The sequence below is a fragment of the Onychomys torridus genome, chromosome 1, assembly GCF_903995425.1.
Source record: "Onychomys torridus chromosome 1, mOncTor1.1, whole genome shotgun sequence".
NCBI classification, from domain to species: domain Eukaryota; kingdom Metazoa; phylum Chordata; class Mammalia; order Rodentia; family Cricetidae; genus Onychomys; species Onychomys torridus.
This window is the reverse complement of record NC_050443.1, coordinates 125,947,212-126,084,627: the sequence shown is the minus strand read 5'-3', so window position 1 is coordinate 126,084,627 and position 137,416 is coordinate 125,947,212. Positions and strand designations below refer to the sequence as shown.

The following is a 137,416-nucleotide window of genomic DNA, read 5'->3' as shown; positions in this document are numbered from 1 at the left end:
GCATAGGAACCAAGAGGAATGTTGGGGGCAGTGACACCTGACCATGTGGCCAAGAAGGCTTTGAAGGTGACAGTGGTGGGCAGCCTGGGCACTGAAGGCAGGAAAAGCCTTAAATGGGCGGGAACAACAGGGGCGAGAATCTGAACGTATGAGGGAAACGGTGGGTTGGGGCCCTGAGTGGCTCTGTTCGGCTGGAGGGTGAGGGCGGGTGGGGCAGTTAAGAGGTGTGGCTGGAGGGTGAGGGCCGGTGGGGCAGTTAAGAGGTGTGGCTGGAGGGTGGTGGGGGCCCTCCCAGGTCCTCTCAGGTCTTTCCCTAACCCCAGACAAAATAGGATGTTCCCACATGACTTCTTCCCCATCTTTAGGCTGCTTCTTTGTTAAGAATGTAGCTCAGGGGCTAGAGAGATGGCTCAGAGGTTAAGAGCACTGGCTGCTCTTCCAGAGGTCCTGAGTTCAATTCCCAGCAACCACATGGTGGCTCATAACCATCTGTAATGAGATCTGGCGCCCTCTTCTGGGTACATAATAAATAAATAAATCTTTTTATTTAAAAAAAAAAAAAAAAAAGGAAAAAAGAATGTAGCTCAGGTTAGGCATGGCAGTGTGTGCCTTTAATTCCAGTAATCAGGGGGCAGAAACAGGAGGGTCTCTTTGAATTCAAGGCCAGCCTGGTCTAATAGCCAGTTCCAGGGCAGCCAGAACTAAACAGAGAGACCCTGTCTCAAACCCTTCCATAAAAACAGTATAGCTCAGTGGCAGAGTGCTTACCTAGCAGCTATGTTTAACCCTATGTTTGACCCCCGCACTGAAATTTTTTTAAATTATATATATATAATTCTAGGGCTTGGGGAATGGCTCAGCAGATAGAAATGATTGCTATGCAACCCTGATGACCTGAGTTTAAGCTCTAGAACCGAGGTAAAAAGCCGGATCGAGGCACACATCCGTAATCCCAGCACGCCTACCGTGAGATGGGAAACAGAGACAGCGGTATCAGCTGGAAACTCGTGTGCCGGCCAGCCTGGAGCACAGAGGGCAGAAACAAGTTGTCCTCTGACCTCCACATGTGTGGTGTGGTATGTCTACACCTGCACTCTTACACATGTTACACACACAATCTCAAGAGCTCCTGTTATGGGGCACTCCTCCCACGCATCTGGCACTGTGCATCATCCCCTCACACAGGTGACACAGTAACATCTTCACTTTGCAGGTAGGACAAGCTCAGGGGGGTTGGGCCTCCCTGATTGGGAGCACACAGCTAGGGATTGGAGAGCCAAGAGCTGCAGATGGGTCTACGTGCCTCCAGGGGCCGAAGTAAGTAACTCTGTAGGCCTTATGTGCTCAGGTGGGCCTCTGGCTTCCTGTCCCAATGCAGAGCTCAGCCAAAAGCTGTCTGAACTTTGGGGGTGTGGGGAGCTCTACCCACTTGCTCACCTGTATCAGGGATGCTGTAGGGCTCAGGGTCCCCTGGGGGCAGGACACTGATTCGCTGGACAGAGATGTCCAAGGTTTCCTCTTCACTGCTGGCAAGGGTAGGGAGACAGAAGGACAAAATGCTTGGTTAGATCTAAGTGCTCGGAAGGAGTGGTAACTCGGAGGAGGCGTGCAAACAGCGGAGGCTGTAGGCTGCCCTTACTGGGGTCTGTCTCTCCAGGAAGGCCATCACTACCCATGGACGCTGGGCGCCGCAATGCCTCTGAGAAGCTGTGAGGCCGCTGCGGCCCGGAGCTGCGGGCACCTCTGCTCTTCTGTTCCTGGAAGAGAACAGTGTCAGCGGACAGTGCAGAAGGGCTGCGGCCAGGAAGCGCAGGTCCACGGGAACTCAGCTACAGGCAGGGATGCACTGAGGGAGGAGTCACCTGCCTCAGTGGCCAAGCAATCAACAGAAGCCTGTGATTGGATCAAACACTACAGGGAGGTTTGTGATTGGCTCTGGGGGACTCACCCTGGCCCCGTCCCTGGCACTAGGCCTCCCGTCCGTAGGGCCTACATGTACCAGGTGGTTGAAGTTGGTGGGTGGCGAGATGAGCTTGGAGCGCACAAAAGGGTCCTTCAGCATCTCCCTGCAGGCGGAGGGAGTGTAAAGAGCAGGCTGCAAACCTCGCCCCGCCCCTAAGAGCAGAAAGCCCCGCCTACCAGCCACAGCCACACTACACGTGCGCACCTGCGCTGCTGCTGCCGCAGCTCAGCAGACACCCGGAAGAAGAAGCGGCGCTTGCTCTTGGTGCGGAACAGCTGGCGCCGGCTGTTGTCAGTGAGGTCGGGAATGTCAAACTCGTCCTTCTCTGTGGAAAACCAGGGAACTGGGGAGGTGCTCACACGTCCCAGCCAGCTGGTGCACGAGCTCACACTTGCGCACAGGTGTAGGCAGGCACACACTCCCTCACCTGCCAATGGGTTCCTGAGGTAGGTCAGGCGGACCTTCTCGGTGCCATAGAGGAACAAGGAGCCCTCTGGATTCAGGGGTCTCACCTGAGGCAAAAAAACACAGAGGTCAGGCCACGTGACCCACCCCATCCCACCTGTGTTTGGGGTAGGTGGACCTTCACCTTCTTGAGTGGCACAGTCTGCACCCATTCTGCTCTCCGTACATCAAACACATCGATGGAGTTTTCACTGAACACTGTTAGGTAGGGCGCCGTGTAACCTGCAGGTGAGAAACAGCCGATATGTACTGTGCAGCCATGGGCAAACCGGGCACCTCTCTGGGCCTGTTTCCTCTGTCTCACAGAGAGGCCGGCCCCACCCAACTCTGTAACAGATGAGATAATAACCATCACTCACTACATGCCCACACAGTTCAAAATACTTGGCATGCTTGTCCTCTCTTAACTCTCCAGCAGCTCCAAGCAGGAGCAGGTACTATAATCACCGGGATCTTGGACATTACAGATGAGGTCATGGAAATCTCAGAGCAAAGAAATGGTCAAGGTCATACAGCTGGTGGGGGAGAGGAGGACAGGCCAACGGCAGTCTGGGGGGCACTTAACCCCAGCCCCCACCACAGAAGAGCCTTTGCTCATAAAGGACAGTCCTCCTTTCTAGCCTCCACCGCATCACATCAGCTGCAAGTGACCACACCAGCCCAGGCCTCTGCTCCGTTTGTTTGTGCGTTCTTCCAAACAAGCACAGCCCCAGGGTGTGCCTGCCCAGGCTGGTGCTGGCTGGAGGAGCCAACCCTAGCCTGTTCTACAGGCCCCCGTGCACAAAGGCAGTCACAAAGGGGATGACAAGGCCCAGGACAGAGGTCTGAACAAAACCAAGAGGTGGCGGCGTGAGAAGAGAAGCAGTCCTGGAGAGGGAGGGATGCCAACGCGGTGCTGGCAACGGCAGCCTCACGATGGCCACTTAGGATGGCGTCACTGCTCCAGGCTCGAGCAGCCATTGAAGCTGGCCAGGTAGAAGATGAAGTCAGGAAGAACAAAGGCAAAGGCTTGGAGAAAGTTCCTAGGCAAGCCACTGGGGACAGTACAGGGTGGCAGGACCGCCAGTGCCTGGCCCCACCCTGCTGGGCCCTCTACCGGCCTTACCCCAGCCAGTGGGTGCCGCTGGCCACAGTAGCTCGTGACTTCGTGACTTGCGGCCAGCGCCATCCACGTAGACACCGGCAGTGGCGAAGAGCAGCAGGAGCTCACTGAGGCTGAGCTCCACAGCACCCAGTGCCTCGCCCAGGCCCCCGCGGGACGCCGGCAGCTCCTCCGGCACCAGGCCAGTCCCCAGCGCTAAGGGTGCAGCCTCATTGAGCAGCGGGTAGAGAGCGAAGGTGCCTGCAGCACCCACACAGAGCCGATCACCCAGCAGCCCCAGACTCTGCACTGGAGCTGGTACTTGGAGCTCTCGGATCCGGCGCTGCCAGGGCCCTGGGCCTGGGCCCAGCTGGTAACAGAGCACTTGGCGTTTGACTGCTACACAGAGCACCGGCGTCCGGGCCTGCAGGATGCGTCCAGCTGCCAGAGCCTGGCAACCTCGGGATTCAGGGATCTTGGCACCTGCCACCTCAGCATTCTCCAGGTCGGCCAGGGCGAAGAGGCGCACACTGGGACCACGGCCACAGAGCACAACCAGCAGGCCGGCAGCAGAGCTCAGAGTCAGCCGCTGCACCCTGCGGCAGTCCCCCACCTGGAAGATGTCTGTGGAGTGGGCAGGAGAGAGGAGCGTGTGGGTGAGAAGCAGCAGGTGCCCATGGCCACAGGGACCCTGGGGCTGGCCCTGCCCGGACCCACACCCACCCTGGTCCAGCCATGTGGTACCATTGCTGTGAAGATGGATCACAAACAGCCCCTCCTCGGTGCCCAGGGCAAGCCGTTCTTGGTCTGAGAGAGGAAGAGAGGTCAGACAGAGGTCAGAGAGCTTGTCCAGTGACACCTTGAGGCAAAAGAGTTGGTGACCCCAACACTGTCCACCCACCCCATCCATGTGTCCTTCTTGCTCACATTTTATACTGGCTGTAATGAGGAAGGGCCTTGGTAACAGGGGTCACGGTGAGGCCCACTACCTTAAGCTGTGGGATCCTGGGTAAACCTCACTCTCTCCTATAAAGTCAGGAGTACCTTCCTTTTTCTTTCTCTCTTTTTTTTTTTTTTTCGAGACAGGGTTTCTCTGTGTAGTTTTGGTGCCTGTCCTGGATTCTCACTCTGTAGACCAGGCTGGCCTTGAACTCACAGAGATCCGCCTGCCTCTGCCTCCCGAGTGCTGGGATTAAAGGCCACCCCCGCCCCACCCCCGGCTGACAGCACCTTTCTTTTCTTTCTTTCTTTCTTTTTTTTGTGGAGCTGAGGACCAAACCCAGGGCCTTGCGCTTGCTAGGCAAGCTCTCTACCACTGAGCTAAATCCCCAACCCTTGACAGCACCCTTCTTACCCCCACCTCTGGTTCCTGACTGACCTGGAGGACCCACAATCTCTGCTATGGCTCCTGACTGGAGTTGAGCTGGCTCAGGGCCTCAGCTGCAGGAGGAAGCCAGGGACCTCTACTTCCTGTCCCTTCCCAACTGTCAGATATGGAGGGAGGATCCTTCCTGAGGCCCAGGCTCCAAACTCAGTGAACCCTACAAGTGCCTACCCCGGCTCACCCCACTGCCAGGAAGAAAGTCAAGACATGGAGCTTCATTCGTGTTTCTGTGGAGACAGTGTCTCATTCCATAACCCAGGCCTGCAACGCACTACATAGCTGGCCCAAGCTGGCATGAATTTGGGGTAATCCTCCTACATGGTTGTTGGTTTTGTTTTATTGAAACAGGACCTTTCAAAGTTCAGGCTGCACTCAACTCACTGTGTAGATGATGCTGGCTTCTCATCCTCCTGGTACTCATTCTCAGTGCTGGATTTTCAGGCGTGTGTAGCACTACTCCCAGGTCTGACTTGGGTTGTTTTATTTCGTGCATGAGTGTGTGTGTACGTACATATATATGTGTGCATGTATGTATGCATATATACAAATACATATAGATAGATTTTTTTTTTTCTGGAGCTGAGGACCAAACCCAGGGCCTTAAGCGCTCTACCACTGAGCTAAATCCCCAACCCAGATTTTTTTTTAAATAATTATTTTATTTTATGTGTATGTATGTATGTATGTGTCTCATGTGTGAGCCTGGTGCCAGTGGAGGACAGAAGGTGGTGTTGGATGCTCTAGAATTGGAGTTATTGATGGTTGTGAACTCCCATGTGGGTGCTGGGAATTGAACCCAGGTCCTGTAGAGGAGCAGCTAGTGCATTTAACACTGGGATAGCTCTCCTACCCAGTTTTTGTTATTTGTTTTGTTTTTTAATCTACTTATTAGCTAAGGATGACTTTGATCTTACACGTGCTGGGATTATACACAGGCACCAAGCCATGCCTGGTGTTTTTGGTTTTTTGAGACAAGGTCTCTATATGTAGCTCAGCTCAGGCTAACTTTAAACTCTGGAGCCTTCTGCCTCAGCCTCCCAGGATACCTGTTTCTCCCTAAAACCTCTGCTCTTTCTACATATTTGAGATTCTCATAGAAAAGGAAGAACTGGCTGGGCGTGGTGGTCCTCACCTTTAATCTTAACCCCAGCACTTGGAGGCAGAGGCAGGCAAATCTCTGTGAGTTGGAAGCCAGCCTGGTCTACAGAGTGAGCTCCAGGACAGGCAGAGCTATGTAGAGACCCTGTCTTGAAAAACAAAACAACAGCAGAAGAGAGAACCTGAACCACAGAAGATGAAGTGGTGAGCAGCCAGGCTGTCTGGCTCAGGACCCACGGCTCATCACACAGCAACAGAGGAGGGCTAAGAGGCCGTGCGTTTGTGACTGGCCTAGGCTGGTGCCTCCCGACTGGTCTGAACTTTCCCCACAGGCCACTCAGAGTGACAGTCCTTCAGTGCAAGACTTACCAATGACAGCAGCGCAGAGAGCATGAGGCAGCAGCGGCAGCCCATTGTCATAGGCCTCCTTGAGGGTGTACACTGGCCGGGGCCTCGGACGTGCGTCCAGTAGCAGCCGCTGCAGCTCACCCAGCACCTGCAGCCAACGCGCCCGCTCCTCCTCATTCTCAGCCAGCAGCAGCACAGTACATGTGGTTGGTGGAACCGTCAGCTGGGAGGCTGTCACCTGCAGACAGGGAAGTCAGCTGGAGGGCTACAACCAAGAGCCAGCCATCTGTCCTTCCTTCCTTCCTTCCCTACTGATGTTTGTTAGCATGCTAGCTGGTTGTAGTACTAGGCAGGGAGTAAGCTGGAGCACCAGACAAGCACACTGGCAATTTCAGAGCCCAGTGATGGACACCACATCGGGAAAGATAAGAACTGTGGGAACACGGATTAGAATCCCTCAAGCTGTCGGGCGGTGGTGGCCCACACCTTTAATCCCAGCACTTGGGAGGCAGAGGCAGGAGGATCTCTGTGAGTTCGAGGCCAGCCTGGTCTACAGAGTGAGTTCCAGGACAGGCTCCAAAGCTACACACAGAAACCCTGTCTGGAAAAACCAAAAAAGAAAAGAAAAAAAAAAAAAAAAATCCCTCAAGCAGGCCAAGAGTTGAAGGATAATTGCCGAGGGACAAGGCCCAATTAACCTGACGTTAATGAACCTGGGTCCAAGGGACTGGGTCTGGAAGGTGCTGGCAATTTTGTGCAAGGGAATGAGACCAAGAAGGAGTTATACATGAATGCAAGGCACTCTGGGAACTGGAAAGAACAAGGTATGGCTAGAGGAGGTAGAGACTCCAGGGTTGAGGGCTGAGAGTCTGCAGGCTCAGATGCTGGGTGGCTCAAAGTACTGCTTGAGAGCCTCCTGAAGGGCTGGGCAGCCATTCAAGGGCCCTCACAAAACAGGACATAGCCAGATTGTTGTGTGGCAAGCTCATGGTGGCCATGGACAAACAACACGTGGAGATGAGGTGGCTGGTAGAGGGACAGCGTGGAGATGCAATAGTGACCAGGACAGGGCCAGCATGGGAAGCCGAGGGAGGTCGGGCCATCCTGCCCTGAGCACTCACCCTAAAGATGCGTGGCAGGTCCTTGGATTGGGCATGGATGACATCTGAGGCCAAGACGGGGGTAGCCGAGAACTGGGGATCCCTGGGAGGAACAAAGGATAAATGAGAGATTGTCCCTGAATGAACCCCTCCCCACCTGTGATTTGTCCAGTGTTACTGCCTGGCACCCACCTCAGGTCCAAGGCCTGCAGGAGGACCCCACTGGCCAGGCTTCCTCGAGGGTCGGGAATGTCGAACAGCAGCAGGCGGGAGTCACTGAGGGCAGCATACACACGCTGCCAGCCCCGCCGGACGCCCGAAGGCCGTGGCACCTAGTGGGGAGATAGGCATGGAGGGCTGCACAGGTCCTTGGCTCCCATGCCCATCCTCCTCAGCCCTCAGTCACAGCTCACCGACAGGAAGCCCTCGTAGGCAGTGCCTGTGCCGGTTTCGGGGTGTACTCCCAGGGCTGTGCAGAGAAGTTCGGGGGGCACGGGGCAGGGTGGGGCCTGTGGGGCGCAGGCTGAGTGACAAAAGTAACCACAGGCTGTGGGGAGATGGAGACTTTTGTCAGGATGAAGAGGGCAGGCGGCCCAGAACAAGGACCTCCTAGTCAGCTCCCTTGGGGCCAGCGACACTGGACTGTCACCCATTGCCATCAGTGGAGGAATAACTGAGTAGGGGAGATCTGAGTCCTGGGTAATGTTGAGGAACAGCCTGCGTGTGTCAGGGTCACACCCTGGGGCTGTGAGGGGAGATCCTGAAGGAGAGTTCTTACTGTCACAGCCGAGACCCTGGCGGCCTAGGCCCAGCATCAGCGACGTACAGCGGAGACACTTGGTAGGGGATGGAAAACTCCGGAGACGCAGTGTGTGTGAGCCGGGCTGTGAAGGGGTACATGCGGTTACCATTCCTGCCAGGGCCTCTCAGGACCTGAGCTCCATCCCAAAGGGTCAGGTGGCCAAGAGGCCATGTCAATTCTGAGTGCCTGTGAGGCCATGCCAAAAAACCAGCACCAGGGCTGGAGAGATGGCTCAGAGGTTAAGAGCACTGGTTGCTCTTCCAGAGGATCTGAGTTCAATTCCCAGCAACCACATGGTGGCTCACAACCATCTGTAATGAGATCTGGTGCCCTCTTCTGGTATACAGGCACACATGCAGGCAGAACACTGTATACATAATAAATAAATCTTTAAAAACAAAACAAACAAACAAAAAAACCATCACCAGCACCCCAAACATGGCCTTCAGGGGTGGGGTAGGGGTGGGGGTGTCCCAGAGGGCCACTGACCTTAGCAGGAGGACCTTCTGCAGGGGTAGTGGTGGCAGCAGACACTCTGGGGAACACAGTCTGCAGAAAGTGAGAGAGTTAGAAGGGAGCAGGCAGAGCCCGGCCTCGCCCGGGGAGCTTCTGCCTGTCCTCACCCCCATGCGCAGACTGCGGCGGCCCTCTGGCCTCAGCTCTGCTTCTGCTCCAGACCTTGGGGCCTCTCCTGGATTGCCAGGGTCCTTGGCAGAATCCTTCTGGGGATGAGTGAGGATCGAAGAAAGTCAGGGCCACCATGTTCTCACCAGGGCTCCTCCCTACCCAGTCCCTCTTCCTGGTTCTTACCTCCGTGTTCCAGAAGGACAGGAGAGGGATGAGGGAGGTGGAGGGCTTGGCATCTGAAGACAAAGCGTACATGTAACTGAGGTTGTTGTCCCTAGGCTAAGGAACCAGGGGTGGGTGTGGGCCTCAGTTTCCATGTCAGTAAGCTGCAGAAATGTCCACAGGTGGGGTTTGGAGGAGTCTGGCACACAACAGTGTTGATTAAGTGCTGAGTGACGGACAGGTGCTGGTGTAAGCAGTGATGTGTGGGAGGAAGGGATTTCTCTCCTATGGGCTCAGCTGTCATGGGAGTTCCCTGGCATCCATGAGACTGGAGTTGGGGACTAGCTCCAGGGTAGGCAGGCAATGGGCACTCACCCCCGTGCCCACGGGTTCGAAGCTCCTCCCGGAGCTCAGCCACCTCTTGCTGCAGGGCCTGGCTTTTCTTCTCAGTCTCCTGCAGGCGGCTGGAGGAAGAGGGTAGTGGCTCACCACAGGCCTCAGCACGGACCCCGCTCCTGTAGTATCTGCCCATGACCTCACCGTTCCGCCTGCAGCTGCGCCTCCTGCACCTGGGTCAGCCGCTCCTGCAGACCCTGCTTGGCCCGGATCTCCGCTTCCAGCGCTGACTGAAGCTCCAGCCGGGCTGAGGCCTCCATCTTCTGCAGCCTCCGTGCCTTCCACTGGTGGTCCTGGGAGCAGCCAAGGGTGTTCTCTTGAAGATGTTCTCCGGGACTGGCGGCCTCAGAGACTCCCTCCCTTCCGCTAGAGCAGACCCAAAGACCCCACTCTTCCCTTGCTCAACCCTCAGCAGAAACCTGGAGTTTGGGGGACAAGACGGCTCAGCAGGCAAAAGTGTGTGTGTGCCGCCGGAGAGAAAGACTTGAGTTCAACCCCTGAGACCCACATGGTAGGAAGAAAGAATCAATTCCCATAAGCTGTCTTCTGACCTTTACACATAGACACACATGCCATGGCTCTTGTGCATGGGGCTCACCAGAGGCCGAGTAGGGAGTGTTTGGGTGCCCACATTTCTCAAGGACTCCAGCTCCTCAGCCATCTTAGTAGCCAAGGCCTGCAGGTAGCCTCTTGAGACCTTCTCGTCATTCACCCTGAATAGGAATGGGCTGTGTGTCACGGCCTGGGTCCTCAGCCATGCCCAGCTCCCACCCAGCCCCACAGCACCCACCAGCTAAGGATGTCAGCAATCTGGGCCTCCCAATTGCTCTCAGTCTCCCGCCGTTCACCCTCCAAACGCTGTCTGTGCTGTAGCTCTTCTGCCAGCTGAGGCCGCAGAGGAAGGTGGGCTCAGTCCCAGGGGCCCTTGCAGTCCTGCTGGACTCCCCACAGACCACCCACCATTCTGGGCCCCATGCCCTTCCATGCTTCCTGTGAGCCGTAGTGTGCCCAGCAGCTGGGACCCTTGGAGCTCTTCCCTGACCTGCTGGCACCCAGCCTGCCCCTTGCCTGTCCACCCTGCTCACCCGCTCCTGCTCCCGGCTCAGCCGCTCGTTTTCCTCCTGCAGTCGGCACAGGGCCTCCTCTTTCCCAACACCAATCCTGGGGAGAAGGCCAAGGAGATGGAGTTGACCCCCAGCCCAGCGCTGCCCTGTCCTCTCTTGGCTACCCCAGTCACGTGCTCACCCTTGGCTGCAGGCATGCTCCAGCTGCTCCCTCAGAGCGGCCACCTCCTTCCTCAGCTGGGCCTCTTGAGACGGACCCTCAGGTGATCCCATGCCATTGGTCTCAGGGGCTGCATGGATGGTCTTGACAGTGTAGAGAGGGGGCAAGGTAGGGATTTAAGACTCCATGGCCCACCCCTGGAACTCTCAAGGGGGGTCAGGTTAAGGGAGAGTGTCTCTTGCCAAGGGGGAGAAACCTCCATACCTTGGCCTGGGAAGAATCCTTCTCACGGCTTTGTTTATATTGTCCCTGGAGCCTTGTCACCTCCTGACTCAGGGCGGCCACCTGGTCTTCCAGCTGTGATGGGTGGGGTACAGGGGCGAGGAAATGCTAACCCTGTCCATCTCACCCCCTTTGTGTTATTTTGACAAAGACTTAGTCTCATCCAGGAGTAGACACAAGTGGCCCCAGACACCCAGCTCCCCACCAGGCCCTGTTGGGCAAACACCAGCCATGCAGGGGTGCACAGGGACATGGGGTTCCCAACATTTTGGACCCAAATCCTTGCCACTCTCCCCTCCTACTATCATTGCTGACCTCTCTCCGGACAAGCCAAGCTTCCTCCAGCTGGGAGCTCAGGGCCTGGATCTGGCTGGCTGTGGCTGCCTCCCTCTCCTGGGCCTCCCACAGCCTCTGGAGGAACTCTTGCTGCCGCTCCTGGGCTTGGCACAGCTCGGCAGCCTGCACCCGCAATGCTGCTTGAGTTTCAGTCAGCTCCTGAGGACCAGGCCAAGAAGGATAAGGCCAGGTCAGGGCACTGCCCTCAGGGACACGCGACTCTAGGTCACTCACCCACCTCACCACTGCTCACCTGCTGGAGACGGTCCTTCTCCTGCTGTAGCTGGATATCTGGGCCTGGGCTCCCGGAAGGGAGGCCATCAGTCTGTGAGAAGGAGGCCTTGCTGTCCCTCAGTGTCTCTGTCAGGAAGTCATTGAGATTTGCACACAGGACCACCCCCACCTCAGACAGGCATTCCATGTGCAGGACCTCACAGAACTTTCTCCACAGCCGGGGTAGGGGTCCACTTCCCTCAATTACACAGCATACACAGAGCAGGAGGCAGGGCTGGGACCCAGAAAGGACCAGGCTGTTATAGGAGCAGGAAAGGGATACCTGCCAGTTTCTCCTGAAGAGTCTGTACCTCCTTCTGCAGCCACACCAGCTCCTGGGGCTGTAAGGTACCATGTAGGGCCTCTGGCAGGAGAAGGGCCTCTGGGTGAGTAGCTGGGCCTGTGGCACTCTACCCCTCACCCTGGCCTGACAGTCTCGGCCTTGCCCAGATGTCCCTGTACCTTGACACTTCTGGCTGAGCTCCACCTTCTCCTGCTCCACATGGTGGAGCTTCTGCTCTGGGGCAGCCACTAGCTCAGTGTGCTTCTGATCACCAGAGCTGAGAAGGCACAAGGGAACATAGTTAGCAGAAAAACATCCTCATGTACCAATCATCTATCCATCCAAGAAATACCCAGGGCACATCACTCTGGACCCAGGCCTGAGCTCTATGCTGGGAGAGAACCAATAGATCACACCTGCCTTTGGGAGACCTGTTCAAGCTGGGTGACCCTGGACAATAACGGACAACATCTGAGACTCAGTTTTCTCACAGGGAAATGAAAAACAATACTGCCTGAGCCAGGCAGTGGTGGTGCCTTTAATTCCAGCACTCGGGAGGCAGAGGCAGGTGGATCTTGGAGTTGAGGCCAGCCTGGTCTACAGAGTGAGTTTCAGGACAGCCAGAACTACACAGAGAAACCCTGTCTTGAAAAAGCAAAGGGCTCTCCAGGGGCCAGTGAGCTGTAACAGCTGGTAAGGGTGGTTGTTGCCAAGCCTGACCACCTGATTCCATCCCTGGGACCCACACGATGGAAGCAGAAAAATGACATCTGGAAGTTGTTCTCTGCCCTCTACAAGTGCATTGTGGCACATCATGTCCACACCCATACACAAATATTAATCAAATAAATAGATAAACGTACAAAAAGCAAGCAACAAAGTTAACAAGAGTTTTCAGAGGCTACTGGTAAGATGAGTCTGCTGGTCCACACCCAGGACCAGTGGCCCTGGCTGGGGTGCTCTACTCGGGGCCTTCCTTACCCCCGTGCCTCTTGTGGGTCTCAGGCCAACCCAAGGTCCTGAGTGGGTAAAGCTCCCATCTATTTTACAGAGGCCAATGAGGCGGGACAGTAGAGGCCCTTCATAGCCTCTGCTATGAATCTAGTACATTTAACAGTCTATCAAACAGGGTAGCCACAGGTCCCAGGGGCATAGCCATGACTTTGATTGACCCTGAGGATAGAGAACTGAGGAGTGCCTGTCACATGCTGAAGCCATTTTGTCCCTTCCCTCAGGGCTCTCTGATAAGCCACCCATGCTCCCAGCTTCCCAGCAGGTGTGATGACCGGACTCACCTGCCTGAGGTATAGGTGAAGCCTACAAATGGCAGGTGGTGGCCCGAGAAGGCCCCATGAGAGGGTGGTGGTAGCGTCTCCTATAGGAGAGGGAAGGAGAGTCAGAGTCACAGACCAAGTGAGAACCAGAAGGGCCCCACGAACTGGGCCCTTACTCAGGTGTGTACCTGGGAAATAACACAGCCTGCCTCTGCCTCCCATCCCACCAACCCCCCAAAAAGGGACCACAACTCCCATGAGCCTTTGTAGTCAAGATCTCCTAGAGGCTGCAAGGAGCTTTCTTCCAAACAGCTAGGGCTAAAGAGCTTTCACTTGGAACAATCCACGGAGCAAATGAGCCAACCAAGGTGAGCCATAGCTCTCATGAGCCCCGGGGGTCCAAAGGCTTCACCCCAGCCCTTCAAATGCCGTAGGGAACATCTGAGGTAGGTTCTCATAGCTCAGAAGGTCAAGCCAAGCCTCTTTCAGAGACATCTGTCACTCACTGGATGGTTGAGGGTATCATCATCCACATCAAAGTTAGAGGTGTCCACAGGTCCACGAAGCTCAGGGATGTAGGGAGCTGTGCCAGTTGCAAGCTTCTCCCAATCCACACCTTCAAAGAAAGGGTGGTTCCGGAAGTCGTCCAGCCCACCACGCCCAAGCCGTTCCTCCTGGTGGCACAGTAGCTGTCGGATGAGGTCCCGGGCACTGGCAGGCACATCAGGCACATCAGAGGGGAACTGGAGGTGGTCCTGTGGGCCACAGGAGGAGGCAGGTCAGGCTGGAAGCCCACCTTGGTCTGAAGTTACCTACAATCATACAATGTGGAGGTCCCAGGGCCAGACAGTCTAACCTCGTGGTTCATGATCTTGCCGTAGGTTTCTACTAGAGATTCCGCATAAAAGGGTGTTTCCCCAAAGAGCAGCTCATAGGCACAGACTCCCAGCGACCACCAGTCACACTGTGGGCCATAGTGACCCTTGCCTTCCTCCATGGCCTGTAGGATCTCAGGAGAGATGTAGTCTGGGGTCCCAACTGCGACTGATGAATCCACCTGCGGCAGGGGTGTCAGTGCCATGAGGCCATGGGACTGGATCAGGCACCCCACTCTCCAGGTACCCTATTGGAACCTAATGCCCCTGCCCTTGGTCTGCTATCCTCAGCTCCAATTCTAGGTGGGCTCCTTACCATACCATTGTTGTTGAGTCGCAGGCAGGAGCCAAAGTCTGCCAAGCGTATGTGGCCATTCATGTCAAGCAGGATGTTGTCAGGCTTGACATCCCTAAAGGAAGGTGGGAGAGAGAATGGCTTAATATGTGTGAATGTGTTTAGACACATGCTCAGGTGCACACCTGCCTGTGTGCATGCTCACACATACTCCTGTCGTCTGTGTGTGCATGTGGGAGTTAGTGAAGGCAAGTGCCGAGGAAGAGAAGGGCAGCCAGACTGGAGGAAAAGGTCCATAGTATTGATTCCAGGGGCTGCAAAGTGCACTGTGAGGATGTTGGACAGATGTCCCTTGAAGGGACAGCATACCACTCCTCTGCCACCATGAACTGGGTGGGTTTGAGCCAGGGGCTCACCTGCGCAAAGCTCTGACTTGCTCACCTGTAAGACAGGCACACTGTCAGGCCCTACTAGACAGCTTTGGGGAGGAAGACTGGGAAGTGAGAGCTTGGGGCCCACCTGTGGACATAGCCCAGCTGGTGCAGGGAGTGGATGGCCAGCACCATCTCAGCCAGATAGAACTGGGCAAGCTCAGGTGGGAGGCGGTCCTCAAAGCGGCTGAGCAGTGTGAGGAGGTCCCCGCCAGCGTAGTAGTCCATCACCAGGTACTGGAGGGCAGAGCCAAGAGTCAGACGCAGAATGGGACACCCACTGACCTCACACTGTCTTGGGGGCTCTGGGAAGACAGGGGTGAGCAGTGTCTCTGGCAACCACCGGGTGGCTAGCTTTTTATTTTTTAAGACAGGGTCTCACTATAAAGCTCTGGTTGTCCTGAAATCCACTCTGTAAACCAGGCTGGCCTTGAACACACAGAGATCAGCCTGTCTCTTCCTCCCAAATGTTGGAACTAAAGTACCCCCACCATGCCTGGTAGGTGACTAGTTCTTTTTTTTTTTTTTCCAGACAGGGTTTCTCTGTGTAGCTTTGCGCCTTTTCTGGATCTCACTCTGTAGACCAGGCTGGCCTTGAACTCACAGAGATCCGCCTGCCTCTGCCTTCCAAGGGCTGGGATAGGTGACTAGATCTTAAACAGTGCTAAGGAAGGAGGCACTAGGCCCAGGAAATGGTGAGAGACAGGCTCTTTCCTCCCAGGCAAGGCTCCTCCACCATCAAAGACCCTCACCAGATATTCTTCATCTTGGAAGGCGTAGTGCAGAGCAGTCACCCAACGGCTGTCTCCCTTCACCAGAACATCTCGCTCCTCCCGGAAACAGGCCGTCTGGAGCAGGTTTGGAAAGCGGGGAGGGGGGTAGAATGGGATCAGCTTCCAGGAACTCCCCCTTCTCTAGCCCAGGATGGACTCCCAAGCCCAGAGGCTCTGATCAAAGGAACAGGCCGGGCTGACTTTGGATGAACCCGAGCCCAGGCTTTCTGGTGGTAAGCCTCAGTGTTTCCATAAGAAGAATGGGAACACAGCCCACTGCATCTTAAGTCAAGTTTACTGTGAGGGGAGGAGACAGATGACTATGGAGAGTGGCATCCTCTGCCCCGCCCCTTCTTCTGGCAGCACACACACCTTCCCCTACCCATCTGCAGGGTGCATCTGACCCCAAGCTGACCTCAGCCCTCTTCAGCATCTCCCACTTATGCAGCATCTTCATGGCAAAAATCTGGCCACTGTCCCTCTGTCTAACCACGGCGACCTGAGGGCACCAAGCACGGACAGTGTTAGAGCAGACCAGGTGCAAGGCCTCTCCTCCCCACCCACCCCAGGCCATTCACTTACCTCCCCAAAGGCCCCTCGGCCAATCACCTTCAAGATCTCAAAGTCCCCTCTCTGCAGACGTAGCTCTTTCACTTTTCTTACCAAGGGGCTGGCTGAGGGGACAGGGGGGGCTCAGCGTTCTCCCTGGGACCTCCCAGGAGACTAGGAATGACTTGCCCAGAGACAACCCAGCCAAGAGGCAAATCAGAGCCAGGGCCCATTTAGTCATGACCAACAAGCATGGTGAGGGTCCTGACTCAGTGGGTCACCTGGCTTCAGAACCTCCCCGGATCCTTGCTCCAGACTCTAGGTAACCTCTACCTGAGGCACAGAGGGACTTTGTGGTCCTCCCCAGCCAGGGTCCTGATCCTGGCTGCCCAGGTCACCCTGAGACAATGAGGGTACCACCCCTACTTCACAGTGTTTGGTCCCTCAAGGCCAGCCCAGGGCCTGCCTATCTGGGAACTGGATAGGTGACATTCCTTGTCCCCAGAAAGGTCTCTCTGCCATTCAGGAGCTGTGGGCCTGGGTCTGGGGACCCTGTATGCACAGAGCAATCTGGTTGGAGGAAAGGCCTGGAGCAGCCCCTGAGGGCAGGGAGGCCAGTCACTGCAGTGCTCTAGAAAGACAGGCTCTGTGCTCGCCAAGTGGGGCCCTTGGGTCAAGAACAGAGGCCAGTCTGCTCAGGTACTCACAAGACTCGAAAATAGGGCCAAAACCTTCACCTGGTGCCCAACGCCAGCACCCGAGGGCGTGAGCACACAGGATTCCTTCCAGGCTTGACAGCCCAACCACTAGGAGCCTCCCTCTGTTTGAGGCTTCTGCACAGCCAGGAACTCCTCCTGCATCACAGACCCACACACACACCTCCACAAGGGCCATGTCCAGACACTCCCAGGCTTTCCCCACAACTGGAGTGGCCTTAGGCCAGAGGGGAGGGCATCGAGTCTTGGGAACTGAGGAAGACAGGAGTGACCAGTGAGGATTGGGGGGGGGGTCATCTATGGTCTGGCGTTTTGCCTCAGTTTCCCCCTGCCAGAAGGTAAACTCCTTGCCAGCTGGGCGGGTCTGTGGGTGAGACAGAGCTGCTCCACAGGTTTATCAGGCAGAACCCCCACAGCGGGGGTGGTTTGGAAACCTCGCTACACAAATTAATTGTCTCTTCCCAGGTTTCTGCACAGAGCTGAAGGAGCAGCTACCAGCCTGAGGCTGTCAGAGATGACCACCAGTCACATAGGCCACACCTGCTGTCCAGAACCAAGATTATCCACCTCTCTGGTCAAGATGCCCAGTACCTTTGTCTTGCCAGAGGGGGTGGGGGCTCTGGGCAGGAGCAGGGACAAGTTGGGGCAGGAGAGGTGTGAGTCACGCCTGGCCTTGGGGTTACCTCGGGAGATGTCAACAGACGTCCCCCTATGTTGGGGTCCCAGGCAGAGGTGCCAGAGGCAGGCAGGGAGAAACACACACACACACACACACACACACACACACACACACACACACACACGGGTATGGATGTCATGGTGGGGTAATGCTAACTCAGATACATGCATAACACACCAGAGTCACAGAGAAACAGGGAGGCAACAGGGGCAGGGCCCTATAACTTCTCTCAGGCAGAAATGGCAAGTCTGGGTGGTAGACCCCTAACCATACCAGGCCCAGCCTTGTACCTGCCCACAGCTCAGGAGCGCCAGGAACGCTGATCACCTACTGGGCAAACACCCCACCCTCCAGGCTCAATTCCTATGCCCTCCCCCTCAAGCCTGGCCAGGTGTGACCAGGGAACCCTTGTGATGGCACCAGTGTCCACACTGGGTTCATGGTCACCCTAGGTCATCCGTTCCCAAGGATGCAGATGAGTCACTTCCAATGAGACCCCAAATACCCCCACTGAGGGCTGAGGTTGGTCCTTAGTCCGAGCTAGGGAATGGGGTGAGGGGTCTCTTCTGCAAGGTGAAGTAGGAGGATTTCTGAGCCAGACAGGTGAGAGGGTCCCAGGGCAAAGTGACAATCTCTTGCAGAACAAAGGGGATTGAGAAAGTCTGTCTATTTATGTGACACAAAACGGGCGTCCACCTGAATGTGTGTTCTGGGTGGGGCATGAAGTGTGACATGTGACGTGTGACCAAGGAATCCTGTAGGTGACCGTTGTGGAGGATGCGTATTGGCAACATGTGTCTGGGGTCTGCAGCCGGGAATGAGCGAGTGTGTGTTGTGTACCTGTCCCTGTGTCTGGGAATTTGAGGTAAGGTGCAGGTGAGTGAGCGTGCTGTGGAGTCCGACGGCAAACGTTAGACAGTGCAAGGAGTTAGCGTGTCTTCAGGAGGAAGTTTCTGGAGTGTGCCATCCCTGGGGAAGGGTCTGGGGAGGTGGAGCTCCGGCCGGTGTGTTCCCTCAACCTCCCTTCCCGGGTGCTGCCCTGGCCACTCACCCCAGCTCAGAAACTGCGCCACATTGCGCTCCCGGCGCAGGGAGGCGCTGCTGAGCTCCTGGTGCAGCCCCAGCAGCAGATCCAGGAGGCCGTCGAGCCCCGGGCTGCCATCGGCCTCGCCCCGTACCAGCTGCTCCAGCGCACGCAGCCGCTGCTCCATAGCTGCGGCCGGAGCCCCGCAACCCGGGCTAGAGCCAGGCCGCCTGCATGCCTCGTCCGTTCCGTCCCTCCGGCGGTCCGTCCGTGGTTCCGCGGCTCGCTCTGCGCGGCTTCCCCCCACCCTCCCGCCCTCCCCGCTGTCACCTTCCTCCGTCGCCACCCGCGCTCCCTCACCTGGCCGCCCGCCCCGCCCTCCAAGCCCGCCCCCGACGGACGGGCAGGTGCGCGCCGGCCAATGGGAGCCACGGCTGAAGGTGAAGGTGGGAAGGCGGAGGCGCTCGGGGGCGGGGCCGACCCTCGGCCAGGAAGTGGGAAGGCGGGCCCCGAAAAGTAACTCCTGGGCGGGGTTGGAGGGGGTCCATTGGGGTCGCAAAAGGCCTATGTGATCCCAGTGCCGCCCCAGTCCTAGCCCCGTCCACACCCTCGTGGGGCCCTAAGCTAGATGGGGCATGCCCAGGGCACCGCACCTTGCCTCGCGCCCCGGCCAGCCGCCAGTCCCTTAGCCAGGCCAGAGGGGCTAGGGACCGCTGCGGCCCTGGAGCCGGATGGGAGTTGTAGTCCGCTCTCGTCCCGGTCTGCAAGACGCGCTAAGGCAACAACACATCCTCCACCACCACCCCACTCCCCCCAAAAAAAGTTTCTGGTCTCCTTTAAATCGCTAAAGCTAACCCAGAGACATGTAGTTGAGGTAGGGATGGGCATACTCATTTAGCAGATGAATACACTGAGGCTTAGAAGAAAGAAGGCTGAGAATGGGGGTCTCTGAAACTAGACCCTCCTGTGGACCTAGGTGGTACCGCTTTTTAAGGCTTTGGCAGGAATAAGGCCAGCGGCCTGACCTGGAATGTGGAGGGCGCCACAAGTCCGAGAAGGGCTGAAGGAGGCAATGAGGGAGGAGGTGCTGGCTCTGTCCAGAGAGGTTTCTGATTTCTGGCCAGCTGTGTCCAGCTGTGCTGGCCTCGCCCCTACAGAGACCGTGGTTCTCTCCAGAACCAAATACCAAACAGAAGGGTGTATGACAGGATCAGGTTCCCAGTGTTGAGGGAGGAGCGCAAACTGAATGGACGCCCACTGCTATCAGCCAGGGGTTCAGAAACACTGCGAGTCTCTCATTGGATCTCTGCGGAGCCCCTTCTCCGTGGAGCCCACAGTCTGAAATGGGGAAAACACGGGCGTACGTTTCTTTCCGAGATCAGTCAGGCTGGGAAGGAGACTCAGGATTCAAATTCAAATCTGGACAGCCTCGGCACTGCTGCCAAGGGAGGGGGAAGGGCAGGTCGGACTTAGGGTTTTCGTTTGTTTGTTTGTGTTTTTGATAGGGTCTCAGATAACCCGGGCTGGTCTGGAACACGCTATGTAGCCAAGAGGTGCTGAGATTGCTAGGTGGCTTGACGGAGCCCTGCTGGGTCTCACTTGAGGGATGAGCCTTTCTCAGAGTGAGGGCAGGGACGGGGCCCACAGAAGGTACGAAGCCACAAGGCGGCGCCAGAGACCAGGGGAGGAGCGGATGTCTGGCGAAAGCACGTTCTCATTGGAGAACCAGGAGGTTGAGGCCAGGTCCTGGGATGCTGATTCTCGATACAGGGGTCAGTCAAGGGCCAGCTGTCCAGGCCTCAGGTCTCGGGGCACTCTGCATCACTACCACAAGGCCCTTCCTCTCTGAAAGCTGAATTCTGAGAAAGACCCATCCCCAAGCAGCCTTCAACTCCAGACCAGAGTGGAGGGGAAACTGAGTTGAAGATTTAGTGCTGCACAGGGGCAGAGTTGGGAGTCATTTGCATCAAATACTCCAAATGGACATGGTAGCTCAGCGCTCCAGAAACAGAGGCAGGCGGATCTCTGAGTTCGAGGCCAGTCTGGTCTACATAGTGAGTTCTAGGATAGCCAGGGCTATATAGAAAGACCAGGTGGTGGTGGCACATGCCTTTAATCCCAGCACTCAGGAGGAAGAGGCAGGTGGATCTCTGTGAGTTCGAGGCCAGCCTGGTCTACAAATTGAGTACCAAGTTCCAGGACAGCCAGCGATGTTACACAGAGAAACCCTGTCTCTTGAAAAACAACAAACAAAACAAAAAATGGAAGACCCTGTCTCAATAAGTAAAGAAAAACTGAGCACTCCAGACCTCTCAGGCACTCCATTCTTTTAGGTTCTACATTTTTTGTTTGGTTGTTTTGAAACTCAGTTTATGTATCCTGGGTTGGACTTCAAATCTCCACACTATTATAGCAAAGGTTGGCTTTGAACTCCTTCTTCTGACGCCACTTCCCCCTGTTTCATGAAGTTTCGGGGAGACAACCCCAGGGCTCTGTTCATGCTGAGGAAGACCTCACCAACTGAGCCGCATCCTCAGCCCCCTGTATTAGTTTTTGTCTCATCGTTGCAAGGCGCTGCTTCCTTGTCTGTGTAAGTGGTCCCTACTGCTCACTTCATCCTAGCTCACTGTCGGAAAGTTCTTAGAGACTCACTCTCTGCTGGACCCTGTTCTGGCTGCCGTAGGCCTAACACTCACAAAAAGCTCCTAGACCTGGCAACCTTTCTCCTACGGGTTCTGCTCTCTGATCTCCAGAGGCCTGGCCTTGCTCACAGCAGCGCACTGAACGTGGCTCATGGTCCAGCCCAGTCGATGGGGAACCTGTCGGCCCCAGAGCCTTAGCCCCGGCCAGTCTGAGCAGTCAGACCAATGTCATTCTGTCTCCTCCCAAGGCTTACTCTGTGGTCATTGCCTCCTGGGGCTCAACCAGGTCTGCAGGAGGGACCTGCTACTCTGCAGCTCTCCCCTGCCTCCCAAGCTTCCTTGGTGTGGAGGTGTTGGCACCAGCTCTCAGGAGAGGCCCTGGCAGTAGATAACACCTTCCTCTCTTAAAGACCTCCTTGGTGTTTCAAAGTGGTCACAGATCTCTTATCTCCATCAGAGACAGGCATATTATTACCCACCCCTTCACAGGGAGGCCAGGAGGCAGTGACCCACAGCTCCAGGTTCTTCTCGTGGGTCCACACCCTGAGTGCCTGGCTTCCCCATTGCCAGCAGCAGAAGGGTACCATGGGCTGTGGCGCATAAAGAACAACGCAAAGTCCTACCTAGATGGGTTTGGTAAACGCTCCTGTAAAGGCCTTGGATGAAGAACAGGGAGTTGTCAACTCAAAGCCCCAGGCCTAGGAGAATAGAGAAACTTCCTAGAGGAGAGAGACCCAGAAGGGGAAGGTTCTTGGAGCAGGAAGCCTAGGTGTCTCTGGAGAGAACTCAGATTCAAGATGGGCTGGGGGAAGGGTGCCTGCAATTTTTGTGGCCCCATTTCAGGCTTCCTGAGCCCAGGCTTGCAGTTCCCCCTTCTAAAATCCAGACTCAGCCCCGTGGGAGTGGCTGAGTCTCCTAACCCTAGTTTCAAAAGTGGCATAAAAGCCCTGGTTCTGCATTCCAAGAATGGCTGCCTGCCCCTCTACCCCAGAGAGCTGGGCACAGGAGCTAGCTGTGGGTGCATGGGTCTGCTTGCTGTGGCCCAGGTATAACACCTTGGGCAAATTTTTACCCTCTCTCTGAACCCACCCCCCCCTCACCCCCCCATCCCACCCCACCCCAGCACCCAAGACAGGGTTTCTCTGTAGTTTTGGTGCCTGTCCTGGATCTTGCTCTGTAGCCCAGGCTGGCCTTGAACTCACAGAGATCCACCTGCCTCTGCCTCCTGAGTGCTGGGATTAAAGGTGTGTGCCGCCACAGCCCAGCTACACTTTTTAATGTATGATGGAAAGAGGCACCTGCTTGGACACAAGGGGAAGTGAGGTGGCATGGGGCTCCTCATGGGGTTCCAGTTGGCCTAACATTGCTGTCTAGGAATAGCTGTGGTGCAGGGACTCTATATCCCTGCCCCTGCTGCTCAGGGCTTGTTTGAAGGTTTCTGTTGGGCCAATGGAGACTCCCTCATATTTTAACCCATGTCAGCCTCCACACCATCTCCCTGCCTGTCACACTACAGGTATTTCCTGTGAAATGTCCAATGTTCCAAATGGGTGGACATATGGTGGTTTCATCATCCTGAATTTTCTTCCCAAATCCTCCCCTGTGCTGCTCCAGCTCACCACAGGGGCTCCCACGCTCTGCTCAGCTGTAGCCCATGTGGTTTTGCAATTATCAGTCTCTGGGTACACAGGAAGCCAGGCCCAAGCCCCCTTACCTTGCACCCCTGCAGCTCATGGGGCACCACCCTGTCTGAGCTGCTTCAGGGAAGGGTGGGTCCCGTTTTATTCTGGGTGTTGGGTGGGGTACCATGCTCTCTATATCCCCCACCCCAAGTAGCCCTACCCAAATTGCTCAGGGGAGGAAGAAAACACAGGTCTCTTTGGAGCCCAAAGAATAGGCTTAGAAGGCAAAGCCAGGCTCAACTCCAGCAAGTAGCAGAGCTGGAATTTAAACATATGGCTGTTTGGTCAAGACTGCAGTTTGAACACTGAGAACTGACGATTAATTTACTGATTTGTAGTGCTGGGGGATTAAACCCAGTATCTCATGAGTGCTATACATACAAGCTTTAAAGTCTGTATATGTGCAGATTATATATATGTATAGGTGCGTGTACATGTACATGCCTGTGTTCTTCCTCAGATATCAATTACCTTATGTTTTTAGACAGGGTCTCTCACAGGCTTGGTCAGCTAGCCAGCACATCCCAGGAGTCTGCCTGTCTCTGCCTCCCCAGTACAAGGGTCCCAAGCATGTACCGCCACACTGGCTTTCATGAGGGTTCTTGGGATTGAACTCAGGTCTTCGGACTTGCCATTCCCAGCCCAAGCTTTGAAGCTTCGATTTTGAAAGCAGAGGACAGGAATGGTGGTTGGTTGTCCTCTATTATTTTAGATGTGTGGGTGTTTTGTCGCATGCCTGACAACCACATTCAAGCAGTGTCCTTGGAAGCCAGAAGCCAGTGTTAGACCCACCAAACTGGAGTTATGGGCAGTTGTGAGCCTCCATATGAGTGTTGGCAATCAGACTCAGAGCCTCTGGAAGAGCAGCCAAGGCTCTAAATTGCTGAACCCTCTCTCCAGCCCCTCCTTCCCTTGCCAGGCCACTGGCCTTGGGCAAGTCCTATGACCAGGTAAGAAAGATCCTGCAAGAAACCTCAGCATACTGAAGAGCTGGTATGTGCAGCAGAGGTGGGCCCTGGGCCTCCTCGGTCTTGGGTTTGTGTGGTGGTGTGGGCTAGGATAGACCGTCCTGAAGGCTCTTATCCTAGGCTTGGGAGAAGGGTGGAGAGAATTTGCTTCCTGATCATGGCTTCTAGGGAACTAGAAAGGAGGCAAGGTGGACATCTCTCCTTCAGACCCCACACAGCCCCAAGGAGTTCACATTATGAAATCCAAACCTGCTACCTGAGTTCAGGGGCGGCAGTCAGGTGATAACCACCCTTGCTTTTCCTCAAACTTCTTGTTCAACGGGCACCATCTGGGTACCCTCCGGGGATCACCTCAGAGGGATGGGGCTGAGTGGACACAATACAAGCCCTTCCGTTGGGGTAAAGGTAGGTCCTCACACATCCCAGGGAGCTCCTTGGGACTGTTTTCTTTGGTGCTGACCAAAGCGCAGGGCACCTCTGCAAGCTGACAAATGGTCCCAAGCGTCTAAAGCCTCAGGTAGAGGTGACAACTTTGAATCTTTTTGAGCCTAAGATGAATGGCACTTGAGGGTGAGGGGCTGGGGAATCCAGAAACTGTCTTTGCTTTCAAAGGTGTTTCCATGGGAGCCTCTTCAAGCACAGGACCAGAGTTGGTAGACTTGAGTCTGAATCCCCCTCGGCCATTACTGCGTGTGTTACCCTGTCCTGAGCCCTTAATTTGTGAAGTAGAACACAGAAGTCAGGCAAGCCTAGCACAAGGTAGGACCACACTGAGTGGCCAGTCTATGGCCTCTGGACTATCAGGCCTGCCTTGGCCACAGCAGGACCCTGGAGGCAGCTCTGGATCAGAGATAAACACCAGTTTGTCTTAACTTCTGTCCCAACCTTGCCTGGAGCAGTCTCTCCCCAACCCTACTTCCCATCTGCATCCTTCCTTCCGGGCATGTCACTCCCAATTTGTCATCCTTTCCTCTTGTCATAAACAGGTCCCCTATCTGGGACATCAGCTGGCTCTAACCAACCCCACCCAGAACTGTGGATTTTGTCTTTGTCTGTCTTCAGAGCTGGCTGCTCTGTCTCCAAACCTGCCTTGGGGCAAGTGAGAAGCCAGGTGGCTCAGGAGCCCTGGAACCTTTGTTTCTAAGATCCTCTCCAAATCCATGCACACTACTGATGGAGCCCATTCACCAGTCTGTGGCTAAGGGACCCAGTGAAGGAGATGGTACAAGCTGTCCCGAGTAATTCTGCTGTCAGTCTCTGATGGTGTTCTAATTTGCTGAGACAGCCCCCATAGAGCCTAAGCTGATCCTGAAAATCCCTAGTGATAGGACTATGGGTGTGCACCGTTAGTTCAGCTTCCCGACAGTCTGGCCAGTTTCAACATTACACAAAAGGTGGTGGTCATGGGGTCCTTGGGGGACCCCTTACAAAGGCTCCAGGGGTGCCACCTTGGCCAGGAAAGGACAACTGAGCACAAGAAGCTTTGGCACAATTAAAACTTCTTTTAATGCAAAGAACAGTCTTCACTCAGCCCCTCTCCCCACAGGCGAGGACGAGCTTGCTGGACTTTAGTGAACCTGTGAGGACATGTCACCTACCCTCAGTCAGGCCCAGGGCTGGAAGGCTAAGGCAGGGAGCTAAAAAGTCAGTGGAGCTCAGCCTCAGCAAGGCCCAGAGCAGTGCTGGGGGATGGCAGGCAGCTCCCTGAAGCCCACCTGCTGTGTTGGATGAACAAGCTGCAGCTGCTCCACCCACCTCAGTATAAAGCCCACCCTGAGAGCCAACCACTGGCCACAGGGTGTGTCCAGGTCCCCGAGGCTGCAATGAGGCAGCTAAAGGGGTCAATTTGCTAGCTCTGGCTTATTACTCAGTCCGGGATCTCAGGCCAGCCAGACCTCCTCGGCTCAGCAGGGGAGGGGAGGAAAGAAATGAGAGGGTGAGGGAAGGGCTTGGGCACTACACCAGGCCAGAACCATGAGCTTCCTCTTACCAGCACCAGACCACCCCAGGTCACAGGGCCCACTGCCTGCCCCAAGGCAGTCAGGGGCTCCAGAAAGCTGCCATGATGGTTGACTTTAAGGGAGTACATTTCAGACCACTCAGAGCAGGAGCTGGGACGACCTCCCCTCAGCCAGAAAGCAAACTCAAGCCCCAGGGGTCTGCTCTATGTTGGCTGTGAGGTGGAACTGATCCAAAGCTGGAATATAGGAAGGGGGGCAAAAATCACAGCTTTGCACATGTTGTGGAAGTCACTGGGAAATGTGGTCAAGTATAAAGTGTCACTTTACAGAACAATACCTAGCTTATGTATTTTCCTGGAAGACATTGTCTCTCACCCCTCCAGTCCCCACAAAGGTTAACAGTGGCTGGGGCTGCTGTGCTGGCTGGGATGTCAGAGACCAGGTGAGGAAGCAAAGGGAGGGTGTGCACCCCAGACTACAGCAGAGGCACAGAGCAGCTCACCCAAGCACTAGTAGGAAGCAGGCCACTGCCCCACGAATAAACCTCAGTTTGATAAACACAGAGGGAGCTGGAGGGCTCCTGACCACACAGCCCTGGGGCAGCTGCCACAGGGGTGTGCCAGGGTGAGTTGTGAGAGGTGGTTCCCCAGTCACTGTTGCTGCCTGGCCAGGGCAGGGCAGAAGGAAAGGCCGGGGCAGAAGGAGAGGCCGGGGCTGTCAGACAGAGGAGGAGGAGGTCAGAAAGAAGGCTGCCTCTAACATTATATATTAAAAATATCCATGGTTCTTGTGCACAAAATCCCACTGTTCACACCCAAGCATCATCACCCGTGCCTCCCCGCTGAACCCTGGACAGCCTTAAAAGAAAGATGGTGGTTTTCCTATTCAAAGCTGAGGAAACACCGCTCAGTCTTTATGGACCTTGAAAATGGTGAGCCTTTCCCCTCCCCCACTCTGCCCCTCCAGGTCCAGGCCCACACGGGCAGGCAAGGAGCTGGCAGGTACGAAGTGCCGACAGTCCTGGGGTCGGGGGAATATGTCAGGCAAGCTGTCACTCATGCCTCCGTTTGGAGGGTGGGATGAGATGCGGAGGAAGGTCAGCGGGTAGCTCGTGGCCCTCTAACTTGACCTTGATAAGATGGTTGGCCAGAGCAAACTCCTCATCATCCAGCAGACCATCCTTGTCCACATCAGCCAGCTTCCAGATCTTCCCCAGCACCGTGTTGGGCAGCTTGGACTTTACCATCTCCTTCTTGGCATTAGCGCCGGTGATCTTGCCATTGACAGGAGACAGTGTATAGAAGATCTCATCATAGGTGGGCTTGTCCTTGCCAACCACCCACTCAACATCATCGATGCCCTCGCCAGCCCCCTCGCCGTAGCCATGCCCAAAGGGCCCATTCATGGTGCCATCAAAAGCACCACCCTTCACAGCCTGTGAGGGCATCAGGGACTCCTCCTGGCGCACCATCACCATCAGCCGGGCTATGTCGTTGGCTAGCATGTCATCCACCGTATCTAGCAGCTTGGGCTTCAAGGCCTGGAACTTGCTGAAGTCCTGGGTCTGCAGGAGTTCCTGTGAGTGGAGGAGGAGAAAGGAAAGCCTGGAAGGGCAGCCTCCCAGACTCCAGGCACAGTGGACTGAGCCAGGCTAGCCAAGCAGGGAGAGCGGGGCCCCCACTTCCCAGCTCAAGCAACAACCAGGCTAGTGCTGCAGTGAAGTCACCCCCCAGATGAGTCAGCACATTCCCTCCTTGGTGTCAGTGTCTCGACCTAGGTCAACTCTGACTCGGGTGGGGAACTGGTGATTAAGCAGCTGCTTCCTTTTGTGGTTCCCTCCAGAACCACTGGCCAGCACCACACAGAGCACTCAGAAAGGTCCAGGATGGCCTGGTGACTGTACCTGCATCTTGCGCAGACTTGGGAAGTCGCCGGGGGAGATCTGGTGCTCCCGCTCGATTTTCTGGTAGATCTCTCCCAGGTTGTTCACCAGCTCTTTCTTCTTGCTCTCTTTCCCAAAGACATTGGGCATCTCCTTCTTGAGGGAGCTGATGATGTAGGCATGGACCTGAAGGGACAGGAAGCAATGGGGCATAAGGGACTTGCCTTGGCACACTGCCCTCAGAATCTTCAAGGCCTCTAGTGCCTAAAGTACACTGCTTGGGTAGAGGGAAGCAGAAAGGTCAAAGTCAAGCTGAAAGTTGAAGCCACCATCACAAGAACCCAAAGGCCTAAGAGAGACACACAATTCTGACATGGCAGCTCACTGCATGGGAATGGAATCGAGGAAAGGGCGCTTCCAACAGACGACAGACGGGTGATATTCTTGTACAGAACTACAATTCAGTTCTGCCTGTTTTTCTGCCTGTGTTCTCCCTGAGCTGCCCTCTCAATAATACAACACACTGAAAGCCACAGAGAGCTGTGTGGGAGTCTCTGCCCGACATGCATCTGTGCAGTGCTCAGGATTCCCAGCTGAATCCCACTTGAGCAATAAGCCCCATGTCACCAGAACAGGTCTAGATAACTCAGGACCAGAAAATTCCATGAAAGCTTTCCTCATCTCCCCCCAGCACACCCACTGCTCCAAATTCCCACCCAAGGGAAAGGGTGGTGGCCTGTGCAGAGAGAGGCCACCAGGGGTCTGGACTGTAGACCCAGCACTGTCTGGGCCACAGATTGGCACCCATCTTTTTTTTTCTAGCTACTTCTTGTCCCAGCTTGTATAGAAGTTCCACGGAGGCTTCCCTGGTCCCACCAGGATGGCTCCCCAGTCCTCCACTCAGGCAGAACCCTGTACCTACCCAGCAACACCAAATAACCAATGCTTCTACTTCATATGTACAGTGTTCTCCCAGGAAGGCTTGAATGGGGGCTGTGTGTGTCGCTGCCTATCCCTGGGAGTCCCCACTGTTCAGTGCCAAGCTGAGCACACTAGCCCAACAAACCCTAGGGGGTTGTTGAAGCCAACCAGGACAGCATATTCCACTTCCCAGTGGCCTCCTTTCTTCTGTAGAAACTTCCTGTTTGACATTGCTAAGGTGAATGCATGGTCTTGCATTTTCTGACCTAGGTGGGTGGGGCGTAAGCCTCAGAGAGAACAGACTTGGACAATGCAGGTTAAAGACCTTTGTCAAGAGCAGGCTGCACAGTGGGTACACACAGAGGCAAAGTGACACAAGTTTGGTAAACTGGGCCCCAAGTGCCAGTCCCAGAGCCCCTATGCCTATCTGGCAGCAGTCAATCCCCTCACCCAACCACAGGGTCTACCTTGGCCAGCCTGGCCCGCTTGATCAGGTCATTGAGCTTCCTAAGGGCAGCATTTCTGGGTAGAGACTGGATGTCTTTGAAGAGGTCCTGCTCCTCTGCCTCGAAGAGCTTCCGGTTGTCAGGGATGAGCAATGGGTGTGACCAGAAGGAGCCAATGTAGACCCGGACTACCTCAGGGGTGTTGATGATCTTCCCCAGCGACCACATGAGAGCTCCATACACTCTCATCAGCTGCTGTGTCTCAATCTGGTCAGCTTTGTTCAGCACCACACGGATCTTGTCCTCGTGATTTTTGAGGGCCTTGATAACTTCTGAGAACTCGTCTGAGATGTCCAGCTTGTGGGCGTCAAAAAGCAGGATGATGCGGTCCACACGCTCAGCGAACCACTCGAGGACAGCGGCAAAGTCATAACCTGAGGGAGGAGAGAACTGAGCATGGCCCCAAGGCTTCCCTAGTGCTTCTGAGCAGAATGTGGCCTGGAATTTCTAGGCCAGGGGTTATTTTGTAAATTCCTAAAATGCTCTGACTGAACAGTACAACAGCCCAAAGGCAGACTCATTGATCTCTCCTGCCTCAAGGGGTATTTTTACCCATATGACATGCACAGATGCTCAGGCAAAGCAAGCCACTAAGCTTATGTGACAGCTCAGCACAGTAACACACACACAGATAGACTTGACAGCTGTGTGCCCTGAACAGCAGTGACAATAAACAGCAGCACTCATACCTGCAGCTGCTATCTATCCAGTGTCTAAACACCAGATCCTTGTGCAAGCCTCTCATTTTTCACAATAGGGGCTGGAAAGCTCAGGGACCAAAACTGGCCCACCACTTGCTTATATAAATAAAGTTTTATCAAAACAAAGGTACTCATCTACATGTCTATGCCAACTTTTGTCTGTAATAGCTGAGTTCAGTCGTTGCAACAGAAATCAAAAGGTCTACATAGCTGACAATACCAACTCCCAACCCTCCCAGAAGGTCTACTGACCTCTGTTTTCCAACAAGCCCTCAAAAGTACCACAGACCACTTCCTTTTTCTGTAGATCTTAAATACGTCTCTAAACTAAGTTGCTGACCCGGGCAGACTCTAGGCCTAAATCTTACTCTATGCTGTTTCCTACCCCAATTAAAGTGACCTGAGGCCTGGCAGTGGTGACACACACCCTTGATGCCCAGCATTCAGGCGGCAGAGGTAGGTAGATCTCTGTGAGTTCAAAACCAGCTTGGTCTACAGGGTGAGTTCCAGGATAGCCAGGGCTACACAAAGAAACTGTCTCGGGAAAAAAAAAAAAAAAGTGACCTGAGTCATCTATGACAAAGATGTAACTGGAATTTCCCCATTAATAACAGTACTATTAGCCAGGCTGGGTGGTTAGTGCATTCGGGCCGTCTTGGAAGGCAGAGGCAGAAAGATCAAGGTCACTACCCTTAGCTACAGAACAAATTTGAGGTCAGCCTAGGAGACATGCCACTGGTTCAATCAAAACAACAACAAAAGTACGATTTAGGGCCAACAAGATGGTTCAGGGGGTAAAAGCACTTGCCATGCATGGCTGCTGACATGATCCCTGGGACCCACAGAGGAAGGAAGAGGGGCAGCTCTGGAAAGCTGTCCTCTTCATCTCCACAACTGCACTGTAGCATGTGTTCATGCACACACAAATAACACTTAGAAAATGGATGAATATGAAAATGTGTATGAGCTTTTTGTGGTTTTCTTTCTGAGGCCTGGGATGCAGATGTAGTGGTTAGGTCCTGGAGTCACAACCTAGGATTCAAAAAGAAAGCTACATGTCTGACATTGCCCCAACCTGTCATTTCTACATAAACTTAGGTCAGTGGCTTCTGGAATCAAACAGCACTTTACCTTTTTCATCCTGTTTGACAATTATGTTTCCTCAAATGTTTTTCCACTACTCACCTTTTAGGAACGTTAAACAGAGCTGGGAAGACTGGAAGCAGGAGCTTCGAGCCTAAGGAACAGCCTGACCTCTCTAGTGGAATCTGGACACTCTCCTTGGCCCTGGGTTCAGTCTCTGTCACTCAGCTAACATGCACAAGTTCCAGGTCACCCCAGATGTAGGCCAGCCCTCTAAGAACCACTAAGTACTTCTCAGAGAGTTGCCAAGACCCTGAAAGGTGAGCTGGAGAAGCCACTCAGACAGATGACAGTCCAGGACACTGCCTGCCAGGTCCAGGCAGGCCCTCGGCCCACAGCCTGCGCCAGCACTCTCTGGGGAAACCCATTCCACCAACCCCGACCTCGGGAGGCCGTCACACATGTTCCAGACGTAGAAGGCAGGAGAGGCAGAGGGGAAGACAGTGTCGAGAACTGCAGATACTGAACACCCCACCATCCTCTTCACCAGGCTGCTGACGCTGCAGTCGGGAGACAGCACAGGCCTGGCTGGCCTGGTCACTGCTCCCAGCCTGTGTGTAAAGCCCCTGCGCTCTGGGGTAACGGTGTTTTGGAGGTACTAGGCTAGACAGACCAAGCAGAAATGAAGCTCTTCAAAGTCAAACCCTCCTGCTACCAGTCTCTTTGGGGCCAATGGCTTTAGGCTGGACAGCAGCCAAGGCCAGAGAAGTGAGTCTCTCCCCCACAATGTGATATCCAAAAGAACACAGGCTATGAAACGTGGCAGCATATTTGCACAGTATGGGGAAGGCTCTGGGTTCAATCCCAGGCAATGCCAGAAAACAACAGAAACTAAGCCAGCCCAATGAGATGGCTCAGCAGACAAAGGGTACTTGCCACAGGAGCCTGGCGGTCTGAGTTTGATCCCTAGGACCCATGTGACAGTGGAGGGAAAGAACCTTCTCTACAAGGTTGTCTTCTGACCTCCACACAGGGATATGGGCAGACTGTTAAGCAGGCTGGGGCTTCCTCCCAGTGGAGGTACACTGAGCAGAGAAGGGCCTCCTCGCCTGTGAGTGGCTACTTTGGTGTCAGAGCTTCAGGTTTCTGTGCGCAGCTCCAGCAAGTGCCAGGTCACTGCATGTCAGCAGTCAGCTACTAGGACAGTCAGTTCCAAAGTACAAGGCCCAGGGCACCCTTGCTCCCTGCAGCAGGCGCTTAGAACAGGGAGGGGACACATAAGGAGTGAACTGTCAGCAGAAAGCCGGAAGGGAAGGTCTAGAGCAGAACAGTGGGGAAGCATAGGCCAGGAGAGGAGTAGCTACTGCCCAGGGCTCTCTGGGCTGTACCCCAGCTGACCCCCCAGGGCCTGCCTGGGGCCCTGAGCCCTCTGTGTGAGTTCTAGGAACACAGCACAGTGCTCAAGAAACGCTGACTCAGGAACTATGGCCCTCCTGGTCAATGAAGTGAGGCCTCCACTCCTTCCCACTCACCCACTTGGCCTCATCTAAAACTGAAGCTAATTCAGACAGCTGGGGCAGCAGCGAGGCCAGACCCCAGTTCCCAGGAACAGGGAACCCTGGGCAGCCAGAGCTACAGCGGGGAAGCTGAGGTCACCTTGCCAAGCCCTACCTACCCAGTAGGCCTCAGCCCCTTTCCCTCTGGGTGGGGAGGGCACACAGGAAGGAGGAAAGGAGAAGGCTCTGGCTGCCCCTCTTCCACAATGCTGGTTCTTGGCCATCACTCCAGTCGGCTGGCTTTTGTTTTTGTTTCTTTCTTCCTTTTCCGGGAGGACAAGGTCTCACTACGTAGCCCTGGCTGGCCTGGAACTCAACATGAGACCAGGCTGGCCTTCAAATTCAGAGATCCACCTGCCTCTGCCTCTCAAGTACAAGAAATTAAATGTCCAGTGCCATTTAAGTCTTTTTCTTTTCTTCCAGGTGAAGGGGATTTTCTATTTTTTAAAATTATTTTTAAAGGGAATTTTCCATTTATTTAATTATTTTTTTGGAGTTTTAAGACAGGCTATTATTCCATAACACAAGCTGGTCTCAAACTGGTGACAATTCTCCTGCCTCAACCTCCCGAGGGGTATGATTTTAGGCAAGAGCTACCATGCTTGATTTCCTGTTTTCTGTGGAAAATACACTTTTTGGTGGAAGGGAGACACTATGGGTGATCAAACACATCCACTGGTTACCTAAAGGAGAGCAGCCATGTGACATGATGTGCATGTGACAATATAACTAACTGCAGGCCACCTGCAGGCCCATCTGGCACTCTTGAACCCAATGTCCCTCACTGCCCTTACAGGTGCCTTATGTCACTTTAGAAAGGAGACCACAGCGTGGTAGCAGTGTGGCACTTTCGAGATCCACACAGTGCCCCAGGCCTCACAGCACACTGCCTGGCATGTGACAAGGGCTAGCAAATCAATGGGCCTCAGACTCCTGACACACTAGGTAGGGTCACATGTTTGTGCCATGCACACAACAGCATGCCCACAGCATAAAGGGAGCCATGCACCCACTAAGAGGAAAAGAAGGGCCTATAGGGGTACACTGCACTGACTGGCTGGACAGAATGGACACCAGTGGACACCAGACACAAAGCATTCAGTCCGAGAGGATGGGCTAGACAGAGAAGCCAACCTGCAGGGGGAGGGACTTCAGTGGAAACCAGAGCCACTTCAGATAAGGGACAAGCAGCCATGTCAATAAATGAAATAACGCAGCCTAAAAGAGCAAACCCCACCAACCATGGACCCACTTATGTGGAAGCCAGGGCAGTCACACTGAGAGAGGATGGCAGAGCCTGTGCTTGGAGGAAAGCAGGCTATCAGTGTTTACTGAGAAGTTTTTGGAAACCGAAGAGTTATAAGGCAGATAGGGTAATGGCCGCACAGCAATGAGAAGGTACCAAACCCCACTCAACTGTACCCTAAGAATGTATAAAACAGCACTTTATATATAGGTATTTACTATATATACTATGTAGTCACTCCAGAACTCACTATGTAGATCAGGCTGGTTTCGAACAGCGATCCTCCTGCTCTGCCTCCTGAGTGCTGGGATTAAAGGGCTGTGACACCACACCTGGCTGATATTCTGTCTTAAAAACAACAAAAACAAAAACAAAGAAAAAACAAGGGCTGGAGAGATGGCTCACAGTTAAGAGCACTGATAGCTCTTCCAGAGGACCTGGGTTCAATTCCCAGCACCCATATGTGCTGTCTGTAACTCCAGTTCCAAAAGATGTGACACCCTCTCACAGACATACGTGCAGGTGCAGGCAAAACACCAGTGTACAGAAAAAGAAATAAACTAATTATAAATAAAATAAAAACAAACACAAACACAAAGTTAAGACATCACACAATCCTAGCACTCAGGAGACTGAGTAGGAACACGGCAAGTTTGATGCCATCTAGGAGTGTCTCAAAAAATTAAAACCGGCCAGGCGGTGGTGGCTCATGCCTTTAATTCCAGCACTCGGGAGGCAGAGGCAGGCAGATCTCTGTGAGTTTGAGGCCAGCCTGGTCTACAGAGTGAGTTCCAGGAAAGGCACAAAGCTACACAGAGAAACCCTGTCTCAAAAAACCAAAAATAAATAAACAAATGAATGAAAAGATAAAAGATTAAAATTAAAAACCAGGGGCTAGGGAAGTAGAAGGAGTAGAGAGGAGGAGGAGGAGAGTTAGGCCTCAAGGGCACATTGAGGCTGTTGAGAGGGTGACAGGAACCGCAGGCCAGCACAAGGGTTGTCCCGGCAAAGCTCCACAGGCCCACTGTGTGCAGGGAGCCAGGTCGCTCCAGGTGCTGCTGGCCATCTACAAGTTAACTGAGCTTCCTGACAAGAGGGGGTCAGAGGTGGGGTCCCAGGTGACAGTGAAGCACCCCACCCTACAGCAGCACTCTTCCAAACACAGGTAGTTCCAGTAGCCAGGGCAAGGTGCTTCACACATTCCAACAATTTCTAGAACATTAAAACAATGGAGTGTTTGTCTCCCATACACTCTCACTTCCTGTCATTCAAACTGCATGGGTCTCATTATTTCTCACCAAGGGAACCCATCACAGTTTCCAACTGCCCTGACCCTGCAGCAGAAGCTGAGAGCTGGGGCACGCGGCACACAGAGGACTCCTCCTTATGCTCAACTTCTTAGGAAGAACCACTCCAAATAGCACAGAGGTTAAGCAAGGGGCCTCCACCCCTAGCCATCTGCCCCAGGGGAACAAAAGCTCAGGTCCACATCAAGTCCTGTACACAGAGGTTTCTGGTAGCTTGATTCAACACTGCCTCAAACCAGAGGCGGCCAGATCCCATTCTAGAGTGAAAGAAACAGCCCAAGGACTGGGATGTGGCCCAGCCAGTACAGAGCGTCTTTGAAGATGTGAGGATCTAGAATCTGATTCCATTTCTAGAGAGACAATAATTTTTTAAAGGCACAAACCCTCGACCTTCTCAAACACATGGATAAATCTCAGAAGTGCCAGACTCCACCAAAGAAAATAAATGCTCTGCCTGATTCCATTTAAGAGACATTTTGGAAAAGGCAAGCTTAAGCTTCAAAGACAAATGTCACTGAACTACCCAATACCCAGGACAGGGAGAAGGGACTGCATGGGAAGTTTCCCAGTTCAGGGGTTCTCTATCCTGGTGGTAGGGGGACATGGCTGTTACAGAAAGGGTTGACCCAACACATGCAAGGTAGCCCTAAAACATCTGACCTGAAAATAAGGTGACAGCACAGGGCTGGGGGAAGGGCGACACACTCTGGTAGGCCACATTTCAACCCTGAACCCCTTAGACTCAGAAGGCAGCTGGGCCACTGGAGTAGGCCACTTGCCCTCTCTGAATCCCCAGTCCCTTCCTTCTCTGTTACATGACAGTCAGTTCCCTCCTCCAAGAGCACTAGAAGGGTTGGGTGCAGTGCATGCCTGGCAGATAACCAGCACTCTGTAAATGTTTGCTCCTTTATTTCAGGCGTTTGCACTGAACCCAAGAAACTCATATCTGATGGATGAGTAGGCAAGGGTAGCTTCTAAGGTGTAAAGAACGCTGGGTACCCCAAATATAAACCCAACATTTGCAGGCACTCAGGCCAGCTGCTCCCTAGCCCGCCGCCGACTGGCAGCCTGGGGAACAGGTGCCAAGGCCAGCACAGCCTGGTACGACGCCTCCACAGGCAGAGCCGGCACACCCACACCAGAAAGCAAGGCCAAAGCAGCATGCTTGCCTAGAGAGGGGGAGACAGGGAGGGACGGGGGTTGAAGGCTTTGGGCCTAGTCAGCCCTCAGGGGGCTGTGGAGTCTGAGGAGAAACCCAGCTGAAGCAGTATTGCCTAAGGTTCCTCTCAGAGACATTACTCAGAAAACAGCAAAAGTCTGGGAAACTCTGGAGTTTTCAGCCCCATTATTAACTGGCTGATATTTGCACACTTAATTGCATGCCAGGCATTAGGTGAGAGCACAGCATACAGAAGTCCCTATCACGGTTACCAACAACCCTAAGAGGGACATGTGTTATGGGCATTTGGCTCCTGCAGTACTAAGCTGGGAGCTAACCCTGTGCCATCTTGTGTGGTAGGCACAGTGAAACCAAGAGGCTACAGCACTGAGCCTGGCTGGCCCCAAGCTTCTGGTAACCCCTGAAAACACTCTCAGGTCTACAAAACATCATCAGAAGGGCTGCAGGGTGTGCATGGCAAGCATCTCAGGAGATGGTCAAAAGGACTACCCATGGCGTAGGCCCACTTCTGGGTCACTGGGCTCTAGGATGCACGGATGGGAGTCTGGGGCAAAGGTCCTATCCAACCTCTAGGAACAGAAGAGCTTAGGTGCAGCCTGAGAACCATGACAGATGTAGGAAGGCAAGTGAGAACCCAAGAGAATAGTCAGCGTGGCCTTGAGCTCTACAAGCCTTCCATGGACAGCATGAGGTGGCTTCTGGCTAGAGGCAGGGCACAGAGGGAAGACAGAAGACAGCATGGCCATCAAAGCCCTAGTGTTTTCTGGACTAGGGTCTGCCATGGTGGCCTATGTTTCCAGGAAGCCTAGCCCAGCACCAGGCTCATCAGGGTCTGACCCCTCAGAGTCCACGTTAGCAGTTTCTCTGGGCTACAACGCAGTATGCACAGAGCCCCTTCCAGGTTTGAGTCTTGTACAGACACTAGCCAGCTGTGTGTCCCCCAGGCTCATCTCTCAGTGTTCCTCAGATGGAGCTCCTCATCAGAAAACAGTGGCTTCCTTCTATACACAACTGCAGAGATAACAGAGGGGCACACAGACAAGCCAACACTAGCAACAGGGCAGGCACTAGGCCAGACAGGATGCCACTAAGCCAAGCCGAAGCCACACTCTCTTTGCAGATCTAACTTTTCTGGGGTCAAGTGAGGCACCAAAGTTACAGCAGAGCCTACAGCCACAACGGTCGGGAAGGCACTGGCATGCTCCCTGGCACTGCCCACAAGGACTGACATGGGAAGACCCAGGCCTAGGCAGTGTGATTACATATAGAATGACCCTGGAAGCCAAGGGCACCAGCCCTACACAGCCCCGGATGCCCTTTGAGTCCTGTTATCAGTCACACGAGTGGCACTCAGGAATAAACGGTGCTCCCAAAGGCCACCTTACCCTGCTGACACAAGAGAATGTTATCTGTCAAGCTGCAGCAGATAAGCAATGTCAGGCAAGGGGAGCCTGAGACCCCAAAGGGACAGTTATCAGGGGTCCCTAACAGAGCCTGAGCAGCTGGACCACTTTGGTCTACACCAGCTCTACTGGTCTTTCTAGACTGAATTTCCTGCACATATGAGGGACCACGAGGGAAAGGGGTTAGCCAACAGCGTGGAACGGACCCGAAGGGAACAGGCAACGCTTTAGTACAAGCGACGCCACAGGGACGCCGTGTTTTCCAAGACTACACCGACTGCACCCAGGCCAGTCACTCACATCACATGCTCCTCAGGACCTAACTTTCTGAGGGAAGACAGCTGCTTTCCATGGGACATACTCCCTAGCTCTGGTCTCCTCCGTGCACAAGGAAGGACTGCTGGGTAGGGTCTGTGAGAGGGCCCCCCATCCATAAGCTTGTGACCATCTTGGAGCCCACACTGAGCACCTGTGGCCATATGACCATTTTACTCATCATCATCAAACACTCACCCCCAATCCTAACTGGGCAACGTTTAAATGGGAATTGCTAGAACTATGGAGGGGAAAAATGGTTTAGAAAAATTGGTTTCATTTTGGTATTTTACTGCAAAACCTTCCTTCAATCAGAGGGAGTCTTCTGGTTGCAGGGACCTATTAGCCACCTGGAGAGACCAGCAAGCCCACAGGACAGGTGTGCCATCACCTCCACAGGCTACTGAGTGTGCCCTGTCTGAGTACTCAGTATCCTCTTTAGCCCCAACCAAAATACTGCTGGGGTGTGGTGTGGCTCAGTGGTAAGAGCACTGGGCTAGCACGCTGGAGGCCCTGTTTCCATCTCCAGCACAGGAAAAAAATAAAAATCACATTCTCAAAGCATCACTTTCGTGGTTTTCCCCAGACACAAGCAAGTTTAGATCCTGCCATGCCTCTGCTAACAGGAAAGCAACAGGAAAGGACATACCCCTGTGGCCCCAGTGGCAGGCTGGGGATCCCAGGGCATAAAGTCCAAGCTGCTCTGCCTAGAAAACACTGAGGACACAGACAGCAGAGGAACACCACCATGCTGAGTACTGGCTGCCTCTGAGCTCCCCTTTTAGAAGCTCACCCAGGCTACCCTTCCTCCGAGCCTGAAGGCCTCACACTGCCTTACCAGAAACAGCATTCTGGCAAGATAAGCCTTTGAGGGTGAGCTATTGTCTCTTATCTGAGCTGTGTTCTCACCGCACAACTAGCCTGCTGGAGTCTGGCTCAGCCAAAAGATAAGTCTGTGGGCCTCAAACAATGGCCAGCAAAGCCCGGCCTAGTGTAGGCTGGAACAGGCTCCTACTGCAGTTCTCTTATTTAAGAGAAGCTAACTTGGAATTCCCAGCTCTACTCTGGCTTTGGTGAAAGAATTACTTCTGTGTTCCCTTTACCAGCCTACAAGGACCACAAGAACCCCAAACCCTGCCCCCACCAACACCCCGAAGGTCCACGAGCAATGGCGTTCGCTCTAGCCAGGAAAGCGCATGCATGCCAGACACGGCAGTGCACTTCTGTAATCCAGCACCGGGAGGCAGAGGCAGGCAGATCTGAGTTCGAGGCCAGCCTGGGCTACAGAGAGAGTTTCAGGACAGCCAGAGCTACATATAGTGAGACGCTGTCCCACCCTCCACCCCGCAAAAAAGAAAGAAAAATGTATTGCTTGTAAAGCCTTTCTTTTCTCTTTAGTGATGAAAACTGAACCTGGGGCCTCACGCATGCAAGGCAAAGGCTCTTCCACTGACTCTATCTCCAGCCTTCCTTCTCCGTGTGTACAGTTAATAATGAGTGTGATCGTGTAGGGGCCAGAGGTCAGTGTCAGCTGTCTTCCTTCCTCTGTCAATTTTCCGTCTTATGTTTTGCAATAGGGTCTCTCCCTGAACCTGGGACTCACTAACTCGAATAGACTAGCGGGTCTCTGTCCTCTAGTACTGGGGTACAGGTGTCTACAACCATAGCCAGCTTTACTGGTACAAACTTGTGTGGCAGGCATTTTACCAACTGAGCCATCTCCCCAATCCCCCTTCTTTTTATTTTGGAACAAGACCTCACTAACTTACCCTGAGCCCACTCTGTAGCCCAGGCAGGCTCTAAGCATGTGATGCTTGGTCCCATCCCCGAGTAGCTGGGGTCACAGGCTTGTGCCATCTGCTCAGTAGGTGTTTTCATAAAACAGACTAAATAGTAATAGCAGTAGAAAGAAGGAATGTGGCCCCTACTTTTTTGCAAAAGGTCTCAAAATCTGTTCCCTTGAATTGCCAAGAGTCACTCTCCGAAGGGTGGGTGAGGCTACAGCTTCACCAGTGTTAGGCCACTTACAATCCGGGCATTTGGGATGATGAGACAAACGCATAAAGAGTTGGAGGCCAGCCTGGGCTACACGATAAGACCCTGTTCTCAAAAACAAAAGCTGAACCGGCCACTTCTACCTGATTAGAGACAGCCAGCTCACTGCACTGGCGTCTGTACACAGCCCCATCCTGCTGGCTGGGGCCCCCTCAACCCTAGAAAAGAGAGACACCACCTAGCACAGCCACAGCAGAGACACATGACTGCTCGCAGGCCGCTAGCTTTAACAGCCCCCACCGCAGGGCCAGGGCCAAAGGAAAGAAGGAGTTCATTAGCGAGAACAAACTGGTGCTTGTAGACAGAGTCTGAGAAGGGACAGAACCCTCCTGCCTCCGTCCCACCAACCTTGGGGGTAGAGTTACTACACCAGGCTCTGGTGTTCCTCCCTTTTCTTTCTTTCAAACTTTTAAATTCCGTGTGTGTGTGTGTGTGTGTGTGTGTGTGTGTGTGTGTGTGTGTGTGGCGTGCGCGCGCCTGCTTCAGCACGCATATATGGGTCAGAGGATAAGTTGTGGGAACTGGTTCATGCTTTCCGTGATGGGTTCCAGGGACCCAACTCAGGTTACCAGGCATGGTGGCCTTTAATTCCAGGCCATTTCACTGTTTCCTCTTTTTTTTTTCCCTTTCTCTCTCTCCAGCACTGCCCCTTGGCTGACTGGCTTGCTTTCCTTCCTTCCTTTCTTTCTTTTGAACCCAGGGCCCTGTGCCTCAGATTCGCTGTGTGACCAAGAATGACCCTTCATCAATTACTGGTCTTCTTGCCTCTCTTCCACCCCAAGTGCTGGAATATAGGCACATGCCCCCAGGTTCTGTACTGGGGACTGAACCCAGGGCTTCTGCATGCTAAGTGGACACTCTACTAATTGAGCCACACCCCCAGTCTCCCAGCCCCTATTTTAACTATGTTGGAAAAGGTGATATCTTTATGTTTATGGAAATAAAGTTCTATTTCATAAAACAAACAAAAAGCCTAAAACATTTGAAAGTGCATGGCAAAAGCTGTCCCCAGGTGACGCAAGTGGACTGGCCGGGGCCCCAGCCAACCGGAACCTAGCAGGAAACCCCCTGCACTAGCAGATGGCCCCTGGGAGGCTGATGATCAGCAAGGGCTATGCAAATGGAAGCAAATTCTCACCACTGCTCAGGCAGGCTGCACACAAGTTTCTCCTTTTGCCTGGCTGACTAGGAACTGACAAGACACCGAGAGGCGCACAGTTCCCATCCTGAAGGGACAAGGAGTCCAGGGGTCAGCCAATGCTGGCCAGGACACTTGGGCACAAGGATCAGGCAATTTCCTGCCCTCTATCTCACAGCCCGAGGCCCAAGCCTCAGTGGGTTCAAAAGCAGCTGGCTATCCAGTGTGGACCAGACTGTGATCTCAGCTGGGCCACTCTGGTCACCTGAGCACAGGGAGGCAGCTGTGGCCCCTCAGGTCACCACTGTGTAGATGAGGTATGAGGTAAGAAGCCTGTCACCTGAACACACTTTTTTTCAGGCCTGGGGCTGGAAGGAACCTGGAGGGTAACAAGGGGCGTGGCTCTCCAGCACAGGCCTGGTTACCTCGACTGATTCGCTGCTTCTCTCCAGACAGGATCCCGGGAGTGTCAATGATGCTGATGCTGTCCAGGACCGGGTTGGGCAGCTGTGCACACATGAACCTGCAGGAGAGCAAAGCCAGGGAGGCATCAGAGTGGGGCTGACACTCGTCCAGGTGTCTCAGCCTCCCTCCCTCTGGACAAACTAACTGGAGCTGCAATCAGAAGGTCCAACTTCAGAACAGCAGTACTTCCCTCCTCGACACTCTCCTCCCCAGGGTTCACGAGCTCAGCTTCCCCTTGCTGACTCATTAGTGAAAGCTGCATGAGCCCAGACAGTTCTGAAGGGAAACAGAAGTGTGGTACTGAGACTTTGCAATTCCATCTTAAAATTTTCCCCCGTGTAGTGTTGCACACCTATAATCCCAGCACTTAGGAAGCAGAGGCAGGAGGATTGATGCTAATTAAATTCTAGGGCAGTATGGTCTACACAGGAAGACCCTGGCTCAGTGGGTAGGAACACTTGCCACCAAGCCTGATAACCTTAGTTCAATCCTCAGAAGCCACACAGCGGAAGGAGAAGGGCAACTCACACTGACCACTGAGCTCCACGGTGCTGTAGCACATAATACTAACACAGGACAAATAAGTGTAAAGAAATAACACAGCTGGGCATGGTGGTGCATACCTTTAATCTGAGCACTCAGGAGGCTGAGGCAGGCAATCTCTGTAAATTCAAGGCCAGCCTGGTCTACAAACTGAGTTCCAAGACAGCCAGGGCTACACAGAGAAATCCTGTCTCAAAAAACCAAACCAAACCAACCAAATAAACAAAAAGCCAAAAGCCCAGAGGTAGTGGTACACACCTTGAATCCCAGCACTCAGGAGGCAGAGGCAAGCAGATTTCTATGAGTCTGAAGCTAGCCTGGTCTACAGGGCAAGTTTCAGGCCAGCCAAGGCTACACAGAGAAACACTGACTCAAAAAAACCAAATCAAAACAAAATAAGAACAAAAAGAAAAACCAACTACTTAGCTGAATTCCCACACACTAAAGAAGAATGGTTTCTTTCTTTCTTCCTCCCTTCCTCTCTCTCTCTCTCTCTCTGTCTCTCTCTCTCTCTCTGTGTGTGTGTGTGTGTGTGTGTGTGTGTGTGTGTATGTGTGTGTGTGTGTGTGTGTGTGTGTGCCTGCGCACATAGAGGCCAGAGACCAACCTCAAGAGTTCCTCTATCACCTTCCCTTACTGAAACAAACTCTCTCACCAAGCCTGTAGCCCACAGATTAAGCTAGGCTGGCTGGCCGGGGGCCCCCAGGATCCACCTTGGTGTCTATCTGTACCCCCACCCCTAACCCCTTGCTGGGATTGCAGGCCAGCAATAAGATCCTGTACCCAGAGTTTACAGGGGTGCTGCAGCTCCGAACTCAGGTCTTCACCTTGCTCACTGAGCCATCCCAGGGGCTGGGGGGATGGCTCAGGCCAGCTGCTTGTGAAGGGACTGCAGTGGGCCACCAGTAGTCAGCAGTGTGGAAGGGGTGCAGACGCACCATTCTCTGAAGGTCAAAACCAACCTCAGAAGAGGAAGCCACAATACAGAGGGGAAGCCTTGATGAGGCTATGCTATGGACCTGTGTGCCATGCTGAACTAAGAGTTATCAGAGCAGCTATCAGCTGTCTCAAGGGTGGGGTTCCTTAGTGGACAGAGAAAAGGCTCCTTTAAAAACCTCTCTATTATGAGCAAAGGTATTGTGAGCAAAGAAAATACAGGCCCATGTGCCAGGCAGTGGTGGCACATGCCTTTAATCCCAGCACTCAAGAGGCAGAAGCAGGAGGATCTCTGTGAGTTTGAGGCCAGCCTGGTCTACAGAGTGAGTTTCAGGACAGGCTCCAAAGGTACACAGAGAAATCTTGTCTCGAAAAACCAAAAAGAAAATACAGATACGTTGTCTGCCAGACACATGGTTCCTAGCTGCCCTTCCAACAGTGGGGCGCACTCAGGTAGATGAAGTGTCTCCTGTGGCCCCACACCCCCAAATGATGATGGTCAGTGTCCTCACAGGCTGGGGGACAAAGTAAAAGGTACTGTCTCCAAGTGCAGCAGATCCTACCGCTGTAAGTCACTGCACGACAGACCTGACTTTCTTCTTGCTTGGGAAGAAACTCCTAGACTCAATGGAGAGTGACAGGAAAAACAAAAGGAACATACACAAAAAGGCCCCAAATGGAGCATCTGCAGGTCCAGGAGAACCTACTACTCGGCAAGACCTAGTAAGTGTACAGCAAGAAAGGCGGGGGCAGTAAAAATGATTCCCTTGGCAACAAGGATGGAGACTTCAGTTCCTGGGACAAGTGGGTGGGTCCAGCTATGCAAAGAGGAGCATTCACAAACCACTCTTGGGGCTCCTTCATGCCTGCCTCCATCTGTTCCTCTCACTACCTCTGAGGAGCACTCGGGAGAAAACGGCTAGCAAGTCAAGGTCACTACTCAATGGGCCCCTTGGGAGTTCCAGGAAAAGCGGTATCAGCCAGAGAAAACCCCCTTTGCTGTGCCCTCCCTGGCCAGAGGCACCGTGGTCTAAACATCCTGACACAGCTCCGGTCTTGGACTACACCAGCATTTTAGAGACCTCTGGAATTGGGGTGTGACAAGGAGGGAATGTAAGTATAGTTCTTGGATCCCCTGGACCCCATGCTATCAAAGTGCCTGTCCTTCGCCAAGGGTTCCTTTTGGGGGGACAGTAGTAGTGAACACACACAGCACAAAGAACAGGTCATCGGCACGGCCTTAACCAGCAGGGCCTGAGTTTCATGAGTGAATGAGCTGGGGTAAATGGTGTGTGAGAGCTTCCAGCTCTTCAGCTCTGCATTTCCAAAGGTGGGAAACTGAACAGGGGCCACGTTCCTTGTTTCCAAAGGTCTGCCCTCACCATGAAGGGAAGACAGGACGGCAATGGTTGGAACAGTGAAGGCTCCTGTCACTCCTGAAGCAGAGACCTAATGCATGAATGCACTCTGGTCCAGTAGCCAAACCTCTCACCAGACCAATGGCTCCCACCAACAGGAGTCTGAGCCAATGGCCTACCTACAGGTGCAGAGAAGCTCCAATATCCTTAGGGAAAGGCTGCAGGCTAAGGGGACCAGAGCACTGTACTCAATCCAGGCCTGTCAAGCAAACACCATCTTCAAAAAACAAGGCAGGCCTAGAAACATTGCCTAGAAGGGGCCAAAAGACAACATTAAAGGTCAGGTCCCTGCAGGAGGCAGGCCTGGCAGCAGCAGAGCTCCAGAACAAGCTGGCCCGCCCTGTACAGCTGGACAGTGTCTGTAGAGGAATGTGCTCATACAGGGCGGGGACCTGGAAAGCAGGATTCAGATTCTTTCCTAGGCCATTCCCCTAGGCTGAACGCAGACTTCGAAAGGCATGTAGAGTCACTCCTTGAAAGAGGGAGCACAGAGGGCAGGTCTGTGAGTCCCGTCATGCCTTCTGGGGGTGGAGGCCGGGATGCCCGACTGCCTTTACCGAAGTGATCCTCGGAGTTAAAGCTCCTCAGGCAGGCTGGCCACTGTGACTCACAACATCCTGAGGAGCTCAATCTCGTCTCATCCTTTGAACTGGTGAAACTGAGGCACATAAACGCCTATCAGCTCTATAGTGAAATGTGGATAGAGGCCTGGTCATTTCAGGGGTCTCCATGTTACCACCCCCTGAAGTCTCTTGAGACAGCATGACTCATTACGAAGTTTCTCTGAGACAGGATCGTCTCATGTACTGCTGGCTGGCCTGGAATTCACTTAAGTGCTACTTTTAGGAGGTATGTCGAGACTTGGTCATCCCCTGCCGTCAACGGGGACTGCCCTCCTACACAAAACCACTGGTCCCTGGGGATACGAAGCACAGTGAGACACACACCAGCAAAGGGGACATGGAAGGCTCGGGTTTTCCCATGCCATTTAAAAAACAGACTCCAGCAGAGAAGGAGGGAGACTGAAGAGAATGAACTGGTTGCTTCCAGAATGAGGAACAAGTAGGGAGGGCAGCAAGGCCTCACCTTCCTACGGCGGCTCCTGGCTCTGTGGGAGGGAAGGTCTGGGGTCTTCGAGGGGGAGGGAGTCAGAGTTAAGCTGATAACCTGGAAGATCCTGGGGGTGAAGCCAGAAGAGTGGACGATGCCTAGTCCCCGACACCTGGGTAGTCAGTCACTGGGCCGCAACCAGGCCACTGTCCCTGGGAGTGGTCGCCTAGGGTCTGGCGGGGGCTCTCGGAGACAAAGGCCGGCGGGGGCAATGGCTGCGGGGGCCCATGGCGGTCCTCGCGCCCGGAGAGAAGGGGTAGGTTACCTGTTGAGGAAGGCGTTGCCGAAGGCGTTGAGCTTGCGGAAGGGGCGCCGCGGGTCGACGACCAGCGCGTTGCCCGGCACCACGCCCTCGGTGGGGCCGTGCATGACTGCGATGAAGGAGTCGGTGGTGGGCTCCGGCCCGATGCGCATCCCCGGGAAGTCCTGCTCGATCAGGTGGCGGATGAAGGTGGTCTTGCCGGTGCTGTACTGGCCGACCAGGAGCACCATGGGCTTGTTGTCGAAGTCAGCGTCCTCCAGCGCGGGCGAGTGGAACTCGTGGAAGCGGTAATGCTCCTCCAGCGGCAGCAGCTTCTGCGCGTACAGCTGCCGCAGCCCCTCGGCCACCGTCTGGAAGAGCTCCGGCTCCTTCTTGCGGCGGGCATCCTTGCTCACCCAGCTGAACATGCTGCCGGAGACCGAGCTGGCTGCTGCGGGACGGAGCGGCGGCTGAGCGGGACGAGGGCTCGCGGCCGAGGAGGGGCCGGCCGGCCGGCGGAGGGCAGCGGGGCAGGGGGCGGGGCGCGGCCCACACTGCGCAGACGCAGGCTCGCGGGCGGGCGCGCAGGTCTCGAGAGCGCCCTCTGCTGAGAGCCGCGCCGGCTTCGCCGAGCGGCCCCTTTATAGGCCGGAGCCCGGCCTTCCGGCACGCAGGCCGCCGCCTCCGGGCTGGCCGGAGAGGGGGCGGGGAGAAGTCCCCCAAGCCCCGCCCCACTCGCGTGCCACGTCTTCCCCTGCTTCCCATTGGTTGATTTCAAATCTCGCGAGCCCGTGGCTGCGGTGCCCTGGCAACCGCACCTGTTGTGCTCCGCCCCTCGGGGCGTGGCTCGCGGAAGGGCTGCAGTTGGCCGTGCCAGGGTCCGGTGCCGATGTGGGCTTCGCCTGAGCGCCCTCCAGCACCAGCGCACTCCTGGACACCCCAGGCACCTCACTGTGCTCCCCAACCACAGTGCTCCCGCCGGCTCGGGACCCCGAGAGCATCGGTGCTGCCTCTTCGCCCGCTTCCCTACCACACAGTCCTCACCCCGTAGTCTTTTAGCGGCTCTGGGGAGAGCCAGGACCGCGGGACTAGGGAAAGCCGAGAAAGCAGAGGACAACCGGGAAGAGAAAGATCGGCAAGGAAGGCGGAGGAGTGCGGTGGGACTCCACCCAGGCAGATGGGAGAGGGACCCAGCAATGGACACAAGTGAGGTGCCCCGGTGGGGAGAGGCCAAGGTCTCAACGAAGAGCTTTCATCCTCCGAATGGGGTAAAGAAATCGAGGCTTGCTGGCTACTTGAGTTTTGAGGAAGTGAAATCGGAAATTCCCCTTGTGAGGAAGAGGGGGAAATGTTGGGCAACAATGAAATGTTGTGGGAACTTAGGGGAAATCAAAAGCCCAAAAACTTCCGCTTTCCTGTCAGGGACACCACCAGCAGCACCATCTTTTGTTCCGTTCTGAGTCCCAACCTCCTTACTAGTTACGGGGCCCCTGCCCCCGCCATCATCCCTGGCCACACCTAAGAGACCCCCTTGGCTGTCTCTGCTGGTGAGAATTTTCAGTGGGTGATGTCAGAGATTTGGGGACTGTGATTGTTAGGTAACCAGTATCAGGTCACCTATGTGGAAGAGGCTCTAGTTGGAGAAGTCTAAAATGAACCTTGGGAGTTGGTACTGGTTGACACACCTATGTGGAAGAGGCTCTAGTTGGAGAAGTCTAAAATGAACCTGGGGAGTTGGTACTGGTTGACACACCTATGTGATCTCAGCAGTTTGGAGGAGCTGATGTTGGAGAATCACTAGAACCCAACAATATGAGGCCAGCCTGGGCTACAGACTCTCTCAAAAAACAAGAAAAAGACAAAATATTATTGATAGGATTAGAATCGTCACTTAATGGTAGAGCACTTTCCTGGCATGCACAAGCCCTTGGGGCCCATCTCCAGCACCACTACCACAAACAAAAGCCTGGGGTCCAACTTCATAGCTTTGAGAGATTTAGAAGCCTGAGGTCTGGACACCTATGTTGGGGAAGAAATCAGGAAGGGAAGAGAAAGCGGCAGAGGCCCGTGGAAGACAGATAGTGTATTGGGGATCTGAGTCAGGTGGGATCCCGAGAAGGCGAGCTGGGAGGTTTGGTCATCCACTTCGGAGACCATTGCCAGGGGAGCAAATTCCAAGCTGTTTGCAAGCCTAGGACCCTGACTTCAGCTTTGATCTGGAGTTTCTCTTTATGGGGTGGGGGTGTGAGTGTGCCATGTACAGGTCAGAAGACAGCTTCCCGAAGTTCTCACTTTCCACCGTGTGGGTCCTGGGAACTGAACTCAGGTCATCGTGCTCTTGACAAGTGTTTTCTCCCACTGAGCCATCTTGCCAACCTTCATTCGTTAGCATTCTTTTCATCCATCACTGTGAAACAGTAGCCATCGCCCTTTTTTAGAAACAAGCTCGTGGGCAGGGCTGTCGCCATCGGAAATGTGCCAGCTGGTGACCAGGAGCCTCAGGCAAACCCAGTCCAGACTTCCTCAGCCAGCCTTAGAAGCTCAATGACTCTTGACTCCTACGCAGCCTAGATGAGGGGTCCACCCCGGAGATGTAATTTCAGGGCTGGTCCAGAGAAGAGCCGGAGGCTGAGGGTCCTAAATGAGGTGGTTGTTTAGACATCTGAATAGCTTCATGGCACTCTGTCTCCAGCAACACTCACATTGACTGGCCATGGTTCCATGTCTCCCCAGAGCCCTGTGTACTGAGAAAACCCAGCCCCAGAAAATTGAAAACAAAATGTTCCTGGGTTATTTATAAATGAAACGAGATGTTGTGTGTGTTCGCTCAACTTTGTCCAAGGAACTGAGGGTAGGAAAAGGGGTCCTCACCCTTCCTCTTTCCCTCCCTCGTCAAGGCTTCCCCAGGTGCTGGCTGCCTTCCTATCTTGTAATGTCCCAGATTGTGAAACCCCTCATTTCCCTCCCAGTTTTGAGTAGGGCACTTTCTGTTTGGTGGGAACGTGTAGAAAGTGAACAAGCAAATTGCACTTGGTTCCTTCTGCTGTCTGCCTGGGTCCAGGACAGATGGGCAAGATTCAAATATTTTCCTTCTACCTCACAAACTGTGCCCACTGCCAGTGACACACACACACACACACAACACACACACACACAACACACACACACACACACACACAACACACACACACACACACACACACACACACACACACACACACACCTATGAACTGGAAGAGCAGCCATTGCCCCAGCAGAAATCTCCCACTTTCTTGCCCTCAGTCTCTTTGGCCCTCTATTGGCTTATTCTAAGAAGATGATAGCAATATCCCCAAAGACATTTTTTTTTGGGGGGGAGCAATTTTTTAAGACAGCCTTGGCTCTTCTGGGACTTGCTCTGTAGACCAGACTGACCTCAAATTCACAGAAATCCACCTCCTTCCGAGTATGTACCACTACGCCTGGCTAAAGGCAAATTTTATTTTAAAAAATTTGTGTGTGTGTGTGTGTGTTTTGTGTCCATGTATGTCTGCACAATACGTGCATGCTTAGTGCTATTGGGCACCAGAAGAGAGTATCAGATCCCCTGGGACTGGAGTTAAAGGCACTTGTGAGTTATCATGTGGGTGCTGGGAAACCCAGGTCCTCTTGAAGAGTAATCAACTACTGAGCCATCTCTTCAGATCCAACCTTCCCCCCTTTTTTGACACATGGTCTCATTATGTAGTCCTAGCTGGCCTGGCACTCATTATGTAGACCAGGTTGGCCCCCAACTCAGAGATTAGCCTATCTGTTTTCTGAGTGCTGGGATTGAAGACAGCTTTTGAAGAAATAAAAAAGTGGGGGAGCTTTTCTCCAAATATGGCAAAAGAATTGGACTGGGAAAAGCCCAAAACACGGGTTTCTCCCTGGCTGAGCAGTGGCTCATTCTTTCCACTGAGGAAGTCTGCACATAAGCACAGACTTTTGCTCCCACAGTTAAGAGTAGATTTGGCAGCAGACCAGTTCTATGAAAAAGTAAACAGGCCTGGAGAAATGGCGTAGCGGCTAAGAGCACTTGCTATACAAGCATGAGGACCTATGTTCAAATCCCCAACACCCACAGAAAAAGCCTAAGAGGCAGCTCTTCCAGAGGACCCGAGTTCAATTCCCACCACCCACATGGCAGTTCATACCTGTCTGTAACAGTTCTAGGGCTTCTGACACCCTCACACAGACATGCATGCAGGCAAAACACCAATGAACATAAAATAAAAATAGCTGGGCAGTGGTGGGGTGCGTGCCTTTAATCCCAGCACTTAGGAGGCAGAAGCACTATATAGTGAGTTCCAGGACAGCCAGATCTACATAATGAAACCCTAGGGCAGGAGTCGAGGAGGCTGTAACCCCAGTGCTGTGATAGCAAAAACAGGTGGATCTCTGGGACTTACTGGCTACCGAACCTAGCTCCAAGTTCAATGAGAGTTCCTGCCTCAAGGGAATAAGATGGTGAGTAGCACACCTGACATCCTCCTCTGGCCTCTGCAGGTGGACAGGAATTCATGTGACCATATACACTACATAAACATAAAAAAATACCCAGCCAGGTGGCAGCACACACCCTTAATCCCAGCACTCAAGAGACAGAGACAGGAATCCAGCTTGGTCTACAGAGTGAGTTCCAGGACAGCTAGAGCTCCATAGGGAAACCCAAGTCTCAAAAAAAAACAAAACAAAACATGGATCCAGGTGTAGTTATCCCACCACAAATCCTATCCTGGCCAGAGACAGATGGATTTCTATGAGTTCGAGGCCAGCCAGAGTTACAAGTCAAAGAAAGGGTCTATTCTTCTGCATCCGGGTTCTCCAGTGCTGGCTGGAATCTTGGTTGCTCTCGTATACCAGTAAGGAAAAAGCCTGAAGACCCAGAGTGTCAGGTGATTTGCCTGAAGAAACACAGGCTGAGGAGAAGCTAGACCTTTGGAATCTGAACTGCTTACACTCTGACCCATCCCATCTGCAAGTCCTGCAGTTAGAAAAGCCAAGGTGGTTTCAAAGCCTCTTGGTAAAGGACAGGTTTGGGGACTCTGCCCTGGGGCTCACCTGCCCCGCTCCGCTGCATCCTGCACCAGTAGACGCCTGTACTACATACAATGTGCTCACACAACCAACCCCACAGTGCTTCGTGGAGCTGAAGTCGAGACCCCTCTGCTTTCACTCAAGGGACAGTTCAGGGTGGTGGCCGCTCAGTGGGGTGCTTGTGTCACAGAGCACTGGTCCTGTACCCAGCGTAGTGTAAACCAGGCATGATGATGCACTTGGAAGGTGGAGGCAGGGGGATTGGAAATTCAAAGTCACTCTTGGCTACCTAGGAAACTGAAAGCCAGGATTCATTCTTTTAGATAAGATCATGAGATCCTATCGAAAAAGAAAAAAAGAAAAAGAAAACCCCTAAAAACACTTTAGTTAACTGCCAGGCTAAAGAAGATTCCTGTTATTGGCTCCAAGTATTGGGCCTCTGGCTGCTGAGGCAGGAGGACAGTTGAGCGGCTGCAGGGTGCAGCGTGACTACCCTGAGGGTACACTGGCTAGCCTGGCTACCCTCTAGCCTTTGCTGCAGGACCCCAGGAAGTGGTTTAAAATTTGAAACAGGCCGGGCGTTGGTGGCACAACACTCCTTTAATCCCAGCACTCGGGAGGCAGAGCCAGGCGGATCTCTGTGAGTTCGAGGCCAGCCTGGACTACCAAGTGAGTTCCAGGAAAGGTGCAAAGCTACACAGAGAAACCCTGTCTTGAAAAACCATAAATAGATAGATAGATAGATAGATAGATAGATAGATAGATAAGTAAATGAATAAATAAAATTTGAAACAGGAACATTCTGCCTTCTACAATAGAGTGGGGTCAGATAACAAAGAAGAATCCCTTTCAGGATCCTGGGTTTTGTTTTGTTTTGTTTTGTTTTGTTTTTTTGAGACAGGGTTTCTCTGTAGCTTTGGAGCCTGCCCTGGACTAGCTCTGCAGACCAGGCTGGCCTCGAACTCACAGAGATCCACCTGGCACTGCCTCCCGAGTGCTGGGATTACAGGCGTGCACCACCACCGCCCAGCCCCTGGGGTTCTTTTTAAACAAGGTGTCATGGTCTACACCTGTGAAACCAGCCTATAGGAGGCCAAGGCAGGAAGATTGTTAGTTTAAAGCCAGCCTGGGCTACATAGCAAGATTCTGTCTCAAAAAGAAAAGCACACCTATGAATGTAGAGATAGCTTCCCAGCCTGTCGCCAAGCTCAGTCCATCGTGTGAGCATGGCCACTGCCTTCTGAAGGTCCCTCCAGGCACTTTTGAGGGTGACTCTGGCCTGTGTCTTGAAGTTGTGGGGGACCTGCTCCCACTTTCTTCTCCAGGGTACTCTTGAGGGGTGAGGGGTAAGATTTAGAAGGACACAGGGGAGAGAGACAGAAACACAGGATAGCCTCAGGAGGGCTGGATCCTTATCCATCTAAAGGGCTATAACAATGCCAAGGGGCGAGGCAAAAGACCTCTCCCTTGCTAGACACAACCAAGTGTAGACCTTCCAAACACCCGGCCCCCAGGCCTGTGATCCAGTCATCCTCTAATGCAGTAAAGCAAGCTCAGATCTCACTAGGAAACCTCTGTGGGCTCAGTCGTCAGCCTCTGTCCTCCTCCTGCTACTCCTTGACCCTGGTCCCCCATCCTGTCCACTCTGTGGCTGGGGGTTCCTTGTGCAGCTTACACTCTGGGGACTCAAGAGGAGCTGTGTTCCTAGCCATGTGTCACAGAAGCTGGCCGACCCCCAGCAAGTGCAGCCCTTCTGCCCTATGGCCTGGGATGCAGGCAAAACACCAGTGCACATAAAACATAAAAACAGCTGTGGTAGTGGGGGACTGAAGTTCAAGGCCAGATCCCATGGTGGGAGAAGACGGACTCCTGAAAGCCATCCTGACTGCCACCAGAGTGCTGTACAGTCACCCACGAGTGAGCGTACACAGCTCAGCGGTTAAGAGCACTTGTTATGTGAGAGCCAAAGTTACATTTTGAGTTTGAATTACTATGCCTAAGAGATCCATGAAACAAAAACGCCTCTGATCTGCAAGCCCCTTGCCCAAGGACAGACAATTCCTGAAATGCTGGAGGCTCCTGATTATGAAAAACAAAGCGAATATTTTTCATTCCCTAAACAAGTTCGTTTGACCCAACTGCACTGATGTGCTTGCTGCGGGGTGGGGTGGGGGGCCCACTCGGCAACATCTAGAAGAGGGCTGTGAATTGAAGAACAGGATTGCATCAGTGGGGGCGGACCTAATTTGGCAACTTTGTGGTTGTGTAAGGTATAATTTTTTTCTTAGGAGATACATGTTGAAAGATTTCATGGTGAAAGGTCATGACCTATGTGCTGGTCTCCAGTAGTTCAGTAAAAACATGTATGTCTGTGAGAGAGCAAGAGAGAGGAAGCAGATGTTACCTTAGAATGCCAGCTGTCCATGAATCCAAATAAAGGCTCGGTGGGTGTTGAGTGTTCTGTTCTTGCAACATTTAGGAAGGTTTCCCAATTGTCAAAAAGAAAAACAAAGTGGTCTGAACCCAGATATGCCTTCCCCACTACCACTGAGACAGAATTTTGGAGTCCCCCTGCTCCTAACTCTAAGGAGGACAAGTACCAACTCCCTTTGCGCTAAAAATTAAAAAAAAATTTTTTCATATAACAGAATATTGTTTAGCTGCAAAGGAATAAACTATGGTTCCAAAACCCTCGGGGGAACTTGGCGAGACCCAGCCATGCAGTGTATAAACAGTGGCGACCCATTATGTGGTTCTTACACGAGGACCCATTTTCTTTCTGTTCTTTTTATTTATTTTCTCTTTTTAATCTTTATTTATTTTTTTGGTTTTTCGAGACAGGGTTTCTCTGTGTAGCTTTGCGCCTTTCCTGGAACTCACTTCGTAGACCAGGCTGGCCTCGAACCCTAGATATCCGCCTGGTTCTGGCTCCCAAGCGCTGGGATTAAAGGCATGGACCACCTCTGAGCCATCTCTCCAGCCCGAGGACCCATTTTCAAACCCACTCAGTGAAGGATAAAACTGTGGCTTGGTACAGTTCAGAGGCGCCAGGAGAGACCCTAGGGAGATGCTGTGCTTGGCTTAGGATACAGAAGCACAAGAGGTGGATTGCCTTGGGGTTACCTAACAGGCCCAGCTCGGTAGCTGCGTCTTTGGCGCCCCCTGGTGGTGGTTCTGGGGAATGAGGCTTGCAGAAGAGCAAGCTGCCTACTCCGTGGCTGCCTAGTGGTCTCACCAAGCTTTCTCTCCTTTCTGTATGTTTGCGCTCCTGTCCAATTGCCATCCTTCACTGCAGCAAAAGCTGAACTCAAATTCACCTCTCAGGAATCTTTCTTGGTCATGTTCGCCCAATTCTGACTTACTGGCCCGTTCTTTGCTGTGGGAATGTGAGTTATTTGCACATGCTCCCGGGATGCTTGGTGGGTCAGCATGTGTGCCATGACGGCAGCGGTGGGTCAGACAACCGCTGGCACCTAAGGACCTCCTGTCCCCAGGCACTATATCAACCCTACCTCATAATGTCCCTCCCTAAGAACCTCTATTCACACCAAGTGGTGGGTCCTCCAATAAGCATTTATTAAGCAATTCTTGTGGTAATCTCTGAGGCTACAGGAAACAAAGTCAGTGGGTATCACTCCCAGGGGTTCCAGTTTGTAAAGGAAACAGATGCTGGTGATGAGGTATGACAGGGTCACTCACAAGCCACCTGCACCAGGGAAATGGGTGGGGCAAGTGACTCAGGCAAGTTTCCTGAGGCTCAGGCAGGTATCCGGGAGGCAATCAGGATTCTGAGAGAATAGGAAGAAGCCAGCAAGGAAAGATGTTCATAGGTCCAGGGTCTGCTGAGGAAAGACCACAGGTCCACAGGGTTCAAGAGACTGGACCGGAGAGAGCTGGGTGTACTCTGAGTTGAGACAGTTTCCCAAAGCATTAGACGCTTTTATGAGCTTGGTAGAGACAAGTGGAGGAAACCCAGGCCAGGGACTACCTGCCATCCCCTCCGGCCTTAAGCCAGCACCTGGGATGGAATAAGGGATGGTCCAGTGCCCATCTGTTCAGCCAGGGCATCTCCAATACCCACCATGCCAGTGGGTGTGGAGGATGAGTAAGCCAAGGACTTGGTTCTCTAGAGGCTGAGACCAGCCAAGGATTAGATAAGCATTCAGATAAGGGCGCTGGAGTAGAACCTTCAGGATCCAGGGAAGGTCCCTGAGCCCGTGGGCCCAAAGCCACTCAGGTATGGAAAGGGGTGAGAGAGAATGTTGGGACCTGAGTGGTCCATTTTGTTGTCGCCTGGGTCTTCAGAGACGGTCCTGTGTGGCTTTGACCAATCCTCCTGGAACCTGCATCCTCATTTCTGAGGCCGGCTCACAAGTGGCCTCACCAGGTAGCCGAAACCTTGTGGTTTTTGAATGCCTGGCACAGAGAGGGATCTCTTCCTGACTGGCTCATGTCATTCAGCAGTTTGACTTCATTCCTGGGTCTGGGTTTCTAATTTTAAAATTTTATTTTTTTAGCTGGCCAAGTGCTAGTACACATAATCCTAGCACCCAGGCAAAAGCAAAAGGTTGGCTTCAAGTTCCAAGCTAGCCTGGGAGTTATATAAATATATAAAGGGGGGAGGGGGAGAAGAGACCCTGTCTCAAAAATAAAAAAAACAGCAGGTGGGGGGGCACCCTTGTCAAGTGTCTGTGACACAGCTCCAGGGGATCTGACATTCTCTTCTGAGCTCTGTGGGCACCGCTTGTATGTGGTGCGCAGGCACACCAGTCTTCTTAAGAGGCCCAGGTGAGACTTCGAATCGTCACTATAAGAAGATTCCTAGGCTGAGAATGTAGTTCAGTCGGCAGAGTGCCTGCCTAGCATGTACAGGGTTCCAGCATCAGCACCACCAATAAGCAGGCCTGGTGGTGCATGCTTGTAATCTTAGCATTTAGGAGGTAGCGGCAGGAGGATCAGAAGTTCCCAGTCACCCTAGACTTATACACACAAAATTTGAGGCAAGCTCGGGCTACATGAGACCCTGCCTGAACAGAGAAGCTTCTTCCTGGCTGAGAAGTACCTGATGTTTTTAGCACCAGGGCCCAACTCCATCCCTAGTACCTCAAGAACAAGGTAGCAAATGCTTGGGCTGAGCCTGGACAGGGATCGATAAGAATACATGGTGCTACGCACAATGACACATGCCTGTGTACCTATAATTCTGGCACTCTGCAGGCAGAGAGAAGTTCAAGGCCAGCCAGGTTTACATAGCAACCAAAAAAGTTCCCACCAGCAACCAAAAAAGAACCTGGCAGAGAAGCTGGGGAGGGAAGAGCACGCAGAACACACAGGCAGGCTACAAAGGTGAAAACAGGTGGCAGTGGTGTGGAAGGAGTTGGGGCCTTGACCTTGACATCTTCCTCCCCACCCCCACCCTGCTCTTTCAGATCCTTGTGGCTGGCATTGAGGCGAACATACCTGTGACCTATGGAATTGGCAGCCAGAGGAGAGACCAGAGCACCGGCTGTCAATTCATAGGTCAGAGCCCTGTGCACTCCATCTTGGCAGCCTGCTGACAGCCGGCTACTCTTTCATTCCCTGCTGCCGCCTCTCTGCTGGTGTGCTGGGTGGCTGTGGCTTCTCTTTCTCCGTGGGTACCAGCCTCCACCCCAGATAACAGCAGCCCCACTGGAACCAGTGGGCACTTCCACATGGAGTTGCTGTTACAGGGGGTGGGAGCCACTGAGTCAGGGCACGGTTGCAGGCGCCTCCTTTCTGGCAGGATCTGGGAAGAGCCCCACAGCTGCCCACCCATGCCCCTAGGCCCTCTTGGCTCCAGGTCCACACTCTTTTTATTGAGGCTTCTTATCATTCATCCAAGGCCCACACCTGGCACCCCATAGGACGCCAACCTTCTTCCTGGGCGAAGTCCAAGCTCAACCTCAAGAGAGCCTCCACATCAGATGGGAGTGGCTGGGATTACAACTCTCCTGCAGTCTTTGCTCAGGGACACCCACACCCTTTGCCCCCAAGGCCCCTTGTTTCCTCCTAAACAGACCTGGGGCCACTTACAGCTTTTGCCCACCTTCAGGGCTGCAGCCATGGGGCAGAGGGACAGCAAAGGACAGTTGGGCTGTAACCTCCAAGGATCTCGAAATGCCACTTTCCTGGGGTGGCCCTATCCAGGAAGCTGGAGACGAGAGTGAAGGAACCGGAAACATGAAAGCCAGAAAATGAGGCTGAGGGGCCAAGAGAAAAAGATGAGGACACGGGAGGAGGTAGGGGAGGGAAGGGCAAGGACTCAGTGGTAGAGTGCTTGGCTTAAGGCGCTGAGCTTAATCATCAGTATTGGGGGGCAGGGGGAGAGTGGACAGTGCCCAACCAGGTTCTTTGAGTGCTAAGAACAGGAGTATCAGCAGCCAGGCCCTGAGAATTCAGTACCTCAGCAGTCTAAGCCAGCGAGGGCCTGGGAGCTGTGTGACCTCAAACTAGGAGCTTAACTTCTCTGAAGTACTACCAGCTCCACCTATGCAAACCAGGGAGTAGGGGAGGCCATCTTGCACACTGGTCTGTACTGGTGAGAAGCTGCCTACCCTTCCACCCACTCCATCCCTGCTGCGACAAGGAGCTGAGGGGTGGGACCCCTGAGCTGACCCAGGGGTCCAGGAACTCATCTACATTCTCATTTCCATAGATTCTGGCCCAAAAGGCTTCAGGGACAGGGGCCAGTGTCTGTCCTACTGAGACTCAGCATTCTGAAAAGAAAGGGAAGCCTCCAGAGTACCCCATTTTGGCAGTGGTAGAAAGGCCCAGAGAAGCACAGGGTGCTGCCCAAGGTCCCACTGCTGGGCCTTGGAGGGGGTCCTGCCCTGCCCTTTGCAGGAATCTTCCCTGGGAGGACCGCCCTATGAAGGAAGAGTAAGTAGATGGCCAACCCTCTTCCCAGAGCCCTGCAACCCATCCCAAGGCCTAGGCAAGCAAGCCCAGCCGCCTGCTGCACGAGGCACCAGCTCTTCCATAAGACAGACATAGTAGCTGTTTAGGAATCCTGTCTCCTAAGTGCTAGCAAGCTCCAGGCATGGGCACTGCAGCCACCTCACCCAAAGGTGTAAAGCTGAGGCCACAGAACAGGAATAGGCTCCCCCAAAGTTCCCATGCCCACCTCTTCTTGCTCAGAAGGGCAGATGGCTCTGCAGGAAAGCTTGGAGTTGGGGACAGCCATGCACAGCAGCCTTCCGGGAGATAGCCTGGGAGCTCTTACCTTGTACCTAGCTGGCCTTCAGGGAACAAGGAGGAAGTGGGGCCACCCTGGGCCCAAGGGCCTTTTGAGCCGTTGGCCCAACCCTGGTAGTGTTAATGATTAGCCCACTGCCATCAATACTGATCACAAGTGGGGTCCGAAGGGCAGCAGACCTGGACTGTGCCCCAGCTGGTGGGGCGGGTCCAGGAAGTGCCAGACGGGGCCTTCAGCTACCCAGTGGCAGACCCTGGCTACCCATGGGCTTGTCTCCTCTCAGGCTTCACTGGCTCAACCTCTTGACTAGTCTGTTGGCCCAAACTAACCACAGGCAGCCAAAATGGGGGAGAGGGGTGGATAAGGGACAGGAACAAGTCTCTGTTCAATACTCAGATCTATGACAGAGGCCAAAAGACCACAGTTGACATCAGTGCTTGCCAGAGATGCTCAGCAAAGTGAGGGACCTCTGGGACTCCACAGACCTACCCATTTCCTGGCAGTACCACTGAGGGTGGAATCACTGGGTTGACTCCCTTGTGAACAAGGTATGTGGGATGGTGGCAATGGGCATCTTCTAGATGACATGGCATTGTCCCAACATGTCTCCCCTGTAAGGCCTGGACATCCCAAAAGCCTTTCTTTGAAAATGGTGAGAATACCCTCCATAGGGCCTAGGAACCAGCCTTCTAGAGCAGGCAGTCCTGGATGCTGCCTCAGCTGGCAGACTACAGACATAGCCTTAGGCCACAGCCCAGGGCTTCACAGCAGTGGCCTGGAGCCCTGCTTTGCTCCAGCCCAAGAAAAAGGCTGGACCCTGGGGTCTTACAGGGATAGAACCAAGGGATGGGATCTCACCCTCTGGGATTGCCAGGTGATGCTGCACAGATTCACTCAGCAACCACCACTCGGTAGTGCCAGGGTGATAGGCACCCAGGGTCCCAAAGTGGAAGAGCTGGTTTGCACCAGCAGAAAGCTGAGGGTGGAGTGTGGCGCCCCCTGGTGGCAACAGGAGGGTACTGCGCGCAGAGGTGGGAACTGGTAGGTCAAGGCATAGGCTGAGGCAGGGCAGGCTGGGGCCTCACAGGTACACAGGACCTGAAAGAGGGGCTGGCGGTGGGCAAGTTTATTCCACTTCATGCAGACGCTGACCCACACGCTCAAGGATCTTAAAAACACACTGACCCACATGGCATCTGTCCCCCACCTCCCCACGAGACATGGAGAGACACTTGGCGGGGCGGGGTCCGCGGGTCCAAACGCCTCCATCCTCATTCGGGAACAAGGCAGCAGTGTAGGCCCAGGTAGCAGGGAGCAGTAGCATCCTTTCTCCCCAGACGAAAGTGCACAGGCAGGGCAGAGGCCCCAAAGCCAGGAGGCCCCACTCTCACGGCGAATTGGCAACAGGCAGGCTGGGCAGGTATCCTTCACAGTGGCCATCCCTTGAGGGGCCTGGTGGCCTAGTTGTGGGTCACAACAATCAGGAAACCAGTGAGCTGGCGGCACCACTGTGGCTGGCCGGGCACGGCGAGCATGTTGGGACAGTGGATGGATCCTAGGTGCCTGCAGTCAGTCCTGGGTCTCCTCCAAGCGCCACTTGAGAGCATGGTCCTTGTGCGCATCAGGCAGGATCTGGTTGCGCATGCCCCCGAGCACGTTGGATGTGGCCTCTGTTGCTAGGATTATTGGTTTTACCACTGTTGGGGGCAGCTGTCGGATCACGCCCCCCACAGCGCCCGTCAGTCCCTTTTGCTCATGGCCCCTTGATGCCACATCACAGATGGTCTGAGCTGTATCCAGGATGCCCTGTGGAGGTCAGAGGTCAGTGACAGCGTCGGGATGGGGCAGCTGGGAGTGGGGCTAGGGTGGCTCTCACCTCTCGGACAGTGTCATAAGCCTTGGCCATGCCCTCCCGGAGGTCAGCAGGTTGCTGACCTCTGCGCAGTTTCCGTGAAGAATGCTTGTCTTGTAGGGAGCGTGAGATGGGGGACGCCGGGGACAGGATGTCATATACTGTCTCAGCTGTAGCCTGAAGGGCAGAGATGGATGATGACACACGGCCATGCAGACATAGTGACCTTTGCCTTGCAGGCCAGCCTGGGACCAGAGCTCCGTCAGCACAACTGTTCCCTGTCTTGTCAACTTCCTCACCTCCTTTACCTCCAGCGGTTCCCATCACTTACCTCAGAGAACTTCCCTCTTATTAGTCATTTATTTTTACTTATGTGTGATACTGTGTGAATGCAGTGCCCCTAGAGGCCAGAAGAGGGTCCAGGATCCTTTGAGGGAACTGAACTCAGGTCCTCTGCAAGAGCAGCGGGCAGCCTTAACAGCTGAGTCATCTCTCCAGCCTTCAAGGAGACATTAGCAAACCATTCTGGGGCTGGCAAGATGGCTCCGAAGGTTAAGGCCTTTACTCTGAAGTGGCCTGAATTCAATCCCCAACCTCAGAAACCAACATGGTAGAGAGAACAGATTCCCCCAAACTGTCTGACCTTCAAACTACAAGCCAGCGTACACATAGAGAGTAAATTAAAGAGAGAAAAAGAGGCGTTTAGGTTGGTGAGACAGCTGCTGGAGAGAATTCCTGTGGGCCTCACACCAGGCTGCCCATGGCTGAGCCCAGCCTGAGCTGTCTAGTGCCCCAACTAGAGGGCAGCCCCTGGACAGACAGACCCTAAGAGTCACCAAAGCAGGCCCACTGCCAAACCACTTCCAGCCCACCCACCTCTGGCTCCGGTGTTCTCTACCCACTCCAAATGAACCTCCACTGCAGACCCCTGGAACCCTGCCCTTCTCTCTCTGGGCTGAGCTCAAAGGTCACCTGATGCACCGGGTTCCCACATACCTGCAGGCTCACCCAGCCCCACCCCGGAGCTCAATCATTTCCGGGAAGACCTGGGCTTGCTTGCTTGTGTGTATGTGTGTGTGTGTGTGTGTGTGTGTGTGTGTGTGTGTGTGTGGCAGGGGGTAGAGATGGGCTCTGGGACACTTTATTGGGCCAGTTTCTGCATCTGCTCCTTGTCCACTCATCACTTACAAATAGCTGGGAGCATGGAAACATGGTGGGCTCTGATAGCCCAGAACATACTTTTGGCCCCACCCATGGGAGTCACCATGTCGTATGGCCTTTATCTGTGCCCAGCCTTTTCAAGTTCAACTTTCAGCAGAACTGGGAGAACAGAATCAGGAGCCTGGGGATGAGGGTCTCCCTTTCCTGTCCAGCCCTGCACTCACCTGGATGGCCTGCACCAGCCGGTTGCTCAGTTCCAGAGCAGCAGAGGCTGTGGATGACCCAAAGGAGGCAGCCCCACGCTGAAGCCCCCGAATGAGGCGCCCATCTTTCCTATACTGCTCAATGGGTAGCCATAGGAGGTCCCGGAACCCTTGGACTGGAGGACAGGATCATCAGAGATGCCATCTGGCTTTCCATCCCTGCCTCAAAGACTCCTTTCCCAACCCAGCTTCGTTTTCCTCCTTTTAAAGATGGAGTATTGCTAAGGAGCTTTCCCTGGCCTGGCCTAACCCCATTCAGGCTGTTCTTGAACCAACAAGCAATCCTCCTGCCTCTGCCTCCCCAGTGCTGGGAAGACAGCTACATGACACAGTTCCTTGAGTTCAAGTGCAATTTCAAGAGTTCTTGGGCTTGATGGCACAAGCCAGGTGTGGTACCACATGCCTGTGATCCTAGCAGGGGCTACATGAGACTCAAAAACTAAAATAGGATGCCAGTGTCCTTTAACCCCAGCATTTGGAAGGCAGAAGGACCTCTGTGAGTTCAAGGACAGCCTGACTTACATAGTGAGTCTACATAGTGAGACTCTGCCTCAAAAATCAAAATAAAACAGGAGGGCCAGCAAGATGGCTCAGCAGGTAGAGGTCCCTGCCACCAGGTCTGCTGACCCAAGTTCTCAACATCCAGGACTCACAAGGTAGAAGAACTGATTCCTGTAAGCTGACCTCTGACCTCCGTGTGTGCTCTGTGGCATGTATGCATGCAACCCCCCCCCCCCCACCACACACACACAATGGAATTGTTTAAAAAGTCTTCCCTTGGACCCCCCTCCCCCGGGGAAATTCTCCTCACTTCCCTTCCTCTGTATTTATTCTGTGAAAACTCAGAACTCTCAAAAGCAGACACTCACAGAGTTGCACAACTGAGTGCATGGGACCCACGCCTCCCAGCAGGCCAGGCAGCTGATTCTTGCGGATGTCCTGCAGCCATTCATTGAGGGCATAGCCCAGCACCTTGTCCACGCCCAGGAGACTGAAAGGGAGGCAAGGATGAGGGACCTCTAAGAGCTGTGAGTACTCTTCCCTGCCTCAGAGCCTTACCCAGCAGTGTGGAGCAACAATGGCCTACCACAGACCCGAGAAGGGAGAAACAGCAGAGGGAAGGCTGTAGACCCCAAGGGAGCTGGGGGGGGGGGAGAGCGAGGGGGGTGAGCAGCGAGGGGCTCACCCATGCCGGCAGCAAAGCCGTTTGAGCTTCAGCTCGGAGCAGTTGAGCTGGGCCAGGCCAATGAGGAGTCCTGTGAAAGTGCCCTGTTGGGAGGAGGGACAGGGTGTGTGAGCGTATGTTTTGGGATATACACTGTGAATCTTTGTCCCAGACTCTGGACCTACAGAGTGGCTCACACAGCCTGCCGGATGGTAGCACTCACCACCTGGTCCACGGTGACATGCTTGCCATGGTAATCCAGGCAGATGGGCACCTCGGATGTGAAGCGGAACTCCCTGAAAGGGGAAGAAGGAAGGGAAAGGAGGGTCTTTGGTCACTGACCTGGTTGGCAGACAGCCTGGCTCAGAGCCCTCTTCCCTACCTGAAGTAGATGGGCTGTGGGTCGGAGGAGCTGTGGCCACTGCATGGAGCCTCCTGGGGGCTGCTTACTGTCTCTGGACCCTCAGACTGCCCTTCCTGGGGGCTGCTGGGCCGGCTGTGGGTTTCTCGGTTAGCTGAAGAAGAAAAGTCACAGATCCAGGATGGAACTGAGAATGGCTGGGGCAGCCAGGATCTAGATGCCCCTTCCTGGTCTGGTCTCTCACCATCAGCGGAAGTGTCCCCTGGGACCATGGGGTTGATGCCAGCTGCGAGGCTGGTGAAAAAGTCCTTGAGGAAGAAGAGGGCATCCTGTAGGAAGAGTCTGGGTCAGATCCAGGGACTGGAGACGGGGAAGGGCCACGCTGGGCACTGCCCATCTACTCACCTGGTCCACATTGAGCCTCAGAGGCATCATGGAGACTCGAAGACAGCACTCTGGCCCTCCCAGGCTGCTGGTGGGAGCCACGTGCAGCGCCTTGATGGTAAGCTGATGACAGAGATAAACTGGGTACCTGCCAGGCTTTGGGAACCCCATTCCCCACTGCCAGCAACCTTGTCTCTGCCCATGCTGTTCCCTCCACTGAGCCTGGGCTCTGTCCCCCCCGACATACACCACCTACAGGAGGGTCTATGGGAAAGAGGCTGCCCACACCCAGGCACACTCTCACCATGTTAGAGTGTGTGCGCCTTGGCAGCCGCTCACTCGTGTGCAAATGAAGGAATTTGTTGATCTTGGAGGTGGCCAGCCGGTCTCGGATCTCTAGCTCTTGAACAATGAGCACCTGCCGGGACAGCGGCCGCTCCTCCAGCTCCTGGCCGGAGCCTCCGCCTGTGGCTGACTCTTCTGGGTATACTTCATGCTGAAAGCTCACCTGTGAGTAGAAGAACCCTGAATTGGGTCCCGGGGCCCAAGAAGGAGGAGGTCTGGCTGAGGCCCCTTCCCTACCAGAGATCTTTCCTGACCCTGTCCCACCTCAGGCCCATACTTTGCTGCTAATACAGCTATATTACTGGCACCAACCTAACCACTCTAAACTTGACCTGTCCCAACCATCTGACCTCCCCACAGCCTCTGTTCCACTTCAAGTACAGAGGCCCACCTTGTCAGACACTGCCGAGGCCCATCCTGTACCTCTAAATGCCTTCCCTCTGCCCAGGATGGCTCCATCCTCTCTAAGCCATGCCCCACACCCAGGGAGGCATGCTCTGCTTCCCATCCTGGGGGGCTTGACTTCCCCTCCACACCTGTCCTTGTTCTTGTTCACTGGTGTGGCTGACTTCCACCCTTCTCTTTCTGGATGCTTCTGGCTCCCCTCCAGGTCTGCTGGCTATTGCCAGGATGCTGTTTTCTGAGCCCTCCCGGCCACTAACAGCCTTGCATGTTCCATCGTCATCTGTTGCTATGCTTGCTCAGTACCAAATAGGTCGCTCTAAAAATTGAAACCTCTTAACACCCTCTTGGGCACAAGCCCTTTGGACCACTCTCTCTTTCTCGTAGACCTGTGGCTCTTGCTATCCAATCCCTCAGGAATCCATCATCACATGCACTACCCTGCACTATCTGGCAGTGTCTCTCTCCCCAGAGCCTCACTTGTATTCACCCCCATTCAGCCTTGCACTCACTTTGCTGAGCTGGATCTCCATGAGGACCTGGTGCTGGCGTCCGATGCCACCCTGGGTACGCCAAGAGTTCTGGGGCCGGTTGGGACCAGAGGAGCGGGAAGGGGAGACCCTGGGGCCCGTGAAGCCAACTCTTGCTCTGAGAAAGACACACGGGGACAAGCTAACTCTGGGGAAACATCTGCTCTCAACCTCAGCACAGGGCAAGGACAAACTCAAGGTTAGAGATGCATGAGGCTTGAAGTTGCCAGCTGCTGGAAGCCATAGCTAGGCTATGCCCAGATCTTAATGCCACCAATTGCCACCCACATGCCTCTAACCTGTAAGTAGGGTGAAGACCAAAGTCTCTACCCCCATAGAGGTGCCAGACGAAGGAGACCTCCCGCAGTACCACACGGCTGCTGGGCACTGGGAAGTGGGCAGGTGCCCGCAGTAGGTCGGTGCTTCCCAGTGGCTGGGAGAAGTGTCCATCCCGCACGATGATGGGGCCTGGGTGCAGCTGTGTCACAATGGGCTCCCCATCTCGAGGCTGCCAGGAAACAGCCAGGCAAAAATGTCTGACAAAGCGGTGGCCAACCCGGCACCTCCCCTCTGATTCCCTCCTGGACTCCCAGGCCATGCTGGGTCTGAGTGGTGTCGGAGGAGTCTTTGCTCCTGTTGGCCCTGTCAGCTGGAGCCTCAGGGAGTCTGGACACTGCACTAGCCCGTGCAGTTACACGGCCTCCTGCTCCCTGGCCCTCTCCTTCCTCTACCCTGTCCATGTAGGGCACTGTGTCTCCTCTTCTAGGCCTCCACCTGTTCCTTCAAGCCAAGGCTGCTCCCTGGCTGCTTTTTCTACCAGAGTTCTAGAAGGGCTGAGCAGCCACCCGAGCATTCAGGAACCCCCATCCCAACACACACCGCAATGCCTAGGCCGGGGGCATCAAGGATGCAGAACTCATCACTGTCCAGGGTATCTCCATCCCCTTCCTCTTCTTTTTCATGCTCCTCTGCCTTAGAACAGGACTCCAAGGTATGAGAAGAGCTCCCAGGAGGAGGCAAAGGGGCCTGGGCCCCACTCCGTTCCCCAGGGAACAGATAAACGGAGACAGGAGAGGCCTGAGGAAGGGGGCCGCCTATGGGAGAAAGTGGCCAGTGTGAGATACGGCTGAGGGTACTGATCGGTCTGCTGTCCCTAGAGCACCCTCACCGACCTGATGACTGGGCCAGCTGCCGCAGGCTCCGCCGCTCAGTATCCAGAAGGGCATCAGTTAGGTCTCGCTGGTTGATGAGTGCTGTCTCGACTGGAGGGCATGAGGGCAGGGAGGCAGGGCTCTCCAAGAGCTGGGCCAGGAGAGGGAAGGGCAGGAGTGAGCCTCAGAAGGGGTAGCTCCGGGCTCCTCCTCCAGGCCTTGTATCTATCTGTGTAAAGAGAGGGGCCTGGCCGAGCTCTGGTAGCCTAAGTGGCCAGGCCTCACCTGTACCTTCTGGCCGGCGATCTCCGTGGGGCTGGAGGGCCGGGGTGGGGGGTGCAGGTCGCCAGAGCTGGTTACATACTGGAGCAGGTTGACTAGCAGGGCGCAGGAGTCGGCACAGCTGTGCACATGCACTACATTGTTGGAGCAGCGCAGCTCGAACAGGGGCTGGCTCTGTGGGCAGTGGGCCACGGTTGGCACAGGAGCCACCACACGCCAGGCTCCTCATCCCACAGGCCATCTCAGCTTTGTCTCCCACACAGAGGGAGACAAAGATATGTAGACATCCTAGACAACTGAAGAAAGTACCCCACTTCCAGGGTACCCACCCACCCCTGCCCCAGACTTCAGCCTAGTGACACAGGAACTGGTATCTCGCCACGAAGATGAGAAAAGCTGGGACCGACAGTGGCTGTCTCCCTGGGCCCCACCTCTGTCCTGCCTACAGGTGCCCCCTGGTACCCTCAGTGAGTTGGAAGGACACTCACAGGGCCCTGGCCCTCCCCTGGAGGAACACTAACAGTAGCCTGGTAAGGCAAGGGCGTGCACTGAGACCCTCCTAAGGCTCCTTTGACCTCTGGTGCCGGGCACTTACCAGTCTGCCCTCGGTGCTGCCCTTCCAGGTTTTGATTACAAGCTCTAGGAGGTCGATGTCCAGGACACAGACATAATCTGAGGCAGAGGGCAGAAGGGTCTCATGGTCTCCATCTACCCTGCCCCATACTACCCACCACCAGGGGAAGAATCCAGTGTGTCTAGTACAGCTGTGTGCATGTGTGCGAGCACAGGCCAGCAGCTAGGAGACATCTGGCTGCTCTGAGTGTGTCAGGGGCTTGTCCCCTCAGTGTTGGGGGAGCCCAACCCGGGCCCTGCCCACCTCGCCGCAGATCCAGGGTCTCCACCTCACACTTGTCAGACAGGTACAAAGCCGAGTCGTCAAGGATGAACCTGGTGGGGAACAGGGCTGAGAAGGGCCCGGGAGCCACTGCAGGGGGCAGCTCAGTGGGAGCTGGGCAGAGGGGCGGGAGGGGTCCTGGAGGTGATGGGCAGAGGTCCAAGCACCTGAGCTACAGTGATGGGATCTCAATAGTCTCAGCACTGTCCCTTGGTGGTCACAGGGAGCCTGGGAAGACCCTGCAGGTCCTTACTCTCATGGAACTTACGACACTCAAAACATTTCTAATTCTGCAGTGCACTTGAACTTCCCAGTGTGTGACAGGTGCCCTTTTCCCTACCCCCTACAGCATTATCTGTCTATTCATCTGTCTATCCATCTAGTACTAGGGATTCACTGAACACAGGGCCTGTGTTCTAGCCATCTGTGTACTAGGGACTGGACCCAGGATGCATGGTCTAGTTTTTGACAGTCTCATTAAGCTGTCCAGGCAGGATGCCCTAGCTTCAGCTTGATAAGGAGCTGGGATCACACCCCTACTCCACCAGTGCCAGCTTGTGTTTGAACTCTTGTTCCTTCCTCTTGCGAACTCCTGCTGGGCTCTTAGGCTTGTGCCACCATACCCACCTAGTGTAGTTTTTAAAATATGTAGGCTGGCAACGTAGCTCAGTTGGTAGAGTTCTTGGTAGAGCACACATGAGGCTCTGGGTTAAATTGTCATCACTGCTAAAGTAAAAGTTCTAGAAACTTTGTTTTTAATCTAAATGTTCCCAGTAGGCACTGCACTACAGCTCCATCCTTTCTGGTGCCGTGTGGAGCTGTACCTCACGCTGGGTTGCACTATACTCTACCTCTCCACCCTTTTAGAACTCCCAGAAGCAAGATCACAGACCCATGACACCAGGCTCCAGTCTGATTTTGGGTGGAAGTGGAGAAAACTCACATTCCTGAGGACATGTGAGAATATGGGACACCATCACCCCAAACACAGATGGCCCCAAGAGGCCCTGGGTAGACAGGCAGCAGGAAGTTGGCCGCAGCCCAGCCTGGTGTGGGATGGACCAGGTCTGGGGCAGCCTGCATACCTGAGCAGGAAGGTAGAGGTGTCCATGACAATGTTGCTGGAGAGGGTGAAGGTCTCAGCTGTGATGAGGACTCGCACAGGGAGGTAGAGGGGCCTGAGGGGCAGACTTGGGCTGGAGCAGGTTCCTTACATCTGAGGCTGGCGTCAGACCCTGCATCCCCCAGCCCCCAGCCTGGGTACCTGTAGTCCACAGCACAGGAGAACAGGTGTGTGTGTAGGATAGTGATGACTGTTGGGGGCAGGTAGCCCAGCACAGGATCATCCAGGACATCCAGGAAGTCCAATAGCTACAGGGTGAGGATGGGGGATAGTGAAGACAAGGTGATCTTTTCCTCTAATAGCATCCTGACGCCCTGCCCATGGTCCACCAGCTGTCCACCACGCCCCGTCAGGAGCTCTGACCAAGGCCAGCCCCAGTCCAGTCTGTATGTTCACACCGGCCTCTTCAGCCCTCGTCTGCCCTGCTTGCCCAAATCAGAAGTCCAGAGTCACAGGGCCATGTGACCTCCAGGTACCTGCTCACCTGGGAGTGCCAGCTTTGCTCCGGTGGGGCCATGCAGTGGCGCAGAGTGGCTCTGTGCAGCCTTACTGTCACCAAAAACTCCTGGGGAAGAAGGTGCAGTCGCTCAGGAGGGAGGGAGCACGGGGACCCAGCTCCAGTGTGCACCAAGGAGGCACTTACCCCCAGACAAGTGGGCAGGTGAGTAGCTGAGGAATCCATACCTTGACATTCTTGAGGGGGTCCAGGTGGATTCGGACGGCTGCAGACAGCATGGGGGGGCCCTGGCCCTTGCGGCCTGAGGCTCCCCGCTCTGTCACCCCTTCCTCTGATGGGTAGATGGTTGGAGCCAGCTGAGCTGGGGGAGCAAAGCTGGGTAGTTCCAGGTGAGTGGGCAGCAGGTAGTCCTCAACGGCAGCTGAGGAGGAATCTTGTGAGCCCTGCCTGTTGAGGCTGTTGACCACCCCATTCACAGCCCACAGCCCTCTTAACCTCCCTGCCCCAGCATGATATACACTGCAGTGGCCCCCACACCTTGATGGTAGAGCGTTGCCTTTTCAGCTTCCAGGCAGAAGTAGCCAAGCCCTGGTTGGCCACGGTATTGGGCTACGCTGAAGAGGGTGCCCTGCTCCACATCTAGTACCAGTTCCCCGTGAGTGACGTCCGGCCGCTTCCCTGTCTCACCCTGCAGATGTGCACAGCTTTAGCTTTGCTGCTGCATCTGGCATTGCTAATACCCAGAGACAGGGGCCTCTTGGAGTAGTCCTAGCCTGAGGCAGCTCCACTGGAGGTCTGCACCCTGTGCTGCTAGCTGAAGGGGAAGGACACGCACCCTCCCGCTGGCGTTGGGGCCCTCATGCTCCCCAAGGAGCAGAGGCTGGGAAGAGGCTGACAGCTGGGAGGGTTGTATGTGTGAGCAGACAGACTGTGGCAATGGGTGCTGCCGGCCCTCCAAGCTTTCCGCCCTCTCGGTTCCTAACTTGAAGTTGGCAGCCTTGTTTGGCTGTACAAGAGGAACTCTCTGGAATTGGGCTGCCTCACCTTAGCCTCACAGAGTGCGGTGATCCGACCCTTCAGCACTGTCACCAATGTGGAGAAGGTGCTCTGGCACTGACGAGGGGAAGGCTCGGGGGCAGGAGTCTGAGGGGCACCTGATGCCATCGAGAAGAACTGGGTATCTTCTTCATCCGAGTCTGAGTCTGAGTGAACAGGTTGGCCGGGTGGGAAGATGTGGAGGGCTGGCCCAGCCCTGCCCGTACCAGGACTCCTCCTTCCCGTCTGCCCAGCATTCCTCTCGTACCCAGCTTGAAGGCCGACTTGCACATCTTGAACCCCAATGAGCCAGGCGGCCGAGCGGCAGTGGTGGACGTGGGAAGCAGGTCTGCAGGTTCCCACATGAGCAGGTCATTGTTGATCCTGACATGGGAGCAGTGACGGCCGAGGTAAGAGAGGACAGGGCTTGGGGCCTAGCCCTGCCCAGCCCAGCCCATGTCTCCACCTGTTGTAGATGCTTTCATAGACCTCCTTGCTGGGCAGGAAGATGTGGGCACTGGGCATGACCACGTCCAGGGTACAGCGGGACATCGCCAACGTCCGGCTCTGGAATGTCCTCATCTCCTCAGGATCTCCAGGGGTTACCATCTAGACAGGTGAGGGAAGTCAACCAGGAGCCCTGCTGGGGCCTGTCTCAGGCTTCAGAATTGGAGACTCAGCCATCCATCCATCCATCCATCCATCCATCCATCCATCCATTTACTGGTTAGTCCCTCCAGCTATCTATCTATTGGTGCCCGTCTCTCCTGGTGGGTGGGTGGTGTCCACCTGGAACACAGTGCCCAAGCATTCCCCCATGCTCTAAAGACTTGATGAATGTGAATCCCTGCAGTCCTCACAATAGGCTTCAAGACAGTAATTCCAAGGAGGAAACCCACAAGCCGGCAGGAGCAGAGCCTGTCTAGAGACCCAGGTGGTCCTGCCCCAGACTCCTCACTGCTTCCCACTCGAACCGCCAACTGCAGAAGAGGATCCCGAGGCCCAAAGGTACCCCTGGTATTAGATGGCTGAGGTGGCCAGGGTCCTGATCTTGGTGCCTGGAGGACCTGCTCCTGGTGTGCTTTCCTCCCTACCCTGGGCAGGGGTGAGTGCTTCAGAGTCCCTTGTTAGCCAGAATCAAAGATGCTCCTCACCTCCTCAGTCTCGTACATGGTCCGCTTGGAGGAGAAGGGCGAGGGCTCTGGCTGCCGCAGCTCGCATGGACTTTCAGTGGATAGCTCTAGGTCCCGGCCTTTCTCAGAGGCTGTCTCCCATTGTGTGCCACTGGACTGGGGGTTCAGGGTCACAACTACCCTGCCAGGACACGGGCCTGTGAGTGGCCTGTCACCAACGCCAGCAGACCCTTCTTCTCCAGCTGCCCCTTCTAGCCCTCCACTTACTGAGGTAGGAAGTACTTGGACCCAGTGCTCCTGGGATCCAAAGCTTTGGAGACTCGCAGGCAGGGGACAGGCGGCTTCTCTCCATCTTCATAGATTCCTGGAGGGGACAGAGAGGACAGGGCCTCACTGCTGCGTCTTTTCTTTTTGTCTTTTAATAATTTATTTACTTTGTTTCATTTGCATTGGCGTTTTGCCTGCCTGTGTGTCTGTGTGAGGGTGTCAGATCTTGGAGTTAGAGACAGCTGTGAGCTGCCATGTGGGTGCTGGGAATTGAACCTGGGACCTCTGGAGGAGCAGGCAATCTCTTAACTGCTGAGCATCTCTCCAGCCCGCTGCCTCTTTTCTTTTCCTCCCCATTGCTGGGTCAATGTCACCGTCTCTAGGATAAAGGGGGCCTCTCTGCCTGTGCTAGGGTCGGCTCCAACTGTAACCCAGACCCTTCTGTAATCTCAAACCCACCTCTCCAAGGGGCCCAGGCCTCTGCCCACTTGGTCCCTGGACATCCTTACCTTGCAGGTCTGAGCAGGTAAGTTCTAGGCGGGTGGGAGCTGGGGGGCCAGGCCCACTGTTGAGCTCTGAGCGGAACCGGGGCTCACTCAGCTCCAGTCGAAGCTGCTCAGCCCTCACAGCCTGGCCAGCCCAGGGATCCCGCTCAGGCCGTAGGTCTGGGATGGGGAAGCGTAGCCTCAAGGTGGCCCGGGGTGCTGAGAGCCGAAACACTGTCTGCTGCTCAGTGGCCTGTGGGGGCTCTGTCTGTGGAAGGGCTGGAGGTCAGAGCTGTCACAGGGGACTGAATGGAACTTAAGTGCCTGCTTCCCACCCCAGTGCAGAACCAGCAAGGCAGCTCACTAGCAGGCCAGCAGGTGGCTCGGAGGGTGTGGTGGTTTGAAGAAGCAAGGCGGCAAGTCGGTCCAGGGACCCCAGCTCCACATCAGCTTGGCAGTCGGCTAGGTCCAGGGACAGTTCTGAGTGGCAATGGCAGGCGACAGAGCGCCGGGACCGGCTCTGGTTAGGGGTAAGGTGATTAGGTCAGCAAGGGCTGTGCTGAGTAAGGTCAGGGTAGGAAGGGGCTCCCACAAACCAAAACAAGCTTCCCAATGGTGGGAGAGAAGCTGGGACAGGAGCCACAGCAGGGGACAGAAGAGGGCTTTAAGCATCCTGCAGTGCTAGGGACCAGTGCTGTCTCAGCTCCTTTTTACTCTTTTTGAGACAGGACCTCATTGAGGTGACTGGCCTAGCCTTGAACTCTCTCTGTAGCTCAGGCAGGCCTTCAACTTGCTTTCTTCCTGCCTCAGTGTCCCAAACCCTGGGACTACGAGCCTATGCCATTACACCCCTATCATGCTGGCTTATACAACCAAAGCCACCAGCGCTGGCCTTTGTTAACCTTATAGGTTCAACATAGGCAGAGAAGGAGAAATCAGGCCACAGTAATAGCAGAGTCAGAACAAGGACAGGTATGCAAGGACCCAGGAGAGAGAGGTAGTCTGGCTCAGACAGGGACTGGTTACCTTGAGCACCCGGCGCAGGGTCTGTGTGTGGCGCAGGTGGGCACAGGGTCGAGCTGAGACTTGGGAGCCCGAGTGACCAGGGAAGCTCAGGATCTACAATGAGAACACACAAGGCAAACAAGATCAGGCTGGCCTGGTGCCCGCCTGACCCCCGGTCCTTCCTCCATCCTCACCTCTGTGTACTCTGGCTCCGAGGTGGCCCTGGGCCACAGGCACTCCAGCACCTCCAGCTGCCCAAAGTGCACTTCCGTGCTGCTCGTCCTGCGCCCGTGCCCGCCAGCCCGCAGCTCCCAGGACAGCTGCACAGCTGTGCCTGTTAGTCTGTGGGCAAGAATACAAGCTTCAGGGGGTGAGCTGTGGGCTCTGGGTATTCCCTGGTGGTTCCTGACTTGGGCTGTGGCATGTACCGGACATGGCTACAAGGGCAGGCCCTCTGGAAGCGTGGCCGGAGGTGGTGGAAGTCTCGAGAGCCGAAGGGCCCATCTTTGGCAGCATCAAACTCAGCAAAAAAGTGGGTGTGGAGGTCAGGTGGTCCTGAAGATGGGGCAGCTGTCTGAAGCAGGGTCAGGGTCACACCTCCCAGGGTCATCTTCAGCAGTGAGTCAGGGCGCAAGGTGTCCGGAGGAGGAGTTGGGGCCGTCTTGCCTGGGAGAATAGAGGCTCTAATAGGGGCTCCTGTGTATCTTAAATGGAGTCACAGTTGGCCACTGAGCAGAGGGTTGGAGAAACCCTGGCTAGCCTGGGCATGGTGGCACACACCTTTAATCTCAGCACTTAGAAGGCAGAGTCAGGTAGTCAGGTGGATCTCTGTGAATTCAAGTTCAGTCTGGTCTATATAGGGAATTCCAGGCCAGCCAGGGCTACATAGTGAGACCTTGTCTAGAAGGAGGAGGAAGAGGAGGAGGAGGAAAAGAACGAACAGGAAGATGATGAGAAGGAAGAAGAGGAAGAGGAGGAGGAAGAGGAGGAGAAGGAAGAACAGGAAGATGATGAGAAGGAAGAAGAGGAAGAGGAGGAGGAAGAAGAAGAGAAGGAGGAGAAGAGGAGGAGGAGGAGGAGGAGGAGGAGGAGGAGGAGGAAGAAGAAGAAGAAGAAGAAGAAGAAGAAGAAGAAGAAGAAGGAAGAAGAAAGAAAGAAAGAAAGAAAGAAAGAAAGAAAGAAAGAAAGAAACTGGCTAAATTGGACTATGGGAGACCAAATCCGTTGTATCACATGTGCCTGGAAGGACACCTAGTTCCTCTTGTATGCCAGGCCCTCTGACCAGGCTCAATCTAATTCTCTGAAGGTGTTACAAGGATCAGTCGATGTGATAAAGCACCTATACCAGTCTTTGATCTATACACTTAACTACTAACTAAAACATAGATTCTGATCTTCACTGTGCCCTTTTGTAGAAAGGGGAACTTAGTCCAAAGAGCTGGAGTTCCTGGCCAAAGCATTCACTAAGAAATCTAGACCGTGGACTGAAGAGATGGCTCAGCAGTTAAGAACACTGCTGACTGCTTTTCCAAAGATCCTGAGTTCAATTCCCAGCAACCATAATAGATCTGATGTCCTCTTCTGGCATGCAGGCATACATGCAGACAGAGTATTCATAAATAAAATACAAACTAAATAAATTTAAAAGGAAGGAAGGAAGAGACCTAGATTGTACACATTGCCTCACCAGCCTCCACTGAGTTAGGAGCCAGGAACCCACTGATGGTGGGACTACAGGCATCACTGAGACCTCCTACATACATCTGACACCCCACCATCCTGAGGCTCCTTCCACCCCATCTTGCCCCTGCAATAAGTGCCTAAGGGGTCTACTTACCACCTGAGTGGGCTGGGGTAGAGGGCCGGTGGAAGGCCATGTTACTGTGAACAGAGGAGCCCAGGTCTACACTGTACATGGAGAGCTCAGAGACAGCCGAGGTCACACTGCTTGTGAGGCCAGCCATGGAGAAGAAGAGGTCTGGGGGTGAGGTGAGGGGCAGTCAGGAATAGATAGGCTGGACCCCCAGCTCTTGCACTGACATACACTGCCCCTTCAACCTGCAAGGGCCTGGCACCCACCAGTGCTGTCCAAATTGAGGGGGTTGGTGACAGGGTGTAGGCTGAGGGACTCAGTCACAGCACCCGCCTGTAGCTGCTGGTTCAGATCCTGCTCAATGAGCCACAGGTCTTCAGCACCCAGTGGGCGGCTCTTGTTCAGCTTGTCAGCCAGGCCTCCTGGGTCTGTAGGAACAATGTTTCAGTATAGCCTACATGGTTACCCCTATCTCACCCCACCTGCCACCCAGAACCCAGCAGCTTCACCTGCAAGGTTGATGGCACTGAGCAGTTCTTGAAGCTGCTGGAGCTGGCGTGGGGTCAAGAGCAGGTGCAAGGAGCCCAGCTGTCCCGATATCTCCAACTGGGAACCAAATGGACAGCTGTGGAGCCCTTACATGTCACCTAACCCAAGAAGAGCAACCCAGCTACTCATAGCCTGGGGACATGAGATACCAGTTGTACTGTGAAATTTGCTATCAAGCAGCTCACGGACTTGGCCAACCTGATCTTTTAGAGTCTGTTTTTTCAGTCACAAAGAAGATAGCAACACCAACACCACCCCAACCCCACCCCACCCCCACCCATCCCCATTGTAAGAACTGGAATTAAGCCAGGCGGTGATGGAGTACGCCTTTTGTTTTGTTTTTCGAGACGGGTTTTCTCTGTGTAGTTTTGGTGCCTGAACTCACAGAGATCCGCCTGGCTCTGCCTCCCAAGTACTGGGATTAAAAAAACAACAACAAAAACAAAAAAAACCCTGAAATTATTCTGTAATCTAGGCTGGACTTGAACTTCAGCAGCCTCTGTCAGGCTCCTGAATGCTGGGATTAACAGGCATGAACTCCTGGCTCATCCTCCTGGCCTGGGGCCCCTCAGCTCAGTACTTCCAGGAGGGGTCTCAATGGCGGACTCCGCAGGGGCTCACCTTGGGGCCCGGGAGGGCCTCCTTCTGCTTGACCTTCACCACAAGCTCCGTGAACCCCGTGCAGCTGCCGATCTGCACGGGGGGCTCTGGGGAGTCCACCTGGGAGGGCAGCTCCTCAAAGTGCAGGCGGACCCCGGTCAGCTGCAGGAGCTTGTGCAGAAAGGCAGGCGGCTGGTGCACGTCCACAGGTGGCGCCTGGCTTGGGTCCCGCACCGCTTCATCACAGTACTCCAGTCTGGGGAGTGAAGGGTCTGCCTTGTCTAGACAATCGCAGGTCAGAAGCCCCCTCTTTAAAGCTGCTCTAGGGCATGGACTGAGGAGCCTGGCTTCCATCTTGGAAATTCAACTAGCTTTGCTTCCCCGAGTCTTGGAGTCCTTAGACCCAGTTATTTTAGGCCTGTACCTCCTGGTCCTAGGTACCAGGGCAGGCTCTCAGCAGGCCCACATCCCCAGTCTCCCCAACTGTGCCCAACCCTGCCACTGCCTAGGAGCCTGGCTTGGAATGAGGGTAGAGGTGCTTATCTTCCCTCATTCCCTTTACTTACCTCTGTACCCGGACCTCCACAGCCACGTTACGTTCCACATCACCCACCGAATGCTCCACCCTCACAACAGTGTTCAGAAAGGTCACCTTGATCCTCCGAAGCACTATGAAGGAGTGTCCAGAGTTAGGTGGTGCCGTGGGAAGCAAGATAAGTTCCTGACACTCCAGGTGGCAAGGTGGCAGCCATGCTATTATCTAGGGCCCTGGTCTTGTAGAGTGAGGAAGGCCCAAGAACAGACTAGCGGCAGGGGCCTGCTCACCAGTCTCAATGGTCTGTGCAAACATTTCCAGCCCCTCCAGGGGCTGCGGTGGCTCTGAGGGTTCAGGTAGCCCTTCACGCAGGCACTCTTGGGCCAGCTGCAGGCTCGTGGTCATGCATGAGGCCCAACTCTGAGAGTCTGCAGCCCCTGGTCCTGTGGGAAAGAACAGGGATTCAAGGCAGAAAGACCCAGATAGCTCCTGGGCCCATTCCCAGCAACGACCCACCCTTGATCTTGCCCTGCCCTCACCTGGTCCCTGGCGAGGCTGTAGGACAAGCTGGAGGCCTGATACGCACACAGTGCAGTGGTCAGTGAGGAGCAGAGCCCAGGGGACAGCCACCTCGATGGAACTCACAAAGCCTTCCACCAGTTCCAGTGGCGACTCCATCGACCTCAGAACCTCATTCACAGACTGGGCAAGAGGCAAGGTAAGTCAGCTCACTGAGGCTCCAGATATGGCTACCTGCCACAGTCTTGCACAGCCGTTGTCTTGGAGAAATCCTTGCTGTGTATGACCATCCTTCTTTATGCTATTTATAAGGCCTTCCCTTTGGCCCTGGCCTGTTTTCATCTCACCCAAACACTCAACCCTCTGGGCCAGCTAAGGTTTCCTTCTCTGTTAGGTTCAAAACTTCCTTTACTGCTGGGCGCGGTGGCTGGCACGCCTTTAATCACAGCACTCAGGAGGCAGAGGAATCTTCTTAAGATCTAGGCCAGCCTGGTCTGTAGTTGGTTGAGTGCTGTGTCCCATCTTCAACAGGGTGAAGCTGGATATGGTAAGACTCATCTGCAATCCTAACACCAGGGAAGCAGAGGCTGGAAAGTTGTTGTCTGTTTTTGCTCTTCTGGGGCCTGCCACCCAGCCTCCAAATAAATCACACATGGAGGATTATTATTATTATTATTTATTTTTTTTTTCCCCGAGACAGGGTTTCTCTGTGTAGCTTTGCGCCTTTCCTGGAACTCACTTTGTAGACCAGGCTGGCCACGAACTCACAGAGATCTGCCTGCCTCTGCCTCCTGAGTGCTGGGATTAAAGGCGTGCGCCGCCGCCGCCGCCGCCGCCGCCGCCGCCGCCGCCACCACCACCACCTGGCGAAGCTTACTCTTATAAATGCCTGGCCTTAGCTTGGCTTGTTTCTAGCCAGCTTTTCCTATCTTAAATTATCCCATCACCCTTATGCCTCTGGGCTTTTCCCGTTCTCTTACTTCTGTAAATCTTACTCCATGGCTTGCTGTGTAGCTGGGTGGCTGGCCCCTAATGTCCTCCTCCTTCTCTGGCTACTTCTTGTTTTCTTCCCAGATTTCTCCTATATATTCTCTCTGCCTGCCAGCCTCCCTTATCCTTTCTCCTACCTCGCTACTGGCCATTCAGCTCTTTATTAGATAATCAGGTGTTTTAGACAGGCACAGTAACACAGCTTCACAGAGTTAAACAAATGCAACATAAACAAAAGTAACACACCTTAAAATAATATTCTACAACACTGGAAGATCAGAAGTTCAAGGCTGTCCATTTTGAGCTAGAGGCCAGCCTAGGACACATGAGACTGAGCACCTTCTTGTGGCAACCAGAGGCTTCAGTGGTAGGTAATAAATAAATGCCTTCATCTCCCAATCTGGCTAGGTTGTAGCCAGGGTCTCAGAATGCCAAGCTGAGTTTCAGAAGTGAACAAGCACCAGGAAGGGGTGAGCAGAGCCTGCCCTAACCCAGCAGGGCACACCAAGGATGGGACAGCTGAAGAGTGAGATGAAGCAGCAGAGGGAAGAGGATGGCGGCTTATTCCAGGCACAAGATCAAGTGGAGGGACCTAGTCTAGGGGACAGCAAGCAACCCGTGCTCATCCCAGGGAAACAAATAGTTCAAGGGGGTAATGTCCAGGAGAGACATTGACCTGAGACCACCTGGGCCCTGAGTCCTAGACCCACGGCGGGGCTGTACATTTCTTTGAGACACAGGATAGAAATGTCTGTGGTAGCCTTGCCTCCCTGCCAGCCTGGAAGCTCCTAAGGGTATGAGTCACTGGTCTTCTCTCTATGATCCCAGGTGCTCTGGGTGGTACCAGAGAGGGCCTCAATAAACACCTGCTGGGCCCTTGAATAAACAAACACAGCCAGAGCCAGGAGGCAAGAGGAGACTGACTCAAAATTTCTTATCCAAGGATGGAGAAACTGAGGCCTAGGCTTAGTCACTCCAGTGTACCTTAGTCAGGTACAATGAAAACTCAGACTGGGACCCAGGCCTTGCTTCCCATCTCAACTCAGTCCCTAGGCATGTGGTCTCTTTGAAAGCCTTCTGGGTAGGGGCTGCAAGGGGTCGGGTTAAGTGAAGTGCCTGTGCTGTCAAGGGAGAAGCCAGACAGCCATTGCCTTTGACTTCCCCCAAAAAAGAAGCATGGGGGGGGGGCACTAATCCCAGCACTCAGGAGGCAGAGGCAGGTGGATCTCTGTGAGTTTGGGACCAGCTGGTCTACAGAGCGAGATCCAGGGCTACACAGAGAAACCCTGTCTAAAAAAAAAGGCTAAAAGCATTACAGAGAACTAGGGAGGTTTCCTGGAAGGGGAGCCCAGATGCTGGGCTCTCTTGCAGGGCAGCCTAAGAGGCTGAAGCAGTAAGAGATCAGAGACCTTCTATACCAGGCCACTAGGAGATGCCAACTCGACAAGTCATATTTATTCCCCCAGGCATGGCCCACCTCTAGCTCTTGTTGAGGGGAGCTGCAAACCCAGAGGCCAGCTAAAAAGGCCCCTTCTGCTGCTGTGGAGCTGGGAGGATGACCCCATACCAGCCCTGGGCTGGAGCCTCTAATTGGTGGCTCCTTGGCTACTCCACAGTCATCTGAGCTGTGAGTCAGTGCCCCTCATCTGCCACCCCCAGCAGCCTGCCCCTGACTCCAGAGTAGGCCTCAGACCTGCTAAGCATCATCTCCCAGATCTCATCCCACCCCCTAGCCCCACCCCCAGCCTGCCCGAAGCTAGACCTCAACACCTTTCCTGGAGGGCTGCCCTTCAGATAGACATGCCAGGAATCAAATCCCTCCCAAACCCAAGCTAGGTCCCTCCCACTCTCCCCAAAGCAGGAAGTAGAGAGCAGCAGCAGTCACACGAGGTGTGGATCAACACGGCAGGCAATGACGCTGTTGTTGACATCCACATCCGGGGGGCGATCGCCACCCTTCGTGCCCAGGATCATAGGGGTCAGGAGGTCAGGACACATTTTCTACAGGTGCCCCTGTCAGGACACCCCCCAAAGCCTCCTCTGACTATCCAGTTCCCACCCTGTCACAAGCCTTGCCGGGCTCCCCTCCTAAACTCTCGGGGATCCCCTTCCCCAACCAGCCCCCCCGTAACTCCGTAGGATAATGGTGGCAAGTGACACCCCAGCCCTCGAGGGGCGAAGACAGGGACCCCTGGTTGCTGGCTAAGAAGAAGGGCCAGCCAGGGGGCCTGGCGGAGGCGGTCGGGACCCACCGGCCTCTGCAAACACAGAGCCTGTCCTCCAGCCCAGACCTTCCGCGAGGACCCTCCGGGGGCCGTGCTCCCTCCCTCCCTCCCTCCCTCCCTCCGCACCATCCCGGCTCTGCTGTGCCTCCTCACCCAGGTCTCCAGGTGAATATCCCGCAGGGCAACGCTGCCCTTGTACAGATCCAGGCTGAGCTGGTCTAGGCTGAGGTGCTCCTGAAAGAAGTGACCCAAGTAGTGCTGGAGCAAGTAGCGACAGACACGCTCTTTCACACAGTTCGACCATGGCCACAGCCATCGTGACATCGCGGGGACCGCCGGGCCCGGGCCGCTTTCTCTAGCCGCCAGCCGGCGACCTCCGTCCGGCTGCGTTGTTCACTAGAGCCCCTGGTTCGCCCCGCCGCTTCTCTCAGCGCCAGGCCGCGCCCCCGGACGCCCAGCCACGCCCCCACGCGTAGTGCCATTGGTCATTGCAAAGGGCGAGGCCCGCTGATTGGCCGCGGGAGGCGGAGCCTTGAGGAGCGAAAAAAGGACTGGGCTCCCTTCGAGATAAAGTGCCCCGCATCGTAGTTTACGCTTGCGCGTAAATTCCGTGTGGGAGGACCTTTAACCTCCTGGCTACAGGCTGCGGGAAGGCGGTAACCGAAAGGCGACCGTCAGGCCGGGAGGAGTGCGCATGTGCGGATTTGTCCAGCTTCTTAAAGTGCTTGGGAAGAATTTAAAGGGACAGTGACCCACCTAGCTTTGCAGACCGCTGGTTTGAGGAGTAAAGTCAGTGCGAACTCTGCAGCGTACATTGGCAGCAAATTCACATTTGCAGTTTATAAGACTTTTTTAATCGCTTATCCCTTTCAGTCTCATTAACAACTCCCTAAAGAGGAACTATTGCTTCCACTTTTTTGTTTCTTTATTGAGACAGGGTTTATGTAGTCCCGGCTGTCCTGGAACTTGCTCTCAAATGCTCTATAGACCAGGCTAGCCTCGAACTCAAATATGGGTCTCCTCCCCTCCCCTTCCCCTCCCCTCCCCGTCTCTCTCTCATTTGTGTCAGCTCCCAAGAAATTACTTTTTCCAAAGTCTGGTGTTTAGACAAAAGCCAGCATTCTCTCAAAGACTTAAGGTAGTTCCTACTTAGCCGGGCGGTGGCGGTGCACACCTTTAATCCCAGCACTCAGCACTCGGGAGGCAGAGCCAGGCGGATCTCTGTGAGTTCGAGGCCAGCCTGGTCTACCAGAGCGAGTTCCAGGACAGTCAGGGTTACACAGAGAAACTCTGTCTCGAAAAACAAAACAAGACAAAAACAAAACAACAACAAAAAGATAGTCCCTCCTTGATGAAAGGAGTCATTCAATTTATCTTTGGCAAAAGGGACATATGGCGCCTCTATTAATATGTGCCCATGGTGCCTATTAGCATATCAAGGTCTGTGTTGGCCTCCAGGCTCCCTCAGTCCCTACTCACAAGTACTGTTACATTAGAGAGTCATCCTGGCTGACATACCTTGTCCCCCAAGCCTCTCCAGCCCAGGGGCTTCCCTTCCTTCCCTTCCTTCCCTTCCCTTCCCTTCCCTTCCCTTCCCTTCCCTTCCCTTCCCTTCCCTTCCCCCGCTTCTGATTTCTATGTAACCTTGCCATTTTGGCCACGCGCGTGCTCTGGGTCCTCTTTGCCCTTCTGGCTCTCTCTTTTCTCTTCTCTTCCTATTTCTCTCTTTTCACGGCCAAGTTCAGTCTACTACTTTCTCTCCCTGCTCTGGACTCTTCCAGATGCCTCTGGCTGTTCTCTTCCTCACATGTACAGTAAACCCCCCTCAACCGTACCTTGGAGTGGTCATGTGCTCATTTTTATTCAATTTGCTATTGTTCCCATTTTAAGGGCTAGAAAATAGAATTCTGAAGGTTGCTTAGCCTATCACCAGGAAGTCCCTCTCCACTCCTCACTAAGGAATGTACGGCAGGAGATTAAAGGACCCTCCCTTCTGGGTCCTTGGGGCCCTCTCTGAAATAGTGGCTTTTCATATTAAAGTCTATGACCCGACGTCCCGGAAGCAGGGGTCTACAGTCTCCTGCAGGCTGGAAGCGGAAAGTGACATGGGACTTGTGTGCTTGTCATGTCCTCTTGTTGTTAGAGAACAGGCCTCACTGTGTATCCCTGGCTGGTGTGCCACTCACCGTACAACCGAGGCTGGCCTCAAACTTGTGATCCTCCTGCCTCTTGGACGTTTCTGTTTCTTAAACAGTTAGGGAGAAATGGAAGAAAGAACGGCAGTTCACGACATGAAGAGAAAAAGTCTCAACGTTCACTTCAGTGTTCATACACTGTTACTGGGGCACAGGCTAGCTCACTTGCTAAATGCAGTCCAGGGCTGCTCTCCTGATACAGTGGCAGAGCTCAGGAACTGAGACTGAGACAGAGGCCTACAAAACCTAAAATTCTTCTTTTTTTGATCATTTACAGAAAAAGTTTGTCCACCTCTCTTCTATGGAGTTGGCCACAAACCTTTTCCATAATGACAGACATAAAGGACACCATGAGTAATTGTGAGCCTATTTTAGCTTTGATGGAGTTGGACTGTTTTAGTATAATGCTAAAAGCCAGCTTGAAGGAGTCTGGTGTGGTAAGCCCTGTCTCAAAAGAGGATTGTGGGAACTGAGAGGCAGACTGCAGAAATCTTTCAGTTGGTACAGTGCTGGTCTCTGAATTGGATGCCAGCTTGGTCTACAAAGCAGATTCCAGAACAGCCAGAGCTACACAGAGAAACCCTGTCTTGAAAAAACCAACCAACAAACAAACTTCCTAGAAGCAAGCATGAGCAAAACCCCTGGCCTGTGACAGAGACCTGGCTTCCTCTCAGCTCTTGGTAGCTTTGGCAAGTCATTGATCTCTGACCTTTAAGATCAGGTCTCACAGATCGGGCTGGTCTCAAAGTGTAGTCAAGGCTATCCTTGAACTCCTAACCCTGTTGTTATTTTCCGTGTGTTCTGGTATTTCAGGCATGCTCCACCAGGTTCCACATGAGATTCTGACTTATTTGTTTGTTTGTTTATCAATACTAGGGATTGAACCCAGGTCTTTGTACATTCTAAACAGACACTCCTGCTGAGCTGTATCCTCGACCAGACTTTTGTGTGTTTAGACCCTCCACCTCTACGTTAGAATGGCACCAGTGTAGCTCATTATATGCAACAGGCTCAAAGATCCTCCAAGAGAATTGGGAAACTGTGGAGGAAGGCCCCAATCAAAGAGACAGATCAATGAGGGGAGCCAATTTGAAACTATCTGTGGAGTGACTCAAGAGATCTATCTGTCCTTGACAGGCCTGAGGAGTCCCGTATTCATCCAATGCTTATTTAATTAATAATAGTAATGGATGCACAAAATGAGTGCGAGGAACATAGTTCACTTGGTAGATCCCTAGCTTAGTTAGCATGCACGAAGCCCTGGGGTTGCTCCTCATCGTTACATAATTTGGGCAAATTTGCAATCCTAGCCCTTGGATCTAGAGGCAGAAGAGTCAGAAGTCCAAGGTCACCCTCTGCAACATAAGGTGAAGGCAAGTCTAGGCTGCTTGAAACCATTTCTTGAAAAAAAAAAATAGAGCAGGTGAAGTAGCTCACACTTGCAATCCCATCAATTGGGAAGAGAAGCAAGAGGATGGTTGTAAATTCAAGCTGGGCTGTACAGCTCCAGGTAAGCCTGGGTCACAGAGGGATTGTCATCCTATGAACTTGGGAGGCAGAGGCAGGTGGGGCTCTGTGGCGTCCAGGCTGGCCTGGCTTACATAGTGAGTTCCAGGAAAGCCAGGGCTACATAAAGATACCCTGTCTCAAAATAGAGAAGCAAACAATTTGAGTGTGTACAGGGCATGGTGGCACACATCTTTAATACCAGCACTCAAGAGGCAGAAACAAGCTGGGCAGTGGTGGCACACTCCTTTAATCCCAGCACTCGGGAAGCAGAGGCAGGCGGATCTTTGTGAGTTTGAGGCCAGCCGGGTCTACAGAGCAAGATCCAGGAAAGGCGCAAAGCTACACAGCGAAACCCCGTCTCAAAAAAACAAAAACAAACAAACAAACAAAAAGGCAGAAACAGACAGATCTCTGTGAGTTCAAGGCCAGCCTGGTCTGCATAATGAGTTCTAGTCTACACAGTGAGACCTTGTCTTAAAATTGTAAAGAATGGCCAAAATGTAAAAGGATCATCACAAATTCTAACCAGTGAGTTCCAGGCCAACTAGGATAACACAGACATAGCACACACAGAGAGATATAAATAAATATAATGAAACTTTGCTAAGAATAAGAGTTTAAAAAGAATAAGGAAAGACTTTTCAATCCTTTACATCTCAATGCCTATTTGCAAATCAATTCAAATTCCACTTCCAAATCAGGGGATGCACTCAGTAGCAGAGCTCTTGCCCAGCATGTGTGAGGCCCCATGACCTCGCATCAGAAACAAAGAATCCCCAAAGCCACTTCTTCAATAGGTCTCCCCCTGCCTTGTCCAGGACCCTGCCTTTCATGGTCAGCCTGGCCTGAAGAACACAGCAAGGAGTCTGTGGAGGGTCCTAAAGCCAGCTGGTGCCACATCCTTTGGATGACAAACTGTGTCACCATGGACAAGTCCCCTTCTGTCTGGGCCTCTGGGTCCTGGTCTGGCAGTAAGAAGCTCTGTGGATCTGGTTCCCCCAACTTATTATTAGGCAGTAAGGGGAGGAAAATCCTGTTCTGAGCCTCAGAGGTGGGCCATGTAGTAGTTTAGAGGGTTCCTGGCAGATGAAAAGCAAAGGGAGTCCTGACTGGGTCTCCAGTGATGGAATCCTACATTCTAGCCCAACTGAATTGTGATCGTCAACCCAGGCCTCTGCTCTCTGTTGCTCTACAGGTGGGCACCTCTTGGGTATTCGGGCTTCTTTTGCATCACTAAATATCACCAGGACCCAAAGCTGGGTGGGACCAAAGGCATCCCAGTTCCCCTGACCCCATTGTCCAGGCTCATTAATTGCTGCTCGGCATGGACCAGTTAGTCACCCTGACAAAACTTCGGGGTGAAGATCTCACAGTCATTGTAGGGAATAGAGTGTTGGAGTCCAGTTACTATGAAGGGGGCCCAGGGATGCAGGCTGAGAACTTTTGGCCAGAATGCCAAACTCCTGGAACACAGCTGAGCCTTGGATACCCAGCAACGTTTTTTTGTTTTTTTGTTTTTTTGTTTTTTTTTGTTTGTTTGTTTGTTTGAAATCAAGAATGCTCCACTCCCCAGGGCACAGGAGCCAGAGGAGGTGGGAGGTCCGGTTGCCTTAGGGTGGGGGCAACTCCAGGGTAGCACCTTCTGTCCTCATGCTTTGCCAACCCAAGGCTGGCCCTTTAAACTATAGGCCATGATGTCACCATAGACAGCAAGTGACAGGAGGGGCACTGCAGGCCCGAAGGATGGACTACATTTCCCAGGACTCTCTAGTGAACCACACCCCTCCCAGCAGGCGCTAAAGCAAAGCCGACTATTAACCACTCCAACGCCGGATTCAAAGGGTTTGGAAGTATCCGGCTTCATTCTGGGCCGAGTATGGGGCTCCTTTGGGGGTAGCCTGAGGCACAGATGGCCCAGACCAAATTGTGGTCCTGGCACATCATGCTAGGCCTGTGTCCTGCCACAGCTCTGGCATTAGCAGGTTCCGACCCCGGAGTCCTCTTCTTTCCCTACACAGTGTCCCTTGCAGAACCCAGGAGTCCAGCTCTGAGCTGGAGTCCGTCCCACTCTGCTGCAGGTTTGAAAAGCCTCAGCTTTGTCCCGGGAGTGCGGCGTCTGTCTCCGGGGTTACCCGTAATGTCTGGTCTCTCCCTTTAAGCAGGGTGCAGACTACATTTCCCAGCGGCCCCGAGGCCTCCCTGACGCAGCCCCCCCAGAGGAGGGGAGGTGCGGACCGGGAGGGGGGAGGTGACTTGATGTCATCCTGAGCAGCTGGGCGGCGGGTGCCGGTGCGCAGCGAGCCGGGGCTCCCGCTGCGCTGCACCGCGCGGGTCTGCGTCCCGAGATAGCTGCGGTGGATCGCGTGCTGCTGGGGTCCAGCCCAGAGCCCGCCGAGCGCGCGGCCCCTTTTGGGGCTGAGCTGGGGGCATGCTCCAGCACCCCCAGAGCCCGGGAGCGAACCCAGGAGCGCCGCCGCCCAGCCCCAGCGCCCCGAGCGGCGGAACCACCGCTAAGGACCCTTGAACCGCCGCCCCGTCCTCCGAGTCAGCCTCTAGGGGTCGGCGACCAAAGTCTGGGTTTCTGAGAAGTGAGTGTGTAGCCTACTACCACGGTGAGGTTTGGAGATCAGGAAGGAGCGGGATGCAAGGAGAGATGCTAGGGTTTAGAGGGGGGTGCATGAGAACAGGACCCTCATTTCTGTATGAGTGCACCGGGCCGGGAGGCATTAGTGGAGCAGGAGAGTCTCACTGCTGTAAGGAGCTGGAGATGCTAAACAGAGTCCCCATCCTGAGTAGAAGTAGGCCGTATTTGGGGAGGGGCTACTTAGAGCTTGGGTCTGGAAGAAGGCAGGGACATGACTGCACCTTTGCTTGGGGACCTAGCAGGGGGATGAAGGAAAGAAAGTGGGAGAGTAGCTGCAGCACACGGGATGTTTCTGGAAAAGAACCCACCTGCTCTCTCTGTCTCTCCTGCTGACCTTTCTAACCTGACTTCTCAGAAGAGCCAGCGTGGGAACCCTGACTGGACTCTTCTGGACCCCCAGGAAAGACCTGAGCCATTGCCTTTCTACCTTGCCTGCCCCCCCAGGACTGGGCAGAGGCCCTGGGGGGGTCAGGACTGTGGTTGTGGCCCCGCAACACGCTGGTCAGGATGGGTCCCAGTTAGTGTGTGTGGCCTCACTCAGCTTTCTCCAGACCTACAAGGAGTCCCGCATGCTCTGAAAAGTTGACGGCTGCCCACTGGCCATGGAGACGAAGCTGCCCCCTGCGAGCACCCCCACAAGCCCCTCCTCCCCAGGGCTGTCTCCAGTGCCACCACCAGACAAGGTGGACGGCTTCTCCCGCCGGTCCCTCCGCAGGGCTCGTCCCCGTCGCTCACACAGCTCTTCTCAGTTCCGCTATCAGAGCAACCAGCAAGAGCTCACGCCACTGCCCCTGCTCAAAGGTGAGCTGTTGCCTCATGCTGAGGTACCTGAGCCTAGAAGGAAGCAATGTAGGGGAGGACCCAGGGACGAACATGTCAGGTAGAATTTGGATACCCTTGTAGGCTAGGAACTCCGTTGGAACTGACCCCCAGTCTCCAGCCCTCTGCTGACGCATGGCCTGACCGGCCTGTCATCTCCGGAGGTGGGGCATCTGGAAGTGGTGCCAGGGGCAGGCAAGGGCCAAGGGTGGGGCACACAGCCTACATTTCAGGAGGCTCCTATCAGCCCAGCCAGCTGCCTGGCTCTTGGAATAGGTGCTTGGCATGATTCCCTGTGATCACCACATCCCCCCAACCTTACTTTTGCCCTGCTTTCTACTTTTGGCTCATAAATCCATGTGCCACCTAGGAGAGAGGCAGTGGCTGGGAGAATGACTGTATATCCAGAATTTGTGGTCTTGCTTTAAAATGATGAGGTCTCTGATCCTGGATCAGAGAAAAGGACCACCTTCCTACCCCCAACCTCCCAGGAGTGAAGGATGGGACTAGAATTGTTTGGTAGGTGTACCAGAGTGCCCGGTATGAAAGTCAGTCAGCCTGAGGGATGAAGAGAAGCACCCCTATCCAGAGTCCTAGCTGCTACTGTCCAGGCTCTGTCTCCTGGTTCCTCCCCTTAGATGTGCCAGCCTCTGAGTTGCATGAGTTGCTGAGCCGGAAACTGGCCCAATGTGGGGTGATGTTTGACTTCTTGGACTGTGTGGCTGACCTCAAGGGGAAGGAGGTGAAGCGTGCGGCCCTCAATGAACTGGTGGAATGTGTGGGGAGCACCCGGGGTGTCCTCATTGAGCCCGTCTACCCAGACATCATCCGCATGGTAAGCACTGTGCCCAGCCTCAGGGGACAAGAATCCCATCAGTCTACCACTAGGCTCCCTGTGGGAAGAATTAATGCATATCTTCAGCTTGGCCAAGGACTAAGCTTCCAGCTCCACTGAGCCCCACTGCTGCCAAGCACCCACTCAGGATTTCTTCTCTCCGTTGTTCTGTACCTGTGTGAGCTGGGCCTCGGGGACCTGACCTTTGAACCACTTGTCTTCCGTGGCCTGACTTAGGCATGGGCTGTTCTGTGAAACCCGCTCAGGAGTTTCTCTGAACCAGAAACTCTTTGGCCCTAAATGCCTGGGGACCTCACTGCTTTCAACCTTATCATCCCCACTGAATCATATCCACCCCGGGCTGTGTCAAGCCACCCTTGGGTCCCCAGCCCTTGGCTTAGGTAAAGATTGTCCAGAGGGGAGAGTTGCTTGCTGGGGAATAGGTCAGTCCAGGAGAACTGGATGAGGAAAGGGCTGGTGGTAAAACTCAGTGCACGGCCAGGTTCAAGCCCCATGTACTCAGTGTACTTGAAAAGTGCTTGTTTTACAAGCTGGTGTTCATGCTATAATCCTAGCTACTCGGAAGGCTGAGGTAGGATGGTCACAAGTACCTGCCTGGGATACAGAGAACTTTGAGAATTCCCAAAACTTCTGCCTCCAAGGTCTCATCCTTAAAGAACCCTGCCTCCCCCCCCCCCCCCCCCCAGATATCAGTAAATATCTTTCGGACCCTGCCACCCAGTGAGAACCCTGAATTTGACCCTGAAGAGGATGAGCCCAACCTTGAGCCTTCGTGGCCACATCTACAGGTGTGAAGGGCTGGGGAGCGGGGGTCTGCATTTCAGAGGAGATTGGAGTGCTGTGGGGCAGAGTTTGTGTAGTTTCTGACTGTTGGCTGAGAGATGCAAGGTAGGGGGTGGGTGAGGCTGTAACTAAACTCACCTTTTGGTCTGTCTCCCACCCCCAGCTGGTATATGAGTTTTTCCTGCGTTTCTTGGAGAGTCCAGACTTCCAGCCCTCTGTGGCCAAGAGATATGTGGATCAAAAGTTTGTCCTGATGGTGACTTGGGGAGCCCAGGCTGGGTGGTACCATGCAGCAGGCACAGAATGTCTGGGGAACATGGGGATAGGATGGGAAAAGATAGGGGTTGACATCTGGCCTTATTTACCCTAACCCTGGCTCCTACAGCTCCTGGAGCTATTTGACAGTGAGGACCCTCGGGAACGTGAGTACCTCAAGACCATCTTGCATCGGGTATACGGCAAGTTCCTGGGTCTCCGGGCCTATATCCGCAAACAGTGCAACCACATCTTCCTCCGGTGCGTGGCTGCTGCCTGCTCAGCAGAGACCTGGGAGGGAGGCAGGGAAGGAGGGACCTGCTGGGACTACCAGGCTGTGTGGACTGTATGTTTACCAAGTTCTGTCTCTGCAACGTATAGTATTGATGTTACAAAGCCTGTGAAGTCAGCAGAGAATGAGTTTTCTTTCCATTTTACAGATGAGCAAATAGAGGCCAAGTAAGAGTATAGGAAAATAGAGGCCAATTAAGTAGTTTAGAGGGACAGGGCAGTCCAGTGCAATATAGAATCTAGATCTTCTGATCCTTATCGGTCTTTCTACAAACATGTACCAAGCACCATTCCACTGAGCATTGGAAGGCCCAGTGACCTTGTAGTTGAGACTATGGTTGGATATGTGAGTTTGGTTCAAGTATTTGGGTGAACTTGGGCAAAACCTTCAAGTTCTCTGTTTGCTTCCCTCTTTGAAGTGGGTATACTGCCTGTGCTAATGTGGGTCCATTCTTTAGATGAAGTCATATGGGGCGTCCAAAATACCTGGCATAGCTCCTAGCCTGAGGTGGGGCCTCTGAAATATTAGCTGTTGTTTCTAGTGATAAAATAGAGGAGACATGATCCACGTTCTCTAGGAGCTCAGAGTCCATTAGCTTCCTCACTTATTAACTTGGAGGCAAGTAGCCTTTAGTTAAGAGTCTCAGCTTCATCTCTGTAATGGCTTTCATATGCCCTGCCTGCCAGGGGGGATTTCGGGAATTGCAGTGCAGGGCAGAGATGTTTGTCGTTGCTTTGGTTGACTGCGTGAAGGTTGAAGGTCCTAGGCTGGGTGCCTGCTGGCTGCCTGGCTGGCTGGCTGGGCATCAGGTAAGAAGTGCTAGGGACGGGAAGGAATGAACTGGGGCTGTCTCACGGATGAGAGGCTGAGCTGAGACAGAGTGGCGGAGATGGCTGGGCTGGGCAAGACACTGCCTGTGGGTGTGGACTCAGTGGGGCCTGGTTTGGGGCGCCAGGAAGGGAGCACTCCTGTGGGTTGGGGAACATTGGACAGCTATGTGGGGTGAGTCAGGGTGGCTGGCAGGAAGACTGATGGAGAGCTGGACCTGTCCCAAGCTCCCACCCTCTAGATTCTTCTCCTCTCCTGCAGGTTCATCTATGAGCTGGAGCACTTCAACGGTGTGGCCGAGCTGCTGGAGATCTTAGGAAGGTAATTCTCCTTAGCTTTGGCTAGAGCTGGGTTTCTGGTAGTCGGGACTGGGGGGCTGATTGGATGAGCCCTGCTCCTCTCTTCTGTCCATTCCAAAGCATCATCAATGGCTTTGCGTTGCCCCTGAAGACCGAGCACAAGCAGTTCCTGGTTCGAGTCCTGATCCCCTTGCACTCTGTCAAGTCGCTGTCTGTTTTTCATGCCCAGGTGAGCCCCAGGCCTGGCCCTGCAGCAGCAGGTGCTGCTGACACTCAGGGCTGCCTGTGGGGCCAGGAAGTCAGATTGACCCTTGCTGCATCCTATCTTACCTCTGAGTCTCTGCTAATTCAGTCTCCTCTACCTGAGAGCTGACCTCAGACACCAGCTCTGTGCTGCTTGGCACTGGAGCGCTTGGTGCCTTTAAGTCCAGAGTAGCAGTAAGTGCTCAGCGAACAAGAGTGTGAAGGCACTAATGAGCAGAGACCTGGCATGCCGTCCTGGGCAGCTAGTTCTTGGCTTCTGGCCCTTCCTGACCTTGGCTCCTTCTTTCCATTCTGGCCCTGCAGCTGGCATACTGTGTGGTGCAGTTCCTGGAGAAGGATGCCACCTTGACGGAGCATGTGAGTACCTTGGAGGGAAGGCGGGCCTCTCAATCTGTGTATCTGACTCCCCCTCCACCCCACAGGTTATCCGGGGGCTCCTCAAATACTGGCCTAAAACCTGCACCCAGAAGGAGGTATGAAGGGCTCTCACAACCCTGAGAGTGGGTGGGAGGGCTCAGCTTCCAGAAGGCGAGCAGGTGCATGCTTTAGGAGAACGTGAGCTGCTGCCTGCCCTCTCCCCAGGTGATGTTCCTGGGGGAGATGGAAGAGATTCTTGATGTCATCGAGCCCTCCCAGTTTGTGAAGATCCAGGAGCCCCTCTTCAAGCAGGTGGCTCGCTGTGTCTCTAGCCCCCATTTCCAGGTATGTGCCAAAGGCAGGTGGAGTCAGATCAGGGGCACAGCCTGGCAAAGTTTCAAAGTTGGCCTAACGTAGTCCCCTCTTCCCTCAGCTTCTCTTCCAGCCCTAGACCTGATAATATGGAGATGCTGGCCTTGGGTCATGAGACCTAGGGTCAAACTGCAGATCTGTATTCCACTGGCCGAGAGGCTTTGGAAGGAGCGCTTCTCTGAGTCTAAGTGGGTTTCCTTGACTATAAAATGGCCAACAATAGTCTCTTCGTAGTGTGGTGACAGAAGAGGCGCTCATAGCAGTGAACACATCAGGAAACTGACACAAAGTGGGCTGCAGGGTTGTTAGCCCCCCTTCTTTCCTTGGTAACCTGAGACTTCACTGGTCCCATTTTCTGTGAGAAGGCTCAGTTCCCCATGCTGGTACACTCACCCCCACTCCTAGGAGCCGTAACCTGGTGGGAGCTGGTTCTTCCTCACGATGGCTCTGGTATTTCACTTTTAAAACACCTTCAAGTACAGGAACTCATTCCATTCTGACAACAGCTGGTGGAGATGGGTATTCTTAGCCCCATTCACACAGCTGAGGCTGAGGAGCTGAATGCCTCACAAGGCCGCACGTGTGCAGTGGGCTCTGGAGGAGCCAGGACTGCTGATGTGGGCTATGAGACCAGTGCTCCTTTCTCTCCTGCATTTGGCCCCCTGTGGGTCAGAGGAACCCTCAGAATGGGCTGTGGAGGCCGGAGGATCTGGGTTTGGGGGTTAAGGATGGGAAATAGACCTTGTCCACTCAAAAGCCATTACCAGGCCCTCTCTATTGCTTCACCTGCCCAGGTTGCAGAGCGGGCTCTGTATTTCTGGAATAACGAGTACATCCTGAGCCTCATTGAGGACAACTGCCACACTGTGCTGCCTGCGGTATTTGGGACCCTCTACCAAGTGTCCAAGGAGCACTGGAATCAGTGAGTGCCCAAGCTTTGTCCAACCCTTGGAGACAGGCACCACCACTACCCAGGACCACTCCTAGTGGACAGGGAGCAAATGTCAGGATGTTAAAGGGCGGGAAAAGAGCAAGTGGTCAGGGACCAGGGATGAGCAGAATGGTATTTCATTAAGCTCCTTAACACCTCCTTGACTATGCCAGAACCATCGTATCGCTGATCTACAACGTGCTCAAGACTTTCATGGAGATGAATGGAAAGCTGTTCGATGAGCTGACAGCCTCCTACAAGCTGGAGAAACAGCAGTGAGTCCTGGGTAGAAGGCTGGCCACGGGGACGGGCAGACAAGTAGGAAGGAATCAGACCCTCAGGCTAGAGGGAATATGGAGAGGGCCCATCCCAGGGCCGTCAGCTCACCGTCTCCAGCAGGGGGCTGCCCACCAACTGCTCTCACTCCCTGTACCAGTGCCCCAGTTCTTCCTCTTTCTCTCCTCCCCTCCCCTCTAAGCCGAGACTTCCCGTGGAGTGAGTCCTAGTCACTTTACAGTGGGGCGGTGGTAAGGGAGCTGGGAGAGGAAGAACTGCCTCACCTTCTCTCCCCAGGGAGCAGCAGAAGGCCCAGGAACGGCAGGAGCTATGGCGAGGTTTGGAGGAACTGCAGCTACGCCGGCTACAGGGGACCCAAGGGGCTAAGGAAGCCCCGCTCCCTCGGCCTCCACCCCAGGTGGCTGCCAGCGGGGCTCAGAGCTAGACAAATCTAGAAGGGAGAAGCTAAACCCAGAGCTATCAGCCCCTCCATCCCTTCTGCCCAGGGGCCCCGTGAGGTCCATGCCTCCCCGTGGCCTTGCCAGAGTGGTTCTAGGACTCCCTGCCAGCCCCACGGGAACAGCTTTCATGGTGGTGGGGGGCCAAGAATGGAAGATGGTAGTCTTGGCAGCAGAACTCTCAGGCCTTTGTGGCAAGATTCTGGCAAGACTAGACCAGGGCAACTATGTGACTGGGAAGCTGCCATCAGGGATCCTCCCCTGCCCTATACAGCTGGGCTCCCATCCCTGCTCCTGTCTGGGGCATGGGCACTCAGCACCTGGCCTGGCCTGCCTCAGCCTGGCTAGGCCTTCCTCATCCCCACCATGGGGGCACAGTCTATTTATTCTGCCCAGCTCACCCTCAACAAGACACTGTCCAGGGACATTCTCCTCTCCCTTGCCCTGTACTTCCTTGTCCCCTTTTTATTTATTGGGCAGGGGGAGGGGTGAGGGCACAGGCGAGAAGAGATTCACATTGTCCTGGGGTGAGGGGGGGTTACAGTAATCATGGTCTGCCCCCTTCACCTGGCTAGGGGGCAGACTTAATAAAGAGCGAAACTCAAGCCTTGCCTGCTTTATTGAGGACAGGCGTGAAGGACAGCGTAGCTGTGAGACTGCTCTGAAGGCCGGGTAAAAGGAGGGAAAGCCCATCTTCGCTGGCTCTAAAGAGGGTCAGAGCTGGAGCAGCCCCTTCTTTGAGAGAGTCGCCCACAGCATGTCAGTGGCAGGACCAGAGCCTGGCCATCCAGGGACTAGTAGCGGGAGAGACGGCACATGTCACACCGGCAGGCCCTGGCAGTGAAGATCTCAAGCTCCCCTCGCTGGCTCCCCACGCAGTTTAGCCACACCTTCACCTGTTGGAGGAGGGACCCAAGTTTGCTCCCATCCCCTCCCACCCTGGGTCCCCACCCTCACGCCCCCATCAGGCCCAGGCCCCTCACCTTTTTCAGGCTACTAATGGTACAGCACTGAGAGACAGAAGTGACGTTGTGTCGATAGCCACTGGCCACCAGCACGGAGTACCGGGACGGGAAGGCACTAGACTCACAGTGTCCTACACAAGCCTGTGCCACATGGGAGCCCTGGCAGGTGCCATGGCGGTCACTTCGCACTGTCACATTGAAGGCTGGAAGGAGACAAGGGAGCAGCCTGTGAAGACTGCGTTATCCCAGTGCAGTGGGACACCTCTGCTCTTGTCCCCAGGCCGCTCTTCCTAGAGAGTTACTCACGGTGCAAGTGGCAGCCTGGCATGGCTGCCTCCCGACAATGGCCTTCTATGACTGCCAGGACCAGCAGGCAGAGGAGCAGGACACGTGGTGCCATGGGCATCTGAAATAGAGAGGGTGGGAAGGGGAGGCCAGGCTGCGGGGTCTTCTGACTGGTGAGGTCTAGCCTGTCTGTCTTTGGCGGAATGTGTGGGGTATGTGCCGCTCTGCCTGGGCTACTCTGAAACGGTATGAGTAGCCATTTCTGGATGGAAATTGGAATCCTTCTGTGCAGGTTTTCCCTGGAATGTCCCATCCCATCTGGGGTACAAACCTCTTCCCTTTCCATGGGCAGCTTTGGCCAACAAGGGCCTGGCTCACAACCCTCTACCCTCCCCAGCTCCACCTGCTCTCCTGCTATGGCAGCTCACCAGTCCAGCAGAAACAGGCTGTACGTAGACTCCCAGTGTCTCCTGCTGGTCTCCAAACTGGTGCCGGCTCTCCGGGCTTTTATTTGCCAGTGTTTTAGAGCCACGCCTTCCTAGATATCAGCTTTCAGGCCCCTCCTAGCCTGAAGCCTCAGTGCAGTCCCACCTGGGGACCTTGAGCTGAGGTTTCTTCAGGGAGCAGTCTCCGTTGACATTTCTCTAGGGTAGAGTACTTAGAGGGAGTGAGGCAAGCTCCGGAGTGGCCCAGTGTGACATGTGTGCAGCTGGGCTCTCTTCCCACCTGTGAGCTTGGGCAGGACTTCCCTGGCCAGCCATTCTCTGTCTAAAAACTATCCTCAGTCCTGTTGCCTATCTGCCTTTTAGTGACTGCAAAGTAATGGGATTAAAGAGCAACCTTTTTCTTTTTCTTAAAACATAATCTCATGAATCTCAGAAGCAACCTTAAACTTCTAATCCTCCAGCCTCCACCCTCCAAAGTCCTGGAATAACAGGCATAAGACACCATATCCAGTTTATGTTGTTCAGGGTCAAATCCAGGGCCTTGTGCATACTAGGGAGGCACTCCACCAATGGAGTTACATCCCCAGCCCAAGAACAAGATACATTTGTTCAAGGGGTGTCCCACCAGTGGGGGCACCTAAGCGTGCTTGGTGGCAGACTAGGGGTATGGCCATGCCAGTCTCCCAGTAGTACCCTGTGAATGCCTTCTCCTCAGGTGGCCAGCTGCAGTGTGAATTCCTAGCTAGAGAATCTCCCTAGTCCCTGAAACAACAGGGACCGGACCCATATAAGCAGAGCTGAATCCCAATCTCAGCACATCTGTGGCGTCCAGCTCTGGTCTTGGAGGAGAGGCTACCTACTAAACACCACGTTCAAATATCCTGCACTCTCTCCATGGTGCTAAATGACACCTGAGACAAGAATGTGACATGTTGAGATGTAGTTCAGTGGCAGAGCACTGAACTGAGGTTTAGCACCATAAAAAAAAATAATAAGCCAAGTGGTGGTGGTGTACTCAGGAGGCAGAGGCAGGTGGACCTCTGAGTTTGTGGCCAGCCTGCTCTACAGAGTGAGTTCCAGGACATGCAGAGCTGCACAGAGAAAAACTGTCCTGACGGCAGGGGAACCAAACGAAACAACAACAAAAACCCAGAAACCAACTAACCAAACCAAACCAAATTCCCAAACCCAAACAGAACACTGTAGGGAAGCCTTAGCCAACATTAGCTGGACGTTGGAGAAGGCCCAGCTCAGTGTCTATGGGCTGCAGGCAGCCCTCTAAGACCACTACCACACTGGCCTGGTTCCAAAGAAGAGGCAGTCCACAGCCTGCCAGAGCTCAAGGGATCCTCAGCTTTCAAATCCTACCTCTCGCTCTCCAGATGAGAAGAAAGGGCCACCAAGGTCCTTTGGTAAGCTGGTCCCAGTCAGTGTGGGCACTCAGGTCTCCAGGCTTTAAGCTGTACCCTTCAGCAGCAGCTTGGGGTCTTAGGACGAAGGTGGTAAACAGAATTTGGGAGGAACTGGGGGTGTCCATGTTACTCATCCGCCTGTCCCTGCACCCTTGCCTGCCTCTCAGTGTCTTCCTGCTCAGGTCCCAGGTCCTTGATTGGCAGGCCCACCCAGAGCACTCTACTTCTCCCTTCTCCCTGTCAAAGTAGAGGCAGCCTAGCAAAGGAACTGGGAGGACCTTAGCACTCTCGCCCTAGGCTTCCCGTTAGGACCTCTGGCATGCGACAGCCCGTCTGGAGACCTGAGGTGGCAAGGCTCATACCTACAAGTAGTCCGCTCTAATATCAGACTCACTAAGTCTGTTCAGGGCTAAAACGAGTTCTCCTAAATTTCCATCCATTATTCTCTTGGTTCTCTGAGGCCACCTAAGTCCACAACGCTTCTCTAAATGGTCCTTTGGTCCTTGGCCTTCTCCAGGGGCCCTAACTTGCACAGGTTTCCAGTTACACTGATGGACTACTTTGTGTTCCTGTGAAGGAACCAGAGGGAAAAACAGGTGGGGGCATTTTACATTTGAGGCATTATCCTTTGGGGACAAACCAAATCAAAAAGTGTTTCTTGGGCTGGAGAGATGGCTCAATGGTTAAGAGCACTGCTTGTTCTTCCAGAGGTCTTGAGTTCAATTCCCGGCTCACAACCATCTGTAATGAGATCTGGCATGCAGGCAGAACACTGTATACATAATAAATAAATCTTAAAAAAAAAAAAAAAGTGTTTCTTAGAGGCAGTGGGACTCAGGCCAGTGAATCTTGTGTGACCCTATTTCCTGACCTCTGGTAAAAACAAAACAAAACAAAACAAAACATAAGAGCTGAGGTCAGGTGAACATCCATGTGGTTCACTAAGCAACAACCCGGGACCAGGGAGAAGGTCTATGAACACTTCTCCGGTCTCTCATGCTCTGCTTCATCAAGTTCAATCAATAATCCATCGTGAACAATTATTGGCATTAGAATCCTAAGCACTAGAGACAAAAGACTTAAACTTGGGGCCGTGGAATTCTTCCCTCAGTGGTTTAATTTTTATTGAAGTTACATCTATTTTGTGTGACTGTACAAGCCATGGTGCATATATGGAGGCTGAACTCAGGTTATTAGGTTTGGCTGTCGATGCTTTACCATCAAGCCACCTTGCTGTCCCTTAGTGTTGTTCCGGTTTGTTTTTCTAACTTTGGGAGCGGGAGGAGGTGTGCAAGTGCAGAGGCCAGAAGAGGGTGTCAGATCTGACGGAAGTGGCTTGCTTGATGTGGGACTGAGAACCAAACTCAGGTCCTCGGCAATATGCACTCTTAACCACCATCTCTCCAGCCCCATCCTTAGTAGTTTAAATAGGAAAACCAAACCAAACCAAACAAACAAAACAAATCAAAAAAACAACAACAAAGGCAAACAACAGGACAAACTCATAGGAGGATTCGGTCCAGTGCCCTCTTCCCCATAACCCAGGAATTACAAGAAAAGGAGGGGGCTGGAGAGACGGCTCAGAGGTTAAGAGCACTGGCTGCTCTTCCAGAGGTCCTGAGATCAATTCCCAGCACCCACATGGTGGCTCACAACCATCAATAATGAAATCTGATGCTCTCTTCTAGCATGCAGATAGAATATTGTATACATAATAAATAAATCTTTAAAAAAAAAAAGAAAGAAAGAAAAAAGAAAAGGATGGCGCGTGGTGGTGCAGACCGGGAGCCCGAGACAGGAAGATGGGGCACCTGAAGCCAGCCTAGGTGATTTGACAGTAATGCTTGTCTCAAAAATAAACAAAAGAAAAAAATTTAAAACAGGAAGAAACTAAAGCAAATGATGTTTGGTATAGCTCAGGAGCCACCGCAAGAGAAAGTCCTTTTTCCGACCGACTAACACCACCGTGCTGTGGTGCCTGGCAGGCTTACTGCCAGCTCTTCCTGAAGAAATGCCGGACCCGGAGGAGAGTGCTGTGGGAAGAGAGCAGAGGAGTCCGAGACTGAGGAGGTTGCTTCCTTCTCCCTGGCTCCCATTAGTGCTTCATTAGCTGGGGCATTTTGCTCTGAGGAACCAGTGAACGGAAATTCAGGTCCAAAACAGCATTTGAGAAGGTACCCAAATTAGATTAGATTAATAGAAAAGAATCACAGTAGGGTGGCTGAGCTCTACATAGACAGATTTGCTCAGTGTTCTCTACAAAAATGAGTCTGTACACACACCTAGATCCAGAGGGGACAGTGGAAGCATTCTAGACTCAAACCATCTGAATAACCTAAGAAAGACCGATGTTTCTGTTCAAGCAACACTGTGAAACAGGCTTGTGTGGGCACCTCAAGGTGGGGAGAACTGCACACACAAGCAGAGAGCAGGGCAGCCCAAGCTCGAAAGAGAGATCCTGTCCCAAAAGGAAGGAACCCAGTGTGATGGCGCACATCTTTAATCTCAGCACTCTGGAGGCAGAGGCAGGAGGAGCTCTCTGAGTTTGAGCACAGCCTGGTCTACACAGTGAGTTACAGGCCAGTCAGGGTTATGTAGTGAGACCTTGTCTCGATAAACAAACAAACAAGCAAGCATGCAGTCTTTTGAATTAGGGCCCTTGTTTTCAACTTTACTCCCACCATCTATCTTTGACACAACTGAGAAGTCACAGTAAAGAATCTGCTCCTCTAGTCTCTCCCTGCCCAAGACTCAAGGAAGCAACGGGCCTAGAGGTTGCTTTTCAGCTTGAAGGCAAAACACTCTGTCTTACCTTAGAAACGCAAGGAAGCCACTGGTTCTTGGTTCTTTGGGTGGTGGTGGGTTGCTATGTTGCAGTGGAGGGACAACAAGCTCTGGCAGGCTGTGCCCCAACTTAGAATCTGTAAGGAAAACATTCAGGCAGGGAAAAGGACTGGCCCACAGGCTCCTTGAATCTGAGAGATCACAGGGCAGGCACACGCCAGGAATTATTTAGAGCCAGGTGAAATGTTTGCTCTGACCTTTCCAATTTCATCTCAGCTCAGTAAAATTCTATTCTGTCCTTGGGTGTATTTTCAAAGTCAGGCTTGAGATATTTACACAATTCAAGCCTCAGCCATCCACCAGAGCAGACATGTTTCTACAAGGAACCACAATTTGTCCAGTAATTCACATGCTCACATCCTGCATCTGAATAATTGCATTCCACTCCAAGTCCTTGTGCTGGGTAAGAGATCAGAAAGCTGGAAGGGCATGCCTTTTTGGGCATTCACAGGCCTTGCATAGCCCCTGTCTATACAGTCAATTTATGAGACAAGGTTTTTTTGTTTTTGGTTTTTTCAAGACAGGGTTTCTCTGTGTAGCTTTGTGCCTTTCCTGGAACTCACTTGGTAGCCCAGGCTAGGCTGGAACTCACAGAGATCCACCTGCCTCTGCCTCCCGAGTGCTGGGATTAAAGGTGTGCGCCACCACCGCCCGGCTAGACAAGGTTTTATGCAGCCCAGGTTAGCCCCTAACTTGCTATGCAGTGAATCACTGCAGGTGTGCACCAGGTTTTGTGAGGTGCTGGGGACTGTCCCCAGGATTTCATGCAAGTGAGGTGAGGACTTTACCAGCTGAGCTCCAGCTCCAGTCTCTGCACCTTCAACCTTAACGCTGAGGCCCCAGGGGAAGAGGAGAAAGTGCTTTCCAGAAATAGTTCTTCAACCCCACAGAAGAGGGAACCACATCCCTTCCAACTTCCTTTTGAGCCCTCCTACTTTGTTAGGAAATGTTTGGGAACTGCTGGACTACTGAGTTCACTGTCAGAAGTAAGGGGAGGCTGGGCATGGTGGCTCGTGCCTATAATCTCAAGAGTTAGAGAACAGCCTGGGCTCTACCACAAGAGCCTGTCCCAAAGAACAAAACCTCCCACCAAACAAGAATCGCCCCAACCTACCCTGTTCCTGGACGTCAGTGGCATCAGAGGCTAGCATATCCTGATATTCTTGCTGAGCTTCTCCTTCTCTGTTCTGTTAAAAAAAAAAAAAAGGCCAAGGATAAAATACTTCATCCTACAAGACCTGTAATCTGGGTGCTACTGGCTTCTGACAGCCAGGCCAAGTCCTACACGGCCTTCTGTAGGGCCACTCTGTTCAGTCCAGCTTCCTAACACAGTCCCTCTAAAGCCGCATGCTGCAGGAGCTCAGAACAAGCCACCTGGGCACGCCTCTCCACCCCAATTGCTGAGAACCTGCTGGTGCTAAAACCTGAAGAACCAAATGTCATTTTGGAGACACATTCAGTCCATGGACATGGCTACACCACAAGCCAGTGTGGTGAGGCTGCCCCACGAGTCTGCGGTGTTATGGCTGCAAAGTGGGTGGTAGTTTTCAAGGAAGGCTTCACAGGGAAAGCGACACTTGGATGGAGCTTTGATGGATGAACGGGATTTTGTCATAATTGGGGTGAGGAGCTGGTCAGGGAGAGCAGGGCTTTCCGGGCAGAGACATGATGAAAAGGGCACAGTGCCATACTGGGTAAATACAATCAGCATAGCCTGAGCCAGGCATGGTGGAAACACGACAGCTGAACAGCCTGTATAATGTAATGCAATCTTTTTTTTTTTTTTTTTTTTTTTTTGGTTTTTCGAGACAGGGTTTCTCTGTAGCTTTGGAGGCTGTTCTGGAACTCACTTTGTAGACCAGGCTGGCCTTGAACTCACAGAGATCTACCTGCCTCTGCCTCCTGAGTGCTGGGATTACAGGCGTGCGCCACCACTGCCCAGCTGCAATGCAATCTTATATCTCTCCACATGTCACTGCTTGGTAGAAACTCCTTTGTATGTTGAAGAGGACATCCCACAAACTGGTTCCAGGTCCACATTTCTAGCAAACATTCTGATGCTCAGAAACATAGGCATACATTTTCTTTAGAATATCTGCCAGCTGGCCTGTCCTCACCAAGCGTAGCCCGAGTGCCTGAGTGCACAACAGCATGTATGCTATTCAGGCTGTGCTTCTGGTGAAGAATTTGTACAGGGTGACGGGGAGACAGAGTTGCAGTAAGTCCTGAGGGAGTCAGCACTGGCCCTTAGTCTAAGCATACTTTCAAGTTAGAACAGTACATCTTTCCGAGATGAGCTTCCTCCTAAACCCTTGAAATCCAGGTCTGCAGTAGGTAGGCCTGGGCTCAAGTTCCCATATAGGTATGAGGGAGCTGCAGGGAGGAGGAAAAGCATTCTCACCTCCTGCCCTGGACAGAGAGGAAGGACCTAGAAGGCCTAGCTCTAGGTCCATGAAATAATAATTCTTATAAATTTAAGGAAACTATGATTTTTGGACTTAAATCTTGCTGTAGAGATGACCAAAGACAGCAGTATCCATGAGGGCTGGGCATAAGGGATCAGAGGGAAAAGGCCATCCCAGAAACAAGGAGACTCCTCTTACAAGAAGGATGGCTTCCCTTGAAGGCAGTGTACAGGCACAAGCTGTAATGAAGGAAAGACACAGCTGAGACTGTGGTGCCACTGGAGAAAGACAGTGGGTGTCACACCTTGAATGCCACTGACAGTTAAGGGCCAGTACTGCTGAGAAGTGGGGCAGACGCAGGGAACACACTGTGAGCAGTCTGGTCCACATCAGGGCCATTGATCTACTCTCTCCTGTCCTTTAATCTTTTCATAGTCTGGGTCTCTAGGTCTGGGATCTGAGAGAACAAAAAGAAAGGGTCTTCCCTTCCTTATTCTTCCCCAAACATCTCTCATGAGACAAGTATTGTATTCTTCTAAGCATTCTCTGCAAAAGCTTTTCAATGTGTTCAGACACGCACAGTCCTCTGTGCTGTATGTGATCCTATACCCAAACTTCCCACAAAGGGGTGGGGGATGCCAAGCACTGAACCATAGGAGCAAATTCAATTTTTCCAGCTCAAGTGGCTTGCACTGAGAGTCACTGTGATTACCTTAATTTAGGAGAAATCCTCTCCCTGGGAACAGAGTCTGTGATAGAGGCTGTCTTTGGGCGTTGAGTCAAAATCAATAAACATGCTCCTTTTGCTCAGCTTTTCTCTAAGCCCAGAATCAGGTTGAAAAGGTAATTATGTTGAGTAAGAAGCTGTGGGTACTGTTCTTGTGGGAGATGATGTGTCAAACTAAGAATAGGAAGGTACGGAGGATAGTGCGAGGGAAATGCTCCTTTACAGCAATTATCTTGCTTGTGTAGAGCACTTTGTTCTCCAGAGCTTCATGTACCCCTCTTGTACTTTCTCATCTCTCTTCTTGCCTCTCCAAAGGCTGGGAACACAGGAGCCAGCTTTCTACCTAACATCTTAGTGGGCTGTGGGGCTGTGACACAAAATTGGGGCCCCATCTTCTAACCCTGTTCCCAGAGGCAGAAGTCTAGATCCCAAGGGCACAGTCGAGTAACTGATAACTCCTAGAACAAGCAGCCAGGTTTACATGTGTGCTGGGTGTCCTGGCACACAGTATGCCCACAGGTGACAAAACGGTAGACTGGAAATGAAATTGCTACATTACTCAAAAATATTTTAGGTAATTCCTGTGATCTTGGTGGATTTAAGGCCTATCACTGTCTAGCCCATGCTCGTCTGTCCAGTAACATTTCTCAGCGCTGTACCCTAAGTTCTGTGTGCACTGGCCTGCAGGCATGAAAAGCATCATACTCTTTCCTCTTGGCCTAGGCTCCTCAAGGGCCTCAGCTTCCCCAGGGAACTCTTTCCTCATGACCTCTTTGTATTCACTAGGTACACAGTGCTCCCTGCACACAGCACACAGATACGTGGCTGTCTGGCCTGACCTTCCTGGAGCTTTAGAAGCATGACAGCCCAAGTACTTGGCACACCGTAGACACAGGACAGTGTCTTGAGTGAATGCATAGGGCAGTTCTTTGCTCCTTAATTGATCATGCTGTGGGCCTGGGAAGGGGAAGGAGGTGACTATTAGAGGGAAAAAATGTGCAACTTTGAAGACAGCTATTGGAAAGGAGCCTTAAAATGGAGAAGTAGCCAACATATGAACATCTAAACGAAGGACCAGACCCCCAAAATCAATAAAAATCAAAGCAAATAAAGTCAGTGGGACAGGTGGGTGGTGGTGCACATGCCTTTAGTCCCAGCACTCAGGAGGCAGAGGCAGGCGGAGCTCTGTGGGCTCCAGGACAGTCAAAGCTACAGAGAAACCTGTCTCAGAACAAACAGAACAAAACTCACTGGGACATCCCGTCAGTGCTCTAGAGGCTTGGCTCCTTTGTTTCTTCCTGTTTTTCTGTTTTGACAGAGCTTTTCTGTATAGCTCTGTAGACCAGGAACTCACTCTGTAGACCAGGCTGTCCTTGAACTCACCGAGACCCACCTGCCTCTGCCTCCCGAGTGCTGTACTTTGCTTTGTTCTTTTTTTTTTTACAGAGCTAAGGATCGAACCCAGGGCCCTGCGCTTGCTTAGCCCTACCACTGAGCTAAATCCCCAACCCCAGCTCTTTTTTTTTTTATTGTTGTTGTTTTTACATTTTAATGGATTTATTTTATTTTAAATTACATGTATGTGTGTGAACATATACATGTGAGTGCAGTACCCACAGAAGACAGAGACCTCTGTGGATAGGAAAGATCCCTTGGGAGCTGGAGTTACAGACAGTTGGGTGATGCCTGACCTGAATGCTGGGAATCGAATCGGGACCTATAAAGAGCAGTATATGATCTTAACCCACCTCTCTAGCCCTTTTAATTACTTTATTTTGCGGGAGGAGTAGGAGCAGAGTCTATGTAGCCCTGGCTGGTCTTGAACTCAGTGATCTGCTTGCCTCTACTTCACCAGTGCTAGAATTAAAGGCATTGGCAATCATGCCCTGGCTTAACTATCTTTACAATTTTTATTTATGTAGACGTGAGTGTGCGGTGCACGAGGGTGTGCTTGTGTCATGTCAGGTACACAGAAGTCAGAGCACCTTGTGTGAGTAAGTTCTTCCTTCCTCCATGTGTGTCCTCGGGATAGAAATCCAGTCATCGGACTTGGCAGCAGGGCCTTTACCAAAGGAGCCATCTCACCGGCTCTTTGTTTTGTTTTTGATTAAAGTGTATTTACTTACATGTGTGTATACATAGTGAAGGTGCCCACAGAGGCCAGAAGATGGTGTTGGATCTCCTGGAGCTAGAGTTCCAGGCAGTGGTGAGCTGGCCAACATGGATATTGGAACTGAATTCAGGTCCTCTGCAAGAGCAGCAAGTGCTCCCAAGGGCTGAGACATCTCTCAATCCCTTTGTTTATTTCTTTAAAGACTGGGTCTGGGGCTGGAGAGATGGCTCGGAGGTTAGGAACAATGGCTGCTCTTCCAGAGGTCCTGAGTTCGATTCCCAGCAACCACATGGTGGCTCACAACCATGTGTAATGAGACCTGGTGCACTCTTCTGGTATTCAGGTACATACAAGCAAGCAGAACACTGTGTATAGACAATAAGTAAATAATTCTTTAAGACTGGGTCTGGCCTGGAACTCTCTGTGTAGACCAGGAGGACCGTGAACTCAAGGGAATTCAGAACCTGCCTCTGACTCCTAAGTGCTGAGATTAAAGGCATGTGCCACCATGTCCAGCTTCCTCCATTTTTTGTAAAACAATTTAAAATGTATTCTTTCACAGTCCCATGCATGTAAAATAAAGTATTTAGATCACCCTTACTCCCCCTCCACTCTCCTTGCCCCTCCTCACTCTGCAGCCCTTCTTCCCAGCACATCTCCCCCTGCCCCCTGCTGCCATGGCTCTCTCTTAGAACCCACACCTTCACAGGCTTCTTGTATGCATACAGGGTTAGGATTTGTGGGATCATGGACAGCTTACCAGTGGCTACACTCCTGGATAAGATGATTATCCTTTCCTCAGCAGTTCACAAAGAGCCAGCACCCCAGTGAGGGGCTGAGCTTCATGTGCCCTTTCCCATCCGAGAAGGGAGATACCTGGCTAGATCTTGTACAGGTTTTATTCAGATAGCCACTGCTGCTGCGAGCTTCTGAATGACTAGTCACGCCTGGAAGGCGTCACTTCACAGCACTCCTCCCCACGCCCAGCTCCTACATTATTTCTTCCTTGTCTAGTTTTTTCAGACAATGTCTCACTCCACAGACCTGTCTGGCCTGAAACTTACAGTGTAGTCAGGCTGGCCTCAAACTTGCAGCCACCTCACTGCCTTGGCCCGAGAGCTGGAGTTACAGCATGTGCTACTGACTACTCCTTACCAACTTCTGGTGCTGATACATGCCCACCTCATTTGCTAAAACTGGACACACCCAGACTCAGACTCCAGTGCAGACTAAGGCAAAAATTTTCCACAATAAGGATTCTACATTGGATTTCGTACCCATTCAATACAGGCATATTTTAAATACAGAACACAAGCAGTTTTTAAGTTGAGAAGACTCTCAACATGAGAGAGAACCCATGGGTGTGCGCATTATACAACCACTTTAGGGATAGACTGTGACAAGCATAGAATAGCTGGATGTCCCTCTACAGAAAGTGAAACCCAAGAATGAGTTCGGTCAATTCAGTCTGTAGCAAGGACCAAGCTGAGCGTGTAACAGGAACCCTGGCCTTTAACAAAGAAGGAGCCAGCAAGAGCCTCAAAGCTTCCATCTCAATGCTTACCCTCTTGGTTTCCTTCTGGGGCTTCTGATTGCTTAAAGCTTCACTAGAAGTCTCTATCTTGGCCCTGAAGTGGGGGAGGAAAGCCCAGGAAATGTCATTGGCTATGGCGACATTGCCACATTCAAGCAAATGTAGTCCAGATGAATATTTCAGCAAGCTGGTTATTTTTATACTACTCCTGGCTGGCAGGGAGAATTGTGTGGCAAAAATTTCTTTGGTTGTTTTAATTCACAATAGAATTCCAACTGGAGACATTTAAGGGCATGTTTGAGAAACAAAATGTGACTGGCAGAGGTACTGGACTATGAAATGTTCAGTTGTGCGTCAAAACCCAGGGGAGATTTGGGGCCTCATCTCTGTGGGAAAATCAGTTAAATAAAATAAACCTGAGTCTTATACCTCAAATATGCTCACATTCCACATGGCTTGTCACTGACACGTTCACTCAGAAATCACAGGGTCAGCCCCTTCATAGTCTGTCTTCACTGCTTATATGTCTAAGGGGCACTCAGGTCCTAGGAGGCCTTGGCATAAAGGCACCTTGGGCTGGGAAGCAAACCCCATCTTAGATTATTCCAGGTGGCCTCTCTGGGATGCTCAGGAATGTAAATTGTCTCATTGACTAATTCTTCCTATGACAGAGAATCAAAAGGATACAAGTAGCCTACAACAGCAACTTCAACATGTTGTGATATGCTCAGCATTCCCTCTAACAATTCATGCACACTACATTGTCTTTTAAGACAAGATCTCACTAGTATCCCTGGCTGGCCTCTTGCAGTGAGTGATTCTATTGCCTTTGCCTCCTGCAGGCTGAATTTACAAATGTGTACCACAGCGTGTACAGTGTCTTGCACACATTTACATTTTACTCTGTTCTCATGGGATAAAACAGAGTTCTATTTTATTTGTTTTCATTCTTTCAAAGTTTTCATTCTGCATGTTCATGTATGTCTAAGGGTGTGAATGCACACTCATGCACACCTGTGTGGAGGGCAAAGGACAAGCTCAGTGCTGTTTCCCAAGTACTGTTCACTTGTCTCTTTGAGACAGTCTCTTACTGGCCTGGAGCTTGCCTGGTAGGCTAGGTTGGCCAGCCACTTGCCCACATCTCTCCAGCACCGCAGTTATAACCCTGTGCCACCATGCCTGGCAGCCCCCATGAGTTCTGGGGATTACAGTCAGGCCCTCATGCTTGCATGGCAAACATTTTACCAACCACACTATCTCTTCAGTGTCCTTCCATTTTGTATCATATTCTGGGACTTCCTAAGTTTTGTGCCTTCTACAATGTAATACCATATGTGTTCACTGACTGTTCAGCTCAGATCTACTGATCTGTGTTTCCTCTTGGCCTTTGTTTTTCTCCCCCCCCCCCCCCCCCCCCCCCCAGGTCCCCCTGCCTCTGCCTCCCGAGAGCAGGGATTAAAGGCGTGTGCAGCCACCACCAGCCTTCTTTTTTGATGCTAGGGCTTCACACTTGCTAGGTGAGCACTCCACCTAGCTACACTCCAGTTCAGCCTCCATCTTACTGAACAGAACAGTCTTACTTTGCTGAGAGACTGATCAAATTAAAAAGAAAATTTCAACGTATTCCCTTTGCTCAGTTTACCCCTGGGGTGAGCAAGGTACTGAAGAACCTCCAAATCAAGAACTGCCCAAGGGCAAAATCATCAAGCAGCAATAGGTGGCAAAGCCTCTCCCCACCACTGACCTGTGTGGTCCTGGCCTGCCAGGGGAGCTGGGCTCCTCCATGAGTCTTCGTTTCCGCACCATGGCTTCTTCTGCTTTCTTCTCAGCTAGGACCTGCTGGGAGGAAACTGGACTCCTGGGAACCCACCTTTTCCAGAGTGGCTCACAGTTTAGAAGGGCCCAGCACAGAGCACTGCCTACCAAAGACAGCTTGTAATACCTCCACTTCAGAAGATATTCTGGCAGAGACCTCACCTCTGGAATCTAGACAAAGGGAGACACACGGTCTCCTACTTACAGGGAGTTGTGATGGGACATGAGCAGCGACTGAGAGGCAAAGGCAGAAGAGACCAGAGCAGCACTTTTGAGGCAAGAAAGGCAACTTTCATTTTATATAGAAAAATTAAACGAGCTGGGCGTGGGGAAGCGCGACTTTAATCCCAGGACTCAAGAGGCAGAGGTAGGTGGATCTCTGTGAGTCTACAGTGAGTTCCAGGACAGCTAGAGCTGTTACATAGAGAATTTATCTTGAAAAACAAAAACATGCCAGGCGGTGGTAGCGCATGCCTGTAATCCCAGCACTCGGGAGGCAGAGGCAGGTGGATCTCTGTGAGTTCGAGGCCAGCCTGGTCTACAAAGCGAGTTCCAGGACAGCCTCCAAAGCTACAGAGAAACCCTGTCTTGAAAAAAACAAACAGGGGTTGGGGATTTAGCTCAGTGGTAGAGCACTTGCCTAGCAAGCGCAAGGCCCTGGGTTCAATCCTCAGCTCCATATACAAAAAAGAAAAAAAAAGAAACAAACAAACAAAACAAAAACAACCCCCACCCCCAAAGAAAGAAAGAACAAACTTACCAACTCAAGAGGACTATCATCTGTTGGTTTCCCTGCAATGGGAGATTTGAACAACATAATGGGTTGAGACTGTCTTACCTGGGCTTCTGAACTTTATTTCTGGGAACTGGATTGACATACAACTTCTCTCTGGGCCCTTTCCTCTTCTGCCCAATTCCACTTTCCCTACATAATGTCTTTGAGCTTCTGTCCCACCCTGCTCCAGAACAATTGTCACCTCTAAGCTGAAGTGGATTTGACTCTCACTATACTTATCAGTATGCCCTTCAAGAGAGGATGCATTTTACTACATGCCATGGGTATCCTCAGTTGTTTCCCATCTAATCCCTTGAGGCAGTATCTCTCACTGAATCAGAAACTCAACATTTCAACTAGGCTGGCCAGCAGTGAGCTCCCAGGGTCTTCCTGTCTCTACCAACACCGCCAAGGTCAGAGTTATAGGTACATGTGGCCATGGGCAAGGGGGATTGAAAACCAGGCCCTTGTACTTGCATAGCAAACATGATCACCCACTGAACCATCCCTCCAGCCTTCTGTTGTACTTTTCAAATCAAACCAGCAGATATTTATTTGTCTTTTAGTAAAAATAACCACATCCTTTGGAGATTAATAACTGGAAGATAATGTTAAGATATAAGAGAAGGCCCAGCATGGCTTTTAATCCCCGCACTCAGGAGGCAGAAGCAGTGGATCACTGTGAGTTTGAGGCCAGCCTAGTTCATATAGTGAGCACCAGGACAGCCAGGGCTACATAGTGAGATCCTGTCTCACAAACAAAAGCAAAGTGTTTGCATAGGCTCTTTCACTGAGTAATAAATAACTCTCCAGCCAAAGTATGTATTCCCACCCACCAACACTTAAACATACAACCCCTGAAATTAGTGTCTCTTCATTATTTCACAAAGGAGTCACGGGGAGATTAAACAAGTTATCATAATGCCTAAGCCACAGGGTACTGAGCCAAGCTCAGAAGAAACGCTCCAGAGCTGTCCTGTGCAGTCAGAACCCAGTTGGGTAACCAGCTACATGGTACTCAGTTCCTACTCGGCCTATTTTCTGTTCTGCCCCCCACCCCCCATCACTCTACTGACCTGAAGGCAGATTTCCAGTAAACCATTTCATTTCTACATACAGAGTGAAAACAAATGGGTATGGGGTCAAGATGACTTCTTCCTGTTTAAATTTCAGGTGGGAAACTCTCTCCCACTTGCTTTTATCTGAGGATGGTGCTAAGGAAATGAGGAGGGAGACCGGGAAAGTCTCGCTTCCTTTCTCTACCTGCCCTTCGACTGCCTTTGGTCTCACTGCTTCCTCCGGGATCTGCAGTGTGACTTGTAGCTCACGAGCAGCTAGTAAAAGCCGGATGTTCTGCTGCAGGCCTACAATCACAACACCCAGGAGCTGAGGCAAGAGGATTACTGTGACTTCCATGCTACCCTGGACGTCATCCTGAGCAGCAGACAGCCATGGCTACCTACCTCAAAAGTCCAGCTCTCAGGCATGCTGCTTTACAGGGCTCCACTTGCAAGCTAGCACTTGGGAGGTGGAGGTAGGACCAGGCGCTTACATAATGATTGCAAGGCCAGCCTGGGCTACATGAGACAGGCCTATCTTAAACACCAAACTTCACTTTTCTGGGGAAAATAAGACCAGGAAAGAAAGGATACAGGGAAATACAATGAAGTGTTTGGTAACAAAGGGCTGCAGGTTGTCCATGTTTGCCAAGACTGCACGGATAGAATCCTGAAAGATATTTAAAAATTATTATTATTATTATTATTATTGTTGTTGTTGTTATTATTATTATTATTATTTTGAGCTGGGGATCGAACCCAGGGCCTTGCGCTTGCTAGGCGAGTGCTCTACCACTGAGCTAAATCCCCAACCCCTTAAAAATTATTTTAATATTGTTGAAGCTCAGCTAATATTTCCATTTAAAACTTTCACTTTTTTAAACACTATGTTCTGTTTATTGTTGCTTATTTTTCTTTCTTTCTTTCTTTTTTTTTTTTTTGAGGCAGGGTCTGTGTACCCCTCGCCTATAACTCACTATGTAGACAAGGCTGGCCCTGAACTCACAGAGATCTACCACTATAGAGATCAGCCACTATGCCCAGATTTATATTATTTTTTAATTAAAAAAATGTTAAGAGGTTGATTGTGGTCTTTTTTTGTTTTTTGTTTTTCGAGACAGGGTTTCTCTATGTAGCTTTGCGCCTTTCCTGAAACTTGCTTTGTAGATCAGGCTGGCCTTGATCTCACAGAGATCCACCTGCCTCTGCCTCCCGAGTGCTGGGATTAAAGGCGTGCGACACCACCACCTGGCTGACTGTGGTCTTAAAAGAAAGAAACAAACAAAAACTGTTGGGTCTGGAGAGATGGCTCGGTGGTTAGGAGCACTGACTGCTCTTCCACAGGACCCAGATCAGTTCCCAGAAGCCACATACACAGTGGCTCACAACCATCTGTAACTCCAGTTCCAGGGGATCAACCACCTCTTCTGGCCTCCATGGGCACCAGGTACTCACAATAGTTATTGATATATAGGTATTTTGCTTTTGCTCAGGTCAAAAAGTCTTGCTTTAAACTTTTTCAAAATTTATTTTTATTTTATGTTCATTAGTGTTTTGCCTTCATGTATGTCCATGCGAGGGTGTCAGATCCCCTAGAACTGAAGTTACAGGCAGTTGTGAGCTGCCATGTGGGTGCTGGGAATTGAATCCAGGTCCTCTGGGAAAGCAGTCAGTGCTCTTAACCGCTGAGCCATTTCTTGAGACTTTGCTTTAAACTAGTAATTGATTAGTCCGTTGTGGTGATATTTTATTTGTGCACCTCAATATCTGGCTCTAGGTTTGGTTTTGTTTTCAGAGCTGAGGATCCAACCCAGGACGCCTTGCGCTTGTTAGGCAAGCGCTCTACCGCTGAGCTAAATCCCCAACCCCCAGGTGTTTTTTTGTTTTTGTTTTTTGTTTTGGTTTTTTGAGACAGTGTTTCTCTGTAGCTTTTGGAGCCTGTCCTGGACTAGCTCTGTAGACCAGGCTGGCCTCGAACTCACAGAGATCCACTTGCCTCTGCCTCCTCCCGAGTGCTGGGATTACAGGCGTGAGCCGCCGCCACCACCACCTGACCAGGTTATTTATTTATTTATTTATTTATTTATTTATTTATTTATTTATTTAATTTTTATTTTTTAAGTGGAGACTGACCAAATATCTTTATTTACAGCAACGTATAGCACAGGTCCTCCCTCTCCCTGACTTCCAGTCTTTTCCTTACTGTCCCCTCCCACCTAACCCCACCCCAAGCCCCTACAAGAGCCTAATGAGCCGGGAGGGGCAGGGTTTATTAATAAGACTGTTAGCAATTCGTCTTACATCTGGTCCCACACCAAAATAGGATAGATAATGGAATATTTTCACTGAATTTGTCAAGAGCAAATGGACTAGATATTGTTGGTGCATTTAATGCCTGTATAAATTGTATATAGTTATTGTATTTATTGTATATAACGTTTCTTATATTAGCTATAATTTTTTTATTTTAAACAAAAAACGGGAAATGTGGTAATATTTTATTTATGCACCCCAATATCTGGCTCCAGGTTTTTTATTAATAAGACCGTTTAGCAATTTGTCTTACAGTCCGTGATTAATCTATGCTCCTTAGTCTAAATATTTTGATAAATGACTGCTTGGACCACAGGCTGGCTCAGTAGAGAGACTTCCTGTCACTAGGTTTGAGAACCCAAGTTTAATCCCTGATACCCATATGGTAGGAGAACACCAACTCCGACAAGTTGTCCGCTGACCTCCATGTGTGAATTGTAGTGCCCACACACATACACACGAAATACATGTTTTTTTAAAAGACATTTTCTATGGCCAGATGGTGGTGACACACACTTTAATCTCAGCACTTGGGAGGCAGAGGCAGGCAGGATAGCCAGGGCCACACGGGGCCACACGGGGCCACACGGGGCCACACGGGGCCACACGGGGCCACACAGGGAAACCCTGTCTCGAAAACAACAACAAACTTCTACGGCTTTTCCCAGGAGGGGGGGATATTGTGACTGAAGGTAGGCCTTGTTGTCTTGTGTTCTCCCCACTGAACTAGATCCCTTTCCCAAGACCATTCTTGTTTTGTTTTGTTTTGGAACTCAGAGATCCGACTGCCTCTGTCTCCCAAGTGCTGGAATTAAAAGCATGTGCTACCACCACCCAGCAACCATTCTTTTTCTATGGAAAAAAATCTGATTTTAAGTCCCAACTTTTGTAATTTTCCTTTTTTTAGGTGGGGAGGGGTTCAAGATAGGATTTCTCCATGTAATCCTGGCTGTCCTGGAACTTGCTTTGTAGGCCACGCTGGCCGTAAACTCAGAGATCCGCCTGTCTCTGCTTTCCAACTGCTGGGATTAAAGGCGTGTACCACCACCACCAGGCATAATTTCACTTTTTTTTTTTTTTTTTTTAGAGCTGAGGATCGAACCCAGGGCCTTGTGCTTGCTAGGCATGCGCTCTACCACTGAGCTAAATCCCCAACCCGATAATTTCACTTTTGTAAGTATGGTTCTCCTCAAGTTTGGGCCTCAGGAAACAGAAAATATCATTTATTCTTGTATCTGCTATACTAACATGGTGTATTGCTTATAATAGTAGCTAACATCCTTTAGGGTGGCAAGTTTCTTTGGCATATACATGTGTTCTGTGGTTATGTGCACGTGTCCACATGCACTTGTGCACACATATAGAACCCCAGAGTTGGTCCTGAGTGTCTTCCTCCATCTCTCCTCTTAGTTTTAGACACAGGGTCCCTCACTGAAGCTGGAACTCATTGATTTGGTGAGGCTAGCCAGTCTATGAGCAGTAGGGATCCAGCGTCTCTGCCTTCCTGGCACTGGGGTCACAGAGTGCTGACCTCAGCTTTTATGGATGCTGAGGATCTGAATTCAGGTCCTCATGCTTTTGTGATAGGTACTTTTTCAGCCTCTAGAGCTGACATTTTGAATCATTAGGCTACACTAATTCTCAGTTAATATTTCCTTCCTTCCTTCCTTTCTTTTTCTCTCTCTCTTTTTATTTTTTATTTTTTGAGCTGAGGATCGAACCCAGGGCCTTGCACTTGCTAGGCAAGCGCTCTACCACTGAGCTCTTTCTTTCTTTTTGAGACAGGGTTTCTCTGTGTAGCTTTGGCACATTTCCTAGAACTCACTCTGTAGCCCAGGCTAGCCTCGAATTCAGAGATCCATCTGCCTGCCTCTGCCTCCTGAGTGCTAAGATTAAAGGTGTGTGCTGCCACCCAGCTCCAGTTAATATTTTCTAAAGGAATAAAAGAGAATGATATTTGTCCCTAAAACTAATAAGGAATGAAAGAGAACATGTAGGGCTGGAGAGATGGCTCAGTGGCAAGGAGCATGGGCTGTTCTAGAGGACCTGGTTTGATTTCCAGCACCCACATGGCTGTTCACAATCTGTAACTCTAGTTCTAAGGGATCTAATACCCTCTTCTGCCTCTGCAAGCACTGAGCACATGGGTGTTACAGAGACATGCATGCAGGCAAAACATTCACACACATAAAATAAATAAATAAAATTTGTAAAAATAAAAGAAAACATATAAAAACTATTTTGCTGTTAGATTTAGTGGCATATAATCACAGCATTTGGGAGGCTACAGCAGAAAGAGGATTATGAATTCAGGGCCAACCTAGGCTTCATAGTGAGATCTTATCTCAAAAATTTTTTTAAAAAATGCTTTTCACTGGCAGTGGTAGCGCACACCTTTAATCCCAGCACTCGGGAGGCAGAGGTAGGCAGATCTCTGTGAGTTTGAGGCTAGCCTGGGCTACAGAGTGAGATCCAAGAAAGCTAGGACTGTTACACAGAGAAACCCTGTATTGAAAACAAAAAGAAAACAAAAACAACAAAAAGCTTTGCAGCTGGGCATAAAAGTGCATACTTTTAACTCCAGCACTTGGAAAGCTGAATCAGGAGAATTGCCATTAGTTCCAGGTTATTTCTGGGCTTCATGACAAGTAGCAGTCTAGCAAGGGCTACTACCAAATAAGATTCTGTCTCAAAAACCAAGAAAGTGAGCTGGAGAGATGGTTGAGAGGTTCTTCCAGAGGAACAGGGTTCAATTCCCAACACCTATATGGTGACTCACAACCATCTCTAATTCTAGTCTCAATGGATCCAACGCCCTCTTTTGGTCCCTTCCGACACCTGACACACATGTGGTACACAGATATACACATAGGCAAAGTACCCATATACATAAAATAAATAAATAAAAATTTTAAAAAAGAGTTGGGGATGCAACATAGATGGTAGAGTCATTACTTAGTATACATGAAGTCCTAGGTTCAGTCCCTAGCAGTGTATAAGATATATACCTATAACGCACCCAGGGTGATATACACAGGCAGGAGGACCATGAGTTCAAGGATATCCTCAGATCCATAGGCCAGCCTGGGATATATGAGACCTTGCTGCAAAAAATAACACACATGCACTCACCCACAAATGCATGCAAAGGACCAACAGTGGAAGCTCATGCTTGTAATCCCAGCACTTGGGAGGCAGAGGCAGAGGCAGAAGGCTCTCTGAAAGTTCAAAGCCAGCTTGGTCTACACAAGTTCCAGGCCAGGCAGTAATATATAGTGAGACCGTGTGTCCAAAATTAAACCAAAACAAAAACAAACAAAAAAGCAGCTTCCAAACTTTAATATGCACATAAATGTATGCAAATGTTTTCTAGCCTGGATGTGTGGCAGGTACTGGACACATCTATTTGAAATCCGTACTATAATCCTAGAAACAAGTTAACCTTATTTGACAGGTGAAGGGACAGACTAGGACACAGGACCAGGTCCCCAGAAATACAACTGCTGACCCAATACTTTGACCAGTTTACAAAGCTGTATCCCTGCTCAGTCTTCTTTCTGGAAATCTCTAACAAGCAGAGCTGTGCAGAAAAGGAATGGACATGAACTTGGAACAAAGCAATGCAAATGCTTCCCATTAAAATGAAGACACAGCCACTTGTCAGTGTATTTACTGCCCAGTTTCCTGAACGTCAAACACCAGGTGGTGGTTGGGATCATGGCATTCCCAGAGCCCTGGAAGGCAGCAGTCCTCCGGAAGCTGCTCTGTGCCAACTGCCACAACAGAGCTGCCCTGTCTGGGAACACTCGTGGAAACAAACAACAACCAGTCTCAAAGGCGCTCATACTTTAGTGAGACTTGAGAAAGGATACGGCTTTGACATTTCCTGGAAACAGTGGCTTCTTTGCACCGAGATACCAATTTACCAGGTGGTGTTTGTGACTCAATTTAAGGGAAATAATAGAAGTCTGGGTATAGCTTCTTCCTTGGTTTGAGGAGTAAATAATTGCTTCAGAAGTTGTCTGATTTTTTTCCTACCTCCAGCTCCTGGATGATGACTTCCTTGTCCTCTATTTCTTCTCCTCTAAAAGGTAAACAGATAGGTACCATAAGACAGCCAGCCGTGTCCAGCATCTGCTCTGTGGCGCTAAAGAAACCAGATACATTACAGCCTGGCTGAGCCTGTGCTCACCTTACACGGTGTGGTTTGGGCAGTATCTGTCTCCCCACCCCCAGGCTTCTCTGTTAAACTTCCAAGACCTTATATTCCTGATGCAAAGGTTAATAATTCTCCAGAGCATTTCTAAAAAGTCTACTAAATTGGAGGGGCTCAGAGCATTAAACCTAGGGCTTTGTAAATCCAGTGCAAATGTTCCACCACTGAGGCACACTTTAAGCCTGCTATTTAAATTTATTTGAACTGCCAAGCACAGTGGCACATGCCTGTAATCCCAGTACCTGAGAGGCGGAGGCAGATGGGTCAGGACTTTAAGACTAGGCTCGACTACACAGTGAGTGAGGTTGCCCTGGGCTGCAAGAAACCCTGTCTCAAAAAAATTGTTTTAACTGATAAATAGAAACGTAAGTTTTTATGAGATTTCAGGAGATACTCTTTCTTTTTCCCTAAGACAGGGTCCCATTGTATGGCTCTGGCTATCCACGAACTCACTCTGTAGACCAGGCTGGCCTCAAACTCAGAGATCCACCTGTTTCTGCCTCCCGAGTGCTGGGATTTAAGAAATATACCATCACACTGGACTTCACTGTATCTTGAAAATGTTTAACTTACATTTACTCCCTATTTTTTACTTTATGTGCATCGCTGTTTTGCCTACAAGTATATCTATGCTTCACATGTGTGAAGCACCCACATATGGGAAGAGGGCATAGTATCTCCTTAGATCTCAGTTACAGTTGATTGGGGTGCTGGTGCTATGGTAGAACACAATGCTCTTAACCACTGTGCCATCTCTCTAATCTCCCATTACTGTTTCTTTTAAGGGATGTGTGATGGCTATTCTTGGCTGTCAGCTTGACTACATGTGGAAATAATCAAAACCCAAGTGAGTGGGTAAAACTGTGAGGAATTTTCTTAATTAAATCATTTGAAGTGAGAAGACCCACTTTTAATCCAGGTCTTCTGAGGTGGGAAGACCCACTTCAGTCTGGGCCACACCTTCTGCTGGCCGCCTATAGAAAGGACATGGAAGAAGGGCGCTTGTTCTCCACCTGCTCCCTCTCATTCTTGGTGTCAAGTCCATTCCTTCACTGGCATTAGAGTCCACTTCAAGAGTCAGGTATGTACGGAAGACCAGTGGAGACAGCCAGCCTCAGGGACGGACACCTACTGGATTCTTCCAGTAGGACACCTTCCATTGGGAGACGGCCATTGTTGGACTAGCTGGACCACAGCCTGTAAGCCATTTTAATAAATTCCCTTCATATATATATATATATATATATATATATATATATATATATATGTGTGTGTGTGTGTGTGTGTGTGTATGTGTGTGTATGTATGTGTGTATGTATGCATGTGTGTGTATGTATGCATGTGTATGTATGCATGTGTATGTATGTGTGTATGCATGTGTGTGTGCATGTGTGTGTATGTGTGTATGTATGTGTATATACATATATATGTATGTATGCATATGTATACAGCTTCCTTCATTCCCTGAGTTCTGCTCCTCTAGGGAATCCTGATACAGGACGTAGCAAAACAAGAAGCACTGAGGAAAAGAACACGTGTGACACTTTAAGTTGCAAACAGAATAAGCTGCTGTTTTCATGCAACAGTGTTTTACTTAAATAACTAGCTGATAAACAAACCGTCTGTTCTTCAGCTCTGTGAGGTTAACATTTTCTCAAGAATGAACAAAGCAAGCATGTCAAATCAAGGAAAACAACTGGCAATATTTGTTGTCAATGCTGAGTTTTGGGCTTTTGAGAGAGAATTTTGAAAAAATTATCTATATCCCCCGCCCCAAGACAGGGTTCCTCTCTGTAACAGTACTGGCTGTCCTGGAACTTTCTTTGTAGACCAGGCTGGCTTCGAACTCAGAATTCAGAGATCCACCTGCCTCTGCCTCCTGAGTGCTGGATCAAAGGTGTGCACCACCACCACCTGGCTAATCTTTTTTTAAACATTTATTTTTATTTTATGTGCATTGGTGTTTTGCCTTCATGTATGTCTCTGTGAGGGTGTTGGATCCCCTGAAATTGGAGTTTCAGACAGTTGTGATCTGCCATGGGGTGCTGGGAATTGAACCTGGGTCCTGTGGAAGAAGCAGCCAGTGCTCTTAACCACTGAGCCATCTCTCCAGCCCCCCAGCTAATAAATCTTAAGAAAACAAAAACAGCTGGGCAGTGGTGGTGCACGCCTTTAATCCCAGCACTCGGGAGGCAGAGCCAGGCAGATCTCTGTGAGTTTGAGGCCAGCCTGGGCTACCAAGTGAGTTCCCAGGAAAGGCGCAAAGCTACACAGAGAAACCCTGTCTTAAAAAACCAAAAAAAAAAAAAAAAAAAGAAAACAAAAACATAAAAACCTGAGTATGGTGGTGTATACTTTTGATTCCAGCATCCAGGGGCTAAACAAGAGGACCATAGGTTTGGAGCCAGGGCTACACAGCAAGACCTGTTTAAGATTTATTTATTATGTACACAGAAGAGGGCACCAGATCTCATTATAGATGGTCATGAGCCACCATGTGGTTGCTGGGAATTGAACTCAGGATCTCTGGAAGAGTAGTCAGTGCTCTTAATAACCTCTGAGCCATCTCTCCAGTCCCATTTTTTTAAAAAAGATTTTTTTTATTTATTTTTTTATTTTTATCTTTTTGTCAGAGCTGAGGATCAAACCCAGGGCCTTGTGCTTGCTAGGCAAGCGCTCTACCACTGAGCTAAATCCCCAACCCCAGATTTTATTTATTTATTATGTATACAGTGTTCTGCCTGCATGTATGTCTACATGCCAGAAGATGGCACCAGATCTCATTACAGATGGTTGTGAGCCACCATGTGTGCTGGGACTTGAACTCAAGACCTCAGGAAGAGCAGCCAGTGCTCTTAACCTCTGAGCCATCTCTCCAGCTTTTGTTGTGTTTTGTTTTTTCAAGACAGGGTTTCTCTGTGTAGTTTTGGAGCCTGTCCTGGATCTCATCTGCAGACCAGGCTGGCCTTGAACTCACAGAGATCCACCTGGCTCTGCCTCCTGAGTGATAGAGTTAAAGGCATGTGCCACTGCTGCCCGGCATTCTTTGAAATTTGATATGAATTTTAGGGTATCCTTTTCCATTTCTGAATAAAATGTCACTTGCATTGTGACTGAAATGACTCTAGATATGTAGGTTATTTGGCCAGTGTCACCATTTAATGACATGCCTTCTAAGCTGTGAACACAAAATACTGAGTCTTTTATTTCTTGGTGCTGGGCACTAAGCCCAGTGTTGTATGTGAGGGAAGGATTCTACTACTGAGCTACATTTTCAGCCAAATAAGATTTTAATCTCTTTTAGCAATAATTTATAATTCTTAAAGAATACTTTATTATGAGGTACTTTGATGTTTTTGACATTATTTTAAAGGGAATTGTTTTTCTTTTAATTTTTTACTTTTATTTAATAATTTCGGTGTGTACATGTACATGTATGCACCTGTGTGTTCTTTAGGGTTCTCTATGAATAACGTCACACTGTCTTCACATCAAGGAAGCTTTGCTTCTCTGCTACTTGTATACTTGTTCTGGTCTAAGTGCTCTGGCTAGAACCCCAGTGTAAGGTTGAGTAAAAGTGGTAAGAGTGGGTGTTCTGACTTTTGTTGTTGTGTTTTGGCTTTTTACTTAATAAATAATCATTATTATTTTATTAATTTTTGAGACAGGGTTTCACTAATGTAGCCTTGGATAGCAAGGAACTGGTTCCACAGGCCAGGCTGGCCTCGAACTCATAGAAGTCCACCATCCTCTGAAAGATTGATTTATTAATAATGTACACACATTTGTGTCTGTGTGAGTGTATAGAAGTGTGCGGGTGCCCCAGAGATAAGAGGCGCCATACCCCCAGTGCTGTAGTCACAGGCACTTGCTCTTTTTGTTTTTTTTGGTTTTTGGAGACAGGGTTTCTCTGTGTCGCTTTGCGCCTTTCCTGGAACTCACTTGGTAGCCCAGGCTGGCCTCAAACTCACGGAGATCTGCCTGCCTCTGCCTCCCGAGTGCTGGGATTAAAGGTGTGCGCCACCACCGCCCAGCGTCACAGGCACTTGTAAGACACCTGACTTGGGTTCTGGGAATCTTTGTTTGCTTTGTTTTGTTTTTTTAAGACAGGGTCTCTCTGTGTAGCCCTGGATGTCCTGGAACTTGCTCTGTAGACCAGGCTGGCCTCAAAATCAGAGATCTGCCAGTCCTGAGTGCTGGGACTGAAGGCATGCGCCACCACTGGCTGGGTTCTGGAGATCTTATTCGCGTCCTTTGGGAGAGTAATACCTACTCGGCTGCTGAGTCATCTCTCCAGGCCCTATTTTTATCTTATGCATATGGGCGTTTGGCCTGTATGTATGTATGTCTGTGAACCACATGCATGCGGTACCTGTGGAGGCTAGGCTAGCAGGCCGTCAGACCCACTGGAATGAAGGTTACAGAAGAGGTCACCACATAGGTTTGGGAAACAGAACCCGAATGTGGAAGAGAAGTCAGTGCTCTTAACTAACAAGTAATTTCTCCAGACCTATTTACAATTGATTGATTGATTCATGGTTGTTTTGAGACAAGGCCAAGCTGAAAAAGTCCTGAGAAATATCTTCTCAAAGGCATACTGTCCCTACTTTAGGAAAGTATATCGATAACAAATATAATGAATACTAAGCACCTGGGAAAGCCTGACCAGGTGCTCCTGCACTCACTGCCCTAGACTGAGTCAGGCGAAGGCATGATGACCTGGAGGAATGCACTTGCCTGGGCTAGCATGAGCTATCTTCCTACCTTTCAAATTACCTGATACTGTCGCCGTATCTGATTTTGAACTTATACACACTGGGTCCCGCATGAAGGAACCTTGTCTCTGGAAAAGGGTAGGTGAACGGTTTTAAACTCATTGTTTCTTGATAGAAGCCTAAAAAAAAAAAAAAGCAGAAATATTAATCAATAAAAAGCAAAAGATGAGCCTGGCGGTGGCGGCAGCAGCACAAGCCTTTAATCCCAGGATTTGGGAGGCAGAGGCAGGCAGATATCTATAAATTCAAGGCCAGCCTGGTCTACAGAGCAAGGTCCAGAACAGTCTCCAAAGCTACAGAGAAACCCTGTCTCAAAAGACAGCTCATTAAATATAGAAAAGGAAGCCTGTCAATCTGCAGCATCTCTTAAAGGGTAAATGTTCAACACAGTACTCAGGCTTACTCAGCACTGCTGTTGATTACCTGGACCCTTTTCCCACCTAGTCAGTGAAAATAAATGGTGTGTTGGACCCACATCTATATAAAGGCAAAGAGACAACATTCAAGTTTGTATTTTATGACTGTGCTGGTTAGTTGTGCTTTTTATTTTGGTTTTTTGTTTGTTTGCTTTGTTAGCTTGGCATAACCTAGAATCATCTAGAAGAGGGAACCTCAACTGAGGAAATGCTTCCATCAGATTGGCCTGTGGGCAAGTCTGTGAGGTATTGTCTTGATTAATGACTGATGTGGGAGGACCCAGCCCACTGTGGGAAGTGCCATCCCTCTGCTGGTGGTCCTGGCTTATGTGGGAGAAGCAGACTTGAGCAAGCCAGGGAAGCAATTTGACAGACCAGTCCTGCGTGGTCTCTGCTTCAGTTCCTGCCTTGGCTTTCCCTGATAATGGACTGTAACCTCTAAGCCAAACAGACCCCTTCATCCAAGGTGCTTTTGGTCATGGAGACTTACGGCACCAATAAAAAGCAAACCAAGACAGGTCACACTTGGCACAAGCTCAGAGACAAAATCAAGGACACTGATTCGCTAAATTACTAGGGCTTGCTTTTCTGTGCCTCCCTTCTTTTTAAAGTAGAGATACAAACGCTGCAGTCCCTTGGCCTTTACATGCAGAACTTTAAATAATAAGTAGGCCCACAGTTTCCAAGGCTCAAAGTTTCCTTATATTCAACTCTCGGACATCGATTTTAGAAGCAACTGAGACGTAATAAACAGAACAGGCACAAAAGAGAATCTTGGTTTGAATCTCAGCCCTAAAGTCCCTACTTGATTTCTGCATGTCAGTCTCTCCTCCCCTCTCCATCTTTCCTTTCCCTTTTTATTTTATTTTTTTAAATTTTTGTAATTAAAATTTTTTGTTTGTTTGTTTTTCGAGACGGGGTTTCTCTGTGTAGCTTTGTGCTTTTCCTGGAACTCACTCTGTAGTCCAGGCTGGCTCTGCCTGGCTCTGCCTCTTGAGTGCTGGGATTAAAGGCAGCCCAGCTCCTTTCCCTCTTTAATACAAAAATTTCAGACAGGTTCTTACTTTGTAACCCAGGCTGGCCTGGAACAATGTAGCCTAGGCTGTCTTCAAATTCATGGCAATCCTCCAGCCTCAAGCTTGATCCTTAGTTTTCTTACACAGTAACAACAGTTATTTTTGCTTTTTGAACGCAGGGTCCTATGTAGTTCAGGCTGGCCTTGAACACCCTATATTCCTGAGGATGACCTTGAAGTGATCCTCAGTCCTCTAACTCCCAAGGGCTGGAACAATAGGGTTTTTGTTGTTGTATTTTGTTCTGTTTTGAAGATGGGTCTTCCTATGTTACCCAGTCTGGCCCTGTCTTAGTTAGGGTTTCTATTGCTTCAACAAAATACCATAACCAAAAAGCAAATCGTGAAGGAACAGTTTAGGCTTACACTTCAGCGTTGCTGTTCATCACTGAAGGAAGTCAGGACAGGAACTCAACTAGGGCAGATCCTAGAGGCAAGAGCTGATGCAGAGGTCATGGAGGGGAGCTGCTTACTGCCTGGCTTCCCATGGCTTGCTCAGCTTACCTTCTTATAGAACCCAGGACCAAGAGTCTAGGGATATAGCCCCACCCACCATGGGCTGGGTCCTCCTCCATTGGTCACTAAATAAGAAAATGCCTCAGCTAAGGCTCCTTTCTCTGGTGACTCTATAGTTTGTGTCAAATTGACACACAAAACCAACCAGTACAGGCCCAGAGCTACTGAGCTCAAGTGGTCTTCTTGCCTCAGCCTTCTGAATAGTTGGGGCTATAGAGTTTGTCACAGTGACCAATAAAAAACTACTTTTGCAAACCCTATCCTAAAAGCTTCATATGCATTTATCTCAGTTGTCACAAGCCTATGCAACAAGTAGTATAAACTTGACTGACTAGGAACTGAAGCACCATTGAAGGAGTACATGTCCATCAACCATTCTGTTAGCTCAACTTCTAGTTATAAAGAGGAAGAAACCAAGATAATAAGCATAAAATCGTTTTGTAAATAGTAAAATATCATATAAACATTCATGTAAGTTTTTTTTTTTTTCTTATTTTCTTTTTTGGTTATTTGAAACAAGGTTTCTATATGCATCCCAGCAAAGCCTTGAGCTCATTAATGTGGCTAATGTAGTCCAGACTTGTCTCATTCACAACAATCCTCCTGCCTCAGTATCCCAGAGTGCTGGGATTACACACATTCTATACTATTTTCATTGTTTTTCCTCTATATTATCTTACACCATTTCTATTCAGCAGCAGAGAATCTTGTACGACAGGATTATAAAAGCTATGTGCCAAAGAAATGGAATTTCCTGAAATTTCCAAAGTTCAAGTCTGAGCTGACAGTAAGGAGATACCCCAGTGTCTGATCCCGGCTGGAATGAGAGGTGGTTGGAGCAGGGACTATTTAGACTAGAATTTCAGTCAAAAATGAAAAGCAATTGTTGCCAAGTGCGAAGTTACCAGAGAGGAAATGCTATGCATATCCTGAGGAAAAAGTGGTGGCTGTCCCTTGCCCAAGGCATGGCAGGAATCCAAGGTAAAGGTGATCAGTTTAGGCTCCAGATGATTTTCTAAGGAGGTAGGGGGCCCACCTGGTGAGGCTTTGGTTGCTGCCACAGAAACTCAGTTCTTCAGAGTTGTAGATGCAGTGACCTCCGCATAACCTGGGGCGCCTGAGCAAAAGAAAGATGACTACCCCAAGAGGAAACGCCATGTCCTGTACCACAGCTGGCTAGCTGAGAAAACAAAAACAACTCTCTTCTAGCTGAGGCCTGTTCCTATTAGTTGCTGGCTGCCTGCTTCAGATACAGACACCACACACTAATTACCTCATTTGAAAATAGAGTAGACAGCATACTCCCAAACAACCAGATGGCAGTAGTGGCTCGAGGATTTCACAGGGTTACTTCCCAACTTTGACTACTGTCGTCATGGTGACACTAGGTCCCAGTAACTACTATTAGGTTGATGGGACCTTATAAAATAGAGGTTGGACTCTCGACCCATTTGTGGGTGACAAGTCATGACAGAAGGAAACAAAGAAGTTACAGGAAGTATGGCACCGTGGAAAAGACATAGAGACGAGATTAGGAGACCACAGCTTGAAGCGTTTTTTGTTGTTGTTGTTTCTTTTCCCAAACAGGGTCTCACTATGTAGCCCAGGCTGGCCTGGAATTCAAAATCCTCCTGCCTGGGCCTCTCAGCGCTGGAACATTTGACTTCTGCTTCATAGAAATCATTAGGCCCTGAGAAGTAGCTCAGCCTCTTCATTTCTTAGTTTCTACAGCAGATACAACAATGATTCTACCTACTCCTGGAATTGCAGGAATAAATGAAATACTGTTATAAATAGCCACCTCATAAACCCCAAGATGTTATATAAGCATCAGCTATTAATGATGGATTTTTTTTTTGTGCATGTGTGTATGGTGCACACATGACTGTGTGGGTAGGTGCTCCTGTGTGTGTAATGTGGAAGCCAGAACAGGACATTTGGAGTTTTCCTTTATCAATCTCTGCCTTTCTGCCTCCAGACCAGGTTACAAACCCAGCTTTCAGGACTGAGCTCAAGGGCATATGACCACTTTCTCCTTCTCTTTCCAAGTCCTTGGTAGTCTCAAGAGATCTTCCCATTATTGGTGAAGTAGAGTCAGAATCTCTGAAAGCCTGTATTTTCAACTAGAGCAGTGGTTCTCAACTGTGGGCCATGACTCCTCTGGGAGTAGAACAACCATTCATTCCATAGGAGCTGCATATCAGATACTTACATTATGATGAATAACAGTAGTAAAATTTCAATTATGCAACAGCAATGAAAATAATTTTATGTTGGGGGTCAGCACAACATGAGGAACTGTATTAAAGAGTCACAGAATTAGGAAGGTTGAGAACAACTGAACTAGAGATTCACAGACAGGACACTTATGTTCAGAGTATGTAATTTCAGAGGGCATTGGAGGGAAGCCACTTCACCAAAGGAGGAAATGCTTTTCAGGCTCACATAGTGCCGTATGGAAGCAGGTCTAGACCAGATTGCTAAGATTATAATTCCTTTAGTCCACAAAATTTCCACCACAGCTATCATCATTTAGTCATTTTATTAAACTATATCTCTGGGCACTCTCTTGACTCAGATAACTCTAGGCAAACTCATTCTGGGTTCAAATACATCAAGCCAAAATATAAACTTTTCTGATTAGTGATTATAAAAATTCTAATTTGGGGTATGAAGAGTTAAAATATATTTCTCTTCAAGATGTATATTCAAGCTGGGCGGTGATGGTCCAACACCTTTAATCTCAGCACTTGGGAGGCAGAGCCAGACGAACCTCTGTGAGTTCGAGGCCAGCCTGAGCTACAAAGTGAGTTCCAGGACAGGCGCAAAGCTACACAGAGAAACCCTCTCGAAAAACAAAAACAAAAGCAAAAAAAAAAAAAAAGATGTATATTCAAGAGCTGGGCATGGTGAGTGATATATATCTTTAATCTCAACAGAGGCAAGATGATCTCTATGAGTTTGATACCAACTAGCCTGGTCTACATAGTGAGTTCCAGGATAGCCAGGGCTACATAGAGAGACCTTGTCTCAACAAAACAAAAATCCATTTTCAAAGAAAACTTTGTTTCCTCCACTTGTAGACTAATCATGAAGACTACTGAAAGAAAGCACATGTTAAATGTAGTCTTTAACACTGGATAGTCAGTAAAGAAGTCTTTTTAATCCCAGAACTCAGGAGGCATAGGCAGGCAGATCTCTGTGAGTTTGAGGCCAGCCTGGTCTACAAAGCAAGTTCCAGGACAGCCAGGACTACACAGAGAAACTGTGTCTAGAAAAACAAAACAAAAAACAGTGTTAAATTGCACGGTGGTGGTACATGCCTTGAATCCTAACTCTCTAGAGGCAGAGGTAGGTGGATCTCTGTGAGCTCCAGAGCAGCCTGGTCTACATAGTAAGATCCTGTCTCAAGAAAAAAGGACAGGAAGAGACTGATGATCTAGTCTAGATTCTTGGAATCATTGAGATCATTCTGTTCTTTTACCTGTTTATCCCCACTCTTTCTAGTAAACATAACCTTTAAAATTGGCCTCTGTGTGGTAAGAGTTTGCCTTTAGAGCTGTGCCAGATTTGGTTTTGTTTAGCAGGAAAAGGTAAACTTAATAGTTGCAAAGCTACCCTGAAAATGAAATTAAAAGGTTTTGATAGACAACTCAACAAAGCAGAAGGAGTCAAACTCTTAAATTCCTCATTGTACCTGAGCGTATGTATCTTCCACATCTCCCATAGCCATACTGGAAGCCAATGGAAACTAGCTCTGCTCAATAGACTGCGTTCCTATTCTGGAAAACAGCCTTTTCTCATCTCTGTCCCGCCCAATGTCAGGTCCAAAAGAAACTGAACAAACAGCTAACTGTGGGGCCTATTAGCACACAGAGCATGCTGGCATCCTGGCTCCTCCCAGCTCTTCTCACCCTGCCCCTCACACTAATCGTCTCCAGCTCATGGGCTTCCTTTTCCAGCTTCTCATTCCTGTATAATCCTGCCATTTTAGCCACGCCCTCTCTTGGTCCTCTTGAGCCCCAGGGTCCTCTCCCCTCTCACGGCCGATTCAGTCTACTGGTCTTGTCTACTACTTTCTCTTCCTACTCTGGTTGTTTTCTCCTTATATCTACAATTAAAACTTCCCCTCAGCCATACCTTGAGCAGTCATGACTTCATTTTACAACTCTGGTGCTGAAACCTGGAAGGGTCACATATGAGCTCCCTTCCAGGGGCCTCGGCCTCTCCTACCCGAACCCAGCTGCTGCTGTGTCTTTTCCTGTATATGTATGTATGTAAGGATCATCTGTTTCTGCTGCCTTCTGCCACCCACCATTGTGGCCTATGACGTGAAGACCAACCTGTCTATTAGCATTCATATAACACTGACTTCACTGCAGCACTCAAAATTCTACCTGTCCCAGGGACCTAAAAATCATTTAGATTTAAAACTACAGGTAATTGGGAATGTTTTATTTTTGGTTTATACCAACTGGGCCCACTGCTGAAAGCAGTAAACTTGACAATTATAAAGGAAAGTGAGGCAAAGTCTGTAGTTTCAGAAGGGAAAATGGCAAAATAATACCTTCAGCTAGAAAAAGAAAGCATCTTTTATAATGTTGGGCTGTAAGCCCTGTGTCTCTGAGGTATATAACTGAAGGGCCTTAGAAGCAGAAGTAAGGAACAAGGAAGTGTGAAAGAAAGCTCCCAAAATATACACCTTTGTTCTTGGTAGGGAACTGAAGCTGGGTGTGTGTCCCTGCCTGGAATTCTAGCACTGAAGAACCTGAGGTAGGAGAACTGTTGCAAATTCAAAGCCAGCCGGGGCGACACAGCAAAACCCTGTCTTAAAAAAGAAAATAAAATTTAAATTAAAAAAGCCTTTTATATAAGAAAAGAAAATTTCACTTAGAAAATTTGAAATATTTTGCTAGCTTTAATACAATTTTTGGCAAGACATTTGGGATATAATAATTGTACTCACTAAGTTTATGAAGATAGACTTGAAAAGGCCTGGAGAAACAGGCCTATAATCTCAGCTACTCTGGAGGCTGACACAGGATTCCAAGTTCAAGACCTGATAGGAATATGGACCAAGTTCAAGACCAACCTAGGCAATTTAGTGAGACAGTTTTAAATGTTAAGTACATGGAAACAAAGGCTCAAGTGTAGAGTACTTGCTCAGCGTACATGAAGCTCAGGCTCTATCCATACTACACACACAAACGACAGGCCTGCCATGAGGTCATCGGATTTGGACAAAGCTAGACATCAAAGTTAAGACTAGGCAAGCAGCCATGTACAGTGGCACACACTTTTAATCTCAGATTTTTTTTAAAATTTTGTTTGTGGGTGTGCATGTGCCACAGCAAACACAGGCAGGTCAGATGTTAGTTCTGCTGAGTGGAACCCCTAGAATGAACTGGGCTGTCAGGATTGTCAGAAGGTACCTTTACTCCTGACCCATCTCACAGGCCCTGCTTTAGGCATTTGAAAATCTGGTTGCTAAGACGAAAAGGGCTATAAACACAAGAGCAGAAGCTGAGAGGCCAGGCAGAAAGCTGCTGTTTCTCCAGGAGGAAGCTGCTCCTGACTTGGACCTGCAGCTTTTATAGTGAATAACTGGACTTGAGATAGATTTGACATTAATGGAAGGTGGGAATCAATGATGGCTTTTGGAAATTGGGTAAGCAATAGTGCTTATTCTTTACTGAGGACTCTGGAGAAAGAGTTCTGGGAGACAGGACCCATAGCTGTTGCTGTTAAGTCTGGCAAGACATGGTTATGCTGAGGAGGCAGTGTCCTACTGTGCAAGGATGGAAATCAGATGGAAAAGTAAAAGGGAGTCATCAGTCTTTCAGTGGTACTTGAAGCTGTCAGAAGGGATAGGATCATCTAGGGAAGAAGTGCAGAGAAGGGACAAAGGCCTTCCTTAAGAGGATGGTTATGGATCATAGAGCCTATCCTAAATCAGAAAGAAAGCATTGAAGGGCAGAAGAAAAGACTCTGGGCCTCTACTCGAACACATGCCTGTACAGTTGCACTCATCTGTGCACAGTCTCATATTAACATGTATATAACACGCACACAAACTGGATGATGGTTGATTTTCTTTTGCTTGGTTGTTTTGACACAAAGTAGTTCTCAAGTAGCCCTGACTGGCCTTTAACTGTACCTAAGGATGATCTTGAACTCTCTTGCCTCTACCTTTCAAGTTCTGGGACTACTGCTGTAATGTGGGGGGTGGGAGGACAAAAAAAAAAAAAAAAACCCCTGTGTGATAGTTTGAATGAGAATGGCCCTAAATAGACTCATATATTTGAATGCGTGATCTGCAGTTGGCAGACTGTTTGAGAGGAATAAGAAGAATTAGGATATGTGGCCTTATTGGAGTAGGTATGGCCTTGGAGTAAGTATGTTGTTGCGGATGGGCTTTGAGATTTCAAAAGCCCACAGCAGGCCCAGTGTATCTCTCTTGGCCTGCTGCCTGTGGATCAGGATGTAGCTCTCAGTTACTTCTCCAGCATCATGCCTGCATGCCACCATGTTCCCACCATGATCATGGACTAACCCTCTGAAGCTGTAAGCCAGCCCCCTATTAAATGCTTTCCTTTATGAGAGTTGCCTTGGTCCTGGTGTCTCTTCACAGCAAGAGAGCAGTAACTAAGACAACCTGGAACAGAGATGAAAAGAATCAGGTTAAGGAGACATTTGGAGTTCCTGACAGAAGCTAATAGCAGCATGATCTTTAGTGCTAAAAGTAGAGCTGAAGCCGGGCAGTGGGGGCACACGCCTTTAATCCCAGTACTGGGAAGGCAGCGGCAGGTGAATCTTTGAGTTCGAGGCCAGCCTGGTCTACAGAATGAATTCAAGGACAGCCAGAGCTACACAGAGAAACCCTATCTCAAAAAACCAGAAGGAAAAAGAGTAATAAAGCTGAAATGTGGAGTGACTTGAAAGATACCCACTCATGATTCAGTGACTTGACAAGGTAAAGGAAAAAGAACAGTCAAAAATGACTCCCACAGCCACGTGTCATGGTTCACACCTGTAATCCTAACGTAACACTACGGAGGGCGAAGAACTGCTGTTAAGTTTGGTGACTGCTTGAGCTCAAGAGTCAGACCCTGTCTCAAAAAAGGAAAGCGAGCTGGGGAGGTGGCTCAAGGATTAAAGTGTTTGCCCTGCTATATCGGGAGCAGAGTTTGGGTCTCCAGAACACATGTAAATGCCTGGCGGCTTGTAATGAATGCCAGCCTCAGAAGACAGGGCTCTCCAGTACAAGCTGACTAGCAAGACTAACTGTACTGACAAGCTCTGGGTTTGATCGAGAGACTTCGCCTCAATGAATGAGGTGGAAGAGTAATGGAGGCTAATTCCGACATCAGCCTTCTGCCTAGTGCACATGTAAATACACATGCACACCACATATGCATGAAAGTGGAAAAAGAAAAACAAACAGGGGCTGGAGAGATGGCTCAGAGGTTAAGAGCACCGTCTGCTCTTCCAGAGGTCCTGAGTTCAATTCCCAGCAACCACATGGTGGCTCACAACCATCTGCAATGAGATCTGGCGCCCTCTTCTGGCCTGCAGTCATACATGCTCTATACATAATAAATAAATAAATCTTTAAAAAAAAAGAGCAAACAAAGAGAGATCCCCAGTTACTCGACAGTTTCTTGAACACCTAACTGAAGATGTATTCATGCCTTCCCTGGGGAAAAAAGGGTGTCTTGGAAAATAAATTCTTTGTTTTGTTTTTTTCTTTAAATATTACTGTTTTTGCTATCGTTATTATTTTGTGTGTATGGGTATTTTGCCTCTATGTATTTCTGTGCACCACACAGAACTTGGTGCCCCCAGAGCCCAGAAGAGGACATCAGGTCCCCTGGAACTGGAGTTACTGATAGTCGTGACCCCTGTATGGGTGCTGAGAATCACACCTTAGCTCTATGTTGAGTTTTGGGCCAACTTGGGCTACAAGAAACCCTGACTCCAAGAGACTCCAAAACACAAAACCATACTTAAAAAAAAAAAAAAGAAAAGAAAAAAAGAACAAAAAACAAAACATGTAAATAAATAAAAATAAAATAAAACAAAAGAACAAAACCACCAAACAATAAAGAAAACAAAGGGACAAAAACAGCCCATGTTGTGACAGGAAACATTTCAATGGAGGAAGTCTTGTTTTTTTTTCACGGCACCTGATAAGCCTTGACTAGCGAGGGGTTGGAAACCGGACCGAACACTCCCTTCGCTCCCCTGGAAATCTCCGTGCGGAGCGGTTGGGTGGGGGGCTGGGAGGCGGGCAGGCGTCGCAGAGCGTGCCCGCCTGCGGCCGGGGTGCTGCCGGCTGGCTGGGGCTCGCGGTGCCCGGCGGCCACCCCGGCGGCCACCCCGGCGGCCACCCCGGCTCCGCAGCCCTCCACCCACGGCCACCCCTGGTCCCCAGGCCCAGGACGTCCCTCAAAGCCCATCTCGGGCCGCCAGCCGCGGGCGGCCCCCGGGTGGAAGCGCGCAGGCTTGGCCGCTCTCACCCGCGCACTGCCTGGCGGTCCTCAGAAAAGGGGCCACGCGTGGGCTCCGGCTCAGAACCCTCCTCCAAGCCCGCAGGCCGCGGACTCGCGCCGGCCTACCTCCCAACCCGGCCTCCAGACAAAGCTCTGCGCAAGCGCGGCCTCGGGACTTCCCGCCAGGTCCTCCGCGCATGCGCAGGTGTGAAGTGCCGCGGCTGCCCCAAAACTAAGACCCGAGTGAGCAACACACACGACCTCCGGGCCTCGTGCGCAGCCTCACACCTTTCCGAGCACGTGGGTTCTCTGAGTTGGCCGCGGCGTGCTGTGGAGTTCTCCTGTTTGTCATTGTTTGTTGTTGTTTTTCCCGTGTGTGTGTGTGTGTGTGTGTGTGTGTGTGTGTGTGTGTGTGTAATAGATAGTTGTCACTATATAGACCAGGCTGGCCTAGAACTTACAGCAATCCTCCTGCCTCCGCCTCCCAAGTGCCATGAGCCACCAAGCCTGGCTTTGTTCTTTCTTAAGAACTAACATTTATGCCAGGCCATGGTGGCGGTGCACACCTTTAATCCCAGCACTCAGGAGGCAGAGGCAGGTGGATCTCTGTGAGTCTGAGGCCAGCCTGGGCTTACAGAGTGAGTTCCAGGACATCCAGGGCTACACAGAGAAACCCTGTCTCACCCCTCTACACACACCACACACACACACACACACACACACACACACACACACACACACACACACACAAAGAAAAAAGAAAAAGAAAGAAAGAAAGGAAAAGAAAAATAGCAGAGCATCATGGAGCTGTTGAGGACACTCCTGGGCCCCCAGAGGCTGACAGCTGTGACAAGTCACTCAGCTTTTGACTGTAGATTCCTCCTGAACCTGAAATAAATGGGGCATACAAGTTTCCTTCTCTTAGTGTCTGAAGATATGAAGAGCAAGGAAAATTGGGGGGGGGGGGCGTGTTGCAGGAAAGATGCTGAGTGAAGCTTCTCACCAGCTGAGAAACAAAGATTTTAGCACAATTAGCACTTCTGTAAGAGCTGAAGAAATACACATGCTATTCCTTTGCATATAAATATTTTACATTAAAATCGCAAAGAGCCAGGCTTAAGGCCTGAAATGAATATGACCTTGGCTGGCTGGGGCTTTGTTTCGTTTTTCAGACATGTTCTGGGGATTCCAAGCAAGACTATAAACTTGGTTTATAGTAATAATCTTCCATTTTGGTCCTTTAAAAATCTGTGGGGTGTTTTGTTTTGTTCTTTTATTTGTATGGATGTCTGCCTGCATGTCTGTCTATGCATTCCTGGTACCCCTGGAGGGTAGAGAGGGTGTCAGATCCCCTGGAACTGAAGTTACAGATGGTTGTGAACTACCGTGTGGGTACTGGGAATGAAACCTGGGTCCTCTGGAACCATTCATCTCTCTAACTGTTCTGTTCCCTTTGTAAACAGTATCGGTTGTAATCTTGTCAGAAACCCTGGGAAGCACTCTGGGATCTCATTTGACCCATAGCAGCTCCTTGAAGACAATAGCTTCACACACAAGCACAATCCTATGTTTGGTTCTGAAGACAATAAAGTGAGACACTTCTTTGAGAAGCCTGTACCCATGGCTCTGGGTGTGTCTTTCTCTTATCTCTATTAAAATATCTTTCATAAACTTCAGCTGGGCTTCACACTGGCTAGTCCTGAAGTTCTTTTCCACAGAGGAGCCAAGGGTCCAGTTTTACCTGTGTTGAGATCTCAGGAGATAAAGGAACTCTTTGGGCTGTTAGGTGGAAATCTGGAACTGTGTCACTGACCCTGTTCATTTTGACATTTGTGATGTTTACCATCTATACTGTCCCAGACAGCTGTATACCTTATTCATTCCCATTGCTGTGTATCATTGCCCATGTAAAATATTCTAGTTTATTTATTTTCAGTTGATAGGTATTAAGTATTTGGGTTGTTTCCAGTTTTCTCCCATTATGAATGTTACTGATGTAAGCACTTTGGGTATTTTTGTTATTGTTATTTTCTTTTAGAGACAAACTGGCCTCAAACTCCCTTTACTCTCTATATAGATGAATCTGGCTTTGAACTCCTGATTCCCCTACCTCCACCTTCTGAGCACTAGGGTTGCAGGCATGCATCACCATCCTAACTCCACTCTAGTTTTTTGTTTGTTTGTTGGTTGGTTGGTTGGTTGGTTGGTTGGTTGGTGTGGGGGTTGTGTTTGGCTAGGAACTGTGCCTGGGCCCCATTCCTTCCCATTCCAAGCCCCACCCCTCTCAAAAAGACTGCTTAAAGTTCAGGCTCCTCCCCTGAAGTTCAAAAGAGCACCTAGAGGGTATTTAAGCCCCTATCTAGACCTGCCACGTGCTTTCTCCTCTTCCTCTCCCCCGCCTCACCTCTAGGGGCTGGAGAGTCACCCTAGAGCATTTGGCCCAATAAGCCAGGTCTTTTAAATTCAACTTGGTCTGGCTTACTGCGCTAGCTGAGAAACCTTACTATCGGTATCCAAAAAGCCTATTGGAGCAGTGTGAAGAAGCCGCCAACAATCCCCAATGCCTGCCATGACCGAAAGAAAGGCTGAAGGGGATACTAAAGGAGATAAAGCCAAGGTGAAGGACGAGCCACAGAGAAGATCTGTAAGGTTGTCTGTTAAACCTGCTCCTCCAAAGTCAGAGTCCAAGCCTAAAAAGGCCCCTGCAAAGAAGGGAGAGAAGGTCCCCAAGGGGAAGAAGGGGAAGGCAGATGCCGGGAAGGATTCGAATAATCCTGCAGACAATGGAGACACCAAGTGAAATGTGTGCATTTTTGATAACTGTGTACTTCTGGTGATTGTACAGTTTGAGATATGATTTTTTAATCAAGTTTTATAAAAATGCAGAATTTTGTTTTACTTTTTTTTTTTTTTACAATTTTTTTAAAGGTTTATTTATTACTTATAAAATGTTCCACCTCCATGTATGCCTGCAGTCCAGAAGAGGGAACCCAGATCCCATTACAGGTAGTTGAGAGCCACCATGTAGTTGCTGGGAATTGAACTCAGGATCTCTGGAAGAACAGCCAGTGTGCTTAACCTCTGAGCCATCTCTCCAGCCCCTTCTTTTTTTTTTTTTAAAGCTATGTTGTTAGCACACAGAACACGTCATTGTTTTGGGGTGGAAGGAACATGTGTCACTAACAAAATGTCTCCCAAGCTGGATTGATGATGGTTGATGATGGAAAACATCTTTCCTGCAAATTTTGAAAAACTCCTCTTGGCTCTCAGGAGAGATGTCCTGGTGTTGACATATGTGGCCACCATGGCACAAAATGCCTTGTGTGGGAAACTCTAAATTCATTTTTGTGTCTTCTCCCCTGTACCACCAACATAGACTTAACTCTCTTCAAACCAGAGACCTGTTGGAACCTGACCCCCAAAATTAGTTTTGCTGGTCTATCAGGCTATCTGGACTTTGCAGTAGTATCATTGTGTCCTCAAAAGAGCAGTGGTTCCTTTTATAAAGACTGTGGATCTTCAGATTGATAATTCTGCCGTGTTTGTTTGGTTTCCTGAAAGTCAAGGTCAGCTTGTGAAAAGTTGTTAAACAACATCCTCAATGTGAACTGTCAGCACTCACTCTAAGCTCTCCCCCTTTTCAAAGCATCGAATGAAGACTCATCGGGTTTTATAGTGGCTTTCTGATTCTGGTAGTCTGTAGCAGGAATCTTAAAGAGTCTTATTAATAAAATCAAACCTGAGTCAGGTATTGGGGTGAATGCTGGAAGATCAGAGAAGCAGAACAAGACACAGCTTTCTCACCTCGACAGTTCCTCAGCTGATCCTGTTTCCTCAGACTGGAGGCCTCTCTGTCCTCATCTGAATGGGTCTCAGCTGAACTGTTGCTAAAAGCCTAAGAGCTTAACCAAAAAAGCTTCTAGTTCCAGGTTTTCTCGTCTTATATACCTTTCTGCTTTCTGACATCACTTCCTGGGATTAAAGGCTCACTTCCTGGGGTTAAAGGTATGAGTCACCATGCTCCGCTGTATTAGAGATCCAGGTAGATCTCTGCCTCTGGAATGCTAGGATTAAAGGCGTGTGCTACCACTGCCTATCCTCTATGTTTAATATTGTGGCTGTTCTGTTCTCTGACCCCAGATAAGTTTATTGGCATGCACAATATTTCAGGGAACACAATACCACCACAATAGTCTATACAAGAAGGGAGTTTGGAAGTTCTTGTATACTGTTAATGATTGTCTGCCCATGTCCTGCCTGAAAAACCATGATTGTTTATGGAAAGTATCTTTAATAAAGCTGGACACAGTTTGGCTTGGAAACAAAACAAAACAAAAAACAAACAAACACAAAAACTATCATCTTGGTACCCAGCCTGGGTAGAGTTGAGCATTCCCCACAGGTCCCTAACCACGTGGGACTTATTCTTCCTTTTACCCCGCCCTCCACCAGACTGGATTCAATTTTGGCTCAGGTAAGTGACCCACTTCCAAGCAAAAAGTCTATAATGGGTCCAGGACCTCTTCTGAGTCTTTGGCCCCTTCTTCTGAGGCACCTGCTAGGCCGCTGCAGTGCCAGGTAGGGACAGTCCTTACCCTGTGGAGCCCTTTGGGCAGGAGACATTCTGCCCAGAGGCACTCCTTACACCGCTCTGGTATGAAGCATGAGCCTGGCTGTCAATGCGTAGCACCTCTGGGTGGAGAACACAGGCTGTGCACAGCCTGGCTGCGGACAGCGGGCATGTCAGCAGCCTGAGGGGGTGCAGGGAAAGCTCACAACCCACGGGGAGAGGAGCCAAAAAGCCAGCTGTCTGAAAGGCAGACACAGGGCAACGTGGAAAGCAGCACGCGTGACTGGCGGGGAAGTGAAAGCACAGAGCTGCCTGAAGGCAGAGCTGGCCAGTGGTGAGGGGCTGACTGCAGCAGTGTTTGGAGCCCAGGAGCAGTGGAGTTTGGGGCTTGTGGAGATTGCTGTAGAGAGGCTGCAACAGGAAAAGCCCAGACTTGATCAGAGGGCTTGGGGAAGAAAAGGAAAAGCCAGCTGGTAGTGTGATGACTCCGGAGAGTGCAGCTCCTGCAAGCAGCTCCTGTGGGTGTCCATGGCCACGAACCGAACCAACAATCAAGCGGCTGTTGCGTGAATTTGTGCCCCAAAAGCTGGATGCCAGATTAAGTGCTAATGTAATTAATCTCATCAATAAAAAATAAGGAGTCAGATATTGGGGTAAGAACCTGAAAGTTCAGAGAAGCCGGGAGCAGCCTCTACTGTTCCTTCCTCCAAAAGTCTGCCTTACTACTTCCTGTCTCTTCTCTGTCTACAGTCCTCCAAACCTCTATGGTCAGCTAGTGGCTAGCTCTGCCCTCTGACTCCAAGCAACCTTTATTTGTCAGAACACAACCAAAATATCACACAACACCTGACACTCCTGCTCCTTCTTTTCTTACCCCGTCATCTAACTAAGATGCAAGATAAATAAATAGGCATTTACAGGTGTTTGCTCTTATTTCCAGTACCTTGAATAGTACTTGGCATGCAGTAGCAGTCAATACATAACTGCTTTGGTGTTTTATTTTTGAGAGAGAGAGACAGACAGACAGACAGATAGGAAAGGAAGGAGGGAGGAAAAAAGGAAAGGAGGGAGGGAGGAAGGAAGGAAGGAAGGAAGGAAAGAGGGAAGGAAGGAAGGAAGTGCTGTGGGATGTTCAAGTATGTCAAATGTGTTGCTCTGATTGGTTAAAATAAAACATTGATTGGCCAGTAGCCAGGCAGGAAGTATAGGTGGGACATACAGAGAAGAGAAGTCTGGGAAGTGGAAGGCAGAGGGGAGAGAGCTGACAGCCGCCACTATGACAAGCTAGATGTAAGATACAGGTAAGCCGCAAGCCACGTGACAAGTTATAAATTAATAAAAATGGGTTAATTTAAGATTGAAAAAGTAGATAACAAGAAGCCTGACACGGCCATACAGTTTATAAGTAATATAAGCATCTGAGTGATTATTTTATACGTGGGTTGTGGGACTGCGGGGGCTTGGTAGCATCTGGAGAGAAGAACTCCAACTACAAGGAAGGAAGGAAGGAACAGTATATACATGTGTGAGCTGTGCATGCTGGTGCCCATGTGCCACAGATCACATGTGGAGGTCAGAGGACAGCTTTTAAGGAGTCAGTTCTCTCTCCACCTCAGAATCTGGGGATTGAGCTCAGGTCCAGCACATTTGCACAGCAAGTGCTTTTACCCACCTCTTCATCTCGCCCCCACTCACATGTAGCATAGGCTGGCCTTAAACTTACGTAGTAGACCAGACTGGCCTTGAACTGAACCTGTGGTGAGCCTCCTGCCACTGTGTCTCATGTTCTGGGATTCTAGGCATGTCCATAGGGTTTGTTTGTTTGTTTGTTTGTTTGTTTGTTTGTTTTTTGAGACAGGGTTTCTCTGTGTAGCTTTGTGCCTTTCCTGGAACTCACTTGGTAGCCCAGACTGGCCTCGAACTCACAGAGATCCACCTGGCTCTGCCTCCCGAGTGCTGGGGTTAAAGGTATGCGCCACCACTGCCCGGCCTTGTAGTTGTTTTTTTACTCTTTACTCTTTGTTCTTTG

At 51.5% G+C, this 137,416-nt stretch overlaps 6 protein-coding genes across 11 annotated transcripts in view; 1 reads left to right on the top strand and 5 right to left on the bottom strand.

Annotated features, from left to right (window-relative positions):
• Positions 1-18,723, bottom strand: part of Cdc42bpg (CDC42 binding protein kinase gamma) — a 21,143-nt gene extending 2,420 nt beyond the window's left edge. The window contains exons 1-36 of the mRNA XM_036169654.1: positions 18,468-18,723; positions 16,055-16,146; positions 15,888-15,971; positions 15,452-15,547; positions 14,788-14,936; positions 14,290-14,383; positions 13,955-14,155; positions 13,605-13,853; positions 13,120-13,199; positions 12,004-12,101; positions 11,825-11,905; positions 11,522-11,628; positions 11,248-11,427; positions 10,915-11,007; positions 10,672-10,793; positions 10,512-10,587; positions 10,217-10,311; positions 10,025-10,139; positions 9,571-9,719; positions 9,406-9,494; positions 9,052-9,104; positions 8,865-8,963; positions 8,731-8,790; positions 8,218-8,323; positions 7,853-7,986; positions 7,632-7,771; positions 7,461-7,542; positions 6,361-6,577; positions 4,233-4,316; positions 3,534-4,133; positions 2,553-2,650; positions 2,391-2,475; positions 2,168-2,288; positions 1,949-2,066; positions 1,640-1,757; positions 1,438-1,526 (exon numbers count right to left, since the gene is read on the bottom strand). Coding sequence (XP_036025547.1) covers positions 1,438-1,526; positions 1,640-1,757; positions 1,949-2,066; positions 2,168-2,288; positions 2,391-2,475; positions 2,553-2,650; positions 3,534-4,133; positions 4,233-4,316; positions 6,361-6,577; positions 7,461-7,542; positions 7,632-7,771; positions 7,853-7,986; positions 8,218-8,323; positions 8,731-8,790; positions 8,865-8,963; positions 9,052-9,104; positions 9,406-9,494; positions 9,571-9,719; positions 10,025-10,139; positions 10,217-10,311; positions 10,512-10,587; positions 10,672-10,793; positions 10,915-11,007; positions 11,248-11,427; positions 11,522-11,628; positions 11,825-11,905; positions 12,004-12,101; positions 13,120-13,199; positions 13,605-13,853; positions 13,955-14,155; positions 14,290-14,383; positions 14,788-14,936; positions 15,452-15,547; positions 15,888-15,971; positions 16,055-16,146; positions 18,468-18,627 — 4,614 coding nt within the window. The 5' untranslated portion in view covers positions 18,628-18,723. The remainder of the gene's footprint in view (positions 1-1,437; positions 1,527-1,639; positions 1,758-1,948; positions 2,067-2,167; positions 2,289-2,390; positions 2,476-2,552; positions 2,651-3,533; positions 4,134-4,232; positions 4,317-6,360; positions 6,578-7,460; positions 7,543-7,631; positions 7,772-7,852; positions 7,987-8,217; positions 8,324-8,730; positions 8,791-8,864; positions 8,964-9,051; positions 9,105-9,405; positions 9,495-9,570; positions 9,720-10,024; positions 10,140-10,216; positions 10,312-10,511; positions 10,588-10,671; positions 10,794-10,914; positions 11,008-11,247; positions 11,428-11,521; positions 11,629-11,824; positions 11,906-12,003; positions 12,102-13,119; positions 13,200-13,604; positions 13,854-13,954; positions 14,156-14,289; positions 14,384-14,787; positions 14,937-15,451; positions 15,548-15,887; positions 15,972-16,054; positions 16,147-18,467) is intronic.
• A 6,491-nt stretch (positions 18,724-25,214) lies between these two features.
• Positions 25,215-46,325, bottom strand: Ehd1 (EH domain containing 1). Its single transcript, XM_036202822.1, has 5 exons — positions 45,724-46,325; positions 41,412-41,509; positions 28,964-29,376; positions 27,597-27,761; positions 25,215-27,269 (listed from the first exon to the last, which is right to left on the bottom strand). The coding sequence occupies exons 1-5, from the start codon at positions 46,125-46,127 to the stop codon at positions 26,745-26,747; spliced, it is 1,605 nt and encodes a 534-aa protein (XP_036058715.1). The 5' UTR covers positions 46,128-46,325; the 3' UTR covers positions 25,215-26,744.
• Positions 46,326-59,084: 12,759 nt separating this feature from the next.
• Positions 59,085-79,942, bottom strand: Atg2a (autophagy related 2A). Of its 2 annotated transcripts, none has more exons than XM_036202787.1 (40): positions 79,654-79,942; positions 76,306-76,468; positions 76,057-76,209; positions 75,798-75,900; positions 75,253-75,487; positions 74,592-74,688; positions 74,349-74,510; positions 74,107-74,247; positions 72,698-72,935; positions 72,464-72,611; positions 72,291-72,383; positions 71,629-71,784; positions 71,289-71,532; positions 70,780-70,876; positions 70,534-70,693; positions 69,846-69,988; positions 69,648-69,763; positions 69,389-69,546; positions 68,882-69,032; positions 68,572-68,765; positions 68,372-68,452; positions 68,029-68,135; positions 67,850-67,942; positions 66,747-66,817; positions 66,465-66,541; positions 65,873-66,043; positions 65,609-65,738; positions 65,316-65,530; positions 64,736-64,944; positions 64,419-64,554; positions 63,464-63,667; positions 63,181-63,282; positions 63,020-63,104; positions 62,797-62,929; positions 62,638-62,710; positions 62,436-62,518; positions 62,119-62,240; positions 61,211-61,365; positions 59,850-60,002; positions 59,085-59,779 (listed from the first exon to the last, which is right to left on the bottom strand). In XM_036202787.1, exons 1-40 carry the CDS (start codon positions 79,822-79,824, stop codon positions 59,543-59,545), a joined length of 5,760 nt encoding a protein of 1,919 aa, XP_036058680.1. In that variant the 5' UTR covers positions 79,825-79,942; the 3' UTR covers positions 59,085-59,542. The 2 variants fall into 2 exon arrangements, with proteins under 2 accessions (XP_036058680.1, XP_036058690.1); XM_036202797.1 differs by having other exon boundaries at positions 65,879-66,043.
• Positions 79,943-85,423: 5,481 nt separating this feature from the next.
• Ppp2r5b (protein phosphatase 2 regulatory subunit B'beta) lies at positions 85,424-93,243 on the top strand. The gene is made up of 14 exons (XM_036202756.1): positions 85,424-85,792; positions 86,204-86,649; positions 87,306-87,502; positions 88,210-88,311; positions 88,470-88,562; positions 88,692-88,822; positions 89,943-90,002; positions 90,101-90,209; positions 90,548-90,601; positions 90,667-90,717; positions 90,827-90,946; positions 91,768-91,895; positions 92,078-92,179; positions 92,478-93,243. The coding sequence occupies exons 2-14, from the start codon at positions 86,451-86,453 to the stop codon at positions 92,623-92,625; spliced, it is 1,494 nt and encodes a 497-aa protein (XP_036058649.1). The 5' UTR covers positions 85,424-85,792; positions 86,204-86,450; the 3' UTR covers positions 92,626-93,243.
• Positions 93,240-95,297, bottom strand: Gpha2 (glycoprotein hormone subunit alpha 2). Of its 2 annotated transcripts, XM_036202776.1 has the most exons (4): positions 94,317-95,297; positions 93,910-94,009; positions 93,622-93,806; positions 93,240-93,534 (listed from the first exon to the last, which is right to left on the bottom strand). In XM_036202776.1, exons 2-4 carry the CDS (start codon positions 94,007-94,009, stop codon positions 93,433-93,435), a joined length of 387 nt encoding a protein of 128 aa, XP_036058669.1. In that variant the 5' UTR covers positions 94,317-95,297; the 3' UTR covers positions 93,240-93,432. The 2 variants fall into 2 exon arrangements, with proteins under 2 accessions (XP_036058669.1, XP_036058662.1); XM_036202769.1 differs by having other exon boundaries at positions 93,910-95,297.
• A 2,171-nt stretch (positions 95,298-97,468) lies between these two features.
• On the bottom strand, positions 97,469-130,998 carry Majin (membrane anchored junction protein). 4 transcript variants are annotated; one of them, XM_036205246.1, is made up of 11 exons: positions 130,944-130,998; positions 120,323-120,440; positions 115,369-115,414; positions 109,612-109,687; positions 109,036-109,161; positions 107,945-107,976; positions 107,114-107,208; positions 105,400-105,463; positions 99,705-99,777; positions 98,559-98,667; positions 97,469-97,779 (listed from the first exon to the last, which is right to left on the bottom strand). In XM_036205246.1, the coding sequence occupies exons 2-11, from the start codon at positions 120,421-120,423 to the stop codon at positions 97,734-97,736; spliced, it is 768 nt and encodes a 255-aa protein (XP_036061139.1). In that variant the 5' UTR covers positions 120,424-120,440; positions 130,944-130,998; the 3' UTR covers positions 97,469-97,733. The 4 variants fall into 4 exon arrangements, with proteins under 4 accessions (XP_036061139.1, XP_036061132.1, XP_036061157.1 ...); XM_036205239.1 differs by having other exon boundaries at positions 130,845-130,974; XM_036205264.1 differs by having other exon boundaries at positions 107,114-107,205; positions 130,845-130,974.
• Between the last annotated feature and the right edge of the window lie 6,418 nt (positions 130,999-137,416).

Excerpts from the sequence above, each read along its gene's own strand:
- Ppp2r5b (XM_036202756.1), top strand. The coding sequence starts at position 86,451 with ATGGAGACGAAGCTGCCCCCTGCGAGCACCCCCACAAGCCCCTCCTCC. Across the intron at positions 88,823-89,942 it reads TGCAACCACATCTTCCTCCG|GTTCATCTATGAGCTGGAGC; the intron begins GTGCGTGGCTGC and ends CCTCTCCTGCAG. Across the intron at positions 92,180-92,477 it reads TACAAGCTGGAGAAACAGCA|GGAGCAGCAGAAGGCCCAGG; the intron begins GTGAGTCCTGGG and ends TTCTCTCCCCAG.
- Majin (XM_036205246.1), bottom strand. The coding sequence starts at position 120,423 with ATGAGTTTAAAACCGTTCACCTACCCTTTTCCAGAGACAAGGTTCCTT. Across the intron at positions 107,977-109,035 it reads TACTGGAAATCTGCCTTCAG|GGAAACCAACAGATGATAGT; the intron begins GTCAGTAGAGTG and ends CTCCCATTGCAG. Across the intron at positions 97,780-98,558 it reads GGCTTCCTTGCGTTTCTAAG|CACTCTCCTCCGGGTCCGGC; the intron begins GTAAGACAGAGT and ends CTCTTCCCACAG.
- Ehd1 (XM_036202822.1), bottom strand. The coding sequence starts at position 46,127 with ATGTTCAGCTGGGTGAGCAAGGATGCCCGCCGCAAGAAGGAGCCGGAG. Across the intron at positions 29,377-41,411 it reads GAAGCAGCGAATCAGTCGAG|GTTATGACTTTGCCGCTGTC; the intron begins GTAACCAGGCCT and ends CTCCTCCCTCAG. Across the intron at positions 27,762-28,963 it reads AGCGGGCCAGGCTGGCCAAG|GTCCATGCCTACATCATCAG; the intron begins GTAGACCCTGTG and ends CTGTCCCTTCAG.
- Atg2a (XM_036202787.1), bottom strand. The coding sequence starts at position 79,824 with ATGTCACGATGGCTGTGGCCATGGTCGAACTGTGTGAAAGAGCGTGTC. Across the intron at positions 72,936-74,106 it reads TACCCCAGCCCACTCAGGTG|GCAAGACGGCCCCAACTCCT; the intron begins GTAAGTAGACCC and ends CTATTCTCCCAG. Across the intron at positions 61,366-62,118 it reads GCACTCAGTTGTGCAACTCT|TCCAAGGGTTCCGGGACCTC; the intron begins GTGAGTGTCTGC and ends CCTGTCCTCCAG.
- Gpha2 (XM_036202769.1), bottom strand. The coding sequence starts at position 94,234 with ATGGAAAGGGAAGAGGTTTGTACCCCAGATGGGATGGGACATTCCAGG. Across the intron at positions 93,807-93,909 it reads GCCAGGCTGCCACTTGCACC|CCTTCAATGTGACAGTGCGA; the intron begins GTGAGTAACTCT and ends GTCTCCTTCCAG. Across the intron at positions 93,535-93,621 it reads CCATTAGTAGCCTGAAAAAG|GTGAAGGTGTGGCTAAACTG; the intron begins GTGAGGGGCCTG and ends CTCCTCCAACAG.